The sequence below is a fragment of the Papio anubis genome, chromosome 8, assembly GCF_008728515.1.
Source record: "Papio anubis isolate 15944 chromosome 8, Panubis1.0, whole genome shotgun sequence".
NCBI lineage: Eukaryota > Metazoa > Chordata > Mammalia > Primates > Cercopithecidae > Papio > Papio anubis.
The window spans coordinates 118985355-119100301 of record NC_044983.1 but is presented as its reverse complement, the minus strand read 5'-3'; the positions used below and the strand labels follow the sequence as shown (position 1 = coordinate 119100301).

General features: G+C 44.1%; 1 protein-coding gene across 3 annotated transcripts; it reads left to right on the top strand.

The window, feature by feature from the left end:
* Nucleotides 1-30026: 30026 nt before the first annotated feature.
* Nucleotides 30027-88118, top strand: ANXA13 (annexin A13). Of its 3 annotated transcripts, XM_003903135.3 has the most exons (12): nucleotides 30027-30138; nucleotides 31556-31678; nucleotides 54968-55043; nucleotides 65368-65462; nucleotides 70031-70201; nucleotides 72860-72893; nucleotides 73000-73079; nucleotides 74799-74867; nucleotides 75294-75395; nucleotides 79680-79755; nucleotides 84132-84244; nucleotides 87549-88118. In XM_003903135.3, exons 1-12 carry the CDS (start codon nucleotides 30124-30126, stop codon nucleotides 87666-87668), a joined length of 1074 nt encoding a protein of 357 aa, XP_003903184.1. In that variant the 5' UTR covers nucleotides 30027-30123; the 3' UTR covers nucleotides 87669-88118. The 3 variants fall into 3 exon arrangements, with proteins under 3 accessions (XP_003903184.1, XP_003903185.1, XP_009211810.1); XM_003903136.3 differs by lacking the exon at nucleotides 31556-31678 and having other exon boundaries at nucleotides 30036-30138; XM_009213546.4 differs by lacking the exons at nucleotides 30027-30138; nucleotides 31556-31678 and adding an exon at nucleotides 54013-54072.
* Nucleotides 88119-114947: the final 26829 nt, after the last annotated feature.

The window sequence follows — 114947 nt, the reverse complement described above, 5'->3', positions numbered from 1 at the left end:
AGGCACTGGGGTCGGTTTTCAGAGAAAAGCGACCTGGGAAGCGGGCCGGCAATGGCTGGCTTTACATTGGAGTGCCGTGAGCTCGCGGGGGTTCTCCACAGGCCAGCCCCGAACCCGAGCCAGTGAGACGAGGCGTGGGGGTGCGGGGGACCGGTCCAGGGCCCTGGGGGAAAGAAGGAATCTCTAAGTCAGATCTTGCACCGGGTTGAGCGAGAAGCATGGGCAGTGGGAGAGCAAAGGTCTGGTAAGCCCTCTTCCCTTCCACGGTGTGCTGCGCGCCACTGGGCTCCACTTCCCAAGAAGATACAAATTCTTACAATGCAGAGATTCAGGGAGCTGAAACTTTAAACAGTGGTGCTGACAGGTGGAGGCAGCCCACAGGCAACCAAGGAGACAGAGAGAGACCCTTGCCAACCTTTGTCATGCAGCCTGTCGGTGTCTGCTTTCTTCTGCTCCACACAAATGCCTCCAGTCACTTTTTAAAAGCAGAAATCCAGCATGTCTTAATTTCAGATGTAGTGATAAGGCCTTTGGGAGTAATTTCTTCCAGAAGTTGTTACGCTGCCTTAGCAAACCCATGACCATTATTCCTGGTAGCAACCAGAGACAAGTTCAGTGTTTCTGCAACTGTTTTTCAGTTTTTAACAATGGTTTTAAATAATGTTTTATTATACACTAGGAGATGTATACTTAGACCTTTTTGTAAGATACCTAGCTCACACCTCAGGAGCTAGCAAGTCTGATGCTTAGCAGAAACACCATTATGTCTGATGAAACAAAGGTGACAAGTACACACTGCCGTTGTTTAGATGTTTTGGTCTCCTATTATCCAACTATAATAGCCCAAAGATAAGTGCTTTGAATCTCATGTTTACAGACCCTCATCAGCATAGCTAAAGTTAACTGAACTGTAACCGCGAGACATTTATTCAACAAATATTGATTACCTGCCCGCCATGTATTAAGCCCTTGACTTGGCAATGGATTGTTATTCCTCACAACCCTGATATTCCTACAACAGTAACCACTGTTACTATCCCAGTTTGATAGAGGAGGAGACTGAGGCTTGGCAGGGCTTCGTGACTTGCTCGCAAGATCACAAAGGTAGTACTGACAGAGCCAAACTGGAGCCCAAGGCTATCCTTACTCCAGAGCCATCCTTTCAGTTCCCCAACTCAGGCTCTCACTCCCTGAACTCTTCTACCTCCTGTTCCAATTTAGACAATGTTCATTCAAAGTCAACAACATAAACGTCCTCTAAAATAACGCTTTACAGTTCTAAGTGTGGAAGAACCCATATTCTTCCGAAGTCTAACTTAGATCTAATGCAATATAAGTAACAATGAAAATTAAAGTCAACTTAGTTTTAAAAATCCCTGTAAACTATTATTTTAGCTAATGATAGCAGTTCAGCAGGTGAATGCCTGATAAACTCACTATATTGAGTTTAATGGATGCATTAAAAACTATAAAAGTGGACACGGGATAAGCAGAGGTGAACTTACACCCATTAAATTAATAAGGCAAACAGACCTTTGAAAATGCGACCCTGTAACTAGAAAAGGTTCTCACTCAGCAAGTAGCTGAGAAAAGCAGACACATGAAGGAGGAAATGGGAATGAGTCAAAGCTATGTGGATGGGAAGAATTCAAATAACAAGCCTTTATGAGTAGGAACCAGTAATGGACTTTGGCTTAATACACAGTCTTATTAAAATACTGATCTGCCTCATTTCCCACCAAGGAACAGTCTTTGAGAGGATAGCAGTTCAAAGACGGTAAGTTAACCCACAGGGCTCCATGACCCCCTCTGCTGGGAAGTTCAGAAACAAGACTGCTTCCCCAAGCACCAGAAAGCTGAAAACAGCAGCTCACTGGACTGACTCTACGTGTAACACTCATTACAGCACCTCATCTTTTCATTTAGCAATAATGTCCTTCCCTTACGTCCTTGACTGAGGCTCCTACTAATGTTTACTTTGCTAGACCTTTGGCTTTTCAAATTCCACAGAGTTCAGAAACTGCAGAGTGTTAGAAGCTCCATCCCAGAAGCTGCCATTCGAATTAACCCTGTGGGTTAAAGGAAAAAAAAAGTGTTCAAAAGCACAAACAAGTACAATGAAATTCAGTGTTATCTGGCTTTACCAGGTCAGATTGAGGAAAACTGTCCAACTAACTTAGGCAATTGGCCCTTTAGAAAGACTATAAAACTATTTCATTCCCAAAATTCCAACAGAAATAATGAGCAGAAACTACCTGAAAATAGAGAGTCATCTAGTGACCCCACTCATAGACTCAAGAATGCCATGCCCTGTGGTAGGAATAATAATAGCCCCCAAAGATGTTCACATCCTAATTCCTAGAACTTGTGAATTTGCCCCTTATATGGTAAAAAGGACTTTGCAGATGCAGTTAAGGATCGTGACATGGGAAGATAATCCTGAATTATCCAAGTGGGTTCAAGGTAATCACGAGGTCCTTATTAGGGGGAGGTAGGGGGTCAGAGTTAGAGAAGGTGATGTGACAGCAGAAGCAAAAATCAGAGTGATGCAGGGCCACAGGCCAAGGAATGTGAACAGCTTCTAGGAGCTGGAAGAAGAAATGGATTCTCCAAAAGGAGCACAGCCCTGCTGAGCCATTTTGAGCTTCTGATTTCCTGAAATGTAAGATAATAACTGTGTGTGATTTTAAGGCACTAAATTTGTAGTAATTTGTTACATCAGCAATAGGAAATTAATATACTCCCCAACAATAAAATATTCCAACACTCAAATAGCTGGTGCATCAAATGTTATAATTAAAGTCATTGTGATTCAAATGTAAATGCCCTTAGGAGGAACAATTCCTTTTAAGCCTTATTATTTTTTAAGTATACATGAGCTGTCACATCCTTTTCTGAGAGCAAGTTTGAAAGAGAGAGAGCTCAGGGATGAAATGAGGCTAGGGAAGCACCTGTAGGGGAGGAAATGGTGTCCAGAAAAAAGAAGGGAAAGGGAGTCACTGTAACATTTTTCTATTTCACAATTTTGCCTGAGTCCAACCTTAGTCGTGGGTTTCCATACCATATATGCTTTGCTCTGTTCCATGAACCATTTTATCTCCATGCCAGACGCCTTAGCCTCGCTTGTTTCCACCTCCCAGTTTTTACCCTTCTAATCCCCTCCACCTTGAATGCCTTTCCCCAGACCTTTGCACAGCAGGTTCCTTTCAGTCCACCCGCTGTCACTTAGAGTGGCCTTCTCCAACTACCTTGTCCACCCTAGCCACTTCTCCCCCCAACCTCCCTCTAACCTCATTACCGCTGTCATTACCTTGTTAATGTCCTTCATTGCAAGGAATTACTGTCCAACATTATCCTGTTTGGTTCCTTGCCTGTTGTCTGTCTCTGCATGAAAGGAAGGACTTTTTCTTGTTCATCAGTATATCTCTAGGACCTAGAATCATGCATCGTATATAATAAGTGCTCAATAAATACCATTGATTGTATTGAATGAATGAACTAGTTATATGATATCTGAGCTCTGAAGTGCTACTTCTCAGTTAAGCCTTTCCTGACCACCTTATTCAAAATCGTAACATATCTCCAACCGTCTGCATCCTCCTCCCCTGCGTTATTTTTCTCCATAAAATGGAGATGGCACTTATTACCATCTAATATAGTCAGTAAATGACCTAATCTTTAAAATTGTCTCTCCCATCAGACAGGAAGCTTCCAAACGATAGGGGCTTTTGCCTGTTTTGTTCTCTGCTGTGTCCTCAGGCTTAGGTCAGCACATAGTAGGCACTCAGTAATATCAAATAAACAATAAATGTTGCATAGGAGCAGATTTTCATAAAAGTCCAGATTTGGGAATTCTCTTGAAACTTTAGAAAGTCCTGCAGCATCGCCCTCCTTCATACCAGACAGTGAAGCTGAGAAGAGGCTGCCTCGCTTAGGACCCAGGCTTTCCCAAGGGCCATATTCCCCACTACTCCCTACTGCCTCCCTTTCATGGAAGCTGTCAGTTATGTTTTCTTTATTTTGGAGTGAAAAATAATTTTGTAGCCTTGTCTTCGTGGAAAGTAAAGAAAGCTTTTTAGCTAGGCTGGAAAGTTCAGGTATCCATTGTCTCTTGACTCACACACTTCAGAAAGACTAAGATATTTGCAATCCCCCCCAAACTTGCCCTACAGTTTAATCCCTTTGAATCTCTGCATATAGAATACCAGTTTCTGGAATGCTTATCCCTCCTTCTTTACCTGGAAAACTTTTCATCTGGACACTGAGTAGAATTCTGAAGAATCGAGATGTGAGGATGCAGAGATTGGAAGGGGCAAGAAAATGCAGAGACATTTTTCTTTATGCTAAAGAGTTTCTAGAACTTTATTTTGCAATTGATGGAAAACAACTGAAAAACTACAAGCTTGTTTTAGAGAGTCAGAGAGATGCCCTGCCACAGAGCCTTTTGAAAGATTAACATTCCGTATCCATGTATACTATAGAGAACGTTATATTTCTGCCATTTGAAATCATTTTGTGTTTAGGACATTTGTGCTCTGAGTTGGTGGAAATGAACATTCCAGTATCAAGCCCCACCACCTCTACACAAACGCCGAACAATTGTAATAGTTAAGGTGACCACCAGGGGCTGATCTCACACAACAATTCTATATTTAAAACCTGCAAATTCCACTTTCCCGTATCTAACTGTTGACTTTAACCCAAGCCATTCCCTCAGGCTTTAAAGTCCATGAAATTCATTTTCTAATTTGTCTACAGTATCTAATAATCCTTGTTGTACTTAGGCCCGCCCACTGTGAAGTGGTCCAATTGAGGTTTGTACAATCTCAAGGTCACCATTTGTGCCCCTTCGTAGCTCAGGTAGATGGGATAAGTTGGTCAACTACAAAGCATGATTTATCCTTAATTGAAAATATTGTCACAGTATCCATGACAAGGAGTAAAATCACATTTTTAGTGAATAGGGAGGTATTCCACATTGGTACTCTGTTTTATTTTATTTTTATTATCAATTTATTTATTTTTGAAACGGAGTCTCACCCCGTAGCCCACGCTGGAGTGCAATGGCACGATCTTGGCTCACTGCAACCTCCGCCTCCCAGGTTCAAGTGATTCTCCTGCCTCAGCCTCCGAAGTAGCTGGGATTACAGGCGCCTGCCACCACGCCTGACTAATATTTTGTATTTTTAGTAGATACAGGGTTTCACCATGTTGGCCAGGCTAGTCTCAAACTCCTGACCTCGTGATCTGCCCGCATCAGCCTCCCAAAGTGCTGGAATTACAGGTGTGAGCCCCCGCACCCGGCTCACGTCATTTTTTAGAAAAGGTTGGACTAGCTGGAAAAACAGAGGCAAAAGGCATAAGATGATGAAGCCCAGTGGAAGTGAATGCCTTCTGGAGAGTTCTCATATTTTTTTACATTTCTTCCTCAAATTAGTTAATGTAAGTATATGGGTAATCTTGAAGGGATAAGATACAGAATGAATAACTTGAATGCCAGTTTTTTTAAAGGGTGAAGGTAGTACTAGGAGCGTAAGAATTGCCTGAAAAGTTGTTTAAACTACAAATGTCTAGGTCTCAGAGAAGATCAACTATGTCAGAGTTTCTGGGGTTAAAGTCTAGGTGCTGCATTTTTTTGCTGGGGGGGATTGCAGAAATTTATTAAAATTGGAAGACATTGTTTAATTAGTCTTCTCTGCCATGAGACTCCATCAGGCTGTCTACAAAGACCACTGGGAGGCTGAGGTTCACTTGCGCTCAGGAGTTTGAGACTGTAATGAGCCTCAAAGGGCTCCAGTTCGGGTGACAGAGTGAAACCTTTCCAAGGGATGAGCTGGGTGCTGCATTTTAAAAAAATATCCCCAGGTAATTCCAATGAACAACAAAAGTTGACCACCATTTATCAGGCCTCTTTGGGCCTCAGGTACTCAATAAGCATTTGCTAAAATGAATTCGTAAAATGAGGAGACTGAACAAGGATAACTTCTAATGTCTAATCCTAACTGTACGACTCAGTAATTCCATGATCGTATATAATAAGTTTTGCATATGCAAAACAATTACCCAGTCTAAGCTTTTAGTGTGAGAAATAAGCAGCCATCTATTCAACATTTATGTAGACCAAGGACATAATTTCTCTACCCCTTGATAACAATCAGGAAAACTGGGAGATAAATAAAGAATTACACACTATTGGACCAATATGGAAATTATCTGAGTATGTGTTACACAGATGGCCCTGGGCCACCTTGGATCTTTTTAGCTTATTTGGGTATATTGTTACAATGCCTTGGAACTTGGCTAAAATGAAATTGTTTTTGTTTCCTTCTACATTACACCATTCAAACTTTACACCTTTAGTAACACGTAATCTCTTAACTGTCTAACAAGAAATACAAATTTGTCTACTAGCTTAAACTGTGATTAGGGATTAAGTTCAAGTAGAGTAGGATTGTTTCGTGGCCTCTATAAACAAGATGTGAGTGAGAGATAGGACACTTTCTTGGCTACAGCTACAACTAATCCTGGAAAAATATAAATTGGCTATTTCTTGGCCAGGTCTATGTAAGCATTTGTTCTCTCTGAAGAACAGAAATGTTGACTTCTCTTTCTTTTAGATTTAACGAAGTTATTAATTACCACATGTTTTTAGAAATGATATAGCCTTAATGGACAATATTTTATTTCTCTTTTTTTTTTTTTTAGGGATATAGAAAGCTAGCTGAATTGTGTACCTGGTAAAAGTAGGCCCAGGAAAACAAAAGTCAGAAAAAGATTAATCAAGAAGCCAGAGACATCTATTTGCCTTTGAGAAAATAAGGCTTATTACAAAGAAAGCCCAAGAGAAAGTCAAAGTTCAGCTTCTGAAATACAACCTAGGATTTTTGAGTCTGAGCAAGACAGTAGTCTTAAAAACCAGGCTTTGTTGAGAAAGGGTTTTCTGAATTCTTTTAGCTCCCATTGGCATATCTTGGGGAGAAACAGGGTAGGAAGTTGAAATCTTCGAGAGAGCATCTCCCAGTAGAAACCATAGTCCCAGTGAGATGACTATATTTAAACAGAAAGAGGCCAAATACGAGTCTTTCAATTGATAGATTTAAGCTTCCCCCAACTCCCACCACTAGCCAGTGGAGTGGGAGTGTAAGAATGATTAGGTCCACCTCAGGAAATAAAGCAACTGCATGTTCTTTGTGTATACGATTAGTCACATACGAACATTTTCAACGCAAAACAACTACCAGCTTTAGTCTGAAGCCAGACCTATTTTCTGCACATGGGAGATAAGGAGCAAGACTGAATTGGAGTGATAATCCCTCGCTATCTGCCTGCTAAGATAGCATCAGTATCCACACATTATCATCCCTGGCTGTCACACAGCAGAGCCTGTCATGAGGTGAAGGAAAGCAGGCTTTCACGGATCACTCAGAAAGATAAAGAGCCAAGAAGACTAAAACTGTGACTTACTGAAGAGCCTATCTCTGATGGGAACTGTGAATCTTTTAAAGGATCAAAGTTTTGGTGGGATTATTTGAGGCAGATAATTCTGACCCAGGCTAAAAAGAGTATAGGGATAAAGATTGCTTCATGGACTCCACCACTGAAATGAATACCAAAGATTGTGATTAATTCTCAAGTGTGAAGGAGACAGAAAGCAGTTCAATAAATATTTAGGGCTAAAGAAAAATCCCAGAGGAAAATCTCTTACTCTATAAATAAGGGAAGAGGATGGTGAGGTTGACACTGAGATCCCCCCATAACCCTGATTCTCAGAGTCCAACAACAGAAATAGTGTTTGCAACTGATTATGCCTTGCTGCCAAATATTGATTTCTGATTCTAGAAATCTGAAATCAATCTGAGAAGGATTAATTTAACAAAAGGATACCTTATTTCAGGACTGAATGGTTTCTATGTTCAAGGTGCTACATTAAGCATTTGGGAACACAGAGATGAACAAGGCATGATCTTTACCCTTAAATAATGTACAGTATAGTAGGGTTGAAAATCCAGGTATATAACCCAATGGAATATAAAGTAGAAAGTAATGACTGGTACAAGATGCTAGTAGAAGGAAAGGGAGCTTCTCATTAAGGATTCTGGAAGCAATTATGAAAGAGGTGGCTTTTATGCTGGGTTTTTAACATGGGATAGATCTGAAGGGACTGGAGGAAAAGGTGTTTTGGCTGCCAGAGACTATATGGGCAGTATAAGGGAACAAAAATGTACACTAAAATAAAAAGAATAAAGTGATGTTCTTGCTAGACTCTGGTGTTAATGACCAGAAAGCTCCACCTATGTGATAATTTATCCTTTTATTTTTTAGCTCTTCAGTGTTTTATATTATTATATCATGACCATTGTTTTAATTTTTGTCTTTAAAATCCTGATGAACATATTTAAATATGGAGAGTGTACCAAGTTTATAATCTGTCCTATGTTTACATAGAACAAAAAAAAATTCCGAATATGACAAAACACCAAGTCAGGGAAAGAAATGTGGACTGGCTTAAATATTTAAAGAGAGTTTCTTGCTCTGTGTGTGGCCACTGTATTCAAGGGAAGTAAGAAGCTTATTGTTCCATTGATAAGCAAGCCATAAAGTTAAAGATTCACCACACATTGCATGGAAAACCAATAGTTGGTACAAGCTGGTACTATATATTTATTTCTGATATGAGAAGCTAAGCACACCTGCTGTTAACAGATAATGACATGATACTGTGAGAGAATACACAAACATACCAGAGCAACTTAGTCACACCATTGCATCATGCTGACGATTGTTAGTGGACTCTTCACTAAGACACTTCAGTACTCCCTAAACCAGTAGTTCTCAACTTGGGGCAGTTTTGTCCCCAGGGGACATTTGGCTATGTCCAGAGACATGTTTGGTTGTTACAACTGGAGAAGGTGCTACTGGCGTCTGATGGATAGGGGTCAGGGATGCTCTGCTACAGTGCATAGGACAGTCCCCAAAATGTCAATAGAGCTAAGGATGAGAGCCCTACTCTAGATGACAAACCACTTGGCATGAAAATGTACCATAAAAGCATTCACTTTATGCTTCTGCGCCCTAATCCCAATTGGTGCTGAAGATATTAGGTGCAATAATTGTGCAGGAACCCATGTCCAATCTATTCATGTCGTCGTCAGGTAGAAAGTAGTGGCCTGAATTCACCTCCCCATTTGACTGTGTACTGAGCAACTTCTGGTTAATTGTTTTGTGCCTCAGGTTCCTCATTTGTAAAGTGGGGATAATAATAGTAACTATCTCATAAGATTGGTGTGATGTTAAAAAAAAAACAAAAAAAAAAACCTCATGTAAACTGCTTAGAAGAAAATCTGGCCCACAATGCTAAAAAGTATAAACTTTTGTTATCACTGTTATCATCATCAGTATTACTATTACTTGGCACAAAAAGGAATTTAGAGATTCGCATTTACCTAGACCAGTTTCCAAAACCTCAGTCATTTGAAGAATAATATGATTTTTTTAGTATCATCTAAACTATCATTAAGACTCTTCTTTAAATTATCACACTTTGTACAAATCTTTTGTGTCATTCACAAGTTTGATATCTTAATTGTATTTTCCTAAAATACATGAAATAATGCAGTGCTATCAAAGTAAAGTTTTTTGTATGTTCCAACTAAAATCATCACATGTGATCCATTGGCAGACATGCAGCAATTATTGAAAATCAGTGGCATGCAAAGCCTCAGATTTAGAAAGGAACCTAGATATCCAACCCCTTTCTATTGGATTTTTGCCATTCATTTGGCTGAGCCCACTGCCCTATAAATGGCAAATATTCTCACTCCCAGCTGCCTTTGCACCTTACACCTAAGCATGTGACCTCAGCTGCATTGATCAGACATGCTCATGCTGGAGTCTGAATCTGAAGCTGGTGCTGAAAAGAAGCAGGGACTGTGTGAATCTTCTCAGTCCCAATAAGGTGAGCTTCTGGAGCTGCAGGGACATCCAGCCCTGAGCAGCTGAGGTGGCAGTGATTTTCTCACTTGTCCAATTTTGGTGTATGGTTTTTGGTGGTGTTCCTGACTCTGAAGTTCCAGACCTAGTTCTATAGCCTTCTCAGAAGTTTGTTGAGAGATCCTATATTGCTTAATAAATCTTTTTCCAAAAATCCTTAATTCAGCCAGCACCAGTTCCTACTGTTTACAAAGAAAACCCTGGCAGATATACTCTTACTTTATAGATGAGGAAACTGAGACCCACAAAAGTTGTGTTCTGCACAACACAGCCATGGTTAGGTCAAGATTAGAACCCAGGCCAGTGCCTTTTTGACTTTAGCATACTGTATTTCTAGCTCATTTATGCTGGGTCAAATCTTGACAAAGTTGAGTCTGAAAAAAAAAGTTGGCTCTTCAAAAAAATTTTTTCAATTAACACATAATTGTACATATTTATAGGGTACAATGTGATGTTTCAATACATGTATATATTGTGTAATGATCAAATCAGGGTAATTAGCATATCCATCACCTCAAACATTTATCATTTCTTTGTGTTAAGAATATTCGAAATCCTCTTCTAGCTATTTTGAAATATGCATCATTGTTTGCTATAATCACCATAGTGTGCAATAGAACAGCAGAACTTATTCATTCTATCTAGCTGGACCAACCTCTCCCATCTCCCTCTCCTCTCTCCAGCCTCAGATAACCACTGTTCTACTCTTTACCTCTACAGGATGAACTTCTTTAGATTCATATGTGGATATGTCTGAGGTCATCCAGTATTTGTCCTTCTGTTCATAGCTTATTTCACTTAACATAATGTCCTCTAGGTCCATTCATGTTATTGCAAATGACAGGATCTCATTCTTTTTTATGGCTGAATAGGGTTCCATTGTGTATATTTTTAAGATTTATTTTTCCATTGATATGGTTTGGCCATGTCCCCACCCAAATCTCAAATTGTAGCTCCCATAATTCCCATGTGTTGTGGGAGAGACCTGGTAGGAAGTCATTGAATCATGAGGGCAAATCTTTCCCGTGCTGTTCTTGTGATAGTGAATAAGTCTCACAAGATCAGATGGTTTTATAAAGAGGAGCTCCCCTGCACAAGCTCTCTCTTGCCTGCCACCGTGTAAGATGTGCCTTTCACCTTCTGCCATGATTGTGAGTCCTCCCCAGCCACGTGGAACTATGAGTCCATTAAACCTCTTTTTCTTTATAAATTACCCAGTCCTGGGTATGTCTTTATTAGCAGTGTGAGAACAGACTAATACATCCATTGATGGACACTTAGGTTGATTTTACATCTTGGCTATTATGAATAGTGCTGTAATAAGCATGAGAGTGCAGTTAGCTCTTTGTCATACTGATTTTATTTCCTTTGGATATGTATCCACTAGTGGGATTGTGGATTATATGGTAGTTCTATTTCTAACTTTTTGATGAACCTCCATGCTGTTTTCTATAGTAGCTGTACTAATTGACATTCCCACCAACAGTGTATAAGACTTCTCCTTTCTCCACATCCTTGCCAGCATTTATTTTTTGCCTTTTGGTAGTAGCTATTCTGACTGGGATAAGGTTGTATCTTATTGTGATTTTGACTTGCATTTCCCCGATGATGAATTATGTTGAGCAGTTTTTCATATACCTGTTGGCCATTTGTGTATCTTCCTTTGAGATATGTCTAGTCAGATCTTTTGCCCATTTTTTAATCTGATTGTTTTTGTTTTTTGTTTTGCTATTGAGTTGAGCTTGTTATGTATTCTAGATATAAACCATTCTGTAGGTTGTCTCTTTACTATGTTGATTATTTCCTTGCTGTGCAGAAGCTTCTTAGCTTGATGTAATCTCATACATCTGTTTTTGCTTTTGTTCCCTGTGCTTTTGAGGTCTTACCCAAAAAAATTCTTCCCCAGACCAATGTCATAAAGCATTTCCCCTATGTTTTCTTCTAATAGTTTATTAGTTTCTGGTCTTACATTTAGGTCTTTAATCCATTTGAAGTTGATTTTTTCAGCAGTGAGAGATAGCAATCTAGTTTCATTCTCCTGCATATGGCTAATTCAGTTTTCCCAGCACTGTTTATTAAAGAGACTGTCCTTTCCCCATGTGTGCACTTGGCAGTGTGTGTGTTGGCTATAAAAATGTGGATTTATTTCTGTTTAATTTTAATTTTAAATTTTTATTGATAATAACTGAACCTCTTTATAAGGTACATGTGATATTTTGATACGTACATTTATTGTGTCATGATTAAATCAGAGTAGTAAGGGATATCCATTGCCTCAAACATTTATCGCTTCTTTGTGTTGGAAACATTTCAAATCTTCTCTTCCAGCTATTTTGAAGTATACGATGAATTATTGTTAACTATTGTCACCCTAACATGAACTTATTCCCATTATCTGACTGTATTTTTGTACCCATTAGCCAACCTCTCTTGTGTGAATTTACTTCTGGGTTATCTATTCTGTCCTATTGGTCCATGTGACTGATTTTATGCCAGTGATGGTGGCAGTGGCCTGTCTGGAGCAGCAGCTGTGAGGATGCCAGCTGCAGCAGGGGAGGCATGGCACGGACTGTGCACAGAGCTCTGTGGAGCCAGTAGGGGCAAAACAGGTGGGAGCCCACCCCCTAATGAGTTAAAGGGATGGAAATCCCATGTTCCCTGTCACAGCTGAAGCCATCCACGTGCAGCTTCGGACTTTGGTATCCCTACTCTCTCAGGAGCCTGGTAAGCCCCGCTTCCCCCACAGCCTTAGAAATGCCTGCTTCCTTTCCCTGGCCTCTCATGGCTTCCTGCACCCACTGTGATTTCAGAGCAAAGTTGTGGCCCAGCCTGGGCACTGTCACAATCTGGCGAAGTGTGCATGCACTCAGGGTGGTGCTGACACGCCAGCCTCTTGCTGCCTCAGCCCCCTCTGGACTTTGGGCACTGACCAGCACAGGACAGAGACTGAGGGGGGCTGAGGGCAGCTTGGCGTGGGGCTACAGGCACCCCTATGCACGAACAGCCTGGGTACCATGGACAACCTGTCAATGGCAGCAGGAGGGAGACAGGCTCCTAGGTGGAAAGGAGTGGGTCCCTGGTGAAGCTCCACTTTCAAGCCAGGGCCAGCCTGCAGCCTGGGTGCCAGGCTGTCAGTTCCAGGTGGAGTCCATGGCCTGGAGTGAGAACTTATGGTGCTTTTTCCAGGCCTGCCCATGTCCACCCAAGGCCCAATAAGCATGCACTTCCTCCCTTCTGAGCCCATAAAAACCCCAGAACCAGTCAGACTCACATAGACATTGGGATAACCTGCCTGCAGAAAGGAGCTACCCACTGCAGGTCTCCTCTCCACTGATAGCTGGACACTCATGGGGACAACCTGCCTGTGGAAAGGAGCTACCAACGTTGGGTCTCCTGAGAGCTGTTCTGTCACTCAACGAAGCTCCTCTCTGCCTTGCTCACCCTGTAGTTGTTTGCATACCTCATTCTTCCTGGACATGGGACAACAATTCGGGACCCACTGAATGGTGGGACTGAAAGAGCTGTAACACAAATAGGGCTGAAACAGATCCCTGGTTTGCCACGTTGTGGGCAACAAGAAGGAGAGAATAGCTGCAGCCCTTTGGGGAGCCCAGGCCTAGAGGCTTCCAAGCCAGGGCTGTGAAACCCTCTTGGGGCTCTGCAGTTCCTGGCATCTCCAAACTTCCCTTCTGGGCACCACCACATTTCCTGGTGCCCACAGTGGAACCCTTTTGCTGTACACCTGGTCCAGCCACAGCCTAGCACAAAGCCAGTGCTTGTGCCAGAACCTGGAGCTGCCTGCTCTGCCGCAGCCAACACACCTGGCTGTATGCAGTGGCCAGACCCTGCACTCACTCAGACACCCCTTACCACTCCATACCTGGCCCACCCTTTGCAAGCATGGGATCTGGCCCAGCAGCACTCCTGAGCGTAGCCTGCCTGGCCTAGTGGGTAAAATGAGCCCAGTGGGCCCAAGCAAAACTCAGGCAAAGGTTCCACCAGCCACAGAAGTTTCCAGGTGGAAAAGTGACACCCTACAGATCCTGTAATACCATGCCATGCTATTTTGGTTACTATTGCTTTGTAGTATATTTTAAAGCCAGATAGTTTGAGGGCTCCCAACTTGGTTCTTTTTGTTCAAGATTGCTTTGGCTATTCAGGATATTTTGTTCCTTATGAATTTCAGGATTGTTTTTTCTATTTCTGTGAAAAATGTCATTTGGTAGTTTGATAGGATTTGCATTGAAGCTGTAGGTCACTTTGGGTAGTATATACATTTTAATATATTAACATAATTAATTAACATATTCATGACCACAGGATATCTTTCCATTTATTAGTGTCCTCTTCAATTTCTTTCATCAATGTTTTATAAGTTTTCATTGTAGAGAACAAATTGTCTTATTGGCCAAGTAAACTGAATACAGTGGTTTGCAGTATTGTATTGTATATATTTGGGATATCATTGTATCCACCCTCATCTTTGTATTGTATGTCTTTGGGATATGTAGACATGTTTCCTGTAGCTCTTCAAAAGTACCCAATATTGAGTGAATTCCCAGAATTGCAAACTCTGATGCTTGAGAGGCCAGGCAGGTCATGTAATGTGAATGAGTAACAGGAGCCAGATCAGGGAGTGGTGGGGACTGCATGGAATTGAGCACTCATGCTTCATCCACGTGGGCATCTTTCAACATGGGGATTCCAACATACAGCAAAGTTTGAGAACCACTGTTCTTTTATTATATTATTATTATTATTATTATACTTTAAGTTCTAGGGTGCATGTGCACAACATGCAGGTTTGTTACATATGTATACATGTGCCGTGTTGGTATGCTGCACCCATTAGCTCATCATTTACATTAGGTATATCTCCTAATGCTATCCCTCCCCCCTCCCCCTTCCCCGCACCCCACAACAGGTCCCGGTGTGTGATGTTCCCCTTCCTGTGTCCAAGTGTTCTCATTGTTCAATTCCCACCTATGAGTGAGAACATGCAGTGTTTGGTTTTCTGTTCTTGCGATAGTTTGCTGAGAATGATGGTTTCCAACTGCATCCATGTCCCTACAAAGGACACAAACTCATCCTTTTTTATGGCTGCACAGTATTCCATGGTGTATATTTCTTAATGTGCCACATTCTCTTAATCCAGTCTGTCACTGATGGACATTTGGGTTGATTCCAAGTCTTTGCTATTGTGAATAGTGCCGCAATAAACATATGTGTGCATGTGTCTTTATAGCAGCATGATTTGTAATCCTTTGAGTATATACCCAGTAATGGGATGGCTGGGTCAAATGGTATTTGTAGTTCTAGATCCTTGAGGAATCGCCACACTGTCATCCACAATGGTTGAACTAGTTTACAGTCCCACCAACAGTGTAAAAGTGTTTCTGTTTCTCCACATCCTGTCCAGAACCTGTTGTTTCCTGACTTTGTAATGATTGCCATTCTAACTGGCATGAGATGGTATCTCATTGTGGTTTTGATTTGCATTTCTCTGATGGCCAGTGATGATGAGCATTTTTTCATGTGTCTGTTGGCTGTATAAATGTCTTCTTTTGAGAAGTGTCTGTTCATATCCTTTGCCCACTTTTTGATGGGGTTTTTTTTTCTTGTAAATTTGTTCGAGTTTTTGAACCAACAATAAATTAATATCATGAATGTATTTATGTAGAAAAGGAGTCCCCGAGGTTTATCTACATTGTCACAAATAGCAGGATCTCCTTCTTTTTTAAGGCTAAATAATGTCCTATTTTTTATATATATGTATATGTATGCCACGATTTCTTTATCCACACATCCATCAATGGGCGCTTCAGTTGTTTCCATACCCTGGCTATTGGGAATAGTGCTGCAGTGAACAAGGGAGTGCAGATATCACAAAGGGAAATAAGCCAGACAGAGACAGAAAAATACTACATGATCTCACTTATGTGTAGAATCTTTTTAAAAGTCAAACACATAGAGAGTAGAGCGTGGTTACCGGAGGTGAAGGGAATGAGGAGACAGAGGTCAAATTGTACAAAGTTGCAGCCATGTAGGATGAATAAGTCTGGAGATCTAATGTACAACAGAAAGGCCACAATTAATAATAATATTTTATGTACTGGAAATTTGCTAAGAAAGTAGATTTTAGGTGTTCTTACTCCCCTCCACCCCGACACACACACAAAGGTAACTGTGTGAGATGAGATGATCATCACTGTAGTAATCATGTTGCCAGTATATGCAATTCAAAACATAATGTTGTGTACCTTACATATGTACAATTAAGAAAACTTTAAAAAAAAGAAAAGGAGGCCAGGCATGGTGGCTCACAACTGTAATCCCAGCATTTTGGTAGGCATAGGTGGGTGGATCACTTGAGGTCAGGAGTTCGAAACCAGCTTGGCTAATATGGTGAAACTCTGTCTCTACAAAAATGCAAAAATTAGCCAGATGTGGGGGCGCATGCCTGTAATCCCAGCTACTTGGGAGGCTGAGGCAGGAGAATCGCTTGAACCTGGGAGGCAGAAGTTGCTGTGAGCCGAGATCATGCCACTGTACTCCACCTAGGCAACAGAGAAGACTTCGTGCCCCTCCACCCCCCGCAAAAAAAAAGAAAAAGAAAAGCAGTCCTCATTTATGTGGGGATTTTTATATTTGCTAGGAGGAAAACGGTACCTTTTCAATTTTTTTTTATTAACCCAGTTGTAGACACCATGCCTTTTCAATTTTTATCCCTGTTCATTTTTTACGTCCACTGAGCACATGATTCCTCTTTGTGTATGCATTTGTTTTCTACTCAGCACCTACTGGGACACGGCAACCAGTTAGGTATCTTCACTCACTGATGGTTTAAGAGGCTTCGTGTTTTCTAACTACTTAACACACGCCTCAAAGGTAAGCTAGAAAGTCTTTAACTTTCTTTTCTCAGGGGGCTGACAAGCCTATGACTGGAATGAAAAAAAAGGAGAATTTCAAAAAATAAATTCAGGGAAAAAAACTAAGTCACTGGATCTAAATTACTTGGTTTGTGCGAAAGTAATTGCAGTCTTTGCCATTATTTTCAAAGACAAAAATCACAATTACTTTTCCATCAACCTAATAATTCTATTTTCTAGTAATGCTTGATTCCATTTGTTACTTTAAGAATTCCATCCCTAAAATAGTCTTGACTACCAGGAAAGGTTAGGAAGTCTTAGTTATCTGTTAAAAAGTGATGGCAACCTTTATCGCTTCTGCCTTCGGCAACTACATTTCCCCAGGGCATAGTCAGCTGGTCGTTCATTAGCTTCCTGTACTATTAATCGTTTATCTCGTATGACTACACATGACTTAAGCTATTAATACAGTTTTCTACAATTTTTACTATCTATTTAAAAGATAGTGTGGAAGTATTCATGAGGGCTGAAGCAGACTGAAAAAAAGATTGTTCTGGAACTGCATTTCGCAGTCTTTAGCTTTGCCATGTGTAGATCATCAAAGTTTGGTCAGACTTCTGAGTGTGGCCCACATGGCCTGGTGACAAATCACTTTCAACATGTACCTTCTTGATAGAAAGTTCAGATCTTGGAGTTCGCCAGTACCGTAGAGCCAAAATATGGGGAAGTTCAAAAGACAACGAAGTCTTATCTTAGGCGTCTTGGTCACAGTGTACCCTCATAAAGTAAAACTTAATTTATAACATAGAATAGGCTTTAAGATGCCATGGAAAAATAGCAGTCTGAAAATAGGGATCTTGCATCTTGCTACTGACACTGCTTTGCTTGGAATCATGAAAAGTCAGAAATGAAATTGTTTTCTTTTTTCTTTTTTTCTTTTTTTGCACATTAAGGCAGGGAACACTGATCTTAAGCAAATTTTTGGAACCAAAACCAAGTTTTTTTAAATTAATGTTAATAAATTTTAATAAGAAAAGACTGGATAAATGCTTCTAGCTGGGATCATAGAATCAGAGTAGCCTTAAGATAGAAGGGAATTTACAAGCTGTCTGATCTACCCCTCTGCTTTAGAGTCATAAAAATGGAAGCCTGTAAAAACGAAAGGGCTTGCCCACAGTCATCCAGCTAATTACAGAGAAGCAGAGTCATGTGGTGAGGTGGCCACGGAGGCCTAGAGGTCCCTGAGTGACAGCCATCTGCTCTTCCTCATCCCAATTAGGCCGACCCTTATTCTAATTGAATGTCTTTGCACACATTTTTTTTTTTTTCTTTTGAGACAGAGTCACTCTGTCACCCAGGCTGGAGTGCAGTGGCGCGATCTTGGCTCACTGCAACCTCCACCTCCTGGGTTCAAGCGATTCTCATGCCTGAGCCTCCCAAGTAACTGGGATTACAGGCACGCGCCAGTCAGCATGCCTGGCTAATTTTTTGTCTTTTTAGTAGAGACGGGGTTTCGCCATGTTGGCCCGGCTGGTCTTGAATTCCTGACCTCAGGTGATCCGCCCACCTCCACCTCCCGAAGTGCTGGGATTACAGGCATGAGCCATGGTGCCCAGCCCTTTGCACATATTTAATTAAAGTTTAAGTTAATTAAATTGGTATTCATATTAATTAATTATAAATAAAATTATCTGAGAAAATATTGTACTGTTCATGTAATACTTTGTTCCTGAAAACCTGTGAGGGTAATTTTTTAAAATAAAATATATTTTGGACACTTTGCGCTCTTCCTATTACTGTTGGGACTACTGAAGAGAGCTAACGACTTTCCTTCTCGAAAAACTCTCATCTTACCTTTCTAGAAACCACATTCTTCTTATTTTCCTCTGCTCTTACTCACCACTCCTTCTCTGCCTCCTTTGCTGCCTTCTTCACATCCTCTATGCAACAAGTAAGTGTGACACACCTGAGTCTCACTCCAGGGCCCCTTTCCCTTCCCTCCACTCCTCTCCCCTCTCTTCCCCTCCTATTCCCTCCCCTCTCCTTTCCCCTTTCCCTCCTCTCTCCTTCCCCCCATTTCCCTCCCCTCTCCTTCCCTCCCCTGTTTTCTCTTCCCACCTTCCAGCAGTAATGTCCACCTGGCTCATGACTTGCACACACTCTAATGACTCCCAAATATGTCTCTAACGCACACATCATTCATCCCAAACTGTCAGCTTGACATCTCCACCTGGGTGTCTAATAAGTCTCAAACTTAACATGATCAAAGCCCTGCTCCACCATTTCTTCCCTCCACCAAGTCTTCCTTGCCTCCATTAGTAGCCCCACCCACCCAGGTGCTTGGGCCCAAAATCTGGAAGAAACGTTCTTGACTTTTCTTTCCACTCCATCCCTATGTCCAACCCATCAGCAAGTCTTCTTGGTCCCACTTCCAAACCTGACCCCATCTCTAAACCCCACCTCGGCAGTCCAAGCCCCCTGCACCTCTCACCTGGTCTGCAGTGAACGCCTCTTGACCTGTCTCTTCTGCTCTGCCCCACTGACATCCTCACCTATTTATAGCTGGGGCAACCTTTCAAACACTAACTCAGATCATGTCAGTCTCTTATCTAAAACACCTGGATGAGTTCTTCTTTCTATACAAATAAACTCCAGCCCTCTCGCCATAACCTACACATGAGGCCTGGCTTGGTCTTTTTCCTGTCACTCTCCTTCACCTTCTGACCACGTTGATATCTTTTCTGTTCAGCACATGTTCCAAAGGCTTTCAGCCTCAGGACCTATTTCTCCCTGCCTGAAATCATTCCCCTAGTTCTTCAAGTAACTGTGCCATTCTTGTTCTTCAGGTCTGGCTCCCCTCACACACACACACACACACACACACACACACACACACACACAGGCCTTTCTTTTCTGCCTTGGCTATTGGCCTCCCCAATTGCTTGCTGCCATATCACCCTGTTTATATCTGTCACAGCATTGCATGTCCCACAACCTGTAATTGTGCTGTTTGTACCTTTGTGTCCTCCTTTATATTTCCCCTTACAGAATATAAGCTCCACCAGGGCCTAGATGTTGTCACCACCAAATCCCCAAAGCCTAGCAGAGCTCCTGACACATAGTAGGCCCTCAAGATATTACTGTTTAATTAATGAAGTAGTGGATTTGAATGGCTTATGAATCTCCTTTAAAAGAATACTAATGGGAAACAATTGAAGAATAACGGAATCATTCACACATATTCATCTTTGAGGGTGTGTGTGACAATTTCAGTCTTCCTGCTCTGCATTGATGAGAAAAACACATGTGCTTTCCAGCCATACTATCCATTTATTTATAGAATATTTGCATGAATCAAATTCCTGCCCGAGAAACTTGTATATCCCTTGGGGTTTGTCATAACAAAATCTGGCCTACAACAGACAGATTTTTAAAGAATTTGTTCCTGCCAGTCCCTCATTCAACAAAGACATCTTGCACATCTGGGGCCATTATTTCCATGTGACAAGTGCTATACAAGGCTCCAGAGAAAGGTGAGGAGGATATAGTCACTGCCCTTGGGGAATCCACTCCGTGTGGACATGTGTAAACTGGAGAACAAGAAAGGCAATACAGAGAGGTCAGGGCTGATGCGAGGGAGACGGCTTGTATCCCACGAGGCTAGTATTTGGTGGTGATTTTGTTTCGTCTTGTGTTTATTTCATCACTTTCTCTGATGAACTTTCTAACTTCTTTGAAGGCCTCTTTCTCCTTATCACCTCCAAATGCGCGTTCCTACGCCCCACTCCCAGCCTTCTATTCTCTTTCAAAATGTTCCATGCCACCACATCCACCCCTTTAAGACTCTGACACCCACCGTGTGATGACCCCAATCAGGCTCTTGTCCCAAACTTCTCAGCCAAGGCTCATCCCTCTTCCTCCACCTGCCTCTCAACTCTTCCTTTGGGGCTGTCTGGGCACCTCAGCTTCCATGTATCCCACCTAGAGCAGCTCCTTCTCTGATTTTCCTGTCCCTGAAGATGCGTACACAAAAATCCCAGTCACTCTTTGACAGCTCCCCCTTGGCCACCATCCTAGTCCAGGCGTTCTCATCAATATTAACTTTTCAACCTCATTTCCAAGTCTCTTCGACTCCCCTTGTCCCCTAAACACTCCACACTCCTGATGACCTCCTCATCATTCCCCTAGGGCATTCACCACTTCCTGTGCTGTCTCCGTGATGCCTTCCCTGCCCCCCTTTCCAATTCTTGCTACTCCATACAACCCAGGGTAAAGTCCATGCACCTATGAAGCCTTCCTTATTCCTTTTGGCCACCATTTCTTCTTTTACAACTTCTATGAATTACCTTGTTTATAACAGTCATTTGGTACTCAGCTACATCTTGGCTTCCAATTGCACTTTTTAATATCTTACTCCTCACACATAAACTTGAAGTTCTTGGAGGGCAAGCTTTCTGTTTTTTACCTGTCTGTCTTCTGTCTCATGGTGTCTAGCACAGTGCTGTAACACCCCATGTTGCGGGAAGTCAGGGATCCCAAACGAGGGACTGGCTGAAGCTGCAGCAGAAGAACATAAATTGTGAAGATTTCATGGATGTTTATTAGTTCCTCAAATTAATACTTTTATAATTTCTTACGCCTGTATTTACTGCAATCTCTGAACATAAATTGTGAAGATTTCATGGACACTTACCACTTCCCCAATCAATATCCTTGTGATTTCCTACACCTGTCTTTAATCTCTTAATCTCTTAATCCCATCATCTTCAGCTGAGGAGGATGAATGTTGCCTCAGGACCCTGTGATGATTGTGTCAACTGCACAAATTGTTTGTGGAGCATGTGTGTTTGAACAATATGAAATCTGGGCATCTTAAAAAAAGGACAGGATAACAGCAATGTTCAGGGAACAAGGGAGGTAACTTTGAACTGGCTGCCAGTGAGCTGGGTGGAACAGAGCTATATTTCTCCTCTTTCAAAAGCAAATAGGAGAAATATCGTTGAATTCTTTTTCTCAGCAAGGAACATCCCTGAGAAAGAGAATGCGCCCTGAGGGTAGTCCTATGAATGGCCCCCTCATGGCGTGCAGTCTTTTATGGTCCAAGCCGAAGGGATGAAATAAGCCCCGGTCTCCTGTAGCGCTCCCAGGCTTATTAGGACGAGGAAATTCCCTCCTAATAAATTTTGGTCAGACCGGTTGTCTGCTCTCAAACCCTGTTTCCCGATACGATGTTATCAATGACAATGCCTGCCGAAACTTCATTAGCAATTTTAATTTCACCCCATCCTGTGGTCCTGTGATCTCACCCTGCCTCCATTTGCTTTATGATATTTTATTACCTTGTGAAGTATGTGATCTCTGTGACCCACACCCTATTTGTGCACTTCCTCCCCTTTTGAAAATTGCTAATAAAAACTTGCTGGTCTTATGGCTTGGGGAACATCACGGATCCTGCCGACATGTGATATCTCCCCCGGACACCCAGCTTTAAAAATTCTCTCTCTTGTGCTCTTTCTCTTTATTTCTCAAACCAGCCAAGACACCTAGGAAATAGAAAAGAACTCACGTAACCATCGGGAGCGGGTTCTCCAGATAATCCCACACTTAGCGACCAATACCTGTGCATTAATGAATGAGTGCTGGGTTCTGAAATTCTGCAGTGTGGGCCCTAAGCAGTGGTTCATCTCCCCAGAGGCATTGACAGTGGAGCCCACCCGCTCCACAAACCAGCAAAGCTCACGATGACAAAGTCCACAGATGGAGCAAGTCAGAAGTGGACATTGCGTGAGTGCGCGAGCAGATGTTGAATGTTGGGTACCGGCAGGTCAGCCCAAGAAGATTCACAGAAGGCTGCCCTGGACGTGGAAGCTCCAAAGGGAAGGACACTTTACTCACCTTTTAGTATCTCTAATGTCAGGTCTTAGCCTCTGGGGTACCATTTTCACCTTCTTCTCCCATCCTCATGAACTCTCTTTCTCTCTCTCTTTTCTTTCTCTTTTGCCCTTCTGTAGTAGACATCTCTTTTTTGGCCAGCCTACAATTACATTCACCTTTCTTTTATTAAAAGCACCCCAATTTTCTCTGGTGACAATCCTTCCCCTACTCTCAGTCCACATGATTTGGGTATGATTGACTTCTCACACAGTTCTAGAGGAGGACATGAAATCTGGTCCTCACAACCTGCCCCCACCCCAGCTATGGTGACAAGTTCAGAGATGGGAATGAATCCCAACGTGAGCCAGAGAATCACACCAGGTTGTATATTCAAACTTATGGGGAAAAGAAGCTCTCATTCCTTTTCACTAGTTTTGGAATTTTTAAGGATGAATACATTGATCCACTGGCCAACATCTTGCCTTTGAAATGTGGAATCTCTTTGAGAGGGGAGAAACAGCACTGAGAGATGGAGAGAGACAGTGGGTCTCTAGGATATATTTTGAGTAACTGGATCCAGTTATGCCTGAAACTAGCACATTTTCCAGTTATGTGAGCCAGAAATTCAATTGTTTGCTTAAGTTGTTGTGAGTCAAGATTTCAGTCACTTGCAACCTACCTTCCTAAACCCAAAGTGTTCATAGTAAATGTAGAGATGAAGCCCAGCTGCTCTGTTTACATAGTAGAAAGCCAAGAACTGGACAGAGCGAGTGACTCTGATGTGATCACACACATAAGTTGTAGCAGAGACCACCCTAAACCCAGGGGGCTTTGCTCTCCCAGGGCTGTGGTTTTTCTGCCACAAAACGCAACATTAAATTAAGATGTGGTTTTGCTTGTATGGATGTTTCATTTCCCCAACTAGAGCGTAGCATCTAAGAGGGTGGGGTGAGAGTTGTGTCCTGTGTTTTTCCTATTCCCTGTAACTCTACATAGTGTCTTGTACATGGGAAATATACAGTCAGTATTTGCTAATACACCCATGAGTTTCAGGTGGAATTTTGTTCTATGTTATTTTTATTTTTATACATGCAAGATGAAATGTGTGACTTTCAGCGTTTTTACTACTGGAAAAGTATAGGAGTATACTTTCAGCAACTCTAATCATTTCCTGCAGATTTCAGTCTTTTCATCTTAGTCAAGCAACAACTTTTATGAAGCAGGCATTATATGAAGACACTGTGGGAATTTGTTAAGCAATAGTCGTGTTTCTGCTCTTAGAAATGTATTAACTAATGGGGCGGGGGGAGACTATGCACAAACATGACAGAAATCCTAACATTTTTGCTTTTTCTATGTGGAAGAAAGTATCTGTCCAAAAATCAACTATAATTTTGGGGTTGTAGCTAAATTACACTATGTAAATAAAATACTATGAATTCTCCCTGCAGAAAGAAAGATCAGGCAAGTGTTCAGCATTTAGAAAATAAACATTTATGTGCTTTTGTTATTTTAATTAATATTGTATGACTATAAGGGAATCTGAAATACTTGTAGTCTTAATGTCATATACTATTTTCCCCAAAGTATTTCTAAATGGAAATTTTATTAAATGCAAGTTATGCAGCATAATGCAGTTGCTGTGATTCTCACAGCAATCAATGAGCTTTTTGCTTTCTGTTTAAGGTGTTTTGGTTTCCTAGGGCTGTCATAACAAAGTGTCACAAACTGGTGGCTTAAGACAACAGAAATTTATTGTCTTACAGTTCTGGAGGAGAGAAGTTGAAAATCAAGGACCAGCCTGAGCAACATAGCAAGACCCCAGTCTTGAACTCCTGACCTCCAATGATCTGCCCGCCTCAGCCTCCCAAAGTGCTGGGATTACAGGTGTGAGCCACCACGCCCAGCCAAGACCCCAGTCTCTACAAAGAAAATGGTTTGGAAAATTAGCCAGGTGTGGTGATACACGCCTGTAGTCCCAGCTACTTGTGTGGCGGAGGGTGGAGGATCACCTGAGCCCAAGAGTTCAAGGCTGCAGTGAGCTATGACTGTATCACTGCACTCCAGCCTGGATGACTGTGAGACTCTGTCTCAAAAAAAAAAAAAAAATGTCCAAAATCAAACTGTTGGCAGGACTGTGCTCCCTCTGAAACCTGCAGGGGAAAATTCTTTCTCTCCTCTTCCTGGCTTCTTGTGGTTGCTGGCAGTCCTTGGCATTCCCTGGCTTGCAGCTGTAGCATACCCATCTCTGCCTCCATTGCCACATGGCCTTCTCCCTGTGTGCCTGTGTCTTCATATCGCATTTCTCCCTTCTTCTAAGGACATCCATGCAACCATTCTGTTTTTCACTTTCAGTACAGTATTCAATAAATTGCATGAGATATTCAATACTTCATTATAAAATAGGCTTTGTGTTAGATGATTTTGCCCATCTATACACTAATATAAGTGTTCTGAGCACATTTAAGGTAGGCTAGGCTAAGTGAAGATGTTCAGTAAATTAGGTATGTTCAATGCATTTCCAACTTAATGATATTTTCAATTTGTGATGAGTTTATCAGATGGAACCCCATTATATTGTAAGTTGAGGAGCATCCTGCAGTATAGAATCTTATCCCACCATTCTTTCTACTAACTAGCAGGCTGATGTTGATTGAGATATGGTCACTTTCCAGGACCAGAATTTTCTAATCTGTAGAATGAAGGAGTTGGTCCAAGTGATTTGTCTCTTTGGTCCCACTTGTCCATTTGCACATTCTCCATCTTTCATACTTTTCCAGTTGCCGCAATTAAGCTTGTAGCATTGTAACTTCAGATTTTACAGACTTTAAGAGCTGGGAGCACCACAAAAGTTCGTAAACTCTTGGTCTGCCGATAGAACCCATCAAAGAAGGAAGGTGGGAGAGGCAGAAGGTCTCCCACCTTTCAAGGGGAGTGGGGCACCATTGGCTTGAGGACTGGACAATTCTTTGTTGTGTGGGACTGTCCCATGCAGTGCAGGATTTTTATTATCCCTGGGCTGGGCTCCAATCCCCACCCCACCACTCATTATGGCCACCCAAATACTCCCACACACATTGCCAACTGCCCTGTCAGTGGGCAACGTCGTGACTTTGAGAACCAAAATCCGAGAGATGTAAAAAGTAGATGTAGCCCAGTTGGCTAGAGGAACCTATTACACAGCACCTGTTGTAATTTATAATCACTGAATATTTACAACAATACAAAAAGCCCTCCCACCTGTCTTGTGCCTTCTTTTCACCCAGATCGTGTCTTCTCACTCTTCCTTCCCAGATAGCTTCCCTCCTTCTCCCCTCTGGGCCTCCAAGCATCGCATCCTTCCAGAAATGGCCTGAGGTCATAGGAAGTTCCTTCCTTCCCCACTGCTGCTGTTGCTGGTAATTATCCCAGCCAGCTTCCTAAGTGCCCATCCACCTGAGGAAGGAGAAAAGGAGGGACACTAGGGATAGCGCCATCTATGTCAAATCAAAATCTGACTATGGCCAAATCTAAATAATCAATAGGTGTCTATGCTGGTAGTGATGTCGAAAAGTAAAAAGACACTTCTGCCTGTCAGCTGTCTGTCTTTCACCTGGAGCCATAAACTGCATTGCTTCCTTAACTAGGCATTTCCTGTGCTCAGTAACTCAGCACTCTTCAACAGTGCTTATCTCTACAACCAGCATTGCACATCAAATTGCCCTGCCCCTCGTGACCTCTGAGACATCACTAATCAGGGGTCCGTGGGGGATGTGGTTAGTGACACAGAGTTGGGGCAGAGAGGAAGTGGCCCTGAGAAGTCTGGGCTGGCAAAAGGAGACAGTGGACAATAAAACAAAAACTCAACACTAAAGAAAAAATAATAGTAAGTGTTCGAGGCAGTGGTCATTAACCTACGTCTTCTTGTCTTCTCCCTCATTCTGCTGTCAATTCCTGGAGGAGAGTTTGTCTTGCCCATCACTGTATTTCCATACCCAGCACCCTGTGTGGTACCCAATAGTCTCCAGTCTCATTGACATCTTTTATTTTCTCCAATTCACAACGCTCTTTCCTATTTTGAGCCTTAGCACAAGTTAAGAACATCCCACACTTGGAGCACTTTCTCTTTTTAAATGATGAACTCCTTTTAATTCACAGCTTCAATGTGAGCTCCTTGAAGAGCCCTATCTCCATTTAAAGCAAAGTACACACACACACACACACACACGTGTGCACACACATGGGTTAGTCTTTATTCTAGCATCCTGCTTATCTTCTCCATAGACCATATGACAATTTATAATTATTTATTTGGGTGTTTTTTTGTACAGAAACTTGACTGCAAGTTCTAGAAAGGGAAAAACCATATCCATCCTGTCTGTCTTTCTTTCCAACAATTAGCGATTCCAAGGCACTCAACAGATAATAGTTAAAAGAACAAAATAATAAATATATAAAATCAGAATTTAATAAACCTATACAAAATTTTAATTCTATGTTACATGGGAAATTAGCTTTAAATAAAAGTGGCATCTTAGACCAACACTGAAAAAGTGCATTATCTAATAACTGTCTAGGATTGACTGAATAACAAAAACTAAGCTGACTCCCTTTGATATAGTTTGGATGTTTGTCCCCTCCCTATTTCCTGTTGAAACGTAGTTCTCAATACTGGATGTTGGGCCTGGCAGGAGGTGTTGAATCATAGGGGTGGATCCCTCATGAATGGCTTGGTGCCATCCCTTTGGTGATAAGAGAGCTCTTGCTCTGCATTCCCACATTATCTGGTTGTTGAGAAATGTGTGGCACCTCTGCACTTCCTCTCTTGCTCCTGCTCTTGCCATGTGACATACTGGTTCTCCATTGCTTTCCACCATAATTGTAAGCTCCCTGAGGCCCTCCAGAAGGAGATGCCAGCACCATGCTTCCTGTACAGCCTGCAGAACCATATGACAAAATAAAACCCCTTTTCCTTATAAATTACCCAGCCTCTGGTTCTTTCTTTATAGCCATGAAAGGACAGCCTAACACACCCTTCCTTCCTTAATCTATATCAAAATCAATTCCAAATGAAAGGTATAAGCCTTAAAAAATTAAGCCATTAAAAGAACTTGGAGGAACACGTATACAAGAAGATTTAAGCAACTTAATGCAGAAATGGTTTTTCTAAGCAAGTCAAAGAATAAAAGATTGATATATTTGAATACATCAGAGCTAATACTTTCTTCACATATATACCCTCAAAACAAACAAAGACAAAAGATAACAAACTGGGGAAAAATAATTGTTACACTTCACAAAGGCCTAGGTTTTATTATAAAGTGTTTTACAAAGAAATAATGAAGATACTAACAACTCAAAAGAAAAATAAAGACCACAAACAAGCAAACCACAGAAAAAAATTACGCAAATGGCTTTAAATAAATGGGATATACAATTGCAAGGATATCAAATGAAAGAAATGTAAATGTAATAAAACACCATATTTTTATCTTTGCAGTTGGCAGAAATGAAACAGTTTGACAATATTTAGCGTTAGCCAATATGTAGGAAAAATCACACTGGTATATTCATATAGTGGGAGTGAAAATTTCATTTTTTGAAAGTAAGCCTCATGGATCAGCTGGTCTTTGAGAGTGGTCCAGCATTTTATGTCAGTGTGGAGGACCACTTGGCAACAGCTATTGGACTCTTCAGTGCGCATAGTCTTTAGCCAGCAATTCTATTCTAAGATTTTATTCTACAGATAAGAAAGCATAGCAAAGATGTGTATGAGATATTCATGCAAAAGACCAAAAACAATCTAAACGACCTTCAGTGGTGGACTGATGAAATAAGGTTTGGTTCATATCCATAACAGGTTACTACATAGCCACTTAAAAAGAAATGTACCAATGTCATGTATCTCTTTAGTATATGAAATATACAACACATGAGACCACTCTATTAAGTGAAATAAGCCAGGCACAGAGAAACCAATATCACATGTTCTCCCTTGTATGTGGGAGCTAAAAAATTTGATCACATGAAGGTACAGAGTGGATAGATGGAGAACAGAGACTGGGAAGGGTGAGTTGTGGGGGTGTGGAGAAAGAGGAGAAGTGGGTTAAAGGGTACAAGCACACACTAAGATGGAAGTAATAAATTCAACGTTGGATAGTAGAGTACGGTGCCTGTACTCAACAGAAATCTATGGTACTCCGGCGAACACCCTCAATATCCTGACTTGATCACTACTCATTATATACATGTAACAAAATGTCTTATGTACCCCAAAAATTTGTACACATAATAAAAGAAACATGTTGCCGGGCGTGGTGGCTCACGCCTGTAATCCCAGCACTTTGGGAGACTGAGGCAGGTAGATCATGAGGTCAGGAGATCGAGACCATCCTGGCTAACACGGTGAAACCCCATCTCTACTAAAAATACAAAAAACTAGCCGGGCATGGTGGTGGGCGCCTGTAGTCCCAGCTACTCGGGAGGCTGAGGCAGGAGAATGGCGTGAACCCGGGAGGCAGAGCTTGCAGTGAGCTGAGATCGCGCCACTGCACTCCAGCCTGGGCGACAGAGCAAGACTCCATCTCAAAAAAAAAAAAAAAAAAAGAAAAGAAAACAAAAAAGAAACATGATGTAATAACCTTCTCAGAAAAAAAAAAAGGAAAGAAAAGAAACATGCAAGGCATGGAACAGAATACATTGTACAAACCCATTTGGGGAGGGAGAAAAGACAAGTTGGATAAAGATAAACAGAGAAGTAGGTAACTAGACAGGCTAACAGACGGACATAGCTGAATATGCATGGACCACTTCCGCAAGGACTCACAGAAAACCTCTAGGGTCAGTAGGCTGACTTTTCACGGGACCTTTTTGTACTATTAAAAACAAATTTACCGTCTGCACATATTGCTTTTTAAATTCAAAACTAAGTAAAATTTTTTAAATGATCTAGTGTAATGCAATGTGGCCTTCAAAAAATTCTCTGTAATAATAATAACAATGTTAGTAAAAATAGCAAGATTTTTCTATTTGGTTAATGCTTTCATTATTAAAAGGCATACTATTTAAAATGAACATCCAGAATATGAAAGAATAACTCAATGATTCAGAAGTGAGGTAGGTTTAGTCTTTTAGGTGGGAAGAAGCTACTCAACTTTAAAAGCCTAAACTTTACTTATTAAGAAGTACATTGTTTTGAAAACATGGGTACCAAGGAAACTTGGGCTGTCTAAGTTCATCTGTAGCTAGAGCCACTCCCTACCCATCCCCAACAATGTATTCAAATTCAGTGCCAAAAGTTACTTATTAAACACAAGAGATATTATGCCCGGAGGAAAAACATTGTAAACTTTGTCTGTAGGAGGACTGATCTCTTAGTGAAATACAGAAAAACCATCTCGGAAAAAGGAAAATGGGCAATCATCATGTAAGTACTCATTGCCTTTGGGAATTGGTTTTAATTTTGGTTAGCATGTAGAGGAATTTAAACTACAAAATCATGACTGATACTTGTATACTTTATCACTGTGATTACCCTTTAATACTGGTTTTAGCAACAGCATACCATGCTTTTAAAATGTATTGAGGCGGTGGCTCACGCCTGTACTCCCAGCACTTTGGGAGGCCAAGGCGGGCGGATCACTTGAGGTCAGGAGTTTGAGAGCAGCCTGGCCAACATGGTGAAACACTCTCTCTACTAAAAAAAAAATTTTTAAATAAAAATTTAGCTAGGCGTGGTGGCATGTGCCTGTAGTCCCAGTTACTCAGGAGGCAGAGGCAGGAGAATCATTTGAACCTGGGAGGCGGAGGTTGCAATAAGCCGAGATTGTGCCCCGGCACTCCAGCCTGGACTACCAGAGCGAAACTCCATCTCAAAAAAAAAAGCTTTGGGAATATATTTTTCCCTCATTGGCCAAAAATCTCTTAAGAGGGTCTAAAGAGAAGGAGGTATGTAAAATAAGGTGGTAAATAGTGCCTTGCAGAGAGCAAATGGTTAATATGTATCTGTAGAATGTATAACTAAAGCTGTTAGCTTGTAGCAAATTTGTATAAAACTTCATAAACTAAGCCCATTCAGAGTTATGTGGGAAAGATAGGTTCATGTTGCAAATACTAATAGACCAAGGTAAATACTCCTGTAAGTCCATACAACTTGGATTGAAAGGTGAAAATATTCCAACATTATTTCTAAACATGCAGATATATGGAAGGGACTTAATACTTTAAATTTCTTTTGAAATGTTTAGGCTCCTGAATAGTGTGTCTATAAATTGTTAATGACTAAAAACTGACTAAAACACTACCTTTTGGAACCAACTACACACAAGACAGATCAGAGTTGAATCTTGAATATTTTTTACACGGAAGTATATCTAAAGCTATTCCAATACAAATCTTAATAAGGTTTTATGTACCTGCTATAACTTCCCACAGCAAGAATGATCTATTTCATACACACTATGAGCAGAGAATAAAACTCCAAAACTTTCTGAACCCTGTTACTTTGTCTATAAGGTTTTTCCTTCGCTATATATTAAACCTGCACTCAGATGTTTACAAACTTACAAATATATTCTTAGGAAAGGCATTGTTTTTATATCATCTACAAATAGCATTTTCATACCAGCAGAGATTATGAACGATCCATTCATTCAGTGTATCTTTCAGAGAAACTGAAGCCTACTTTTCAAATACTTCTGATAGATGCAGAGGACCCCAGGAATAATCACTGGACCCTGCATTCACAGCTTAGGAGGAGAATTTTGTCTTTTGAAAGTCAACCCAGGGGGCAGCTGGCCTTTAGGAGTGGACCAGCATTTTTATGTATTTCTTTTAAATCCTAGAGCCAGTCGTACACCCTCTCAGAAGGCAGTCAGCAGTTGCCCAAAGGGGACACCCAACCCTCGACTGTCGTGCAGCCTCTCAGCCACCCATCAGGGAATGGAAAGCCAGAGGTCCCACAGCCTGTAAGCACTTTATTTTCCCTCCAAATCATAGGTATGACCCCTGCTGTCTCTTGGGGCCAATATGAACCCCCAGTGACCTGTCATGTTGGACCCTCCACCAGCCACCAGCCATCATCAGGCGTGACTTCCAAGCAGGGAAATTTTTCCCTGCAAAAAGTTTGTTACTGTATTTACAGGTAACGTAAAAACAAACTCTTGTAGGGGCTTAGTTTCTGTTCCCGACAGTGTCTCATTAACAACCCCTTAAAATCAAGCGCATGAGACTACACCAGGACCACTATGACATTTGAGAAAATAGTAAAGGAACTTAACATGTGCACAAGGAATGAATATACGTAAAAAGGTAAATACAGAATCTTTTTAAAGAGCAAAAAATTATCCCAGTAATGGCTTAACTTATTTGCATTAGAAAGTTACTTGAATATGTACAAACATAAAACTAGAATGCTGGTGGTTTTGAAACAACTACATAACCAAAACAAATACATAAATTAAATGATAATGTTATAAATCAATGCTGTTTAAATGTATGTTATCAACATAGTGTAATAGACAATGTTATTTTGTTGAGATTAAATGGCTGTGCTCAACATGAAATGGTCCCAATGGCTATAATGCTGGGATTTTTTGAGTTATACTTGGTTTTTGTTTTGCTTTGGTTCGTTTTCTGAGTGTCAGCAAATCTAAAATATGGTGTGGTATGTGACTTCTGAGTTCTTTTATCATATTTCTCTATTGAACCTACTGAGACACTTTCATTTGTAAGGCTCCTTGTAAGGCCATGGGACCTTCTCTCAGCTCACACACATGGTGTTTCTATTAAATCTCCCTCTGTTCACTCTTCTTTCTTCATTAGCCTGCAATAATTGAAGTATGACTATTTGGCATATAAACAATCATAAATACAAACACAAATGCAGACATTGAAATCATGAGCCAGAACTTGGTCACCTTGATGATCTAGTGTGCTTTATGTTAATTTTTAAGTTATTATCAGCATGAAATACAAAAGACTCCTAGAAAAGGTTTTATTCCCCCAAGAATATGTCCACAGACCAGGGGCCATAGATAATTGACATCTATTGTTGCAGAGCCAGTAGAATATTGGCCAGGAAATTGCATTTTTCAAGGTACTATCATCTGAAATCCTAACCAATCCTTAAATGAAAATTACTTTTGTGCTATCCTCAGTTCTTTTGCCACTATTACTGATTTTTTTGAACTGAAGACCTAGTGTTGCTAACTAACCTGTTTGGAGCAGCAGCAACCAAGACACTGGGTCATTATCATTCGCCAAATCACACAATGTTCAAAGAATTTCCTTATCCTGGAGGACATGTCCTTGTGTCCAGTGAGCTTTGTAGATAGAGTGTACACAGAGAAAAAGATCAGATCAGTGGAAAAATCTGCTTAGGTTTAGCTAGATGACTTTTCTATTGTCTGGGTTGTTTTCACAAGAATCACTATGTAGAGAAAAATACAGAAGTGAGACAGATATTAAGATTACTTTACCATGGGAGTGTGGCTAGAGGATATGGACAGATGACAGAGGGAGGGAGACCTCGTAGAGCCATTGATAAATGTGGAAATAATCACAAACTCAACTGGACTCATGATTTCTGGGAAATTACTTGCAAGGCTAATGAACAGGCACTAGAAAGGACCACAGCCCTGCTACTCAAAGTATGGTCCCTGGATTTGTAGCAGCATCCACATTGCCTGGGCACTTGTTAGAAATGCAGACACTCAGCCCACTCGGATCTGTTCATTTTAACAGACTCTTCAAGTGATTTTCAGGCACATTAAAATCTTAGAAGCACTGGACTATGGAACGCGTTCTCAAACTTGCCTGCATTGAGATCACCTGAGGAGTTCTAAATGCCACCGATGCGTGGGTCCCAGCCCTAGAGTCTGAATTAATTGGTCTGGTGGTTGTCCTGGGCATCAGGGTTTGTAAGTGCTTCCTAGGTGGCTCTAATGTGCAGCAGAGTTTGAGAAACACTGAAGTGTAGAATATGACTAATCTTACAAGAAGAGCTCTGCACACTGGGGACAAAGGCAGATGGTCATTGCACATGCTCATAACTGAAAACCGATTTGTAAATGTTAGAACATCTGTTCAGCGGTCTGCCACGTTGTTTGTGAACATGCCAAGTTTATGACTTGCTTGTGCCAATGTTTAGCCAACATAAATATTGTCTCCAGTGGGGAACAGTTTGGGACTTGTGGCAGGTGAACACCAGGCGAGCTCAGATGAAGGTGGACCAAGAACACCCAAAAACTGCATGACAAGTGGGGAAATAGGTCCAGATTCCTGAGAAAAGAAGAGAGGCTCTGGAGGCAGGTAAAATATGGCTAGGAATTTGAAATGAAAATAAGTATGGTCTTAACCAAGGGTTTGCATGAAACTGTGATCCCAAATCCAGAAGACCCATAGTCAAACCCTAGCAGAAAGCAGTCTAAATCATTTCAAAAGATCTTCCTTCAAAATAAATAAGATCCTTATTTATTTATTTAAGATCCTCTTAAATAAATAAGATCAGGAAATATTACTTTTTTTTTGAAACAGGGTCTTGCTCTGTTGCCCAGGCTGGAGTGCGATGGCACAATTATGGCTCACTGCAGCCTCGACCTCCCTGGCTCGAGCAATCCTTTCACCTCAGACCTCCAAGTAGGTGGGACTACAGGTGTGTGCCACCATGCCCAGCTAATTTTTTGTAAAGATAAGTCATCCTATGTTGCCCAGGCTGGTCCCAAACTCCTGGGCTCAAGTGATCCTCCCACCTCAGCCTCCCAAAGTTCTGGGATTACAGGTGTGAGCCACTGCACCTGACCTCAGGAAATCTTTTATCCCAGAAAGTTAGTCCTTCAGAACGTCACTGCAAAAGTGTGGGAGGAAGTGAAAGGGCCTCTGATGTCAAAACATGACATGCACCAAAGCATACCTTCTTCATTTAAAGACAAGTCTCCGAAGGGTAGCTACATTTTAGGTATGATTATGGAATCTTAGCCTTTTGGATATTTTGTCTATGGTGGATTAAAAAAAAAAAAAAGCAGCCATTGTAAGGAGGTGGTAAGAAGTCGGCAGAGGACAGATACACTAATAGAAGGAAGAACCTGCAAAATGAAACCTCAACACAAGAATTCTAGAGCCGTGGGAGTCTGGGGCCACTTGGTGCAGGGGAGAGAATCCTGCATGTCCCAGCAGCGTGAGCCCACCTCCCAGTGCTACAGCCACAGCAACAAGAACCAAAACTAAAACTCCCAGTGGTGATGGTTGTAACTGGAGGTTTAAATGAGACCTTCTGAAATGTTAATGATAATAACTGACATTTATAAAGTGCTTAGTAGACTGTGAGCTATTTTGAGAGTGTGAACAGTGACCCTGGAAGTTGGAGTCCTTCATGCCACCAAGCACTTCACATGTGTTATGTCATTTGGTCTTCATAACAATCCTATCAGGGAGATACTATCATTAGTCCCCCTTTTAAATGTGGGGAAAGTAAGGCAAAAAGAGTTTAGGTAAATTGTCCCTAGTTGGACTGCTAGTAAGAGGTCAAGCATGGATTTGGATTTAGGCACAAATTTTTAACACTATGCCTTGGGTTCAATAAAGTTTCTTTTTATGCCAAATAGAAGCTTAACCTATTGGGATTTCTGAAACTGTTGAACTGAACCATCACCTTGTCATCTCTTCACCCCCTTCCCTGAGCTTTCTGCATTCCTTGCCCCCCAAGCTGGATTGAATGCTCTTCCTTAAGGCTTTCATAGTTCTGTCTGCATAACTATTACTCCACTCCCATGTGGTTTTTTGTCTTTGTTTTGTGTTTTGAGACAAGGTCTCACTCTGTTGCACAGGCTGGAGTGCAGTGGCACAATTACTGCTCACTGCAGCCTCTGCCTGTCGGGGTTCTCCTACCTCAGCACCTCCATACCCCCAAGTAGTTGGGACCACAGGCGAGCATGACAACACCCAGCTACTTTTTAATTTTTTGTAGAGATGGGAGGGGAGTCTTCCTATGTTGCTCAGGCTGGTCTACAACTCCTAGGCTCAAGCAATCCTCCAACCTCAACCTCCCAAAGTGCTGGGATTACAGGTGCGAGTCACTGCGCCCAACAGAACCACTTGTTTTGTACACCTGCCTCACACTGGACTGATGGTTTCCTGAAGGTAGACCTGTATTTTTGTTCACCTTTATATCCCCATCATCAACACAATGCCTGCAGCATGGTAGACGCTTAACAAAATTTAGATAAATTCATCGATGCATTCATTACATTTTCTAAATAAATCTTAAACAAATGAGTGTTTTGCCCAGTTGGAGTTCAAATTCCTATATCTATTTGCATTCCCAGACCAATTCATGTGCAAGGACCTGGCATCTGTATATTTTTAAACTCCCCAAATGATTCTAATGTATCCAAAGTTCAGAGCCATGAGTCTAACGTCAGGTATTCTAGTGCAGTAGTTTTCAAATGAGGTCTCCCAGGCCTGCATCATTGGTATAATCTAGGATCTTGTTAGGAATACAAATTCTGGAGCCTCATCCAAGATCTACAGAATCAGAAACTCTGGAGGTGGGATCCAGCAATCTGCATCTGAACAAGCCTTCCACGTGAAACTGATGCATGCTCAAGTTTGAGAATGACAGTTGAAGCATAAGTCTTTCCCATGCCCAGGATGGGGCTATGCCTTGGCATTGACTATGGGGAACTCCCACCATTCAACCTGTAGAGATGCCCAGATGATGGCATTGAAACCCGGGTTAGCACCATGCCTTCCTCCCCAGGCTTCTCACCCTGAATGCAGCCTGGAGAACTCCCCCATTCTGCTCCTTTCCCCACCCCACCCAGGCTTCCCTCTCGCCCTGCTGCCATGTAAGATGTGACTTTACTCTTCCTTCACCTTCTGCCATGACTGTGAAGCCTCCCCAACCATGTGGAACTGTGAATCCATTAAACCTCTTTCCTTTATAAATTACCCACTCTGGGGTATGTCTTTATTAGCAGCTTGAAAACGAGCTAATACAGACAGCAATCATTGGATTCAGGAAATACTCTAAATCCAGGATGATTTCATTTTGAGATCCTTAACTAACTACATCTACAAAGACTCTCTTTCCAAATAAGGTGAATTCTGCAGCTGTGAGTAGACATGAGTTGGGTTGAGGAGGTATAGGCATAGGGAAGCCCAAGTCAGAATAAGGCAGGGGAGTAAAAACTTGAGTGCTGCTTTTAGCTAGACCATGCTGGAAGCTAGTGGAGAAGGGCTTGGAGAGAAACATGGCCAGAGGCAAGTCAAGCAGTTGGGAAGCAGTGGCCCTGGAGAGAAATGAAGACCCTCTGCCGCCCTCCGCCCTCATCAGCTAAAATAGCAACAATGGAATTGGGGACAAGAAGGCAGATCAGAGTCAAAGGAAACTTGCTAAGTGGATGCAGGAGGTGAGGGAAAGGAAGATGACAGAGTGACTCCAGGTGTCTTGTCTGGTTTGTGTGTGTGCACAGGTGGATGGTGGCACATCCCAGGGATGTAAGGCAGTGACAGATTGAATTTGGTTTGGGGATCTATAGAGTTTGAGATATCTTTGGGAAATATGAGTTCACAGTTGTTATTGTTTGTTTGTTGGACAACTAGTATGTGTTTGATCAAAAGTAGCACAGCACAGGACTCACTTTGACTTAAATAACAAAGACATTTAACTGTCAATTCTAACAGGAGCTCTGAATTAAGCTGATTCCAGTGTTGGTTCAGCAGTTCAGTACATCATTAGGGACCCAAGCTATGTCTGCCTTTCTGTCCTGCCACTCTGGATGTATTAGCAATGTCTCCCCGCCTAGGTGCAAGATAATGGTCATGTGTTCAAGTTAATGCTCTCTCAAGATAGTCACAAGCAAGAAGGAAGCAGATAGAGGGAAAAAATACCTTCTTCCTTATGTACCACTCCCCTATCAGGGAGGAGAATCTTTCTGCAAAGCTCCAAGCGGCAGACATCCCTTTCTATCTCATGGGCCAGAACTGGTCAAAAGCCCAACCCAAGACTGGCAGAGAAGAAGAGGAGACCCTTGAATCATAATTCATCCCTGAGGCTGAGCAAATCATCTTCTCAGTTCTCTCTCTCTTCTCTCTATGCATTGGCTTCTTTCTCTCCTACTGAAAATAAGTTTTTTCTTTTCCTGGTGTGGGAAGCAAAAGGGGTTGGTAAGAGGGAGGCATGGCCATAGATAGTTCAGGCACCAAGAGAGCTCCATGGCCTCACATAGCTCCAGATTAGCAGCCTCAAGGAAAATCTCTCCTTCCTCTAAGTATCTGTAAGATGCCAGGGAAGAATTCTTGTTGACTTGGGTCATGTACCTACCCCATGAATAATCATAGTTGGTAAGGTTGGCTCTATCCTTGGGGATGGGGTATATTGCTTTATCATCACCTCTTTCTTATAACTATTATATTTAATAATATTACTACTGCTATTACTACTACCACTACTAATACTAATACTACTAGATGGACTGAAATAGAAAGAGGATGCAAACCTGAAGATCAGATAGAAAGGGAGAAAAATAATTCTTTCCAAACAATGGGGACTTGGATGGTAGTGGTAGGAATGAAAAGGAAGATACAAATGTTTAAGAGAATTTTAAAGAAAGAATTAATAGATTAAAAAATTAATTAATTAACTAAAAGAATTAATTTTTTTTGATCCAATGTATAAACTCTTCTACCAGGGGAAAGAATAACACTCATTGTTTTGATACTGACTGAGACAGAAATTTGCTCACAGCAAATTTAGCTATTTCCCCTTGTTTCCTTTTCAGCAAATCAGAACTCGTCCACATACTGCAGATTGCATCCTGCCAGACAGCACATTTGATGCCATGAAGGCCCCGCTCAGCCCCCAATATTCTCACTTTTCAATTCCAATCTGCCCACTTATCATTAACTCTTGAGGATTCCAGAGTATACTTGCTACCCTTTTTCCTGCAAGTAATGAATCCCAAGTTCATACTCTCACTGAATTGGCAAAAGACGAAATTTGGCAATATAAGAAGGAAATGGATCATTCTTTTCTAATGAGAAACGTGCTTCATTTTTCATAACTCCTGAAGGCATGTTTCCTTTCACGGTTGAGAAATAGCCATCATCTCCCCACAACCACTTTATCCTCCAAGTTCTCTTTTGTTGATGCAATACAGCAGTAATTGGATATCTGGAAGTTTAGCACTCTTCAGAGGTCTCCAACTCCCCAAACAATCTGTGGACAACCTCAAAGCAGACAGTCATTTTCCCCAGGACACAACATCTTGTTTCCAGATAATGAATGTTATTCCGCTTCTACTAGAATCTCCAAGTTCTCCAGCCCAACACAGCACTCAAGGGCCCCTAAGAATGAGTCAACAGAGAGATGTCACTTGGCCACATCACCCTGCCAGTGTAGGCTGGAATGTTCACAACAATCTTGATGCAGACAAAGAAGCAGGAGGTGACAACAGGTTTCTCACTTTGAACTGATCTCAGCTCACACTCTTCCTCCTAGTTACCTTATCCCAGCACTCATCTTTCAGATTTGTCATCTGGGTTACTTTGCAGAAAAATTAAAGAAAGTAAGACATCGTGGTCCATTTCTATTCTTCCCTTTTAAGTTACCACAGCAATTTGCCCTTGGTGACTGGAGTCCTTGCTTTAGTCAGTACCTGTGTGCCATTTACCACCAGAGGCTTGGCCTTCTCCACACTTTTTAAAGAGATCCGTTGACAGAATTGTTACAACTATTTGGCCAGGGTTGTAGACCCTTGGCACATTAGTCCTTGGCACTGCTGACATTTGGGCCCAGGTAATTATTTGTGTGTGTGTGGCGGGGTGGTAGGGGAGACGGCGCTGTCTGTTCTGCGCATTATTGTAGGATGTTTAGCAGAATCCTGGCCTCTATCACTAGATATTCCAGTAATACTCCCCTACTCGTGCCAACTGAAAATGTCTCCAGACATTGCCAATTGTCTCCTGGGAGACAAAAATTGCTCCTGATTGATTGAGAACCACCACTTAAATAGGAAAACAAGGCTCCAGGGCAAATGTCCTCAGAGTGTCTTTATGTCTCTGGATCTCTACCAGAAATCACCATTCCTGCCCTTCTGGCCCAGGCATGTCCCTACACTGATTTCTTCTCTTATAACAGGGAAAAGTCAGCTTCTCTTGAAGATTGACCCTTGTCCTCCTGTTGATGACAGCAGCAGCCAAGAGGCAGCAGTTTTCTCAAAACTGTTAGCCCATGAGTAACTTCTTCTTCTTCTTTTTAAAAGATTCTCTATTTCCGTGGGTTTTGGGGGAACAAGTGGTATTTGGTTACATGAGTAAGTTTTGGGGCAGCAGGTGGTATTTGGTTACATGAGTAAGTTCTTCAGTGGTCATTTGTGAGATTTCAGTTCACCCATCACCCGAGCAGTATATACTGAACCCTATTTGTAGTTTTTTATTCCTCACCCTCTCCCACCCTTTCCTCCAAGTCCCAAAAATCCACTGTACCATTCTTATGCCTTTGCATCTTCATAGCTTAGCTCCCACTTAAGAGTGAGAACATATGATGCTTGGTTTTCCATTCCTGAGTTACTTCACTTAAAATAGTATTCTCCAATCCCATCCAGGTTGCTGCAAATGCCATTAATTCATTCCTTTTTATGGCTAAGTAGTATTTTATTGTATATATATATATATACCACAGCTTCTTTATCCACTCATTGATTGATGGGCATTTGGGTAGGTTCTGCATTTTTGCAATTGCAAATTGTGCTGCTATTAATATGTATGTGCAAGTATCTTTTTCGTATAATGACTCCTTTTCCTCTAGGTAGATAACCAGTAGTGAGATTGCTGGATCAAATAGTAGTTCTTATACCAGAGTGAGAAGGGTTTCACTGCAGAAACCCTCAGTAACAAGGCTGCTGGGCTGCTGGATTTCCTGTCTAGATGAGCAGTGCTCCCGTGGGAAGACGTGGGCTGGAACCATCAGGAGCTGATTAGCTCACCTCTCCTCTGGTTGGGTGTAGTACCCCGCTTGGACTCCTTATACCAGAGCTCAGTGCATGGCAGGATGACCACATTGTTTACACTCCTGAGTATACCATCAGTACCTTCGGGTACAATGGTGCCCACCACTTTAAGGCACAACATATTGAAGGGCCTTCAAGTCAGGTCTCCTACCTCCTACCCCGCCCGGCAGTCACCTTTGATAGGTAAATATCACATCAACACGTGTAACCCAGACGGCATAGCCTAAGGAAGCTTGTCTTTCTGTAAAATGACCTAACTATACCAATTTTCATTAAAAAGCATTGAAGTGCCAACATGGAAGCAACCCCAAATGTAAGAGAAAGGTCATATTTTAATCTAAAGAATTACACTCATTTTTCAGAACATACAGTCAACATATGTAAGCAAATCATGTTGAGCTGTGATCCAAATGGATGTTTTTCTAGTTTGAGTTTTATTTGTCAAATGATACAAGTATTTCTGCCCCTTTAGAGTGATAGCCAAACACTTAGTCATCATGCATGTCACTGTAACACTGCATCTTGGAAAGGAGGTATCAACAGCAGTGAACAATTCTGTAACGTTCTAGCACCCTACTAAGGTGGGCAGAGCTCAAGTTTCCTAACACACTTTCCCAACAGCTCTCTGATCAACCCCCACAGACGAATAAACCTCTAATGTGGGAAGAGGTTCTAGGCATGAAGGAATTAGCTTGCTTTTAGTTGGTGTGAGATCATGGAGGATCCTAATGAAAACAGCAATATACATGATGAAATATCAAATATTCTTATTCAAACTGTGCTTAAATATACCCAACAGGTTATGCTGCCAAATATATATTTTTCTGTTGGGTAGTTTTACTTTTTGCTCTGGCAAGCAATTAAGTGGATTTTAATTTTTTTTAAAAAAAAGCAAGGCTTTTTAAAAATCAAATTTATTGTTCCAAGGAAATCATGCCCAAGAAGCAATCGACTTAATGAAACCAATATGTCACTGATCACCCAAGATTCATGCTTCAGATGTGAATGGCCCCTCTATTTTGTTTCAAATTGCCCATCAATCTCTACTAACCATGTCTGTGGAAATGTTACCAGGATATTTTCTGGCTCTGAATTTATGAACGTTAAAAGTACAATAATTTGCATTCGTACTAACTGGCTTCAAAGTGCAAATGAGTAACCAGCTAGAGGTAAAAGAACATTGTTCTGAGTGAGAGAGGAGATGGGTGTTTCCATAAGGTGACCCTGGGCAGGTGACTTAACAACCAGGCTTCAGTTTCTTTATTTGTAAATGAGGGGATTGGATACATTAAATGTCTCCCAAGCTTCAGATTTAAGTACAAACTTCATGATTGTTGCCAAATACGTGGGTCACCTCTTCTACTAATTACTCAGTTATTTTAAATACTCACTTTTTAATATAAATTAATTGATCTTAAAAGGAAATTTTATACTGATGCCATAAATGGAAAATTAATATCAATTGACATAAATGTAGATAACTAAATGAAAGCAAAAATAATGTATTAAATTCTAACTAAATTTGATATTGCCAGTTGAAGGGTAAGGTCCTATTCTCTGACTAAAAAAGGACCTGTCTACATGGTCTACATAGGATACAGTGGGAGTCCACAAAGTAAATAATGAGGCTTTGTGGGCCACAGAACCTCTGGTACAAGTAGGTAACTCTGCCATTGTAGTGCAAAGAAGCCATAGACCAAATGTAAATGAATGGGTTGGCTGTGTTCCAATAAAACTTTATTTACAAAAATAAGTAATGGGCCAGATATGGCGCTCAGTCTGCAGTTTGCCAACCCCTGGATTAGATGAGTGTGAAGACCCACTATCACTAAGCAAAGACTTAATCAGAAGAGTTGGGAGAGAATTTTAAAAGGAGTTCCTTTCCTACTTGGAGGTCCAATGGCTTTAATGCTTTCAGTGTTCCACGTCACCCATTTGGAAAAACCTGGGTTGAATTTTCACTTTAAGATTTCATCCTAAACCTCTTCCCTTTATCTTTAGCATCTTGGATAAGGTCAAGGATTTCTTACTTGTGTAAACCCTCAGCACGTTTCTAAGTTGTCTTCCTCCTTTACTGGGATGTCAATGGGGAAAGTTTCTAATTTTTCTCAGACTAATAGTTCTCAACCCTGGCTGTTTGTTAGAATTGTCTGGGGAGTTTTAGAAATACTTATACCTGATATACCACTATACCTCAGATTCTGATTTCATAGGATCAGACTGGGAGCCCAAATGATTTTGAGTGCAACCAGGGTTGAAAGGCTACTAATCCATATCTTGGCCAGGTCACCTTCCTCAGAGTCCATTATTTCCTCCATTTGGTATTGAATTCTAAGAGCCCCAAACATTATTCAGCTCAAACTGTTTCACATCCGAAGGTCTTAGGACTTCACTTTCATTTGTGATTCCCATTATTTCTCCAGCTGAGGTATGATTGAGCCCTCCCACACACCTTGGTTAAATTTACTATTCCTCTTTTCATTCTCTCTGCTTCATCACCCTAGAAGGCTTGACACTATTCTCAGCTCAAGATTTCCAGCCAAATAAGTTTCCTGTTCCATTCTTCTGTCCCTACTACTGCCACTGACTCTGACATTAATACAAACTGGGTGCAAGACCAGGATGCAAAGGGAAAGGCATTCAGTGTATTCTGTAACATACAAAGGAAGAAGACTCCTCCTCCCATGGAAAGGAAGAGAACATTTACCAAGTACTTACAATGTGTCAGGCATTGTGCTAGGTGCTGGGGATATGAGAATGAACATGACATAGACCTAGCCTCCAAAAGGCTTACAGTCTAGGAAAGGAAATAGACTAATAAAAAAGCATGATAATGTACCTGTAAAAGGATCTGATTGAAGACTCCAGAACGGAGTGTAGCACAAAAGAGAAAGTCAGTGGTGTGCTAGAAAACGTCTCACCTCGAGCTCTCTAGGAGAAAACAGAAACCTAATTTGTGGTGCTTGCCAATTTCCATGGTGTAAATACTTTCACCGTGACTGATTTCAAGTTACTGGCATGATCTCACTGAGCAGAGTTGGGAAGCGATCACACAATTGGCTCTTGCCAGCTTGCAAAGTCAGCTCCAGCTAGCGTGGCCAACCATCCTGGTTTACCTGGAACTGTCCCAGTTTTAGCACTTAAAGACCCACATTCCAGGGAACCCCTCTGTCCTGGGCAATCAAACAGTTTAGCTTCAGCACACCACTGGAAGAATTCGATTCTTCCCCAGAGGATCAGGAATGGTTTCAGAAAGCGGAGGCTCCAGCTTATTTGCTTAAGTAGAAACATTCTCCACTGTTGCCAATGGAATCAATGGAAACCAAGTGTTTAATAAAAAAGGAGGGTCATGAGGCTCTGTGCTGTCAATCTCAAGTTTCTTTGGTCCTCCGAGGACTCGGGAAGTTGCAGGGAGGAATCTACTTGCAGCATCCCCCCTTTTTCCTCCCCTGCCTCACACTGATGGACCTGTTGGGAATCAAACAACTCAGCAATCCTTTTGCATAGATTCTGTCAAGCAAGGAGAAGTGATATTTTACCTATAAATATATTTGGCAATTTATCCAGCCGGAAAGCAGGCACCCATAAGAAGTAAGCATATTGGAAACCTTGGCCATCTCACTGGCTTCATGTCTTTTCAGTCTCCAAAATGTGTCTGCTAAAATTCAGCCCCCTGGCACACTGTAGTCCTTCAGCTATGATCCCTCCTCTACTTGAAGGGAAAGATACTTTAGGAAAGGGAGAACTGGAAGATTGGGTGTGAAATGAGGAGGAGAGGAGAAGGAAGAAGCTTCCTAAGGGCAAAAGGGCCACTTCCTCCCCTGCAAGCCCTGACTCATCATAATGAAACCTCCCTGTCCAGCACTCTGACATTGTCTTATTTAATCTTCCTGAGATTCTTCAGGGTGGGCAGGTATTAGTCCCAGTTTACAAATGAGAGGCAGAAAACATGATTCCATTAGCATAGGAAGGAATATTGGGAGCAGAATTTGACAATAGTACCTCTCCTGCATACACACTTTGCTCACTGGGAGATGGCTGGCTGTTTTGCCTTGCAAATAGTTGTGACTTTGTTTTCATTTTACTTTCTATTTTCTCATCATCAAGAATATTTATTGATCTGACAGTCATGGAAGAGGTTCTTGGCTTCCCTGGTCACTGGACAAGTCTCAGGTCTCAACTAGTGTTTCTGTAAAAGACTATCATTCTAAGAGTTGAACTGAGCTTTTCTTTCTTTCTTTCTCTTTCTTCCTTTCTTCCTTTCTTCCTTCCTTCCTTCCTCCCTCCCTTCCTCCCTTCCCCCTTCCCTTCCCTTCTTCCCTTCCCTTCCTTTCCCTTCCCTTCCTTTCTTCCCTTCCCTTCCCTTCTTCCCTTCCCTTCTTCCCTTCCCTTCTTCCCTTCCCTTCCCTTCTTCCCTTCCCTTTCCTTCCTTCCTTCCTCCCTTCCTTCCTTCCTTCCTTCCTTCCTTCCTTCCTTCCTTCCTTCCTTCCTTCCTTCCTTCCTCTCTCTCTCTCTCTCTTTCTTTCTTTCTTTCTTTCTGAGACAGGGTCTCGCTCTGTCACCCAGGCTGGAGTGCAGTAGTGCAACCATGGCTCACTGCAACCTCCACTTCCTGGCCTCAATTATTCTCCTGCTTCAGCCTCAGCCTCCCAAGTAGCTGGGACTACAGGCACATGCCACCATGCCAAGTTAAATTTTTAAAATTTTTGTAGAGACAGGGTCTCATTATGTTGCCCAGGCTGGTCTTAAGCTCCTGGTCTCAAGCAATCCTCCTACCTAGGCTTCCCAAAGTGCTGGAATTACGGGCATGAGCCACCCTACCTGGCCCAGCTTTTCTATTATTAAATTTTTTAAAAAATAATTATTTAGACAATAACCCCCAAAATCGATTAATGAGAAGTCAATAGTAGAGTTTCTGAATCCAGACTGCATGGGTTTGAATCCCTGTCTCATCATACTTGTGTGCCTTGGTTTTTCTCATCTGCAAAATAGGAGATAATAATACCTACCCCATAGGGTTGCTGGGAGAATTAAATGTGTTGTTATTTGTAAACTGTCTGGACCCATATTAAGTGCTCTATATTTTGCTGTCATTCTCAATTTGGAGTTTTCCTCCCATACATCTCTCTTCGACCTTTAGCCCCTGCTACTCTTTATCTATGAGTACATGAGTACAAAGTGATTTCTAATTTAGGACAAGCTTATGTAAACAGACATGTTGAGCTTCCTATAGTAAACTTCCAGTTTTAAAGGAACTACACAAAGCACCATGCAAAGGACTCACTCAACACTCAACAGGAATCAGGTCAAGATGGAAGAAAGGAATAAAAATAACACTCAGCACTCGCCACGTGTTGAATATCCTGCCAAACGCTTTTGATCCATATTCTCCTAACAACCCATACGAGGTGGGTACTATTATTACCATCTTTCAGATGGGAAAACAGCCTTGGAAAAGATATGGAGGGAAAAATAGCCTCATGCCTGGTTCAAAGGTAGACGTCTGTGAGAGAGGAGGTAGCACTTGTGTGACCTCAAAGAAGACCCTTCCCCAAACTGGACTCAGTTTCCCTAACTCTGTAGAGTTCTTAAGATCTATACAAGGCAAGTTTACAACGAAATATTATTCGGCCTCAAAAAAGAAGGAAATTCTGCCATTTGTGACAACTTGAACAAACCTGGAGAACATTATGCTATGTGAAATAAGCCAGAAAAATAAATAGTGCATGATTCGACTTACATGAGGTACCTAAAATAGTCAAACTCATAGAAGTAAAGAATAGAACTGTACTTACCGGGGGCCAGAGGGAGGGGAAACGAAGCACTCTTCAACTGGTACAAAGTTTTGGTTATGCAAGATGAATTCACTCTAGAGATCTGGGGTACAGCAAATTGTACCCTATACTTTATTATGCACTTAAAAAATTGTTAAGGTCAAGTGCAGTGGCTCATGCCTGTAATCCTAACACTTACGGAGGCCAAGACTGAGGATTGCATGAGACAGGAGGATTGCTTGAGGTCAGGAGTTCAAGCTTATGTAAACAGACATGTTGAGCTTCCCATAGTAAACTTCCAATTTTAAAGGAACTACACAAAGCACCATGCAAAGGACTCACTCAACACTCAACAGGAATCAGGTCAAGATGGGAGAAAGGAATAAAAATAACACTCAGACAGGACAACATAGTGAGTCCCTCTTGCTACAAAAGTTTTTAGATACAAAGTATTATTTGTTTAATGGGTTGATGTCAAGTTAAATGTTCTTAACACACACACACAAGGGGACAGAAGGAAATTTTCATAGCTGATGAAATATTTATTACCTTGATGGTGGTGATGGTGTTGTGAGTGTATGCCTATGTCCAAATTCACCAAATTGTATAATTAAATATACAATATATTTTACAGCAATTATACCTCAGTAAAGATGTTTAAAATATTTTTCAGGGATTTTGAAAAAAGAAAAACTATAGGCAAGTTTAATCAGAATTTAAAAATTCTAATAAAATTTTTTATTTTATTAAAATAAAATTTAAAAATTCTAATAAAAAATTAAAGGCAAGCTTAATCAGAATCACCAATATTGGTGCAAGGTGGCATTAACCAACAGTGGCAATGGTAACAGCTTAAACTGAGGAGAGTCAGGTGTGCTCTCTCCAGCACCCCCTTCACCTACCTCCATTTTGCTCGTGCTTAACAAGCCCAGGCCACTACCTGATTCTAATCTTGGCCCTGGTATTTAATCTCATTTCATGCCAGCTCAAACAGCAGCTCTCTGTAGATCAGTGTACAGCGAGCCCTCTGCCCTCTGCTCCCTGGCTCTTCCCAGGGGCCCTCCTGGCTCACAGCCCAGATACCAAGTAACCATTGTCAAATATTTACTGAGCAGAGTGCAGCCAGCCAAGGCTTCTGAGGAACTGCACTGGAAATATTAAACAGTCCAAATGCCACTCCCATTGCATTTTGATAGTACTTTCAGAGTTTACAAATGACCCTTACATCCTATGTCACCCACCATCCCACCTCCTACGTGCTACCACCTGAGTGCTTACTGTAATCCAGCACTGTGCTACTACATCCCAAACACGAATGCATCTACACCTCATACCACCCCATGGGCAGGCACATCTCCACTTTAAAGATGAGACAACTAAGGCTCAGAGACGTGAATCAGCTTACCCAAGGTGGTACAACCAGCAAAGGGCAAAACAGCAATTGAACAGAGTAGGTCTGACTCCCAAGTCCACACTATGTGGACTATTATGTCATGATTAGATGCAATCATGTTAGCACATTGATAGGTCATAGTAAGCACACAAGTACACAGACTCCCAAAGCATCAGGCTGTCGTCTCTCCCTGGCATATCTTCCTTCCACCTCCACCTCTGTCTTTATTTAATTGCTTGCCCTACTGCCCTTTGAGAACCAGCACTAATGTCAACTCCTCCATAAAAATTCCTTTCTCCTCTCAGCTATTTGCACGCAGAAGTGCTTACTGTATCATAATGCAATTGTCATGTGTCATTTAAACATTTATTTCCCTGGAACAGGGACTATGCTTCATAGATCATAGAGTCCACCTCAACTGGGGTAGTGCTTAGCATACAATAGATTTTAATACTTGTTTGTTCAAGGAAGATAAGGGAGGAAAGAAGAGGAGAAGAAGGAAGAAGAAAAAGAGAGAGAAAAATAATTCAGAGTCTAATTTGCCTGCAACATATTTCTTCTTAATTAATTCACATGCCTCTCATGAGACAATCTATTCCTACTGTCCAGCCTTGAAGCTATTGAAGTAGAAAATCAGGACACAAGGACTGACAAGTATGAATGTACTTAAATGAGTGTATTTCTGGCTGTGTTCTGGAAGATGCTGGTTACTATATAATACACAGAGCAACCAATTTGCAAATCATACCCCTCAGCAAACTCCTTCACACATTCCATCCCCAGCGTTTGCTGCAACCTGGAAGATGTTCCTAGAATGTTCCATTTCTATTATAAGAGTTAAGACTTCCTTGAATTGGACTGGGACAGAAGGCATTTGATGAGGCGTCTGTTTTTCCATTCTGGTTCTTCTGGCTGCGGGTACCAGAATCTTGATTCAGAAGAGCTGACCTCCCTCCTGGGCAATCTGGTCTGTTGCAGCAGGAACATCCCTGAGTCATTTCTCCGCGTGGGTGTTTTCTGCATTCTTTCTGCCAAGGTGACACCGCTTCCTAGGATCAGAGCATCTCAGTTTATTTTCTATGCTTCCTCCTTTGAGAAAAATGGATCATTCATGTCCTTGTTTTAGAGGAGGGAACACAGGAATGTAGATACACAGAGAAGGACATGTAGACCTACTAGAAGGAAGAAAAAACCAAAGAGGAAGTCCGCCCAGCACCAGCCTTACTCACGCACCAGGCAGTGCCTTTCATAGAGCTGACAGCACTTGCTTCAATTTTGGACCTGAGGTCCAGGCATGATGGCCAGCACCTCACCAGAGTGGTATCCCACGGAGAGTCTCACACCCAATGAGGTGTGAATTATCACACTCGTCAAATGAGACAGCTAACAAGGTGTGATGCTGGGACATCATGCCAGGCCACCTGGACTCCACAGCGTGACTGCCTGGTGTAAAATATATGTCTGGAACTTCAGATCCAAGCTGCAGGTGACCAATGAGAAATTGATCTTTAGAGTGCCATTTACAAGGTGAAAACTCCTCAAGCAGGAAAGGGGTTTGAAATATTCTGGAAAGTTTATTGCTGATTTGTCTTCAACAAATATCAATTGTTTGCATTTACTAAGACCGTGCTGTCAGCCGGGCTTGTTTTTGATGCTTGGCACGAATAACTTTAATTCTTCCAGGAACCTTACGTGGTAGGCACTATTATTATCCCCATTTACCATTGTTAGGTTCTAACTGAGATCCGAAAAAAGTCAGTGGGGTGGCATATAGCTGGAAAAACACTGGAGGAATCGCAGGGAGTTTCAACATGGCTTCTTTCACGGGGTGCAAGCGAGCCTGGGTGTGAGCCTGGGCGTGAGCCCCAAGCCATAGGTACAGCGTTAGCAGCGTAATTGTACCTTTTACAGACAATAATGGCTCCGAGCCAAGCACGAGCGCATGCGAGTGGTTACTTAACGCGCCTCACGTGGCGTGGTTACATAACGTGCGGAGTTGTGCGTCTGCACTCCAAACCCGCGGAGACACGCAGCGTCGGAAAGTCGCCTTGGCCTACTGCCCACTAGAGCGCAGCCATCTCCCTTACAACCATGAAGAAAGTATGGCACAGAGAGGTTCTGTAACATGCCCAAAGTCACACAGCTAATAAGCAGTTGTGCTGGGTCTCAAATTTACTTGACAATAAAGCCACATTCTTCAACTTTACTATTATTATATTTTCAATGGCCACCTATTATAAATATGATGTTGCTGGGGCATTATAAGATAAATATTTGACAAGTTTGGGAGATATCTATCCATCTGAGATCAACATATATGAATTAGAAAACTATATATCTACATATGGTATGTGTGTGTGTATATATCTTCACATACATACCTTCCAAACCTGTTCAATCTAAATATGTAGAATTGAAATCTGCATGAATATCACTTTTATGAAATCTTATAAATATCACAAGGCAAAAAGCCAAGAAATGACCCAAAGAGGCAGGGAATGGGCTAACATTTCTCTAGCTCCCTGTTTTCTGGCATTTGAAAAGTTATTTCACGTAAGCCTCAAGCCTTGCAACGCAGAGACTGCTCCCATTTTACAGATGAGGAGATGGTGGCTTAGAGGTTAATGGCCCAAGTTCACACAGCTGCTAAGAGGCAGCTCTGCATTCAAACCAGGCTTCCTGTGGGCTCAAAGCCCAGACCTCTAAAATCATTTTTATTGACGTTTAGTATCTTTTGCTGTTTTTATCTGTCTCCTGAGTGTCAGTGCAAGCACTGTCAAAATAGGAACAAATTGAAAGAAAACAAAATAAGGAATGTTGTCCTGGCTCTATGATGTCTCATCGTTGAAAACAAGTGGAATATCCGTGTGGTCTCCTAAAGAAAGCCTCACAAGCATGTCTGACTTCATCCTGGAGTCCCCTGCAGCCCATTCTGGATCTGACTTGCATTCTCGCTGTATGCAGAAGTTCTGCTTAGTTGCCTCAGGTTTCAAAAACTAAATCTCCGGATACGGATAGGCAAACAGGCCTGAGGCCCCATCATCAGCTGTCTATCCCATTAACAATGAACAATGGACGGGAAATGTCCATTCCATATACATTCCTGAGAAGAAGTTCTGCACCCAGCTCCTGGGAACAAGCCATAGGACACCCGTTCCTTCAGCACTGAGCATCGCTGATGAATACAGCCATTGTGGAGGCAGCCCCCACCACAATGAGGGGAAAACGCCAAACAGACTGTTTGCTTTTTCTCTCTCTTTCTTTTAAAATCACATCACATGATTCTTTCACTTCGACATCAAATATCCTGCTGTTACAAGGAACAAGCCTGAATTATCTTCTCAAGCAGATTAAGAAAGATAACCAACATGGCTAACAGTGGTTCCTGCAGGGATTCAGGGCACTGGGACCTCAACCTGCCCTGCTGATGGTGGTACCTCTGACAGAGAGTCCTACCCCACATTATTTGTTAAGAAAAAAAAAGAAGGCTGGTTGCAGTGGCTCATGCCGGTAATCCTAGCACATTGGGAGGCCGAGGTGGGTGGATCACTTGAGCTCAGGAGTTTGAGACCAGCCTGGGCAACATGGTGAAACCCCATCTCTACAAAAATACAAAAATTAGCCAGGTGTGATGGCACATGCCTGTAATCCCAGCTGCTTGGGTGGCTGAGGCAGGAGAATCACCTGAACCTGGGAGGCAGAAGCTGCAGGGAACAGAAATTGCAACACTACACTCCAGCTTGGGCAACAGAGTGAGACCCTGTCTCAAAAAATTTTTTAAAAAAAAGGAAAAAAGGAAAAATTAAGTCCCAGTGTTATCGTCAGTCATAACACATGACTCAACACTCTCCTGCTGCACCTCCCAGATATCAGTTATTTGGGTTTTTTGGTCTTGGGCATGTTGAGAACATTCATTTGTCTTACCCCTCAGCTCCTACAACTCTATGATATTTGTATCATGGAACGGCCTCCCTAAAACAGAAAGGGGATCAGGGGCAGGCATGTCATTTAGATCTGCCAGAATCAGAAAATCTGGTTCTAGCCTTGGCTGCCACTCAACCACTGCCTGGCCAGGTGATCTTAGACAAGTCTCCACACGGTCTCTGCAAGCCCTCACAGGTTCTTTGTGCAAATGAAAAAAGGTGACCATTGAGGGGAAGCAGTCCTGCCAGCATCAGGCTCGGCAAGCGTGCCCCCAACTCAGTCCTGCCCCAGCCCCTCAACCAGGGCCTCAGGCAGGGCATAACACGCACAGCCATTTGCAGAGCCCTGCATCTCTGTTTCAGCGCATTAGTTGTGAAGTGGGACAGATCCTTTGTCCCACAAAATTCTCTGCACTGATGAGGCTAACAGGACATAGAGAACAGCTTATGAATTAGCCGAGTGATAAGAGATTTCTGTTGCCCTGATTCAATTCTACCTCACTTCCTGGGCACTCCATAATACTTTGGATGAAAAGCAAAGAAGCCATTACTATTTTGAAGTTGCTTCTTCCACACTCAGAGGACCAGCTCCTTCAGAACTTGATCAAAAGTAGGGTGGCCCTTATAAGTGTACGGCCTCTGCAACTGCATAGGGCCCCATGCTCAGAAGGGCCCTGTGCTTGGCTTAATACTCTGATGTTACCATATTGAAATTCTTGGTAATTTTTGAGCAAGGAACCCTGCACTTTCATTTTGTACTAAGCCCAGCAAATTATGGAACTGGTCCTGCCAACAAGCCTTCAAAAGCACCAAATAGCTTTCTTATATCTCACAAAATATTTGAATAAGGAAAACAGGAGGTATCATTCTGCAACTCCAGCGTCATCCGACCCCTCTGTCGAATCATGGAAGCTCTAGTCATAGAATGTGAGGCAGTATTGTACGCTGCACAGAGCACAGGCTTTAGGAGGCAAATTGAGCTGGGTTCAGTCCTGCATCCTGCCAGACCTCAAACAAATGATCTAACCTGCCTGAACCCAGGTTTCCTTACCTGGAAGGCAGAGCAGTAATGCCCACTCTTCCCTATGCATAATAAAGAAAGGTCTATAAACTGCCTGGCACACAGCAGGTGTACAACAGTATCAGTCCTCTTCCTGGCTTGTTTCAGGAACAGATGCTGCAAGATGGGGCACGCCCTCATGTTCCAAAAGGCAGGGAGGTGATACGTGGCCCCGACGATCCTTTCAGCTCTAGGAGTCTGTTATTCTCCATTAACCAAAGCCTCAAGCCAGCGCGCCTTCAGTCCACAGATATTAGCCGGGACACTTTGGGTCGCAAGGATGGAAACCCAACTCATATTAACTTAGACCAAGGAAGTTTGCTAGTTAATGAAACTGGGAAACCCAAGGCGCTGCTGTGTCTGAGGATTTGTACAATGTGTTTCTTTCTCTCTCTCCCTTTATGCAGTGGACAAAATGGCCACTAAGAGCCCTAGACTCACGCACTTTCACTCTAGCAGACCCAGTAGGAGGCAGACGTGTATCTCTCTCAGTATCTATGTAGCAACCAAGGGAAAGACTCCAATTAACTCTAATCCTGCTTGGATTACATCTTCACTCCTGAACCAATCCTGATTGCCAGAGTCACAGGGCATGTGCCCACATTGGTGACCAAGGGCAGGACAAAGGGGCTCGAGCCTCATGACCAACAACCCCAATGAGGCCACACAATGGGGGAAGGGGAAATAAGGAAAATAAGGATGCCATGCAGAGAAAGGCAACATACCCAGTGAGTTGCATGTGGTTTACTGTTCACTTCCACTGGGTGCCAAAGGAAATGAAAGCGGGGAGAACTGAACCGTGGTGGTACTGCCAGTAGCACTTAAACCAGCCCTCACTGAAGGATGGAAAATATATGGACATGCCAGCCATGGTGGCTCACGCCTGTAATCCCAGCACTTTGGGAGGCCAAGGCAGGCAGATTGCCTGAACTCAGGAGTTCAAGACCAGCCTAGGAAACATGGCAAAACCCCGTCTCTACTAAAAATACAAAAAATTAGCCAGGTGTGGTGGCGTGCACCTATAATCCCAGCTACTGGGGAGGCTAAGGCATGAGAATCACTTGAACCCAGGAGGTGGAGGTTGCAGTGAGCTGAGATCGCACCACTTCACTCCAGGCTGGGCGACACAGTGAGACTTTGTCTCAAAAAAAAAAAGAAAATATATGGACACATATCACTTAGGAGAAGCTCTGTGAGAAAAGGTAAAGACAGGAAACTCAGTGTGTTCCTAGCTACCAGCTGCATAACTACAATGAACCTCACAGGTTAATTGCAGTTTTTAAAAGTTATGTGTTTATATTTGTGGTTAACTTCCATTTATGCAAGCAATACTGGGTTTCCATTTTTGTGCTAACATAGATTTCCTTTTTAAGATAACTTTAGTAAAAACAAATGTCAATTGAAAGGGAAATAAGCAAATAATAATTATAAGCAAATAGTAATTTGCTTATTATTTAGACATAGGTAACTGTGGACGCAATACTGCATGTGTTGTGCCAATGACTGAAGTATGGGAAACAGCTCAGTACAATATATAAACAGGACTTTACCTTTCCAAGGAGCACTAAAACCAGAACTGTGCTTTTACTGGTTCCTATAAGTGTCTCCAACAAACCAAATACGTGTCTCTCATTGTATGGATGGCAAAGATCCAAGTCACCAAATGAACCTGTAATAAGGTCCTAGAACCCTCAGCTTCTGACCTATTCCTTAGACATAACTGTGTCTCCTGGCAAAGGGGGAGAACCAGCACTCCAGTACACTGGCCCAGAGTATTATTCTTTGTTTCAGAGGCAGACACACAAAGGTGGGGTTGATATGAAAATCACTCATTGCAGAGCTGGCCAGGATGATTGTCCTTGAGGACAGAGGGACCCATTCTCCTGGTCATCCAAGGCCAGCTGGCCCCAAGGAGTGCCAGCCACCTCTCTGGGGCCAGAGTCTCCCCAGCCGATGTCCGCATGTACCAGTGTGTGAAGTGACAGCTGGTCCCTGGTTAGGATGACTGTTTGGTCCTCCAGTTTGCTACTGATTTTAGCCAGAGATCATTAAGGAATGTCTATATTGTCATCTCACCTTTTCAATTATTCTCTCCAGGCTAAAGCGAGCAGTCCTCAGGGTTTTGATGTGGATCGAGATGCCAAAAAGCTGAACAAAGCCTGCAAAGGAATGGGTATGAGAGACATTTTGTTGCTAATTTACTTCTGAAGTTGATTAAACTTGGTCTCATGTCCAACTTTCCCATGATGTTAGGAAGCTGACATCTCACTATCTTGTGTATTCCAAGCTAACGCAAGTCAATCACTTCCACTGACCTCTTTATTAAAGTTCGCAAAATTATAGTAGGATCCTATGACTTTTCAGGATTCTATATAACAGCTAGGAGTTGGATATTGTGACATTTAATTTGACCTTGAGGTGAGAGAAACTTCATGAGAAGCGCAGTTCATGCAATCGTGGTGTATTAGTCTGTTCTCATGCTGCTAATAAAGACTTACCTGAGATGGGGTAATTTATAAAGAAAAAGAGTTTAACGGACTCCCAGTTCCACATGGCTGAGAAGGCCTCACAAGCATGGCAGAAAACGAAGGAAGAGCGAGGGACTTCTTACATGGCAGCAGGAAAGAGAGGATTAGACCCAAGTGGAAAGAGTTTCCCCTTATAAAACCATCTGATCTCGTGAGACTTACTACTGTGAGAACAGCATGAGGGAAACCGCCCCCATGATTCAATTGTCTCCCACCAGGTCCCTCTCACAACATGTGGGAATTATAGGAGCTATGATTCAAGATGAGATTTGGGTGAGGACACAGCCAAACCATATCACCTGGTATGATCTAAACCCCTCTGATCCTTTCCCTAGGAGATGGTGGGGAATTGAGTCTGATGAGAGCTGGATAAGGGACCTGGAAGCAACAAGTAAAAGTAGATCGGTCGGGTGCGGTGGCTCACACCTGTAATCCCAGTACTTTGGGAGGCCGAGGTGGGCAGATCATGAGGTCAGGAGATCAAGACCATCCTGACCAACATGGTGAAACCCCATCTCTACTAAAAATACAAAAATTAGCTGGGGGTGGTGGCAGGTGCCGGTAATCCCCAGCTACTCGGGAGGCTGAGGCAGGAGAATCACTTGAACCAGGGAGTCGGAGGTTGCAGTGAGCCGAGATTGCGCCACTGCACTCCAGCCTGGGAGACAGAGAGAGACTCCACCTCAAAAAAAAAAAAAAGAAAAAGAAAAAAGAACTAGATCAAGTAACTGGCCAAGATCAACCATCAAGGGTTGAAAATGGAGAAGCTGTTTACATCCTAAGGGTCAGAGTTGGGGACTCCACAAGAAGTCAAAACTAAGGTAGACCAGGGACCTGAGTGGGATGAGGGGGAGAGCATCTAGGTCTAGGGCCATGAAGAGAGGCCCTGAGATCCAAGAAAGCCACTCATGACACAAGGTCTAGTCCCAGAAGCCTGGAAGAGGGTGAGATCCAAAGCACAGATGGAAGGATTTCCCTTAAACAGGACAAGAAGGGAAGGCGCTGAGACTGACAGCTGGAGTAGATGCCTTCATAGGTGTTGTCAGGGCAGAAATTGAAGGCACCCATGCCTGGTAACCTGACATTGCTCAGTGAGGGGGAGGTGAGTTTGTCTGCTGAAGAGAAGGGTTTGACAATGGAATATGGCACTTGAGTGGTGGCTTGGAATAGCCCTTGAGTAGTAGAGAAGGGGGAGACAACCAAGAGAAGACTGCTGATATGCACTGAGGGCCCCACTGAGTAGGGAGATCATGGTTTCTCATGGCTCCAGCCCACATGGTTGTGTGATTTTTCCCTGTATCCTTGAAGGTAGGACTGGAGAAATTGATTGACCCCAGGTTTGCTGATCAGGAGTTCCAGAACAACAAGCAAGTGAAATCATTGAAGGGGACAGAGGGGTCAAGGGGTAAAGTGAATTAATTTCCCAGATTTTCTTTTTTACATTTATTGAGAAACTGTTAAACTTTCAGGCATTGGGCTAATCACTTTATATACAAAATCTCATCAAATTCTTACAAAAATCCATTCTCCAGCTGAGGAAACTGAGGACCTGACATTTTAAGTAAGACAGACAAAGTCACCAAGCCATTAAGTGGGGAACACGGAGATTGAACCTGTTCTTGTCGCTCACTCCAAATGTCACCAATTTAGAGACATCTTAGCTAGGGCACCTCAGCTACATGGCTGCAGTCCTGGAGGGGGTGGGGACAGACTGAGAAAACATTGCTCAGTGTCATTAACAACAGGTAGGAACCATCTCAGTCCACAGAATGTTTTATTAAATTAATTTTTTGCTTATTGAGATATAATTTGAATACCATAAAATGCACCCTTTTGCAGCATGCAATTCAGAGTTTTAGTATATTCACAGGATTTTGTGACCATCCCCACTAATTCCAGAACATTTCACCCCTGAGAAAGAAACTCACACCTATTAGCAGCCCCTCCCTCTCTTCAGCTCCGGGCAATCACTAATCGGTTTCCTGTCTCCACTGATTTGCCTATTCTAGACATTTCACATAAATAGAATCATACATTATGTGGCTTCTTTTACTTGGCATAATGTTTTACAAAAACAAGTGATGGGTTTTTTACGTAGAAGTAGATTAGTAGAGATTTACTTTCCTAGAATGGGTGTCATGGTAGAATAAATATGGGCACAAATTTATTGTATGGCTCCAGAGGAATAAAACTTGGATCTATGGTAGAAGTTCCAAGGAGACATATTTTGCTTTAATATAAGAAACTTGGCTGGGCGCAGTGGCTCACACCTGTAATTACACACCTGTAATCTCAGTACTTTGGGAGGCCAAGGTAGGCGGATCACCTGAGATCAGGAGTTTGAGACCAGCCTGGCCAACATGGTGAAACCCTGTCTCTACTAAAAATATAAAAATTGGCAAGGTATGGTGGTGCACACCTGTAGTCCCAGCTACTTGGGAGGCTGAAGCAGGAGAATCGCTTGAACCTGGGAGGGGGAGATTGCAATGAGCTGAGATGGCACCACTGTACTCTAGCCTGGGTGACAAGGTGAGACACAATCTCAAATATATATATACACACACACACACACACACATATACACACATATATATGTATATACACACACACATACATATATGAAACTTATCTAGCCATAGAATAGTTGCCTTGCCCGAGAAATGTTGAGAAGTCTGTAGGAGTTGGGATTGGGAAGATCTGGTAGGAAAGTAGTACAAGGGATGGCTACTTATTAAAACCCTACATATTATGTCTAGTGTTCCATTATTGGAACACTAAGCATATGGGAGTTATTTATATCCTACTGCTCAAGGTCATTGCCGAGGTCTGATTGCAAAAATTCAAAAAACTGCAACCTCAGGCATAAATAGGTTAAGAATTCTTGAATAAATCAGAGCTAGAGAATGGGGGGAGGAAGAGAAAGAAGGAGGGAGAAAAAGAAAGAAGATAGGGAGAGAGGAGAGAGAGAGAAGAGAGAGGGAGGGAGAGAGTGAAGGAGAGAAAGAAGAGAAGGAGGAAGAGAGAGAAAGAAGAAAGAAGAGAGAGGAAGAGAGGAAGGGAGGGAGAGTGAATGTGCAACCTGTGTTCTCATCTACAAAATGAGGTTAACAATGTCTCCTCACATGGAGACGGATAAAGGAGGCATTGCAGAGCCCAGCACCTCATTGGCCCTCATTGTATGTGGATAGCCTCCTTTGGAACAATATGCTGGGATCCAAAATCTGCACAAAGCCAGTAAGATCAGTATGAGCGTTGAGTAGTCACATCCTTGTTCTCCATCACCGAGGGTGAACTGGGTTGAATGGGGGCTCCCCAAAAATATATGCCCCCAGAACCTGTAAACATGACTGTTTGGAAAAAGGGTCTTTGCAGATAGAATTAAGTTAAGGATCCTGAGATGAGATTATCCTGAATTACCTGGGTGAGCTCTAAATCTAATGACAAGTGTCCTTAGGAGAGACAGAGGAGGAGACACACAGAGAAGGCCATGGGCAGATGGAGACAGAGACTAGAGAGATACGGCCACAAACCCGAGAATGCTAAGGGTTCCTGGCAGAAGCCAGGAGGGGCAAAATCAGACTCTGCCCCAGGGCTGCTGGAGGGACTGTGGGCCTGCCGATGCCAGAATTTCAGACTTCCCCCCTCCAGAGCTGTGCGGGAATAGGCTGCTGTTGTTTTAAGCCACCAAGTTTGTGGTCATTGAATCAGCAGCCTCCCCTCCGGACACTGAGACAGTGGACAAGTGGGAAGCAGTGACTTGCTCAGGCAGGCAGGACTGTGCCCATTCATTACTTCGTCTGTCTTCCCTGCACTCCCATTTCCAAAGGAGAAATGAGGGACGGTGCGGCCCAGCAGAGCTAGCAGAAGAGGGTGACCCTCCAGCACCAGAGTGGGGGCTGCAGCCTCCTGGGCCCAGCGAGGCAGGCTGGGCTGGCACTGGAGCCCAAGGGAAAGCTGAGCCTCCACCACAGCCCTGATCACTGTTCTGCCACACGGGCCCGGGGCCTTCCCACCCTGTCTGGAGCCCCCTTCCTGCTGAAATGTGACTCGGTATCTTCCCAGAAAATTTCTGGGAAAAGCAAAACCAAGGAGGCCCGGAGGCACTTCCTGAGGCTGATTATTGCCCCGGCTTTGACCTCTGCTGTGAAATTACAGTGTCCAGTGTGTGGCTCCTTCTTTTCTCATTTTTAAAAAAGCCTTTCCCAGAACCACTGGGGACTGGCCCTGGTGCCTCAAACCATTGTAAGTATTTACAGGAAATCATTCAGCAGCACTGCTTATATGATACACATATTGTGAAATGTAAAGTGAGGTCATTGCTCAGTGACTGGGTAGTAGAAACACCCCCCGGATCAACCTGAGACTGGACTCAAAGGACTCGGGGGAAATCCAGTGTTGTTTTCATGGCCTTCCCCGACCTCCAGGTTGTTGCTGGGCCATCTCAGGACTGTTTTGCAATCTGGTTTCTCGCCTTTTTTTTTTTTTAACTTTAAAATTTCATAGACTTGTATTAGTTTTTTTAATTATTATTATACTTTAAGTTCTGGGATACATGTGCAGAACGTTTAGGTTTGTTATGTAAGTATACATGTGCCATAGTGGTTTGCTGCACCCATCAACCCATCATCTATATTAGGTATTTCTCCTAATGCTCTCCCTCCCCTAGACCCCGACCCCCTGACAGGCCCTGGTGTATGATGTTCCCCTCCTGGTGTCCATGTGTTCTCATTGTTCAACTCCCACTTATGAGTGAGAACATGCAGTGTTTGATTTTCTGTTCATGTGTTAGTTTTCTGAGAATGATGGTTTCCAGCTTCATCTATGTCCCTGCAAAGGGCATGAACTCATTCTTTTTTATGGCTGCATAGTATTTCATGGTGTATATGTGCCACATTTTCTTTATCCAGTCTATCATTGATGGGCATTTGGGTTGGTCTGTCTTTTTTTTTAAACCTTTCCCAGAAAGAACAGCTAAAAAACACTATTATTATTATTATTATTATTATTTTTTCCGAGACAGAGTCTCGCTCTGTCGCCTAGGCTGGAGTGTGGCACAGTCTCGGCTCACTGCAAGTTCCACCTCCCGGGTTCACACCATTCTTCTGTCTCAGCCTCCCAAGTAGCTGGGACTACAGGTGTGGGCCACCAAGCCTGGCTAATTTTTTGTATTTTTAGTAGAGACAGGGTTTCACTGTGTTAGCCAGGATGGTCTCGATCTCCTGACCTCGTGATCCACCCGCCTTGGCCTCCCAAAGTGCTGGGATTACAGGCGTGAGCCCCCGCGCCCGGCACTATTATTTTTAATATTAATTTCATTTTCCTGATTATCCAGATGTGGGCTGCATGTGGCATCAGAGTATGGAGGATTTCTATTGGTCCTCACTATGCAGACCCATCTGAGTATCACATACAACTTACACCACTTCAGAGACAAGGTTCTGTCGTGATGACATGCAAACTTCCTCATTCATCCATTCATTCATTCATTCGCATGTGCACACGTTTAAGCATCCGTTCATTCAGCAAGTCATCTGATAAATACTGACAGCCTTCTGTGGGAATACCGTGGTGAACAAAACACTCTGCTCCCGTGGAACTTGCAGTGTGTCCTGGCAGAGACAGGAAGAGCAGGCAGCATGAGAGACACAGAGGGCGAGATGCCTCATCTGTCCAGGAGTGTGCAGGGAGCTGAGACCTGAAGGCGAAGTGGGAGCAGAGGTGAGGATCGGCATGTTCCCGATGGGGGAAAGAGCCCATGCAAAGACCCAGAGGCGAGAAAGGAAGTGTTGTTTGTTCCAGGAGCTGCAAATCATCTACGAGGTGGGTGGAAAGTAGCCTGGGGGAGGACAGGTAGGAGGACGAGACTTTGAGCGGCCAAAAGGCCCCCATAGGCCCCACTGCAGAGTTGAAGCCTCATTCTGCATTTGAGAGGCCTATACTGAAGGGTTTGAAGCAGAGGGGTGAGCAGGCCAATGTACACTTCAGAACGGTTGTTCTGGGGGCAGTGAATGCCAACTGGAAAAAGTGAGAGCAACAGAGGAACCTGCATGTGGGCGGTATCCGTAGTTGTGCTGAGCGATGGGGTGGAGATGAGGATGGAGAGAAACAGGTGCATCTGAGAGGCACTAAGGAGGTGGAATGGAGAGACCTTAGTCTGATTGAATGTGGGGTGAGGGAAAAGGGAGAGCCAGACATGAGCCCCAGCTTCCTGGCAGGCCCAGTACAGTGACTGGGCCTCCTGTGGCCAGAAAGGCTCCTTCTGGGCTTGGCACCTGCCAGGATCCAGGCCTGAGAGGCTGAGGCCCTCGTCTGGGACAGGCGTGGCCTGAATAGAAAGAAAGGGGTAGGTTCGAGAGATATTTACAAGAAAAAGAAATCCCTTTTGAAGTGAGATTTCTGACACTCAAAGGTTTTTTTTTTAAAAAAAAAAAAAAAGATAATAATGTCATAGAATGAGCAATTGGATACCCATGATGGAGGCGAAGCTCTGAAGCTCTGGGAGGAAGTGAAGGAGGACAACGTGAATCCCAGTGTTGAAACCAAGCCAGCACCAGGCAGGGAACTCACTCCTGCTATTTTTGCAAGTGAGCTCCTCCTAGAATTCTGTTTCTCCAATAGGAACGAAACAGCTAAATGTTCCCCGAGCTGTGGAGGTGAAAATACTCTTTGAGGTTAAGTGAATGGTCCAAGGACCCAAAGGTTTGGAACACAGTTGTCACATCAGACCCCTGCTCAGGCCTGTCTTTCTAAGTCCCCTCTCTGTCTTTCCAAAGTGGACTCTGAGGGCTGGTGCTGGCGCGGAGGGAGGATTAAACAGCTCACATTATTTTTTGCCAGGGCTCCCTTTTGTTCTCTTCCCCATCTCCAGCTAGGTTCCCTCCATTCATTTCCCATCCTCATGGCCTAGATTTTTCCTACTCTCAAGCCTTCCATCAAAATGCATCAAAATGCATTTGCACGATCTTGTTCCTTCAGGATCCTGATGGCTCAGCTGGGTGGCAGCCATCATCTAGGTCCACCCACCAACCAGAGCAAGACAGCAGTGAGTGGCACCATAACAGCACACACTGCCATTTAGTGGCCACTCCCTAGAGCCCAGGTGTTGGGCTCAGAATGTCAGTACTGCAGTCTTAGATAATCACTGCAATGATCCTGGAAATATACATGTAAATAGCGTGCTATGCCAAAACAGAGGAAGCAGAAACTTAACAAGTGTGGCTGAGATTAGGTGAGTAAGCCTTGGGCTGCTGTGTGCAGAGATGGATCTAGAAGAGAAGCATGACACCAAACTGCAGGAAGTCTCAACGCCACCGTAAGGGATTCTGATGTCATTATAGGAGTCAAGAGGAATCATTAAAGGTATTTAAAGCATGGTGTGAAATGAATACATGTGAGCTTCCCAGGGTGGACTGCAGAGATCAGAGCCTGGTGTCGGGGTGGGGGCTAAAAACACTTAGGGCCTATTAGGCAGTGACAGGAGGAATGAAGAAAAGGAACAGGTGAAAGAGTTGTCTCATAGGTGAGACAGGCAGGACTTGGTAATATTTGAGAGTAAAAAAGACAGGTGGGCCCTCAAAGGTGACTTTGGATTTTCTCTAATCCAGGTGATGCCATGTGCTGAGACAAAGGAACAGGATGGGGAATGGATTTAAGGATAGACAAAATGAGTTCAGTTTAAGCTACAGCGGAAGTTGAAATGCCTTGGGAGATCTGTACGAAGCTGGCTACAGGCAGCTGGAAATAAGATCTGAACTCAGAGGAGAGATTAGGGCTAGAGGCGCTGATCTTGGAGTCATCAGTAAAAGGGCGAGAGTCGCCTGGGAAAGGAGTGACTCCATTAGAGAGGAGAACTGAAAACCGAGTTTAAAAAGCCAGCAGAAGAATAAAAGTCAATCAAGAACGCTGAGAGGAAGGTGATGGAGAGGAGAAAGGAAGGACTGGGAAAGGAGGTATAAAGTCATCTAGGAAGGTGTTTTACTCAAAGAATTGTCAACCGCAGGCCAGGTGCGGCAACTCATGCCTGTGATCCTAGCACTTTGAGAGGCTGAGGCAGGTGGATCACCAGAGGCCAGGAGTTTGAGACCAGCCTGATCAACTTGGTGAAACCCCATCTCTACTAATAATACAAAAATTAGTCGGGCGTGGTGGTGGGTGCCTATAATCCCAGTTACACGGGAGGCTGAGGCAAGAGAATTATTTGAACCCAGGAGGTGCAGGTTGCAGTGATCATGCCACTGCGCTCTAGTCTGGGTGACATAGCCAGACCCTGTCTCAAAAAAAAAAAAAAAGAACTCCCAACTGCAGAATTCAAATGCTGCAGAACAGTCAGGTACACGCAGGAACCAAGAAGAGGCACTGTGTTGTGCATCAGCTTCCTCATCTGTAAGAGCTTGGACTAGGTAGTCTCTGACGTTTCCTCCAGCTCCCATGATTGCTGACTGCTGTGCCTTGATCCCAGTGAGCTTGATCCCTGGGGTGAGCAATTCATGGAGTCTGGTCCCTGTGCACACCCTGCATGGATGTGAGGCAGTGCCAGGCACGTGGTCATTTACATCCTCTGGTGTCCCGGGTTTCCCACGTGCACTCTCAGGACCACCACAGACTGGACCCACACTTGGATTCTCGCGTTTCATTCTATTGTATATTCTATTTCTATTCTATTGTGTACTATTACCCCCATCTTACAGGTGGGAAAACTGAGACTTAGCAAGACAAATCACTTGCCCAATGTCATGCAGTCAGTACAGGGTGGAGCCATGATTTGAATCCAGCCTGAATAAATCTAATGTGGGGCTTGGTGATAAAACAGTCTTTCTCATTCCCACACTGGAAATACCTGGGTCATCTTTCTGATCCTGGTTTCTGGTTCAAACATGGATATTTCCCCCTTCTTTCTTATTCACTATAGTTTTCAGTACTGATCAAATTGCTGCCATAAGCTTATATTACTTTGAGCATCAGGGGAAAAAAAGCTTTTTAAAAAAAGCATAATTTAAAGGTAATAGGAGTTAAAAGGGGCAACCTCCCTTCATAGTTTCAATCAAGACTTCTCTCCTGAGATTAACAACTGTACGGGTGGGGTTAATATTGTAACAGTTTGAGCCTATATCTTAATCTTGTTCATGCAATTGTAAGCACCCAGAGGCCAAGGAACAGGCCGTCTTTTTCCTCGTTGTTTTTAAACACATTTTTATTGAGATATAATTCATGCACCATATGATTCACCCATTTAAAGTGTTTAATTCAATAGTTTTTATTATACTCACAGATACATGCAACTGCCACCGTAGTCGATTTTAGAACATTTTCATCACTTCAAAAAGTAGCCCTGGACTCCAGCTACCATCCCCCTTGGCAGCCCACCCACCCCAGCCACTAGTATACTTCCAGCCTCTGTATATTCTACTATTCCGGACTTTCATATGAATGGAATTATATAACATGTGATCTGCTATGACTGACTTCTTTCACTTAGCATAACGTTCTCAAGGTTCATCCGTGTTGTAACATCTACCCGTAATTTATTCCTTTTTCTGACCAAATAGCATTCCATTGTGTGGATACTCCACATTTTCTTTATTCATATTCAGGTGATGAACACTGGGGCTGTTCCGTGTTTGAGCTATTATGAGTAATGCTGCTATGAACATTCACATACAAGCGTTGGGTGGATAAATGTTTTCATTTCCCTAGGAATAAAATCAAGGAACTGGCCATACTCGTTCCTCTTTCCACCACAATGCCTAGCACTGTGTGCCATGCACTGTGAGGCCTCAATGGCTATTTGACTAAGTGAGTGAAAAGAATACAGTTTTCAGCACAAGGCATCAAAGCTAAGGGTCCATTGGGTTCATAGATGCCTCTGCCCACCTTTAAACTCTGAGTCCTGGCTTCCTCACCCTGGACTAAAATAAACTTCCATCTTGTTTCTTGTTCACTGTGGCTTTGTTTGTTTCTCCTGCATTTTAGGAACCAATGAAGCAGCCATCATTGAAATCTTATCGGGCAGGACATCAGATGAGAGGCAACAAATCAAGCAAAAGTACAAGACAACGTACGGCAAGGTGATTCCAGGGGTAGTCAGCAAGCGCGCACCCAGCCGTGGCCTCAGCCGTGTCGGCTTCCTCATGTCCCCATGGCCATGCAGATTATCTTTATAGCTTTACTGAGTCAGCCCAGGAGGAAAACTGAAATCACCACTTAAAAGCATTAATGGAGTTCAGAAAAACTGAAATTGCTTTGTTAACTCAATAGCCTGTAAAATCAGTACTCTTAAACTCATTATTTCTTAAATTGACTTCACTTTTCTGTTAAGACCCTAGTGTTTTTTCACTTAATCTGAACTAACTGTACATATGTAGATAGATCAGTAATTTGAAAATCAGTTTCCACAAGTGAGTCTTTATACAGGAATTTTTCATAAGTGATTATTACAGAAAACTACAAAAAAAAAACAAAAAACACCCTCCATTTCATTAAGCTATCAACACCTTTTTTCTTTACATTTTCTTTCTTTTCTTTCATTCTTTTTATTGTTGAAAATAATGTTATATAGAGAAGTCTTCAAGTATGCATTAGGCTTTCTTATTTCTTTATTAATATATAATGAACACAACCTTTTCTTAATGTCATTAGAATTATCATTATGCAAAATGAATATCAATTATTATGCTGTATTCTCATTTGTATTTATCAGACTTTTACCATTTCAATCACTGTATGTATAAATAGATACATAGAAAGATGAAGATGGGTTTTCCTATTTATTTGATATTGAGCAGGTAACAATTGCTTCAGGCCTTGGTCTTTTCATGGATAGAAAGAAGATGACAACTTAGCTCCCTTCTCAGGTTGCTGGGAGAACCAGTCAGAATAATGCCAGTATGTACCAATACAGGAAAGCTATGATAACTATGATTGTTTCCATTTTACAACAACACACATCTAAAAAAAAAGAGAGAGAGAGAACCAGGACCCACATCCAAGTCTCACATCCAAGTCTTCTGACTTCAAAAACAGTATCCATTCCTGGAGGACCCAGTGCCATAAGTAGAGCTATTTGCTCATACACTAGATGGCCCAAATGGCTGTGCTTTTGTGCTTTTTCTGCTTCTCTCCTTACTCTTAGGCTCATCAATGTAATTTTTGATGAAAATAAGTGCATCTTCAGTTCAATTGCATTTAATTGAATGCATGAAGCTGATTTTGTTTTGTTTTGTTTTGTTTTTTTGAGATGGCGTCTCACTCTGTTGCCCAGGCTGGAGTGTAGTGGCGTAATCTTGGTTCACTGCAACCTCTGCCTCCCAGGTTCAAGCGATTCTCCTGCCTCAGCCTCCTGAGTAGCTGGGATTACAGGCACGTGCCACCACACCTGGCTAAGTTTTGTGTTTTTAGTAAAATTTTTCTGTTTTAATTTTGGTTACGCTAGTCTCAAATTCCTGAGACCTCGTGATCTGCCCACATCAGCCTCCCAAAGTGCTAGGATTACAGGCATGAGCCACCGTGCCCGGTCTGAAGGTGAATTTTTATCCCTGTCAACATCCCTAATTCCAGTACCCTCCCAAGACACATTCACCCTACCAATATGAAAAGTCAGGCCAGGCAAGGTGGCTCACACCTGTAATCCCAAGACTTTGGGAGGCCAAGGCAGGAGGATCGCTTGAGCCCAGGAGTTTGAGACGAGTTGAGACCTTCATCTCTACCAAAAGTAAAAAATTAGCTGGGTATGGTGGTACGTGCCTGTAGTCCCTGCTACTCAGGAGGCTGAGGCTGGAGGGTTACGTAAGCCCAAGAAGTTGAGGCCTCAGTGAGCTGTGATTGCACCACTGCACTCCAGCCTGGGTGATAGAGTGAGACCCTGTGGAAAGGAAAGAAAGAAAAGAAAAGAAAAAAAGAGAAAGGGAGGAGGGGAGGAAGGGAAAGAAGGGAAGGAAGGAAAGAAAAAGAAAGAACAAAAGAAAGAGAGAGAGAGAGAAAGAGAGAGAGAGAGGAAGAAGGAAAGAAAGAAAGAAAACTCGGATACAATGCTTCTTAATCTTTAGTCTAAAGAAGAGTAAATGGGTTCAAAGTGAAAGCCTAGGGATCCTGTTAAAACTTAAATGGGCATGTTCTAGCACAAAACTTTGTGATACTTCATTTGCCAATTATTTGCTTACTTTCTGGTTCTCAGCTGTGTTTCAGAGAGCTGAGACTGCCAAAGAGGTGATCTAGAATCCCAACATCATGAAGCTAGAAGATGTTAGATATGATCCAATCTCAGCCCCGTGTCAGTTGACCTCCAAAGAGAATAACCATCCCATGGTAACACAGAGTTAGCAGGAAAACCAGGAGTAGAGCTGAGCTATCCCGAGCCTACTACTCTGTCCAGACAGAATGTAAACACACAAGGATTTGTTGTAATGCCTGTGGCTTGTAAGAGTGGGAAGCTGGGATTTCTCTTCTCTGCAGCTGTATATCATGCCTACCTGGCCTGAAAATATATTTCCAATATTTAGGTGACTCCACACCATAGAGTACTGACCACAGACCTGCCTTCACAAGATGCAGTGTTGGCTGGAGCAGCCACTGTGGGGCAGAGGCATAATATTACAACCCCCTTGTAGGACTGCAGATCCCAGGGCTTTGGACAAAAATATTCCGGGTTTTTCTCCCAGGCCAAAAGCTCAGAGCTTCATTTGAGAAATAGTCTATTTCCCTCCTCTTAGAAAATTTTTTTCAGCATGGGAGATTAATGATAATAAGCGTTTGTTGACCATTTAAAATGTGTCAAGCACTATGCTCAGTATTGACGAGGATTGTCATATTTAATTCTCCGAATAACCCTGCGAGGTCAGTCTTGTACTGACTCCATTTTCTAGAGCTGAAAACTGACAGCTGGTGGAATTAAGTACATTTCCAAGGTCACAAAGCTGCTGTGGCTGTGTTCCTTGCCACCATACCACACTGCTGGGGAGCTGCCCACCCTATGCTATAGTTCGTGTCCTTGAAATGCCAGCTGGCCTATGGGCCTCCAATCTGAGCTATCCTAGGCTGTCGCTCCACGTGAAAGTCTTTGGTTTAAGTTGGGGCATTAACTACTCTAGGTAGGCTAATGCCCATCCTTGACCATTTATCCTGTTAAACCACATTGTCAGAGGGAGGCAGGGAGAAGGTAGTTAGTTCTCTTGTGAAAAGAAGGTGCTCAAAGAAAAGAGGAAGACAAGTGCTTATCAGAATAGCTGCCAGACTGGGGGTCGTGGTGGCTCATGCCTATAATCCCAGCACTTTGGGAGGCTGAGATGGGAGGATCACTTGAGCCTAGGATTGTGAGATTAGCCTGGGCAACATAGCAAAACCCCATCTCTACACAAAAAGTTTTAAAAATTAGCCAAGCATGGCAGTGTGTACCTATAGTCCCAGCTACTTGGGAGGCTGAGATGGGAGGATCATCTGAGCCTGGGAGGTCGAGGCTGCAGTGAGCCATGATTGCACCACTGCACTCCAGCCTGGGTGACAGAGTGAGACCCTGTCTCAAAAACAAACAAAACAAAAAAGATGCCAGTAAGAATTCCATGTACTTCCCCTTCTACACACCTGCGTTCTTCCTCATGTGTGTCCCTTCCAGGATTTAGCGAGATAACTGAAGTGACGATATAGGCCGTCAGTCTTCCCATGATAATCCTCTTTATCCCTGTTGTCCTCTGCAATTGCTAATAGTGCCCCCTTCCAAACTGAAAAGCATCCCGATTTGGATGACAAATTCTCCGGTCCTAGAGATAACAGCCCTGTATTTCAGTCCTTCCTAGCTGAATATTTGGGGAAAATGCTTCATCTTCTCAGGTTCAACAGGTCTTGAGGGTTTTTCAGCGATCTTGAGGACTGGCTGAAAAAGCTCTCTGAGCCCTCAAATGTTCTGCAGATACTGTTGTTATTGTGATGCATCAGCGAGGTCTCCAGCCCTGAGCAGGGAGCTCCTCTTTGCCCGCCCTGGGGGAAGGTGGTTGGGCAGCTGAGAGCAGGTTGCATGTTCTCAGCAGGGTGCATGTTCTCAGCAGGGTGCATGTTCTCAGCAGGTTGCAGGTTCTCAGCAGGTTGCATGTTCTCAGCAGGGTGCATGTTCTCAGCAGGTTGCATGTTCTCAGCAGGGTGCATGTTCTCAGCAGGTTGCAGGTTCTCAGCAGGGTACATGTTCTCAGCAGGTTGCATGTTCTCAGCAGGGTACATGTTCTCAGCAGGTTGCATGTTCTCAGCAGGTTGTAGGTTCTCAGCAGGTTGCAGGTTCTCAGCAGGGTGCAGGTTCTCAGCAGGATGCATGTTCTCAGCAGGTTGCAGGTTCTCAGCAGGTTGCATGTTCTCAGCAGGGTGCAGGTTCTCAGCAGGATGCATGTTCTCAGCAGGTTGCAGGTTCTCAGCAGGGTGCATGTTCTCAGCAGAGTGCATGTTCTCAGCAGGATGCATGTTCTCAGCAGGTTGCAGGTTCTCAGCAGGATGCATGTTCTCAGCAGGGTGCATGTTCTCAGCAGGTTGCAGGTTGGCAGAATTCATGTCCACAGCACCTTTCTTGTCAACCATGAGCACTTGCAATGGTGCAAGCAGACACCTGCCCCTCTCCTCCTGGGCCATTCCCAGCAGGTCTCTCACTGTCTTCCACCAGGAGCTGGAGGAAGTACTCGAGAGTGAGCTGAGTGGAAACTTCAAGAAGACAGCGTTGGCCCTTCTGGACCGCCCCAGCGAGTATGCCGCCCGGCAGCTGCAGAAGGCTATGAAGGGTCTGGGGACAGATGAGTCTGTGCTCATTGAGGTCCTGTGCACGAGGACCAATAAGGTCAGTCCCAGCTGAGCCCACAAGGGAGCATCACACACCCGGTAGAGATGGTTGCAGACCCCAGAAGGGACCCTACGTCCCAGCAAGCTATCCATGGAGTGAGCAGGTGTTTGGGGAGACATATGTGTGCTTGGTCCATGTGGGAGGACATCTCTTCCAGTCTTCCAGAGGTCAGTCTTGGTGTTGCTGCCCCTTGACAGAATAGATCTTTCCAGAAGAGCTGTGTCCAGCGAGTTTCTTCTTTTCTAAACGGATGCTTTTATATGCAGGAGGCACAATTCTACTTTCCCCCACCCAGCCTGACTTTGTGGCTCTTCCGACATGAAAAATCAACAAGCAGCACAAGCATGTCTGTGCCGCTGCCTGGGCCATGGCGGTCAGCTAGCATAGGGTACAAAAGAGACTATAATGAGGAAGAGAGGTGAGCGGTGCTGGGGGATGCCAGTGAACACCTCAGTGGCTGCCAGCACTACCCTTAAGGGTTGTGTGTCCTTCTGTCATCAGACAGAGGGATGTCCCTCGGGCACATGCCACCTTTGCAGGGGCTGAAGAGAGCGTTTGTTGAGGCACAGGGAAGAACTATGTGTCTCTGGCTCCAGAAGCCAGGAGAACCAAGGGACTCATCAAGAGTCAAGAGGGTTCACAAATAATTCATAGGAGAGACCCCTCCCTCTTCAGTAACCATGCATGACAGCAGAATGCGGCAGCCCAGGAAGGAAAATGCCAGAGAAGCCCAACATTCTTGAGGCCTCTCAGCAGGAAATAGAAGCAGAGGTTGGAGCAGACAGCAGGCAAAATGCAAACAATGCCCTGACACAAAAATGGCTGGAGAAGGCCTGGGTGCTGGGCCCCGTTCACGCTGCTCAGCCGCTTTTCCCGAAGTGCCACCAGGGTCCAGGCTACCGCTGCAAACCTTTTCCGGAGCATCCCTGGATTTCTTTTCTCCCCACAAGATAATAAAAATCCTCCATTTCAAGGAGTCAGGTTGCGATGGTGCTTTTGAGGAGGGTTAGCACAGGCTCCCCCAGGAGTGTGAGTTGAGGCCAAGAGGCACACAACTTCCCCCACTCAGCATCTACCCTTCCCAGAAGCACCAAGGTCCCAGCAGGGAGGCAGCCAACGCTAGGGCAGTCAGCACCTGCCTTTGTGAAAAGGTTAATTTTAATAGTATTTTTCAGGCCAGGTACAGTGGCTCATGCCTGTAACCTCAGCACTTTGGGAGGCCAAGGCAGGCGGATCACTTGAGGTCAGGCGGAGTTTGAGACCAGTCTGGTCAACATGATGAAATCTCGTCTCTACTGAAAATACAAAAATTAGCCAGATGTGGTGCTGTGCATCTGTAGTCCCAGCTACTTGAGAGGCTGAGGCAGGAGGATCGCTTGAACCCGGGAGGCAGAGGTTGCAGTGAGCCGAGATTGTGCCACTGCACTCCAGCCTGAGCGACAGAGGGAGACTTCGTCTCAAAAATACATTCATATATATTTTTCTAATCTTATGTGACCATAGCTTTTTCTAAGGTCCTGGCTTCAACCAATAAGCAAGACCTATCTATCAGTCAAATAGATCTGATGGGATGAGAAGAAAAACCTGCAGAGAGCAGGTGCCAGGTTCAGGCAGCTCCTGGTCGTGGATTGGAAGGAGAAAAGGGAGGGAGCTGCACAAGCACAAGTGATCAGCCTCCCCCAGCACCTGGCCTGCCCCTCCCTCCCGCCCAGGAGTGCAGCAGCGAGGCTCCCCACCGCTTTCTCCCCATCACCACCTTCTCCCAATCACCACCCACTGACTTTCATTTTAACCAGCTTGGTCGGGGCTGGGGGTGGGGGCGGGGACGGGGCAGGAAGCCTGCTCTTACATGCTGCTGGTTCAAGTGTAAACTGAGGCAGCTCCTGAGGTGCACCCCTTGGCACTAGACATTGAAATATAAAGCAGTTCCTCCAAGAACACACCCTTGAGAGAAACTAGCACTCCTGCACGCAGCCAGTTTATTACTGAATGAAGCCTTGTTTGAAGAAGAGAAAACTTGGAAATGACCTAAGCATCCGTCAATATGAGGTTGGCTGAGTAAACCACAGCTTATTGTAGCATGGAATATTGTGTGTCCCTTTAAAAAACTCTGGGTGACTATCCACGTACAAGTATAGCTGGATCTCCAGGATATTATTATTGAGAGAAAAACTAAGTCAAAGAATCATAGGTACAGTATTCCACCTGCTAAACACACGACACCTATACAATTCTATCTGTTTTCAGTAGCGCATATATATATATAAATGCAAAAAAAAAAATTTGTGTATCTTTCTGATACGCACTGAACTTCTAACATTGGTTACCTGAGTGGGGGAGAGAGAGTGAGACCAGGTGAGGAGGTGGTGAAAGACAGTGTTAGCCTAGCTGTAAACTTCTCACGTTGAAAGGAGAATGTATGCATTTGTTACTTGTGTGTTTGAGATGTTTGCAGAGAGAGAGGGGCCCGTCACATCCCCAGGGACTCGCTCCAGGCATACGCCCTGGACCTGTAGGGATGACCATCTTAAGAGGAAGTCTTGAAGGCACCCTGTGTCCTGACATGGTCTCACACCTCTTCTCTCTGTATCTCTGTGTCTTTTATTGATTAATCCCTCCTTGGAGTATTGATTTTTTTAAAATTACCTTTCCTAGGAAATCATCGCCATCAAAGAGGACTACCAAAGGCGTAAGTGACATTTCATCCTGGCTTTGAATAAAGTACGTTTCTTTCAAAATACCTCTGGGAAACTAAATCATCTGCTTTCTTCCCACCTTTTTTACTTCCGTCGAAGTATTTGACAGGAGCCTCGAATCCGATGTCAAAGGTGATACAAGTGGAAACCTAAAAAAAATCCTGGTGTCCCTGCTACAGGTGAGAGTAAAGAGGTATCACCTGTTTTATCATCTTAGGAAAGAATCCTTGGCAACATGGCACCATGACGAAAAAGGGTAACGTAGATAAACATTTCTTTCTTATATTAAAAATGTTATCGAGGGATTATCAATACATGCTCCATCAGCCCAGCTCTGGTGAAATTATATTCAATTGGGATTACTTCCATATAAACAATCTGCCTAGTCATTGGCAGTTTACAATCCCTCTTTGTAAATGAATCAGCTCATTAAGCATCACTTTGTCATTTTGCCAATGAGGAAATGTAGGCCATGAGAGGGTGGGTAACCCGCCCAGGTTCGTGCAGCCAGTAGCAAGAACCAGACCATCTGACCCCAAGCAGGGCCACTTCCACAACACAACTCTGCAATTACTCCCAGCATTCACTGGATCCTGGGCCGGTAAGAACTACCACAAGAAACTCAGCCAGGACATCAGGGCTTTCAGAATTGGCCCTGCTGGGACACAGTCCCCCCAGGACCTCTACACAGACACACCTGCATTCTCATGGACACACCCATCTTTACGAGCTCTGTGCATTTTCTCTGTTTCGTTTCTCCCAATGGGATACACTGACAGCAGAGAACAGGAGAGAGAGGCTTCCACCGCAGCAGGAAGGCTGCTTACGTTTTCTCTTGCTGCAGAACAAATCGCCACAAACTTAGCACCTCAAAACAACATAGATCTATCATCTCACAGTTTCCATGCGTTAGGAGTCCAAGTAGTACCTTGGAGATCCAGCTGGGGAATATTTGGGTTCGCTTTGGTCACGTTCTCAACAGGCTGAAATCAAGGTGTTGCCCACGGCTGCCGTCTCATCTGAGGCTCAGAGTCTTCTTCCAAACTCATTAATTGTTGGCAGAATTCATTTCCTTATGGTTGTGTTTGATGTCCCCATTTTCTTGCTGTTGAGCAGAAGCTACTATCAGCTCCTAGAGACCGCCAGCAGCTCCCTTCCACACGGTCCCCCAGGGCAGTGTACCACATGGCTGTTGGTTTCTTTCAGTCCAGCAGCAGCTCATCTCTCTGACTTCTTCCATCTCTGACCTTTTAAGAAGAGCTCACTTGATTGGATCAGGCTGACCAAGGATAATCTCCCTTTTGGTGAGCTCAACTGATTGGAGACCTGAATTATATCTGCAAAATTCCCCTTTGCCATTGAATATAACACAATCACAGGAGCGACATCTCCTCACATTCATAGCTCTCACCCACACTCAAGGGAAGGGGATTACACAAGGATGGGGACCACTGGGTCATCTTAGAATTCTGCCCACCGCAAAGGGCTCAAGTTAGACTTCCATGACCAACTCTCAGGGTTCTTTAGCACTGGTACCTTGAGTGGTGAAATCTGATCTTTTGAAACGAAGAGGACTTGCTTTCCAATGGACTCACCCTAGGGAAAATCAGAGATCGCTCTCAGTCTGCTCAGAGGTCAATGGGGTTTGTGGGTGAGTGTGGTTTCTACAAAAAAAAAAAAAAAAAAAAAAAAAAAGGCAAAACCAAGTGTTACCACAGAAGCTACTCGGTTTATCCATTGTGCCCAAAAGATGGCAGCAAAGAGCGGGTGTTGCCTCCTTGCCAGGCTGACCTGAGCCGAGCTGAGAAAGAACTCACCTCTTTCTCCAGTACTTTGTCTTTTTCTTTTCTGTGGTCAAGCAGGAATGCAAGTTAATAACAATGTGTCAATTTTTCTAGGCTAATCGCAATGAAGGAGATGACGTGGACAAAGATCTAGCTGGTCAGGACGCCAAAGATCTGTATGATGTATGTGTGCAGACATGCCAGTCTCTGCAAATTCTTTTTCTTTAATTTATTAGCATTATTTTCAACAAATGTTTATTTCATGCAAAGAGGAGTTACTTGGGAAATAAGTATGACCTTTAAGAAACAAAGATATGCTTATCTCTTTATAGATCACATATCTAGTGTCCATGAATCTAAATGAATGCTTCCTATTCTTATACTCTGGGGTTGACCACATCAGATCCGTTTTGGAACAAAGAATGGCATAAACAATATAAATAAGTATGTGAAATACATTTGTGGGTTAGAAGCTGAAAGTGCTTAGTCCATTTGACTTCTATTCAATGCATAGTTTATAATTTCCTGTAAGTGAGGCCTGGTCACGGCAATGTATAATCAGTCTTTTCACAAAAGCCTTTTACAAAGTGTTTGTATTTGACCCTTGAGGCAGGGGAAGGCCGCTGGGGCACTGATGAGCTTGCCTTCAATGAAGTCTTGGCCAAGAGGAGCTACAAGCAGTTACGAGCCACCTTTCAAGCCTATCAAATTGTAAGTCATAAAGTATTAGGGCAAAAGAGTTCACTCTGAAAGTGTCTTAAGTTATTTCCAAAAGAAGCCAAGATCTGCAATAAGGAATTGGGAATTGGGGATCTTTTACAACAGTGGTTCTCAATTGGAGGCGATTTTCCTACCCAGGGAATATGTGGTAATGTCTAGAATTATTTGGAGTTGTCACAGTTGGGGGTGGTGGTCCTGGCATCGAGTGAACAGAGGCCTGGGATGCTGCTAAACAGCCTGCAGTGCACAGGACAGCCCACCACAAAGAATCATCCAGACCCAGATGTGTACCCAGGCTGGAAACTGGCTGCACAACAGAGCCCAGGGAAGCAAGTGTCCCATTCAGCGGCAAAGCTTCAGAGTCCAAGAGCCCAGGTGCAAATCCTGGGGCTACCACTGGCAAGTGACCAAATCTCTCCATCCTCTTTTGTAGAACAGGGACCATGAACATCATCTTCACACCCCCAGAGTGATTTTAAGGTTAAATAAGATAAAGACTCAGAATAGTAGCTGGCATGTGGCAAGCATACTAACGTTTGCTATTATTACTCCAGTTTACAGTTGGCTAACAGTGCCCACCATTCTCAAGACAGATATGATGTACCTCAAAGATAGGCTCCTGAAAAGATGCACATACATTGTATTTTAACCCCAGGATAAATTTAAGCCCACAAGGTGAGTTAGTTATTTCAAGGCCCCTTAGCAGTAAGTCCTTCCCTGAAAAGCAGTCTTTACTTGCAAAATGCCTGGAGTGGAATATCAGAATTTTTTTTTTTTTTTTGGCATCCTATTTTATATGTGTAGAGGCCTTTTACCTATTCAAAGCACTTCTATGTTCTGTGTCTCACTCAATTTCACAACAACACCATAACTATAATGTAGGCTGAACAGCTATTGTGACCCACAACTGCTGGACAAGGAAAGTCTGTTGAGTGAGGCACCATCTGTAACTTATCAGGACCACACAGCAAGTCGGTAGCAGAGAGTGGATGAGAACTCCAAGATTCCCCGACCTGAGCTCCTACCTCAGCTGAAGCTGGCTGCTCCTCATTCCAAATAGCATTTCCTATGTGTTGCCAGCAGATAAAAAGACAATAAAGCTTTGGAATTTTGTCATGACTGTATATAAACCTTTAGGGCCCGCTCCTTTCAAAACGTGCCCAGAGTCATGATCAAAGACAGCCAACCCTGCACTCCCCGGGTCTCTGTTCCTGAAGCTGTGTAGCCTCTGAGCTGGAGGACTTCTCTGTGTCTGTGACCGAGATCCTCTTCCCACACTACGGGGTCCACAGATGGAGTTTCTGGGTGCATGCATGTATATGTGTGTGTGTGTGTGTGTGTATGACTCTCTACCTGAAAGTACAGTCTCCAGGCTAATATCTCAAAGTTGATCCTGAAACAGCAGCATCAGCATCACTTGAGAATTTGTTTTAATTGAGAATTCTCAGTCCCCACCAGACCTACTGAATCAGCTTCCCCGGGGCTGGGGTCTGACCATCTGTGTTACAGCAGGTGTTCCAGGTGATTTGTTTGAATGTATACAGTTTAAGAAGTCAGCTTTAGGCTACAGCCGTATGTCCTTGTGCAAGTTATTAAGGGTTCTGTGCCTCGGTTTCCCAAACTGTAAAATAGGGATAATAGTACCTACTTCATCGGGTTAATAAGGATTAAATGAGTTAACGGAAATAGGCACTTAGTACCTGGCATGCAGTAGGCGTTCAATGAACATTAGCAATTGTCAGGAGTCTCCCTGGGTGAACAAACGGTGCCAAAAATCAGAGCTAAAGCTTACATGTACAATAAGGTAATCTATGGATTTGATGATTATTTACATGAAACCAGCTCTAAAATGCTATCTATTCATCCATTTCAAAAGCCTTGCTCAAGCGTCATTCTTGATATTTATTGCTGATGCTTTTAGAGTTCAGCCTGCTCTTAGACCCTGGTTCTATGAGTTTTCTGATGGCTTCTGACCAAAAGCACAGAGATGCTAGTCTGAGATCACTGGGGTTTCTTATGTAGCATGAGTCATCCTGGCTTAGGGTTGAATTTTAATTTTCAGCACAAAAACTCAAGGTTTTGCCATTTATTTATGCTGTAAGCCTGAGTCTTAACTTCTGACACTCCCAGCAATCCCAGGCCAAGCAACAGAGTTTCCCAAACTGCTGCATCATGCAGGATTACATTACAGTCTCCGATGTTACCAAATATGAAAGACTTATATAGCTATAAAGCCAAAGGAAAGTCCCGAAACAAGGCTCAGCATAAATGGCAGGTACGCATACCCATATCCCACTTTGCTGCCTCCCCACTGTGTGCCTCACGCTTTGCCCCTCCCCTGTACATGTTCCCCATTCCACGCCAGAGGCTTCAGCCCTCTAACTCTATCGTCAGTGTCGGAGCGCAGAGGGCTCTGCTGTCAGCTGCTGTCCATTTGGGGAAACCGATTTTCAAAGAAAGAAATGTCTCCACTGCTCCTCTAATAACCTCCCTGCAGGCATTGCTGCCTGTTTAACTAGAGTCTTAGAGACTTGTTTGGAATCTACCCTCATAATGTATTTTTTCTATTGAGATCAGAAAACCTGCTTCTGTACAAAGAGCCCCTAAGAATCATGTTGCAGTAACTGAAATGAGAAGTATCCAAAGTACAGTCCCAACAGCTTGGGCCAGACCATTGTTTCAGATTGTGTCCCACGGAGATGCCTCAGCAGCTACTAGGAGTGGGGTGGGGCAGGAAGGAGACAGGGCAGTACCTTCTTGTTGTAGTGTGTGAATAGTGCCTCCTGGAGTTGTGCAAGGAAAAAACCCGAGCGGGCAAAACCGTGGTATTGATGCCAATGGCTAGGGAAAGAAGCCCCCCTCCCGCCTCCCAGCACAGCTTTGCTTTCTGCTTTCATCTGTTTTGTAGGTTGAGATTCTACCGAAAATTTAAAATCCTTGTTCTAGCCTGGTATTAACAATAGAAATGGAAAATGGTTTAATGTGAGGATTTTTTAAAGTAAACAAGACCTGTGTGAACAAAATGTTCTCTTGAAGTATGATCTCAGTCTACAGAACAAGAACCTTGTTTCTGGGAAAGGGATACCAGTCCCTTCCAAAATAATGACTCCCACATCAAACCCAAGAAAGACTGGGGGCAGCTAAGGAAGGGACAGTTCCCCTACTCTTCTAATCTGCTTTCTATTGCCACACACCAAGGCCTCCAGATACGCAAACAATGACTAGGAGATCAAGCAACAGGGCTTCATTCAATCTGGACGCAGTTCCTCCCCCGACATATATTGTGCTTACATCACAAAGAACATTTTGTTTACCTGTGTTTTCAAAATAAACCACATAAACTCCACTGATGCATACTCAAAGTCCCCAATTATTTATAGAATCAATTGTGTCATATCCTCAAAAGATAATTTCTAAGGAAGAAGTTTCAGTATTTGTAATGCGTAATTGCATCTCCCCAAACCCAGCAAAGCATTCTCCTTTCTCTTTATGTGCCTGCCCTGAGCTTGGCCCGGGCAGTATTTGTGTTAAGGATAGTCACAATTTACTCTGAACTTCAGCTTCTGTAAATATTTAGAAAGAAACCTAATGTGTAATGCTGTGCAGAGCGATATGTGAGCCAGTGGTGAATATAGGATTATTTGGAATCACCCCAGAGTGAAGACAAGTGGCATTTTGATGTGGTCAGCCGCTCCCCCGCCCCACCCCCCCCCCCCCACCGTTGGCTTCCAGCTCTTGCAGACCCACCCTCTTAGGAACTTTAGATCAAGTTGTTATCATGAACTTCACCATCCCTACTTGTTTCACTCAAACTGTGACTAAGTCCCTGGTGCCAAGACAAGGGAGTGGATGGAGGTGCGTGTCAGATGATCATAACCACAGCCTCCTGGGAAATTGAAACTGGAAAGGGTGAAGAACACATGGGAACTAAACTACACATCAATGTTAAAAAAAAAAATCTATGATTATAGTATACATTAATTGTTTCTCCACTCCCAAATTTTACAGATGAGGAAATTGAGATTGAGGGAGTGGCACTAACTAAGGTCAAATCCATTAGGGGTCAAATCCAGACTGACTCCTCAGCAATGAGAGCCCCCTCTCGAATGGATGGCAAACACCCCGATCCTACAAGGCAAGAGTCGGGATAGGAGTTCCCTAAAGCCACAGGACTAAATCTGGAAAAATTTAGTGCTTTTTGTAGAGGAACAACCCCAAGAGTACCAAGGTCAAAGGCAAACCTGGAATAACAGCTGATTTTGGTTTTCTCTGCAGCTCATTGGCAAAGACATAGAAGAAGCCATTGAAGAAGAAACATCAGGCGATTTGCAGAAGGCCTATTTAACTCTCGGTAAAGTAAAGTTCGGAGAGTTCCCGTCTTAGGTTGGGCTGCCTGGGACCAGACTCAGACAGAGGTTTGTGTGTAGGAAGATTTGAGGGAATAGCTTTTGGGGGTCAACACATCTAAGCAGCACCGAGCAAGAGAGAGAGTGACTGTGATGTAGTTGCAACAGGGGCACTGCTGATCCCACAGAAAGCTCGGAAGCTGGGATGTCCAAAGTGGAGCAAGGGGGCCAGGCTTTTGCACCCCACATCAGCCAGTCATCTAACACTGGCTGTACCAGGGGAGCATGCGCAACTTTGGGCAAGCCAGCTCTCTCCCTTGGAGGGAGATTCCTGGGGAGGGGCTCAGCTGTGAATGACTGCCTTGATCCTGAATAGACATCTGAGTGGCACACCACAGCATCCATTGCAGTCCTGCTGTATTAGTCCGTTTTCATGCTGCTGATAAAGACATACCCAAGACGGGGTAATTTATAAACAAAAAGAAGTTTAATGGACTCACATTAAACTTCCACGTGCCTGGGGAGGCCTCACAATCATGGTGGAAGATGGAAGGCACATCTTACAAGGTGGCAGACAAGGCAGAGTAAGACCCAAGTGAAAGGGGAAACCCCTTATAAAGTCATCAAATCTCGTGAAACTTATTCACTAACGTGAGAACAGTATGAGGGGAAACCACCCGCATGATTGAATTATCTCCCACTGGGTCCCTCCCACAATGTGCAGGAATTGTGGGAGCTATAATTCAAGATGAGATTTGGGTGGGGACACAGCCACAACGTATCACCCACTAACACCAGGGGTCCCTGAGTGCACCTGTCAACAACCTAGGACCGTTATCCAGTTTCAGGCAGCCTGATGGCTCACAGGTTTCCTTTTCCATTTGGTTCCTTTCAGTGTTTTCAAAGAATGAAGTTTGTTTGGAAAGAGAGGGGAGGGAGATCAGATCTTGATCGTGCCAACCAAACCCCAGGACCTCCTCTCCAGGTGTTGCCCAAAGGCAGGAAATAGCAGAGAGATGGGCATGAAGCTGTGTCTGGCAGGCTCCTTCTTTCTTTCTGCAAGCCCTGGAATGAAGGCATTGTCCATTGTCCACACTCCTGTGGTGAGGAATCCAGGGCCCCAACCCAAATGGCAGGAGCAATGGAGAGACCTGTCCTCCGAAGAGGAAGAACCAAATAAGCAGCCCTGGAAGTTAAAAAATGTGCTCCAGTTGCCAAACTCTTTTGTTTGGTTTCTTTGGGGTTTTTTTGAACAATGTCAGCAATTGATTTTTTTTAATCCATCCTTATTTTGCATTCAATGAGCAAGACCTCTGCTGTGATATCCGGAGGCCTAAAAATCCTTGGTGTTACTCATGACCCAGGCTGGGTATATACACGAGCCCTGGTATAAGTGACTGTGCTTAGGGCCTTAAGCCATTTATGCCGGAGGTTGCGATTTTTTGAATTGCAGACATGTGTGAAAAATTCAGACCTTGGCGATGACCTTGAGCAGTAGGATATAAATAACTCCCACATGCTTAGTATTCCAATAATGGAACATTAGGCATAATTAAGAAGAGGCTTGAGTAGATAATGGGATCTACTCACGGCCCAGTTCTGAGGCTCTGCGTCCTTGCTTGTTGTACTTGCAGTGTGAAAATCGGGAAAACAACAGAGTGTAGTCAGAAGATGGTATTACAATTATTCAATGATTTAACATTTACTCAACACAGGCCGGGGCCCAGGGTTTGCGCTGGGTGTGGGGATAAGAGGTAAATAAGGCCAGTTCTTGCTCTTAAGGAGCCTAAACTCATGGTGGATTTTAAGCTGGTGGGTACAAATCCACAGATTAAGCTAAAGATGAAGATAAAAACGAAGAGCAAAGAGGGTACGGATGAAGGAAAAGCCAAATCTCTGGGGTGGGGACCACATACTCTAAGAGTGGGCTGTACTCCAGTGGTAGCAAAGGCCAAAGTGATTAGAAGAGACCTTGAGAATAAGCACACAAATACCAGAATATGGCTTCATGACTATTTTCTAGACACTTCCCACCCCACTCCCACCTAACTGATAGCGATGCCAGTTTATGACTAACATCTAGGAGCAGGGAGCTGAGGTCAAATGGCTCCCACCACATGTAGCCTCTGGAGCAGCATTTCTCAAAGTGAGGTCCATGGACCCCCTGCCTCAGAATCACCTGTTACAATGCAGGTTCCTGGGCCCCACTCCAGGTTCCCATTGAGAACCTCCAGGAAGGGAGCCCGGGAAGCCACACTTTTACAAACTGTCCAAGTGACTGTGTTATACTCACTGAAGTTCAGGAACTTGCTCTGAAGGCAAAGGGGAGCAAGATACAGAGCACCGGACTGGCTGTCCTTTCTGCCACTTGCTGTGAAGAGTCTTTCTTTCTTTCTTTCTTTCTTTCTTTCTTTCTTTCTTTCTTTCTCTTTTTCTTTCTTTCTTTCCTTCCTTCCTTTCCTCCCTCCCTCCCTCCTTTCTTTCTTTCTTTCTTTCTTTCTTTCTTTCTTTCTTTCTTTCTTTCTTTCTTTCTTTCTTTCTTTCCTTCCTTCCTTCCTTCCTTCCTTCCTTCCTTCCTTCCTTCCTTCCTTCCTTCCTTCCTTCCTTCCTTCTTTCTTTCTTTCTTCTTTCTTTCTTCCTTCCTTTCTTCCTTCCTTCCTTCCTTCTTTCAAGACATAGTTTCACTCTGTCACCCAGGCTAGAGTGCAGTGGCGCAATCTTAGCTTACTGCAACCTCTGTCTCCTGGGTTCAAGGGATTCTCATGCCTCAGCCTCCACGCCTGGCTAATTTTTGTGTTATGAGTAGAGACAGAGTTCCACCATGTTGGCCAGGCTGGTCTCGAACTCCTGACCTCAAGTGATCCACCGGCCTTGGTCTCCCAAAGTGCTGGGATTACAGGTGTGAGCCACCGTGCCTGGCTGCAGTGAAGAATTTTATTCCACATCTTCTCTGGCTATCCCTGCCCAGCCTCTTGAGGGATTCCTGCTGCTGCTAACAACAGAGGTTGTTCCCCAAGCATAGATTATAGACAGGAGAAATGTTGGGAGTTTTCTTCCCAAAAAGCAGGTAGAAGGAATGTCAAGGGAGAAGACCCCTGTGCACGAGTGGAACACAGTGACGTCAGGCAGACAATGATCCCCGCATCAAATCGCACTGTACGGAAGAGGATTTTCAGGAAAGCTTTGTGGTGCTCGCTAGCTCAAATTGTCTGGGGACCACAGTGAGTCTCGAATATGCTACTCCCCAAAGTAGCGTGCAAGTTTCCCATGAACCACCAATCCAGCAGCTTTTGGGTTGTTCTCAGGAGAAAGAGGCCAGACGTTGTTTCTTTTTCAGTGTGATTTTCTTTTCCATTGAAACTGTGGCAGCTGCCACATGGCCTGTAAAAGGAGACTGGTTCCCAACCCAGACTCTGCTTCCCGAACTCTGCTCCTCTCCTCTGCTTACAAGCATCAATCACACAGACGGTCCCCTAGACAACAACAGTCCCATTACGGGACACAGTAAGGTTGCGCATTCCACATTTATGCCAATCACTTACTGTTAATCACTAACATCATCAAGTGTTCTAGAGAAATGTTAACAGCCTAAAGGGCAATTTTTTTTTCCCTCTAACGTGTTAGTCATGATGGATCCATGTGAGCCTGGGAGGAGGGGAAGGAATGATTTATTCCCAGGAGAAGAGATGCACCCTATCACCTGCTTGATGAATAGAGACCATGCTTCATTAAGCTGTGGACAGATCAAAGCTGGAAGGCAAGGGGCGGCCAGGAAAGAGCAAATAGCAGCATCGTAGGAAAGTGATCTTTAAAAAGGATCAAACATTTCATCAAGTCCACATCCCAGACTGCAAACCAAAAGTTCGTGGGGAACCTGGAAAAGGTTCAGAGATGAGGCTTACAAAACAAACCCAGTGAGGAAAAACAAAGGGTAGGGAGGTTGTTGAGCATAGGAGAGCGGGCGGCTGTCCAACTGGATACATTGTCAAGATGATGAAGTTTTATTCCAGAAGGTTGCTGGCCAATCTGTTTCCCTTCAGAACCCTATGACAGCACCAGAGATTTCACTTCGATAGGAAAAGTTATTTCTGCTGGGAAATAATGAGAATAATGGACGTGGGCGGGAGGGCCTGAGGATGCCACAGCTCTCCTCTAGAGGGTCTTCAGGGGACAGGAGAGGAGCTCTGCCTGAAGTTTCCAGGTGCTCTGACCAGGGAATCTTCCGAATCTCATTTCACAACAGTGTCAAGTCAGCTCCTTTCAAACCTCTGCCTCACCATCCAGTCAGTTCAAAGGGCAGCCAGGTGACACTTAGGGGGGTCCCCAGGTCATTCCACAAAATATGAAAGCCTCACACTCTCTTTTCCTTCGTCCTGCCCAGTGAGATGTGCCCAGGACTGCGAGGGCTATTTTGCTGAACGTCTGTACAAGTCGATGAAGGGTGCGGGAACAGATGAGGAGACGTTGATTCGCATAATCGTGACCAGGGCCGAGGTAAGACACTCTCCGACTCCAAAGAGGCGGCTGCAACTTCTCTTTTTTCCACCACTGATGTCATCAACAAATAGTTTCTATTAAGGGCCTATTTACAGAAAAAGTAAAACAGAGACAGCCCTTGCCTTCCCAGAATTTGCAGAAGACATCGTGCTCTGCTTCAATCTGTTTCTTTTTATAAAAATACAATAATGGTCGTTGCTTCTTTTTTTGTCCTCTGTGGCTCCAGAGTGCTCACGGAGGGGTGCAGAGGCAACCCTGTTGAGCAGTTCTCAGGGGCTGCAGCTATGCACGGCTCCATGTTAAGGAAGACAAAACAAAGACACTTGAAAGAGGTCAGCCAGCAGCAGGGACAAAAAGAGAATGATTTCCGAATTCCTGAGCGAGGCCTTTCCTTAACTGAACACACTGCAGAAGCAAGCACATCAGTGTAAGGCAATGGTTCTCCATCTTGTTAAAAACTATTGCTCCTCTAAGGAGCCTTTTTAGACACATGTGTGTCTTCATTGCCATCCCTTCCCCCCAAGAAATGTTAACACCAGAGATAACACTACAAATCTGTTTATATACCACGTGGATATCAGTGCTTCATACATAAAAAGATAAAGGGTTTTTTCACCCCCTAAAAGTCAATTTGTGCTTGCTCTCGGAAAATGTGTGTGTATAAGGAAGAGAAGGGAGAGGAGGAGCCAACCGCTTGGGAGCAGCCATCAAGACCACAGCTGGCCCGGCGCGGTGGCTCCCGCCTGTAATCCCAGCACTGTGGGAGGCCGAGGTGGGTGGATCACCTGAGGTCAGGAGTTTGAGACCAGCCTGGCCAACATGGTGAAACCCCGTCACTACTAAAAACACGAAAATTAGCTGGGCATGGTGGCACACACTTGTAGTCCCAGCTACTCAAGAGGCTGAGGCACGAGAATTGCTTGAACCCAGAAGGTGGAGGTTGCAGTGAGCCGAGACGGCGCCACTGCACTCCAGTCTGAGTCACAGAGCGAGACTCAGTCTCAAAAAAAAAAAAAAAAAGTCACAGCTAACACTTTGGGATATGGGGCCACAGACAGAAGGAGGTACAAAGTAAAGGGGAAGTGGCATTGCATCGGCAGCAGGAGAAGCCTTGGGGAATGAAGTGGAACTAAGCACTTGAAAACCACAGACATCTGCCCTCAAAAAAAAAAAAAAAAGTTCTTAAATGAAGGGGGAGGTGAAGGGGGAGGGACACCAACCCAAATTCTGATCCATGGCTTCTTAACACATAATACTTAACATCTGACTCTGTTTTTAAATATTACTTTGCAATAAGACAGTTCTTGCGTTTTTATTTCTATTCCTGGAATTTCTTCTTCCCTCCTTTCTCCTCCTCCACAACTCGTCTTTTTCTATTGAAGGCCACGTCTCTCTCTCTCTCCCCTCTTCCTCTTTGCCAGTCTCTCTGCTCTGCTCCTGCCATGGCTCTGCCTCTCTCCTCCATGGCGCCAAACCCCTCTCCCTCCTTCCTCTCCAGATCTTCTGCCTTGTCTGTACCTCTGTCTCTGAGCAACTCAACCTCCAGCCAAAGTCACTGAGAGATGAGAGATCTTGAGGGACTCAAAGGGGGCAGGTTGAACACAACGAAGACCCGGGATTCCAAAAGACCCCCAGAGAGACTGGATCCATCCAAAGGGCTTGTGAGGGTTCCATGATCACTCCGGCGTGGCCCACAGAGTGTTTTATTCCAAGAAGCTCTGTCGTATCTCAGAATCAGCCACATGTCCTGGGCCACCTCAACATGTGGGCAGTTCCCTCAGAAGGCTTCAGACCTAGCTAGATATAGTAGTTTGACCAGATTTCCTAATCTCCCAAAGCCACATGGCACTAGAACAGAGCCCTGTACACCCCATCCCACCACCCTCCACCTTCCTGCCCCTGCCCCTGCCCCTGCCCCAGCCCCAGCACGGGGCAAGAAACCAAGCAGTGGGCAGGGGGACACACAGGCTAGGGGAGAGACAGATGCCACCTGTCTCCTGTAGCATCGGCCACCTGCTCAGCATCCACTGCAAACCCTCCCTCACTCCCCTACATACTCCCATCCTGATCATTTCTCTCACTGTCTCAGCTCAGCCCTCTCACTGGGGCAGGAGAAGAAAGAGTCAGATCCCTGAGCCACACTTTTTGGGCCTGGAGTACAAGGAAGGGTCTAAGCCAAAAAAGAAAAGAAAAGAAAGACTCCTGGTTAAACAGAGTTCTCTGCTTCTTTTATGAGATCCATTGTGTTCTACCTGGAATTACGTTTTTTCTGATACAAGTATCACGTCCTTTGCTAGGCTGTAAACATCCATTGGCAGAGCAATGTTTGAATTTATTTTTCTCCTGCGTCCTACCATCACTTCCAGCACCTAGGTTGTTTAAGCTTCCGGTGAATTACACTCACAAGAAATCCTACAAGTTGATAGTGATTTGGATTGTGTTGACTGGTACTAATATCCTTGCTAATCAGGGTATGAGGGAAAAACTGCTTAATTGCTTAATTCCACATCTCTGTGTTGACAATTTTCTTAACTTTATACCAGGTGTCAAGCAACTACAGTCTGCAGGCCAAGTCGGGCTCACGGCCGGGTTGTGTACAGTCCTGCTAGCTTAGGGCGATTCATTTTCAAATAACTCTTAAAACTCAAAAGAAAAACAACACTTTGTAACGTGTAAAAACTGTATGAATTTCAAGAGTTTTAGGGCCGGGCACGGTGGCTCATGCCTGTAATCCCAGCACTTTGGGAGCTGAGGCGGGTGGATCACCTGAGGTCATGAGTTCGAGACCAGTCTGGCCAACATGATGAAACCACGTCTCTACTAAAAATAAAAAAAAAAAAAAAAAAAAAATTAGCCAGGCAGTGGTTGACTGTAATCCCAGCTACTTGGGAGGCTGAGGCAGGAGAATTGCTTGAACCTGGGAGGCGGAGGTTGCAGTGAGCCGAGACCACACCATTGCACTCCAGCCTGTGCAACAAGAATGAAACTCCATTTCAAAAAAAAAAGAAAGAAAAGAAATTTGAGAGTTTTAGTGGAACACACACACACACACACACACACACACACACACACACACGGACACCTCTGCAACCTTTGGGGAACTGACCTCTGCCTTCCCTTTCCTCATCACAAAATTGAAATAATGTGATAAAGGAAATAATGATAGGAAATAAAGCCCTATCTCAAAGGGCTGTTTTAAGGCATGAATGAGCAAATGAATATAACGTGTGGAGAAGAGTGCCCACTGTTTGTGAACACACCACAAATGTTCCTGTCTCCACTGCTGTTATTTTTTCTACAGGTGGACCTTCAGGGGATCAAAGCAAAGTTCCAAGAGAAGTATCAGAAGTCTCTGTCTGACATGGTTCACTCAGACACTTCCGGGGACTTCCGGAAACTGCTGGTAGCCCTCTTGCACTGAGCCAAGCCAGGGCAATAGGAACACAGGATGTAACCGCCTTTGTCAAGAGCACATTCCAAATCAAACTTGCAAATGAGACTCCTGCACAAAAACCCTCAAGAGTCCCGGATTACTTTCTCGGCAGCTTAAGCGGCACAGCCAGGCCAAGCTGTTTAAGTTAAGGGCAGCAACGTTAAGATGCGTGGGCAGGGCACCTTGAACTCTGGCTTAGCAAGCATCTGGGCTGCCTCTTCACTTTCTTTTAGCATGGTAACTGGATGCTTTCTAAACACTAATGAAATCAGCAGTTGATGAAAAAAACATGCATTTGTAATGACACATTTAGAAGAATATGCATCACACAAGTAAGGTACAGGAAAGACAAAATTAAACAATTCATTAATTTTCCTTCTATGTGTTCAATTTGAAAGCCTCATTGTTAATTAAAGTTGTGGATTATGCCTCCATTAACTGCTTTTCCAAAGATTGTCTTGATAAGTTTGGGCTCTTGTCTTGGAAATATGAGACTTGTGAAATTCAAACATACATTTTTTGGTGGTCACTAATCAAGGCTAGTCATAAGGAAACAATTCACTTGCTTTTGTAAAATGTAACTAAGGGTAAAATCCCCTAATCTGCTACTTTGTTTAACTGGGTTTTATTCTCTAGACATTTGACCCACTTGAGTCTTTCGTCTGATCTTCAAATACAATTAAGCTGAGCAAAGTGCCAACAAGATCAAGATCGATGGTCTACCTCTGAAGTGAATTGGTTCCACACCAATAGATTTTGTGTTCCAAAACTTTAGTCTCATAGCCACGTGTTGCGCTAGACATAGAGGGATCTGTCAAGAGAACCTGGACACCTTGGCCCAATAATCATAGTTGTCATTCATTGGCTGATTATTTGTGCCTGACACTGAGTAGCCCAATTTCATTCTTAATCCTCCCCACAGCTCTGTGAGGTTAATATTACTCCCAATTATCAGTTGAGGAAACTGACACATTAAGTAACCTATCTAAATTCATTTACAAGTGCCGTTTTCACACTACTATAAAGACATACCCGAGACTGGGTAATTTATAAAGAAAAGAGGTTTAAGTGACTCACAGTTCCACAGGACTGGTGAGGCCTCAGCTAACTCACAATCATGGTGGAAGGGGAAGAGGCACACCTTACGTGGCAGCAGGAAAGAAAGAGTGGTGAGCAAAGGGGGAAGAGCCCCTTATAAAACCAGCAGATCTCATGAGAACTCCCTCACTATGACGACAACAGCATAGGGGACACCGACCCCATGATCCAATCGCCTCCCACCAGGTCTTTCCTGGGGATTACAATTGGCACATGAGGATTACAATTCGTGATGAGATTTGGGTGGTGACACAGAGCCAAACCATATCAACTAGCATTTCAGTCCAGGGCTGGATGACACCAGGAATCATGCTACTAACTGCCTTTATTGGAAAAATCACTTGAAGTACATGAGAATGGGTCTGTAATCATTCACCTGCTTAATTCCTTACTATCTGCCAATCACTGCGCTGTGCTCTGAGGATACAAAGATAAGTAGAACACTGATTGCCCTTGGGGCGGTTCATTCCCAGGTCAATAATGTCTCTTTTATTCAATAGAATGCTGTAAGTGCATTAAAAAGAGCAGTATATTTGTTCATTTTCACACTGCTATAAAGAACTACCTGAGACTGGGTAATTTATAAAGGAAATGGGTTTAATTGACTCACAGTTCCACCTGGCTGGGGAGGTCTCAGGAAACTTACAATCATGGCAGAAGGTAAAGGGGAAGCAGAGCACGTGTTACATGATGGCAGGAGAGATGGGGGAGGGGAAGTGCCACACTTTTAAACCATCAGATCTTGTGAGAACTCACTCACTATCATAAGAACAGCATGGGGGGAACTCTTCCCACGATCTAATCACCTCCCAGCAGCTCCCTCCCTCGACACATGGAGATTACAATTCAAGATGAGATTTGGATGGGGACACAGAGCCAAACCATATCAAACAGGTATAGGGCTCTACCCATGAGTAAGAAAAGAGAACACACAGCTCTGCATGGGGAACTGGGGAACATTTCCCAGAGATGTGTTTGTGCTGGTTTTAAAGAACGCGTAGAAGCTCTCCAGAAAAATTAAGGAAGAAGGGCACAAGTAGAGACTGGAGAAGCATGAGTGGGCAGGGTGTGTTCAGGAAGAGATGAAATCCATTCTCCTGGGGCACAGATGTGTGGAAAGGAAGGAATGGCCCTGTCAGGCAGGCAGGCAAAGCAGCTGTGAAAATAGGTTTGAACCGCATCAGCCATGGTTCTGCCTGCCGAGCATGAGTTTGGTCCTTTGGGCAACAGCAGTCATTGGAGATGTTTAAGCAAAGAACATGGTCACATTTGGGCTTTGGGAAATCACTTTAGTGGCTGCTAGACATAGAGGGATCTGTCAAGAGAACCTGGACACCTTGGTCCAATAATCATAGTTATCATTCATTGGCTGATTATTTGTGCCTGACACTACTAAGTAGCACAATCTCATTCACACCATTTGGGGTGTGATCAACATATAACAAACAGCCCAATCAGTTAGGGATAGATGTCATAACTGTCTTTTTAGTGGCTGCAAAACAGTGATGGACATATTAAGAAGTTATGTTAACGTCAGTGTCTTCAACATCCTGGTTTATCTACTTAGTAGTCATTGCCGTCATTATAAGCTTTAATACATAAAAAACTTATTTCCTAGAACCACGCTCAGTGACAAAACATATTTGTATTTACCTATTTGTTGCCAAAGCTGGTCTTTGCTTTTATAACCAGAAACAAAACAACCAGTTCTTGGTATCTGAGCTCATGGTAAGGCCAGAAAAACAAATCAATAGACTGAAAAGAGATCTATTAAAAAACAGACACAGTTTGAGATTGTTGATGGCCATCATTCACACAGAGACAAACAAGAAGATATTTTACAGGTGGAGAAACTGAGGCTGATAAGATGGAGAAGCCAGGTAATTTACTCAAGATCACCCACATAAAGTACCAGGGCCAGAATTCAACCCAAGTCCTTCTGCCTCTAATGCCTGTGCTCTTCGCCAGAACTAGCTCATGGTCCATGAGTGCTTTTGTCTAAAATTTCGCTGAGCGAGACATCAAGGCTCCTTTCTGTGGCTGCTCAATATTGCTCACCACTTGCAAGCTGGAGCCAGTTTCTAGGTACTGGCCTGGGGTCTGGTCCGTCCCAGGTATGCCCCACCCTTCCTCTGCCAACCACGGAGGCAGCTCAGGCACGTCTTCTTTTTTCCCTTCCACACACCCATGCCCTGCCCAGGTCCCTCTGACTTCTCCGAGGTGCCCCAAGCCCACCTGCCTGTGGAGAAAGGGAATGGGGAGGATTAAAACAGAAAGAAGGGAGAGAGGAGAGCAACACTATCTTGGCATCTCCCCACTGCACATCCCTGTTCCTCATACTTGCCCCTTCCTCTAGGGCCACTAAAGGAATGCCAGCTCCTGCCACCCAGATGCTCAGATAGGTAGGGGGCTCCAAACCCCACCTCCAGGGCTGCACAGAGGAGAGCATATCCTGCCAAGGCATGCCGTTCCCCATGGAATTCTGTGCCAGGCCCTGACCGGGCTCCACACTATTGCTCACTCACAGTGAGTCACCTGGGTTTTGTGGGCAAATAGATTCTGGGGAGCTGGTCTGGGTGAACCACAGAAGAAGCTGAAAGTCCTCCCACCCCACCCCAGGAGCCAATGGCGTCCCATGACTTTCTGTGGGAGCTTCATCCCTCCACAGATCCCGCTCAGCAGTGCCAGGGCTTCCACGTGACTCCCCCATGCAGGCCCACCCCTCAAATGTGTGGGTACAGCCCATCTCTTCAGCTTCTGCCTCTGTCCTGAACTGGGAGGGACTATGAGGACAACTGGGCCCACCCGGCCAACTTCTTTCCACAACCTGCTATGGACCCTGGGAAGAGACCCTCAGCAACCCTGGAAGCCAGCTCAGGGCTCCGGGCAGGGCATTTTGAAGTCTCAGGTGCTAGGCCAAGAAAAGGGTGTCCAAGCCACAAGTGGGTGTGTCTCCTGGACCCCAAGGACTTCCCAGCCCATGGGGAGGGGCACAGCAGAGGAAGACAGGGAGGCATCCTCCAGAGTGGGCCAGGGCAGGACGCCAGGGTCCAGAGTGGGACATTGCTCCCGTGAGCCCTTGGAGTGGCACTGGCCACTCATGTTCTTAGTCTTCTCTGGCCTCTAACTCTCCTATTTCTTCTGCTCAGGTGCGAGGACCCTACATGGGCCTCAGTCACATCGAAGAGGCAAAATGCCCTCCTGCGTGCATGCACACACACGTGCATGTGTGCACGCGCACACACACACACACACACCCCACTTCCTTCTGCTGCACAGGTGGCTAACCTGGACTTCTGGGGCCTGACTGGAGGCAATAGCCCTTTGTCATTTCTTTTCAGCCCCGCCCCTCGCCAGGACTCAGGCTCTCAAGTCCAAAGAGCTGGAGGGCAACTGGCCGGTCCCTATTCCAGTCATGTAATGAGCCTGAACCGCAAGCCATGCCCCGGGCACTGTGCTGGGTGCTTAGGGTTCCTGGGCGAGCCCCTCACACCTCATTCTGCCCTTATGGTGCTTCTTCTGGTTTGCAGGGAGACACACTATTGTCAAGTAAACAAACCCAATCAGAAATTGAGCATGGCTTATAAAGCCAGCCATGAAAGAAAGAAACTGGAGCCTGTGGTGGGTGGTGATGGGGGCTGGGCTGGAAGGGAGGGAGCAGGGAACTTCTTTACATGGGCAGCCAAGAAGCCTCTCTGAGGAGAGACTGAGGGGTGGGAAGAGCCACCCATACATTAGGCAGGGGGAATCTGGGTCACAGAGCACGTGGGGATGACATATGAAAGAACAGGGGTGGCCGAGGGATGCCTGGACAGCCAGTGGTTGATGCTGTGTGAGGGAGGACAGAGCGAGAGGTGGTCAAAGGCCAGATGGAGCAGCACTCCGCAGGCCACAGTAAGGTGTTTGGGTTTTACTCTAAACGTACTTTTGAGGTCCCACCCCATCCTTGGGGGTGTCCCACACTCAGGCCCCAAGGTTCCACCCCTTTTGGTTCAAGCTCCACATTCCCTATGGTTCCCAGTGTGACTGGGCCCAGGGACCATGTGGTATCGCCCAGCCTTCCCTGAAGCCCTAAACCTTGTGCTGAGCCTGGGTTCCCATTCCAGTGTTCCCTCCCTCTCCTCATGGTGAATTCTTCTTTGAGGATTTTGGTGTCATTTCCCACAAGATGACCTCAGTCAGGACCATGTGTCAGAGAGTTTCTGGAAACACTGCGTCCCACTGGGTCATAGTCAGGGGCTGTGGGGTGTTGGTTGATGTTTAACAATCAGCGGTGGTTGGTGGGAAAGACGGATGCATAGCGTTTGTCCATTTCCATGGTGTAAATCCTCTCACCATGCCAATTTCAAGAAAGTGCCATGATGACACAGAGCACTGGCTTAGAAAAGCAGAGCAGTAGCACACGGACATACAGTGTTCCCACCAAACACATGCAAGAGACTTCAATGACTTGAAAAGCATAGTCAATAGTAAAATGAAGTCAATAATGAGGAATGAATTTTGAGTATTTATTACATCTGTTATCAATATATTTTCATTGTATGTTTATATAACTTAATTTTTTTTAATGTTTAGCAACCAGCTTCTACAAGTGTTGAAAAATTAGCAGTTGGCTCTTATGAACCAATAGGAACTGATGCCGGCATTATCCTTGGTCTAGGTCTTAATCTCATTTCTCCCAGGGGACTCCAAAGACAATCTTCACCCTGTCCTCAGGTACCAGCATGAGAAAAAATAATTATCCTGAATGCTCTTTTCCTGGAAAAAGCAGCTGCTACCCACTGTACATTTTAGGGTCACAGTGAATCATTGTATAGGCTGTCTACTGTGCAAAGCTGCCTGGCTGAGGGGATATCTGGGGTCTGAAATTGAGCCCTCGTTCTCCCCACGCCAAGACTTTGCTGCAGGTCTGCAGCTGCCTAGAGAGGGTGCTTTCTGCTAATTTGCACAGAGGGAGCATCTGGGCTGGTTCTGGCACTGCACACAATCTATTTTACCTAAGAGGGGCTGAGCCATTCAAGAGACTCCTCCCTGGACAAAACACCTTGTTGCCAGTTTCTTATTTTAAAAATTTTAAGTTCTGATGTTCGAGGCATCCCGTATAACCACATCATCAATCCTTGTAAATCTCTCCTTAGGAGAGTGTTGAAAAGGGAAGATTAAGAAGAAAAGGGAGATGAAAATAATGGTCTAAATGAGACAGGTTTTACCACATAAAGGAGTGAGGTAGAGAAGAAGCGAAGGAAGCAGACCATGACAAGGGACAAATGGCTGCTTTTCGGTGGATGTCGGCCCACTGAGAGTCAGATGTGACAGCCCCCGGAAGACCCCACCATCCTCAGCCACAGGCAACGTGTTCCTGGCCAAAGGTGTGCAGCCTGACTCCTTCAGTAGCAAGAGACGACTGCACAGAACTCCTCCAGATTCCAAACAATGTCTCAAGCCATGTTAGAACCAATCAAAATGCCTCAGATAAGCCCCCAGAAACTAGATAAGCTGAGAAATAAGAGTGCCAGAAAACCAGAAATGGTATTCAGCTCCCTGTGCCAATGAGTAAGAGTCCCCAGAAGAGACATCAAGTCAACCTGTCTGTATTGAGGCGATTTCTCTCATGATCAGGGCATAGAGTGCAGACCAGTACATTGGGAGACATAGGATCAGGAGAAAGAAAAGAAATGGCCAGGGGTGTGGGAAGATTATTCAAAATAAACTCTTCATTTTATTTTATTTCTGTAAATTTTAGATTTACAGAGAAGTTGTAATAACATTAGCAAGAATTTCTATATACCCACTGCCAATTTCCCATATCACTGACACTAATACGGTACATTTGTCATAACTTACAAATGAGGATTGATACATCATAGCTGAGTAAAGCCCAGACTTCCTTTGCTTCTCCTTAGTTTCTACCTAATGTTGCTTTTCTGTTCCGGGTTCCATCCAGGACGCCACGTTACATTTGTTCATCGTGTCTCTTTAGGCACCATCTGGCTGTGACAGTTCCATAGATATTCCTTGTTTTTTATGACCTTGACGGCTTTGAGGAGTATCAGTCAGGAATTTTGTAGAATGTCCTTCAGTATGGGTTTATCTGACGTTTTTCCCATGGCTAGACCGGGGTTATGGGCTTGAGGAATATCATAGAGGTAAAGTACATTCTTATCACATCAGATCAAGGGTACGTGCTATTAACATGTTACCGATACAACATACCACTGTTGAGGTTGACTTTGAACACCTGGCTCAGATAGTGTTGGTCAGGTCTCTCCACTAAAAAGTTACTCTTCTTGTTCCCTCTTTCTGTACTGTACTCATTAAAAGGAGGTCCCCAGGTGCAGCCCATGCTCAAGGGATGTGGAGTTAGGTCCCACCTCCTTGAGGGGGAGTATCTACAGAAATTATTTAATATTCTTCTAAACAGGATATTTGTCTGTTCTTCCCCATTTATTGACTATTTAAAATCAGTATAGACTTAAGATAATTTATTGTATACTTTGGGTTATAACCCAATAGTACATTATTTATTTTGTTGCTCAAATAGTTCCAGCTTTTTCTGTTGGGAACTCTTGCAGTTGGCTTCTGTGTCCCTTTGATGTACCCTCTCATTTTGCTTTTTCAGTATTTCTTTAGTTTCTGGAATGGAAAACCAAATACCATATGTTCTCACTTATAAGCAGAAGTTAAGCTATGGATAGGCAAAGCCATACAGGGTGATATACTTTGGTGGTATACTTTGGTTTTCCATTTCTGAGTTACTTCCTATGAGATGCTCCAGGCTCATCTTGCATATTCCCTTTCCCAGCCCTAGAATCAGTCATTTCTTCAAGGAGTCCTGACTCTTGTTATTGGAAAATGGGGTTGGATACTAAGATGTGGACCCTGGTTCTGCTCCTGCAGTGTCATTGCTACTGGGGTGTCATCACTTCTGAGCCAACTCAGCGGTCAGAAGTGGGAAATGTAAGTATGCATACTAACCCATGTGATATGGTTTGGCTGTGTCCCCACCCAAATCTCATCTTGAATTCCCAAGTGTTGTGGGAGGGGCCCGGTGGGAGGTAATTGAATCATGGGGGCAGGTCTTTCTTATGCTGTTCTCATGATAGTGAATAAGTCTCACAAGATCTGATGATTCTGTAAGGGGGAGTTTCCCTACACGAGCTCTCTTTTTCCACCTGCTGCCATCCATGTAAGATGTGACTTGCTCCTCCTTGCCTTCCACCAAGATTGTGAGGCCTGTCCAGCCACGTGGAACTGTAAGTGCATTAAATTCTTTTTCCTGTATAAATTACCCAGTCTCAGGTATGTCTTTATCAACAACATGAAAACGGACAAATACACCATGTGTACACATATATCTTTTTTTAGTTTCAATAGCTTTTGGGGTACAAGTAGTTTTTGCTTACATGGATGAATTGTATAGTGGTGGAGTTTGAGATTTTAGTGCAACTGTTACCCAAATAGTGTACACTATAAGAAATATGTAGTTTTTGTCCCTCACCCCCTTGCCCATCCCCACCTTTTAGTCTCCAAAGTTCATTATACCACCCTGTATGTCTTTGCCTACCCATAGCTTAGCTCCTGCTTATAAGTGAGAACATATGGTATTTAGTTTTCCATTCCTGAGTTACTTCATTCAGAATAATGGCCTCCAATTTATCTATAATTATTTATACATATATGTAGGTAGATGATATAGACATAGACATAAATAGAGATATAGACATAGATATAGATCCATCTGGATCTATATTAAACTAAACATGAGTTCATACAATGTCTTCAACATTCATCCAATACCATATGGTTCATGCTACAAGTGTATCTTGAAAACAGCACCGCTAAGCAAGATAGAAGGAAAGAAGCTCCTATAAAAAGGGGCCATGAGCCAGGCAGAGGGGCTTATGTCTGTAATCCCAACACTTTGGGAGTCCAAGGCAGGAGGATCACTTGAGTCTAGGAGTTTGAGACCAGCCTGGGAAACATAGCAAGACACTGTCTCTACAAAAAAAAAAAAGACAATTAGCTGGGCATGGTGATATGAACCTGTAGTCCCAGCTACTTGGGAGACTGAGGCAGGAGAATTGCTTGAGCCCAGAAGTTTAAGGCTGCAGTGAACCATGATTGTGCTAGTGCACTCCAGCCTGGGCAACAGAGCAAGACTCTGTCTCTAAAAAAAGTGGGAAGGCAGGGAGGCCATGAGAAGAATCAAAGCAAATCATGTAATGCCCTACATGTGGACTGATTGTACTTCCATTTTGGATGGCAGAATTTGTGCCCAAGGCAGGCTGTCACTGAGTGCTCCTTGGATCTCTGCTGCCTGGTACCCAAGGAATTGCCCCAAGGTTCTGAAGAGAATGTCCCATGACTTCTTTGTGAATAACCAGAAATACTGATGTCTTTTGTTCATAATGTAAACAACATTAAACAAGCTCAAAATGTGTACAGCCAATGTTAATACCACGCAAGGGAAGGGAAAAGAAAGAATATCCGAGAAATATGAGTAAAAAATGGGGAAACTAAGGAAGCTAGCTTTTCACCAGTCCCTGGGAAGTCTACAGGGCTTTCATGATGGGATTGGGCCTCTTCCTGGAAAACAGGCCTGCAGCTGGGAGGGCCAGTCTGCTCAGCGAGCATTTGAGTGAGAGGAGTTAGTGGTTTCCACCGGGGCTGCCTACTCCATAGTGTGATGACCGTCTTCAGCATCAGGACAAGTGGGGTTTTATGTCAGTCTCCTTCTGTTCATGATTTTTGGTCTCCAATAAGTGTCATTTTAGGATTGCTTAGAACAGGAACAGTTCAGAACAAAAGAGACCTAAGGCATTTTTAGACTCTGAGCCAGAAGGAAAAGGCACTGGTTTTGAATCATTCCTTGCTATGAGTAATGTGGACCAGGAGAATATGACTCATAAACCAAAATGGACTGCACTAATTGTCTGAACTCTGAACCCAACCCAAGCAATTTTTTTTTACTGCTCCGAAAACAAAATCAGCTGTTTTTAAAATCCTACTGAACCAGTTCAAATTAGAACCAGTCTTTAGAAAAGATTGAGCCAGAAGGGAAAAAGAACCAGAAAAGCAAAATCATTTCCACACAAGTATTTCATTCATTCATTCATTTCGAGTGTCTGGCATACACAAATATATACTGTGTGTGTATTTCTATCAGTAGGGGCTCTTTTTTTTTTTTTTGAGATAGAGTCTTGCTCTGTTGCCCAGGCTGGAGTGCAGTGGCACGATCTTGGCTCACTGCAACCTCCGCCTCCTGGGTCCAAGCGATTCTCCTGCCTTAGCCTCCCGTGTAGCTGGGACTACAGGCATGTGCCACCATGCCCGGCTAATTTTTGTATTTTTAGTAGAGACAGGGTTTTGCCATGTTGGCCAGGCTTGTCTCGAACTCCTGACCTCAGATGATCCATTCACCTTGGCCTCCCAAAGTGCTAGGATTACAGGCATGAGCCACCACACCCCACCAATAGGGGCTTTTTTGTATCAGTCTCACTTAACTTATATGCCAGATTAACCAGCACTCTCCATTTACTCTGCAAAGTCTATTGGGGCATGCCCTGGGGTTCTGCAGGCTGTTAGCTGCTGGGGACTGAGTAGGAGCCCTTCTTTCTTCTGGTGGATCCTTCACTTTGCAATAGTAAGTTGGATTTATTCCCAAACCTGTTCTATCTGTTGTACTTACTATTGTAATTACCCAATTTAATTAAATATTAAATACACCAATCAATTGTAAGTAAAAGAAAGACTTCCTGTTTCTATGAAAGCTAAATTGGACGCTTTGGAAAGACTAGCTAAAGCTGTGTTGCAAAGGAGGAGGAGGAGGAGGAGGTGGAGAAGGAGGAGGAGGGGGAAGAGGAGGAGGAGGGGGAGGAGGAGGCGGAGGAAGAGGAGGGGAGGAGGAAGGGGAGGGAGAGGAGGAGAAGAGGGAGGAGGAGGAGGGGGAGGATGAGGAGGAGAAGGAGGAAATGACACTGAATGCCCATCCATGGCTTTACTCTTAAAGAAAAGTTCACAGTAAATCAATATACATTGAATGTTTCCTAGAAAAAGTTAAATAATATATGTTGTCTTTTAATGATTCCCAGCTTTAGGCTTAAGTATAAATGGCCAATTGTCTTTCTCAAGTGTGTTAGATCAGAGGGTTTTTACTGTATACACAACTTTTCTTCCTTCTGAAACGTTAGTCTGTCTATTACTATTAATTACACTGGCTTTTCTTCTGGTCAAAGACCTGCATGGTCCTGCCACCGCCCTTGTCTCCCTACACCTAACCCTCCATGCAGGAAGTAAGACCAGGGACTCCACTCACAGGCTGTCACTTTGGGAAGCCACCTTGCCCATCTGAAACTCAGTTTCCTCATCTGTAAAATGGGGGTGATGATAATTCCGAGGCTCCCCTACTTAAGGATCAAAAACAAAAGAACGTTTACAGAAAGATGAGAACAAAACTACTTCCAGGACCAACATGGCAACACTGCCTGCTAAGGAGAAACGTCTTTAGAGCCCACTTATTTAGTGTTATTTTCAGCTTACCAAAAACAACAGCAAGAACAATGGCATCTATGCCTTAGCGGAGGAGTGGTGCCTGCCTTGTAGGATCTTTGTGTGGATGAAATGAGATAAAGTATCAGAAGCCCTTAGCACAGGGATGGACCCTTGCCAAGAGCTCCCTCTATGTGGGCTGTATTGTTGTCTAAGCAAGTCACTCCATGCTCTGTGCTGGGTGGCTGGCCCTGAAATGAAATCATGAAGCAGTCTATTGAGCATGGAGGCCACTCTGAGGTGCAGGTGCCAGATGGATTCAGGTCATCATCCTTTCCCATCTAGACTAACACAGCGGACCAGGGTGGTCCCCCAATCTCCAGGCACCTCCCTCCTCCAGTCTATTCCCACCCCATGTCCAGCCCTGCCTTTCCAACTGCAGCTCTCTCCTGCACTGTCCTCAGGCATCCTGCCTCCGCAGAAGAATTTGGCAGTCGTATCTCAAGCCTCTATGAGAGCTGCTTCCTCTCCACCAGGACGCTCAATTAGCATCTCATACTAAACACATCCAAAGCAAAAATCTTGATTCCCCCACAAAACCAGCTCCATTCCCAGTCTTCCCCCTCTCAGTAACCACCCCCATCTATCCAGCCAAATGCTTAGGAGTCATCTTGGATTCCTCCCATCCCTCAATCCTCAGGGATCAGGGATCAGAAGTCCCATCAGTTCTATTTCTCCAAGTATCTTCAACTTTCTGTGTTTTACCACCTCTATAGCTACCACCCTAAGCCAAGCCTCTGACCTTTCTAGCCCGGATCCCTGCAATGCCTTCATCACTGAGCTTCCTGTGTCCCCAGCTGCTTTGTCTCTGACTCCTTCTGGAACACCCACTTTCCCCCTCACTCTTCAGGCACCAGCCACCCTGGGCTTTTTTGCTGTTGTTCCTCAAATTTGTCAGGCTTATTCCTGCCTTGGGACTTCTGAGCTTGTAGTTACTTTTATCTAAAACTCCTCTCCCAAACAGCCCCAGGAGCTAATATCAGCACGCACGTCACCTCTCCAGAGGCTCACCCTGGCTACCCTGTCAGGTCTCATCCCCATCAGTGCCCTCAGAACACACCCAAATTCTCTCCATAACATTATCCTGCATTGATTTCACAGAGGTTGTCACCAGCCAATATTATCTTATTTACTTACTGACTCATTGTCTACCCTGCTCCACTATTAGAAAGTTCACCACTGACACTACAGCACCTAAAACAATGCCTGGCACATAATAGATGCTCAATAAAAGATGATCGAAAAGATGAATGCCTAACACGATGTCCTTCCTCCCTTTCTCCAGCCAAATTTATCCCTTGACTTCCACATTTCCTTTCAGTGGTAGCTCAAGCCTCACCACCTCTTAGAAGGCAAGACTTGCCTGCCCCCTCTCCCATGCAGTTAGTCACCCCCTCTGTGTGCTCCTTTCACACAATCCCATCACAGCACTTACCATATCTTTCTTTGTCATTCTCTATATCCATATCCCTAATGAGACCAGGAGCTCTGTGAGGCCAAGAACCACGTCTTATGCATGGTTCCAGTCACAACACACACAGCAATTTGAAACCAGCCCAATTGTCCCCTAGAACTGATGTTTATGGTTTCTTCTGAATACACATAAAAATTGACCCCCCCTCCAACGTCTTAAAATCTGAGAAAGTTACAGTTGTCTTATCTGAGTTCTTTTCTCAGGAACCCAGTCATCACCTCCTCTCCCAAGATAGTATAGAGGAGCTGAAACTTACAAGACCACCACATCTGGGCAATGAGACACCAGACCTCTCACCCATCATGATTCCCTGTCTGACCACCTGCTTCCTGTTGACCAACTCCTCTTCCTCATTCCTTCCTAATTTCTGTTTTCCCATACATGGTTACATTTCTGCCGTGCTATACAAAGCCCTAATTTTAGTTGCTTGAGTAGACGGATTCGAGACTCTATCTCCCACCTCCTCAGCTGCAGCATCCGATCAAAGCCTTCTTCCCTGGCAACAGCCGTCTTCTCAGTGATTGGCTTTCTGCATGTCAAGCAACAGGACTTAGGCAAAATTCTTGGTGTTTTGGTAACAAATTCTCTATGTCTCTGACCTCCTTGCCCACTAGCTATAAACTGGTCATTTCCTTCCACCCCTTCTCCGTCACAGGCTGTCTTTTCATCTCTTATCATCATCTCAAATCACATCATCTCCATTGATTTGTTCTGCTTATCTATTGTCTGCCTCTCCCACTGTCAGTGCCTAGAACAGTGGCTGAGGCACAGCATGTACTCAGTGAACATGTGTTTACAAATGGCTCACTCAACATGTTTGTTAAATGAAGGAATCATAAATTAATTAGCAACCACAGCACTATAAATCTCAGGGTCCCCAAAGAGCAGGGAGATCCAATGCCATGTTTACAATAGTTACTCGTGTGTGCCAAAGACAAACAAGACACAGGGACATGCTTCGTGAAAATCACATCTGAAACAAATGTTAGGGGAGGGTGAGGGCAGGAGGAGGTTTGGCTAATGAACAAAATGCATCTTGAATGGCTCCAAGGCATCCCCCACCTGAATTACCGACACGTTGCTTCTTTCGTTTGGCACTAAGAGCCCAGCTAGGAGCAACAGGTCTCTCTGCAGTTCTACTAATCCTATTCCAATTATTTCATTAGAAACAGGTCCACAGATAATTACCCAGATGTTCAATTTCATCAGAGGTCACACTGCGTATGCAGCCCAAGATTAACATCAATGTTGGCTGCAAGGGGTGACATGCAGCAAAACATGTTTCAAATGGAAATTTTAAGAAGAGTAAAGGAGGTTGGACAGCCCCTTTCCAAGAGGGGGCCTTAGGGTCACCTGCCTTCTTTAGGGCCCTCAAACCAGGCCAGCTGGAGAGTGGAGACATGAGATCTGCTGGCGATGCTGGCATCTTCTTTGTGACATGTAATATCAACATTAAATCACTCTAGGCCCACAGCACTGCTGAAGACGCGATAAATCAAAGCTGGGCAATATGGCAGCCACAAGGGTAGCGAAAGGTGAGCCTGGGACTGAGCCAGCCTATGGGGCCAGCAGAACAGAAGCCAGTTCAGGGCTGCCAGCCCCTAAAATAATGTTTCATCAGGATGGCATGTGCAGCCTGGCTAAAGCAGGTCAACCCCATTTCCCAGTGGATGGAAATGTATGGCTGATTCCAAACAGGTTCTCAAATCCAGAAATGCACCCAACAACTTAGCTGACTGCACTTCACCTTTGGGCAGAGTCTCTGTGAAGAAGACAAGAAGAAAAATTACTCTGTTTTACTTTCTCTCTTACAGTGAGTAAGAGAGGCCAGTGAACTGTGCCTCCAGTCCCTGGGAGATGGGCACAGTGCCTGGCACAGCAGTTCCCAACCTTGGCTGCACAGTGAAATCTCCTGGGAAGCTCATAGAATGCTGATGTCTGGGCACCACCCCCAGAGATTTGCCTTTTACTGGACTTGGACTGTGGTGTAGCCTGAAAATCGGGAATTTTCAAATCTCTCCAGGGACCTTCTTGTGAAGACAGAATGAGAACCACGGCCCTAACACAGCCTCAGGTTGAGGAGGCCCCAAAACCCAGGTTCCATCTTCATCCATGGATACCCCTAGTCATTTCAACCCTCCAGACTCATTTTAAAGCAAAGAGAAAAGAACCACTCACCAACTCCTATCTCCAGAAGGTCCTTCTGAAACATACAATATTCTTCTATATGGGTTTTATTGAAACCTTAGAATTTTCTATAAAACCTTAACTCCTTAGACTAGCCTTCTGAGGCCTCCATCTACCTGTTCATATACTCATCCAACAAATAGTAATTGGGCACCGACTGTGGCCCAATGCTCTTGTTCTCATGGAGCTTTTATTCTAAAACAAACAATGAAATGATACAAATAGAATCATTTCAAAATCTGAAAAGTACAATGAAACAAAACAGGGTGATACAACAGAGAGAGACAAATGGCAGGGGTGGAAAGGGGCTACATGCTGCTTTAGGTGCTCAGGGAAGGGTCTATTTGATGAAACAATAGCCGAGCTGAGTCCTGAACATTCGGGAGCCAGCCACGTGAATCCCTGAGGGAAAAGCACTCCAGCAGAGAGAAGAGGCCGTGGGAAGGTCTCAGTGCCCGTCTCCTTGTAGCCCCACTTCAGCCCCTCCACTACCATGCTGGGTGTTACCAGCTCCCCACCTTGGCACTTTGGATTTGCACCATCAGAGGTGCCACCTTCCAACCCAAATCTATTATTTCTTCAAGAAACCCCTCCTCCAAGAAACCTCCAATGAGCAGCTCCTCCTCATTCTGACCACTCCTTGCTTCACCTCTAACGTCTGTGCATGACCTTGGTAAGCTGCATGGGTATAAAAGCATGAGACATGATTGCCACTATTCATGCCTCTTTAGCATCATGCCTGAGTTTACACTGAATCATCACGCCCTTGATTTTATTGTCTTGTTGTTTCACCTGGGTACAATTAGTCTCCTCCTATGGGATCATTGGTCCATCAGGGCATAGATCAGATTTTCTGCTCCCTTGGTATCCCCAGTTTCTCCTAGAACAGAGCTAGGCATTCATTCACAGCCCCTGAACATTTGTAGGAGGGGTTGACTAGGTTTTCAATAAGTGCTTAATCGAGTGAAAGAATTAATTAGTAAGCCTTGCCTCAACACCACGCAGCCTTCATTCTATTTTGCACTATCATTATCTCTGTTTTATAGGTGAGGAAACCAAGGCACAGAGAGATTAGGTATCTTGCCCCAGGTCACACAGCTGGTAAGGAGTAGAGCTGAGATTGAAACCCAGGTCTGTCTGGTATCAAATGCTGCACCAAGGTGCATAACATGGCCCCAGTGAAGAATGGAGGTCAGTATTCCCATCCTTGATTTTCAATAAAGAAGATGAAACTCATAAAAGAATTAATAGAGGCGACTTGGTTCATGGATTGAGTTGATACCAGAGCCAGAGCCAGCATTCACAGCTGTGAGAGCCAAGGCCTTTGGCTCTCCACTTTGCCATGTCCCTTTCAGAAAGGTCAAAATTCTGGTTGGGATTCAACCAAAGGATCTGATCACCACTGTGCCCTCTACTGATTTTAAGTGTCGCCAGGACACTCCTGACAATAGGTGAAAATGTCTAATGAAATGGCAAACGGGCTGAAGGGCAGAACTTGTGCGTTCACTTTAAATAATGTTGTCTTTCTCTCCCTCTTTCTCTCTTTTGACCATCTGAATGGTGGAGACAGGGAAGAACAGGAGCAAGAAGCTAACATTTATCAAGAACCCTAAGCAAGTCACTTAACCTCATTTGTAGTATGGGCTTCATGGAAGGCTGCCAGGTTTTGCAAACAAAGACACAGGATACGCACTTAAACTTAAATTTGAGATGATGAGACAATTTTAACATAAGTGTGTCCAGTGCAATATTTGAGACATACTTATACTAAAAACCTGAATATAACCTACCCCATAATAATGATAAGAGAGAAAAAATATTATTACCCGTAAAAACCTTAAGAATAATCATGAAGACTGTGAGTTCACAGAAGACTGTGAATAACACAAAGAATGTAAAGTGCTCATAGGTACCTGATGAGTAAGTGGCAACACTTTGTTCAACCTAGGTTTGTTCAAAGATCACTTTTCTTCCTTTACACAGACTAGAAAATTGGCTATCATGGATTATTGACTTACAGTTTAATAAGTAAATTCACTTGAAAAACACCTGCTCCCTCAGCATGTGGGGCTCTCTGCTCTTGCCTTGCCCCTAGAGAACTGGTTCTGTCCATCGAGTGTCCATTGGTTCTCCGGTGAGATGTCTTGCCTTGGCCAGAGGCAGCTTCTATGCAGGAATTGTACCTAGAGAAATGGCCCTTTCCATAAAGCCGCCCCCACCTGCGAGCAGTTGGATGTGCCCACAGAAAGAAGGGGAAAGGAGTGGAATCGGGAGGCCAGGCCATTAAGTCCAGAAAAGTCGATTCCTCATGAGGAGGGATAATAGAAGGGATAACAGGACAGTGGTTTTGCAAACAATAATAGCTTGGCTGAGCAAGAGGAGAAAATGAGATGGGGAGGTAGTGGGAGGTGGAGGTTAGGAAGGGGAAAGGGCCTAAGAAGAGAACACAAGAAGACTATTTGGGGGAAATGTGAAGTGGGAAAGGCCTAATCAGAATATCTAGCACCTTACGTGATGCACTGGGAGGAGAAAAATGTTTTTCAAAGGTCCTTGGACAAGCTTGGGATAGCTGTGAAGCAAAAGAGTTTGTCTCTGATGCCCTCTCCTCCTCCCCACCAGAGGTAACACCAAGTCAGACCACCCTCCCTGCCCAGCACTTCCTCAATACCTCAGAGGCATTGTGCTAAGAGAAACACCACCTTAATACCCCAGGCCTGGCCCAGATTCAGTACAGCTCCATTTACCTCTCCAAGGTGCCCCTTTGCAGACCCCAACCAGCTCATCTGACAAGCTAATCACAGCACCAGAACCTTCTTTCTAGAGAAAATTCATGTTCTAATAACACCACTTGGAACAATCTCTTCCCCTCCTTAACCTGCACTTTCCTTTCCATTGTTGTCTAACTCATTATCTGCTCTAATTGGGAGAGAGGGATTTTCAGGTAGAAGAGAGGGCTAGTATATAGCATGGTAAAAATGGGATCTTTGTATGTCTCTCCGAACACACTCTGTGGGCAGGGAATATAACAGGTGTGTAGGAGGGGTTCAATCATTTTGTGTTGGAATGAAATAATCCATTGATATGACCTGGTGGATCTCCCAATTTCAGAAAAGGTTATCCTGTGATTGCACAGTGTTCTTATACAATCATTTCTGAAGGAACAGCCACTGACATCTGGGACACTCAGTCACGTCATCAGCTTACTCCAACCCTACACCCCATTGTATAACGCTCTACTTTAGGAGCCACAAATAAAGAAAGTCCCCCTGCAGGCACTTGTGTTGAAGAAAATTCTGAAGATGACAAGTGGAATGATGTGCACGTCTCCCAGGCGGAATGGTAGATTCCTGGTTCTATTATTACTACCAATGTTGTGCAATGCCTTTGGGCAACTGGCAAAGCACTGGGTGGAATGAAAAGTTTAAATAGCAGACTCCCCGACCTCCAGCTCATGTCTGAAACTCCATGGCCTGCACTGGCCTGCCCACTGGAATGGAAAACACAAGGAGCTACTCCCTACTTCCTTACCCAAAGCCCTGGGGACTCTGGCAAGCTTTCCTAGGAATGGAGGTTACCAAATCAACCATGTTTACCTTTGCCCACTCTTTCTTCTACCTTTTGATTATTCAGGTGTCAGCAAAAGTAAAAAGATGACAAGGGAAGCCTTTATCCATCCAAGGGGCTCCTGAATCCTGGTAGGTTCTGAGGATGTAACCTCAAGAACAAGGCATAAAGCTGGTGTTCTAATACAAAATGGTGTCTCTCTAGTAGCACCTATTTGCCACCAAACATTATTTACAAGAAATAGTGAATACCCACCACCCCCTGGAAAAGTAAGACTGATTTAAAAAAAAAAAAAAAAAAAAAAAAAAAACTTTATCAGAATCTGGGAATCACTGGAATAGTGGGAAAGCAGACGCATTTGGTCCAGGAGCCATAGTGAATGACCTATTCACGCTTTGCCTCATGAAGGAGAGGAGCTCCATCCTTGGAAAATCAGTAAGGAGAGAGTTCATTTCTTCCACACTCCTGCTCCTTGACTCAGAGACCCAGAGTACAGACCAACCTTAAAAACAATCTTAAAACTGACCAGCTATTCTCTACTACACAGGTGACATCTTTTGAGGCAGCCAGAGTACACAGTTACACACACACACACACACACACACACACACACCCCATACCATATTTTTCAGAGACTGCAATTCTCAAGCACAGAACAAGGCAAGATGTGGAAGACAGTGAAGAGTGCTCATGTCAAGGGATCGTCTCTCTCCTCAAAGTCGGAGTGGAGTCAGCATAAAAACGAACAAACAAAAAAGGCTATAAATTACTCAATTCGCAGACTTCTATTCTGCAGCCCTTCAGCTTTTCCAGAATAAGAGCAGTTTCTAGAAATATTGGAAGAAAAAAATTTGACCCCTAAGTATTACACCAAGCCAAGCTATTATTCATAGGTGGTAGGAGATAGAGACTCTTGAGGATTCAGAAAATCCACCTCTCCTATATTATTCCTTTAAAAAATTGCAATTTCAGCAGAGGTGGGCAGATCACTTGAGGCCAGGAGTTTGAGAATAGCCTGGGCAACATGGTGAAACCTTGTCTCTACTAAAAATACAAAAATTAGCCAGGAGCGGTGGTACGCACTTATAGTCCCAGTTACTCAGGAGGCTGAGGCAGGAGGATTGCTTGAGCCTGGGAGGTGGAGGTTGTAGTGAGCCAAGAGCATGCTACTGCACTCCAGCCTGGGCAATGGGAGTGAAACCCTGTCTCAAAAAAAATTTGCAATTTAATGAACTACTATTGAAAGATGAATCAGAATTAAGCATTTAAGAAGGAGAAACTTGTGGCATAAAAAACTGGCAGCTTGGGTGTAAATCAGCCAAACACAGAGCTAAGTGTGAATAATTGTTATAAATAAAAGCAAATAGCAAAGTAATTCTTAAAAGATACACTACATAAAATTTGATGACAGTAATCCAAGCCTTAAACCTCAGATTATTTTTATAAAAGCCTGGAAATGGGAAGAAATAAAAGTGTTCTAGATTTGTTTTCTTACTAGCAGGCAGTCAAAAAATATTTCTTTACTCTTGTTTTTGATCATTAGAAAAACATAGGTTAAAAAATGTTTTTGGAAAAACTTAAAAGACTAACACTTACAAAAATACAAAGAAGTAAGCAAACAGTCCCCAGGAACAGACTCTGTCACCAAATTCTATTTCATCTCTGCCTTTACTAATAAGGGTCAAAGGGCTAAGGTTTATTTCTTCCCTCAAAGAGCTAAAACCTAAAATAGGAGAGAGAGATGGAAACACACGACAAAAATTCAGGTGATATGAGAGCTTTTCAAAGATATATGTATAAAGTTTTCCCTCTATGTTTACCAATAATTCATGGTGGAAGGGCGATGAGATTGCAAGGAGGGAGGTTGGGGAAGGCTCTCCTTCAGAACAATTTGGACACTTAAATTATTTATTTGCATGTCTTTCCTACAAGAGTGTAAGTTCCGTGTGGACCAAGACCTTGTCTGATTCTCTAGAGTCTGTATGTGTGGATGAATGGATGATGGATGGATGGAGGATGAATGGATGGATGATGATGGATCACTGGAAAAATGGATGGATGAATAGATGATGGATGGATGAAGGATGAATATATAGATAGATGATGAATGGCTGGATGGATGGATGGCTGGCTGGATGGATAGATGGATGGATGGATGGATTTGGACGGACGGATGATGACAGACAATGGACGGACGGATATTTGAAATGGATAAACGAACGCCGGATGAGCGAATGACGGATTTGACGAATTTGATGGACGGACGATGAACGAACGGATGATCGATGGACGGACGAACGGACGATGGACGGACAGACAGACGAACGAAACGAGATGACAAACGATGGATCCGACGATCGAACGGACAAACGATTTGACGGACAGACGAACAGACGCCGACGAACGGAGTGACGGATGGATGAATTGAACGGATAAACGACGGACGGATGAGACATCGATCGACGGATATATTAGACTGATAGATCGATGGACGGATGGACGGCGGATAGATTTGACGGACGGATTTGACGGGTGGATAGATCGACGGATGGACGAATGAATGAATAGATGGATTACATAGACGGATTAGACGATTTGATTATGGATTTGGATCATGACGACGGATGACGGAGGATTTGATGAACGAACTGATGGATGACGGACGGATAGACGACTGATGATGGATAATTTTGCAATGGACGGTTATTTTTATTTGTTCCGACGACGGACGACGGACGGACGACGTACGGACGGACGGACGGACGTACAGACGGACGGACAGACGATGATTTGACGGACGGACGAATAGACGGCCGACTGGTGATGACGGACGACGAATCGACGGATGACGGACGGACGACGGACGGACGGACGGACAGACAGATCAAACCAACGATCAAACCATTTAATGACGACGAAACGAATGGATGAAACGACAGATGGACAGATTTGATCAGACGCCGGACGAAACGTATAATGGAAGGAAGATGACGAAATCGACGACGATGGACGGACGGACGGACGACGAATGGACGGATTTAATGGAAGTGATGATTGGACGAACGGATTAGATAGACGTACCTGGGATTTGACATATGGACGGATTGTGACGATGAACGATGATGGATAGATGACGGACGGACGAAGCGGAGGACGGATAACGAACTGATGGATGACGGATTTGATAGATGGACGGAGGAGGACGGATGGATTGGATCGAAGAGAGTATTTTGACAGATTTAGATCAAGATGATTTTATCGTTCTGGACGGATGCATAGATTGATTTAGATTACATGATGGATGGATGGATGAATAGATGGTTGGATTGGTGGAGGATGGATGATGAATTGATGGAGAATGGATGGATGGATGATGGATAGATGGATGGATGAATGGATGATGGATGTGATGGATGGGTGGATGGATGGATTGATATCGAATGAACGATGATTTTGATAATGGATGATGAATTGATGGAGCATGGAGTTGGATGATGGATGAATGGATAGATGGATAAATGACCCTTCCTTGCTCGATTCCCATTTCCCAAAGAGATCCTAACTAATCCTACTTTAAAGTAATAAACTTTACCCTCCCAGGCAGTCCTTCCCCTGTAAGCCTCCCACCTTCTATCCCACAGCTTGGTAGCAAATTGCCAAACCATTCCTGAGTGGTCAGGGGAAGGTGATGTTTTTGCCTAAATGCCTATCTTACCACGAGGGAACGCCTGGTCCTGGGGAGCAGAGAGGCCAAGACAGTGTATTACTCTTTGTGACTCACAGTGCTAAAACAGGAGAGTAAGAAAGCAACCTTGGTCCTGTTCTTTCTTTCTTCCCAGTTTGAGAGCCCAGAAAGCTGATCTGTGGCATAAATGATGGATGAGGTCAGACTTTAGTTTGCAGGAAGAAAGAGTGGGGCAGACAGCCGGGTTATACCAACATTCTGCTAGCCGTCCTGACGTCATCTCTGTTGTCCTTTTTTTTCCCCTTATTCTCCCCAGGGGAAAAAAATATGAAGATATTTTCTGGTGATGGAGCAGGGTGGAGGAAGAGTCGGGAATGCAATCGTTTGCACTACTGGCCTAGTCAGAGTAGCCTTAAAATTTTCACTTCTGGAGGATAGTCGTCATGGCAACCCCTGGACTCATGGAGCAGGCCCCCTTTCTGCCTTTGTCTGGAGTACAAAGTCCTTGTTCAGCTTTCCACAGGCTGCTGAAAAAACACACCCAGCCAGATAGATACAGATACAGATAGGCAGGCTCTCACGTATACTTAAAAACATTTAAAATCTTACATCAAGACACAGGTTTCTTCCTACGGCTTATAATGATTCAGTTAATTGCAACCTTACCTGTCTGCTCCTCATGTTTCTCCTCCACCTGCGGGAACAGGAGATTCTCTGACGCTGGCAGGGGACAGCCTTCCAGAGAGACCGCAGCACTACAAGGGCCTTTATGTGCATGTTTGTCCATCCTTGAAACACAGCCCTCACCACAGCTATGTTTCCTAATTAGAGTGAGGGGACTTCTCCCGGAATCGGCAGGTGGGGAGCACGGCCCCGAGTGGGTTGAGAGGACTGAAGGTGGGGTTGTGGCAGAGAGTGCTTTGTGGCTTCCCAGTTGTTGTCAAACCTGCTGCTGACAGAAGCCAGCCTGCCCTTTCCTTGGGAACCCAGAACCTGCACACCCAGACGGGAAAGAAATCAAGGCCTCCTGAATCAAAGTGCCCACCATGGCAATCCAAAACTCCAGGAGGAAAATATGAAGATTGACTTACCAACTCATCAAGGGCACCCATTGGGAGCTCGACTTGGGTTTCTTCTCTGCTCCTGGTTTCAGGCCAGAGCCATGAGGAAGCTCTGAAGAGCCCTCATCCCTCAGTCTCAGCTTCTCCCAGTCCCCGTTCTAGGCCACAGATTGCAGAGAACACCTCAGGGTACAAACCACAGGAAGGTGAAATGGAAGGGCCAGGTGAGGAACTAAGTGCAGAGAGGTTAAGTGACTCATCCAAAGATGCACAGCTGGTCCATAGCAGAGCCCAGACTGAACCCCAGGACTCCTTGAGGCTAAAGAGATCATGAGGAACATAGCAATTGCTCAAGGAAAAGGAAAATGCTAGCATGCACAGGGGACCAACTGAGACACTGAAAACCAGGCACCAGGACCTACTGGAATCTAATGAGATTAATTTTAGAGTAATAATATAATAGGCCGGGCACGGTGGCTCAAGCCTGTAATCCCAGCACTTTGGGAGGCCAAGACGGGCGGATCACGAGGTCAGATCGAGACCATCCTGGCTAACATGGTAAAACCCCGTCTCTACTAAAAAAATACAAAAAACCAGCCAGGCGAGGTGGCAGGCGCCTGTAGTCTCAGCTACTCAGGAGGCTGAGGCAGGAGAATGGCGTAAACCCGGGAGGTGGAGCTTGCAGTGAGCTGAGATCCGGCCACTGCACTCTAGCCTGGGCGACAGAGCAAGACTCCGTCTCAAAAAAAAAAAAAAAAAAAAAAGTATATAATACTTACCATACTTTACTGTGAATATACACTGTGCCCAGCACTTTACTGCATACTGCACATACATTATTTCGCTGTGACAAGGATGGTTATCCCCATTTAACAGATGGAGAAACGAGGCTGGAAGAATATAAATAACTTACCCAAGACCACATGAATACTGAGGGGAAATGCCAAGATTATCCCTAGCCCTTCTGCCCCCAAAGTTCAGGCCTTGACTTGTTATGATACGGACTTTCATCAGAAGGAGGGCTGTGATTCATGCCTATAATCCCAGCACTTTGGGAGGCCAAGGTGGGTGAATCTCTCGAGCCTAGCAGTTCAAGACCAGCCTGGGCAACATAGCAAAACCCTGTCTCTACAAAAAATAGATGGATGTGGTGGCTCATGCCTGTAGTCCCAGGTTCTTAGGAGGCTGAGGTGGGAGGATCACTTGAGCCTCGGAGTTGGAGGCTCCAAGGCTCCAACTCAGAAGAAAAACACAAGAAAAGGAGGGACAATGAGCTGAATGTCCTCATTTATCTCATTTCTTTTAGGTTGCCATATGTTCAGGCCCTAGGCTAAGATATCTTCTAGATGAAAGTTAAGACCAAAAGTATAAACCTCCCTGAGAGAAATCAACTCATGAGTGGGCTGGTTGGGTTACATGTGGGTGGTAGAGACGCTTTCTGGGTCAGACTTGGGCTTATATGTGTGTGTTTGCCGTGTTGAACACCATGACTCTATGTCTTGACATTTGACATTTGACGCAGAACCAGGATCCTCCTGACAGGCCAGGCCAACAAAACAGGGCCTATTTTTTCTAAACATTAGAAACCGAAAGATTTAGCAAAGTTGGTCAGACATTGATGCTGCACACCAAGATCTATCTGAACAACGGACAGGGCTGGATTCCAGAAGGTTTGATTCGTAAGGGAATGTAGGGGAAGATCCAAGATCCTTCCCAGGGAACGGTGCTGTGTTAATTCACTCCTAGGAGCCCCTACCTATTACCCTCAGAACAAACCCTTGGCTTGCTCGCTGCCTGGAAGAGAAATCATGCAGGCATTTCAGAGCATTAAGGAAGTTATTTCCTCCTCATATTCACTCCAAGGTCAAGGACAAGAATGCTAGCTTTGGCATTGGGAGGACCTCAGTTCAGTTCCCAGCCTGAACTTAAGTCTTGCACTGCAGTATAAAACAAGTGTTTTACTTTTCACTTCATCACATTATTGGATTTGATTATGTGGATAATCAGGGCTGCTCCAGAGCACATTTGCAGGGCAGTCTACGCAGTAAGCCGTACATGGCAGCTCTGCTAAACCGGCACAGCAGACGGTGGTGTGAAGTCCAGCCAGCAAAGCTCCCTCTCTTTCCCCATTCTCCATTCCTTTCCAGCTCAGTGCAGGAACTGTATGAAATTCACCCCCTATAAGCCAGGCCCTGTGCTGGGTGCTAGGAATAAAGCTACAATGAAGTCAAGATTCCTGCTGCCCAGAGACTTCCACTCTAATAAGAGAGACACAGGCAAGTAAACATAATCGCAGTGAGGTATGAGGCATGCCATTAGAGGTATGTAGGAGAAAGGAAACTGCACAGAGGAGTGTGAAATTAATTGTCTCAGAGAGGGTTAAAAAGACGTGCAGACAGGGCCAGGCACGGTGGCTCACACCTGTAATCCCAGCACTTTGGGAGGCCGAGACAGGCGGATCATGAGGTCAAGAGATCGAGACCATCCTGGCTAACATGGTGAAACCCCGTCTCTACTAAAAGTACAAAAAATTAGCCGGGTGCGGTGGCGGGCGCCTGTAGTCCCAGCTACTTGGGAGGCTGAGGCAGGAGAATGGCGTGAACTTGGGAGGCGGAGCTGGCAGTGAGCCGAGATCACGCCACTGCACTCCAGCCTGGGCAAAAGAGAAAGACTCCTTCTAAAAAAAAAAAAAAAAAAAAAAAGACGTGCAGAGAAGTATTACACAAACCACGTTTTGGAGGATGAACAGAAACAGTGAAAATGACAGAGCAAGCAGAGGGGAAGAGCTCATGGAAAGGGATAGAGTATGAACCAGAGGATCCCTGGGCTCTTTCAGGAATGTGGCTACTCACTTATTATGTCACCAGCACAGCTCACCAACTCAGACATCTGCAGAAACAGCTCCTCTGGCCTGCTCCCTGCTTGTGCCTCCATGGGTCTCTGACACCCTTAGCTTAGGCCTCCTGCTCCTAATTCTGGCCTCCAGGCCCGTGGCCCCAGTAACATGTTTTGGATCCATTTCCTTGGCCTTGACCTTCTGGACTCTTGGGCATAATCCACTCTACGATCTGCAACTGTGAATGAAAGACCCTCTTCCTTCCACCCTGCCCTGTGGTGTCCCAAAGACCAGGCCAGCCCAGCTTCCCCAACAGCGACCAGATGCATACAAAGAACTGTAAGTGTCTCACGGAGCTAAACTACTACACATGAGTGGCAGTACACGTGGTTCCAGAGGCAGACAGGACACCAGTCCGATTCCAGCTAAGGAGTCCTGCGGACATGGGGAGCCACTGAAGGGCCTGATGCTGGGAACTGGCAAATTCTGAGTTGCCTTCCCAGGGGCTGCTCCAGAGGGGACAGGGTGGATGTATTGGAGAGAGAAGCACTAGGAGCAAAGAAAAAAAAAAGTGCATGGGAAGCCATTGCACTAGTCTGAGCAAGATTTTGAGTAGGAGACGAAGTCAGGCTTGCCTGCCTTTCGTGGCTAGGACAATCACGAATCTCCCTGAAGGCAGGGGCAGGACAGACCTGAGGTCCCCCTCACTCTTTCTCGTGATTCTGATTGTTATTGAAAGCTGCCTCCTACCACATCACTATCCTCATTCCTCCCCCAATTCTCTATCTCCTTCTCTTCCTCCTCCTCCTCTTCC

What these genes read in the sequence shown, in the direction of transcription:
- ANXA13 (XM_003903135.3), top strand. An exon ending in ACGCCAAAGATCTGTATGAT is followed by an intron (nt 74,868 to 75,293) that starts GTATGTGTGCAG and finishes TTGACCCTTGAG; the next exon opens with GCAGGGGAAGGCCGCTGGGG. An exon ending in GAAGGCCTATTTAACTCTCG is followed by an intron (nt 79,756 to 84,131) that starts GTAAAGTAAAGT and finishes CGTCCTGCCCAG; the next exon opens with TGAGATGTGCCCAGGACTGC.